Source organism: Pinus tabuliformis, chromosome 8 (genome assembly GCF_031772625.1).
Source record: "Pinus tabuliformis cultivar Carrire ecotype Pingquan chromosome 8, CPIR1, whole genome shotgun sequence".
In the NCBI taxonomy this organism is placed as follows: domain Eukaryota; kingdom Viridiplantae; phylum Streptophyta; class Pinopsida; order Pinales; family Pinaceae; genus Pinus; species Pinus tabuliformis.
Window position 1 is genome coordinate 63,269,792 of NC_142294.1, and position 144,179 is coordinate 63,413,970.

At 38.6% G+C, this 144,179-nt stretch overlaps 2 protein-coding genes across 4 annotated transcripts; both read left to right on the forward strand.

Moving 5' to 3' along the window:
* Positions 1 to 20,384: 20,384 nt before the first annotated feature.
* On the forward strand, positions 20,385 to 111,271 carry LOC149234171 (ADP-ribosylation factor-like). Of its 2 annotated transcripts, none has more exons than XM_089371773.1 (7): positions 20,385 to 20,583; positions 40,338 to 40,428; positions 71,582 to 71,697; positions 110,172 to 110,231; positions 110,357 to 110,422; positions 110,525 to 110,727; positions 110,803 to 111,271. In XM_089371773.1, exons 1-6 carry the CDS (start codon positions 20,527 to 20,529, stop codon positions 110,720 to 110,722), a joined length of 588 nt encoding a protein of 195 aa, XP_089227899.1. In that variant the 5' UTR covers positions 20,385 to 20,526; the 3' UTR covers positions 110,723 to 110,727; positions 110,803 to 111,271. The 2 variants fall into 2 exon arrangements, with proteins under 2 accessions (XP_089227899.1, XP_089227900.1); XM_089371774.1 differs by lacking the exon at positions 20,385 to 20,583 and adding an exon at positions 39,969 to 39,995.
* A 10,592-nt stretch (positions 111,272 to 121,863) lies between these two features.
* Positions 121,864 to 129,760, forward strand: LOC149234172 (uncharacterized). Of its 2 annotated transcripts, XM_089371776.1 has the most exons (10): positions 121,864 to 122,685; positions 122,775 to 122,844; positions 123,264 to 123,379; positions 123,462 to 123,542; positions 126,332 to 126,444; positions 126,541 to 126,640; positions 126,831 to 126,977; positions 127,566 to 127,763; positions 128,585 to 128,677; positions 129,221 to 129,760. In XM_089371776.1, exons 1-8 carry the CDS (start codon positions 122,470 to 122,472, stop codon positions 127,644 to 127,646), a joined length of 924 nt encoding a protein of 307 aa, XP_089227902.1. In that variant the 5' UTR covers positions 121,864 to 122,469; the 3' UTR covers positions 127,647 to 127,763; positions 128,585 to 128,677; positions 129,221 to 129,760. The 2 variants fall into 2 exon arrangements, with proteins under 2 accessions (XP_089227902.1, XP_089227901.1); XM_089371775.1 differs by lacking the exon at positions 129,221 to 129,760 and having other exon boundaries at positions 128,585 to 128,836.
* Positions 129,761 to 144,179: the final 14,419 nt, after the last annotated feature.

Genomic DNA, 144,179 nt, shown 5'->3' on the forward strand with positions numbered 1-144,179 from the left:
CCCGCAAGCATATGTGATGGAGTGGACTGATCTGGTATGCAAAGGTGGGAATGATGCCCCTAGCAAGAGGAATTTGTGGAGCGCCATTGTGTTCCGAGTGCTCAAAAAATGGATTCAAGCATCTCAGCCCAACTTGGCACGAGATCCTCCAAAGGATGATGAGGAGGTGTAGGGGCCTATGTGCCCCCCAATATTCTATGGGCGTACTGGATGTATTTAGAGTTATGGGCTCTAAATACTTATATGATACATAATATGATTATGCATTTTATATGACAATGATGGTTCGCCATTTGTTTTGTTTATGGTTGTCTTTTGTGGTATACATGTGATAAATGTCAATCTAGAATGATTTGCAATGGCATCTACATAGTTATTTTGGGCTCTAGGAACATGACTGAACATAATGGTTTTGAATTCACGTACCAACAGCTTAACTCGTAGATATTTTCTAAATAGGACTTGGTTATGCACATGATACACACCATTCAATTGCATGACAAGTAGAAAGGAATCTAAATGAACATGAAGATGAAGGATGCGATGAGCAAGGGCATCGACTAAAAAACCTATCACTGCATCATATTCGACCTGGTTATTGGTGGCAAATCCAATGCACATGCCATTCGAAAGGACTAACGTATGCAAGGGGGTAAAAATGGCCAAGGCTAGATTCCTGGAGAAGCGACTCGCACCGTCGGCATGACCGATATACGGTGTGGATGATGGATCCATCTGAAAGGTGCAAAAGACAACGGATGAGATGATGCAATCTACCTAACTTCATGGCAGAAATAAAGACACACAAATCAAAGGGATATGCTATGAGCGACATTTATTGAGGTAGAGTGCACTGGGAGAATTAGGAAGGAAGTGGCCTTCAGAATCCTCCAAAAATATGCCCCCTTGCCTAAGTGCAAGGGTAATCAGGGGTAGACATAGCTTCCATGATGTCCTCATCAGACTAGAAGATGGGCGGACGGGAGGAAGACTGACTACATGATGCAGCGGCGTTACCTGGTGCATCAACCTAAGAAATAAGGTTCACATATGCATCATCTTGAATGGTAGACGAAAAGCTGGTAGACGGAGGATCTATGGATTTTGAGACATGGGATTCTGTCAAAAGAGGTTCGATAGAAGTGTGTGCAGAAACCTCAGAAAGGTTTGCCTGCGAGGAACTCAAGGATGACGACAGGTAAAGGATATGGCCTGTGGTGTCCGTCATCTCGACATCGGGGGGAGGGATCACAATGGTGGGACCAAAGTCCCCTTGTTCTGGTTGACTAGGGGTACCAGAATCCATGGGTAGAGGAGTAGGGGTTCCACTACGAGTGGCCTTGTATTCACGAAACGCTTGAAGGCATTCACGAAATTCATCAAGACGAGGGAAACAATGGGAATAGTGACCATGATGATCACACATGGCACAAGGGTGGTTTGTGCGCAACGTTTTGAGTTTCTTGGGTGGACCTGGTAAGTTAACATGGACTTAAGGGATATTTGACTCAGGGAACGTTTCATGAACCAAGGGTTTGAGATGAGGAAGCTTGAGACGATTATTGGTGCCCTGCGTAACAACTTTACATAAAAGCGCACAAAGGTGATGACTTTGGGGCCTTAAGGGTTGCAGGAGCTTGGGGAGCCTTGTCCTTAGGTTCTTTCCTCTTAGCTTTGGCCCTCTGTCCGAATGCTTTCACAACATGAGTGGGTTCCTGTTGAGGTTTTGATGGAACTGAAGCAGCAGCAAGGGCTATAGGGATAGGGTCAAAACAAAATATTGAGTTATCCTCAAATAATGAGCAATAATAAAATATTAATAACACCATTCTTGGAATAACCACTTGGAATATTTTATTATATTTGGTTAGGAGGGAAAAAATATTTAAACTTTTATTTATAAATGATAAATAAATAAATGATTTATTTATCATCTCAAGGAATTGGTTAAGGAATAATAAATAAATAAGGATTTATTTAATTATTCCTAAGGGATTTAGTCAAATTTGACAAAGAATAATAATTAATTAGTGATTAATTAATTATTCGTAGAGAAAAATAAGATAATTAATGATTTATCTGTTTATTTTTCATGATTGGGTCAAATATGACAAGGAATAATAATTGAACACTGGTTTAATTAATTATTCTTAGAAGAAAATAAAATAAATAGCGATTTATTTAATTATTCTTCATGGGTTTAACTATAAATTAGTTAACAAAGGTGGTTTATTAAGTAATTTCTCATAGTAAAAGCAATTTTACTATGGTAAAATTGGCTTTACATGGTATATTTTGATCCATCCAGTAAATTAGGCTAGATCAATTTTCTGGTGATAACAAAGATTTTTTTGCATCAAAATGATCATAATGAAAGCTTTTTGTTTTCCTTATTATAAGGCCATGGAAATTGCGTTCACAACCAATTAAGCTGCTTTTGACTTAAAAATTGAATTGCAGTAGGTCAAATTTACCTTATTAAATTATTATTATTATTATTATTATTTTTATTTTCTTTTGGTTCGTTTAGTTTTATTCTTATTTTGCAATGATGATGGAAGTACCGTTCTCGTTAGTTTGTTAGTTCATAAAATAACCGGAAACTCCTATTTCCAACTCTATAGAAAAGTTAATGCGCCCTGACATGCGCCCTTGATACCCTGATATAACGGGCCGTTATTTTTTTTTCTCTAATCATCATGGTGCGCGTGTTATATCTAGATAGCGCATTAACTTTTCTATTGAATTGGAAATAGGAGTTTCCTAAAATAACCTGTAACCTCGATCGCATACAAAATACAACTTTCATTCACTTAATTATTCGTACAACCAATATGTGGCATACATTGGTTTGTTTTATGTAGGGACCTACATTGGTCGTCGTTGTTTTATGTAAGGCATTAGGTTGTTGTTCTCAACTGATAGGATTACCCTAAGGAAAATACAATGCTTCGAAATGCACGAAAGAAAGTGGTCACTGGAGATGCAATGAACTTAAACTTGATTTCTTGCATACACATTTCTTACCGAATGAATCTTCCTCCCATCGACCTTTCAATCAGCGCACCACATGGGCAAAACTGCCATGTCATTTTAAATACCGGAGAGTGTCACGTCAACACACTTTGTGGTAAAATCTATCTCACGCAAGTTTAAAGCTGCGTGTAACAAAAGGTGTTTAAGTTGTTAAATGGTTTCCATAAACCAATAAAAAATACTAGAAAGAGATTACATACATGATTAGAGATAAACCAATAAAAAATACTAGAAAGAGATCACATACATGATTAGAGATAAAGCGATATAAGTAAATATTAAATAATAATTTTTTTATCTGAATTTTGAAAAATCAAAATCTGCACATGCCTAAATATAATGACGAATAACATTACTTAATGTGGATTTTCACAATATTACTCAATGTGGAATTGAAACGTGTTGTATTTGTTGAATAAAAAATTGTATAGTAAAATATAAAGAAGATAAAAATTTATGAAAATAAAATTTATATATAACAATATAAAAAAATTAAAATCGTTAATTTATATACATTTTAATATTTATAATTTCTATAAAATTTGATATAGATCTCAAATAATAAATATGAAAAATAAAATATAATCTTCAAATTTTAAATTCTAAATATATATATTTTTATTTTTTTTTTATTTTTTAATGTGATATCCATAACAAAGATTATGTGTACATATAGAGATTATTGTAAATGTTAAATATTTACAAAAATTTCTAAATAATATAATTAACATTATTATTATTTAAATTTATGTTAAAGGTAATATGTATATTATGATTTGTTTTTTTTCTTTGTGCCTCAACGCCTTTAATGTATCTTTTGTTTGATTTTATTTACAATGTCATTCAATACCAATAGTCTATCGTGATTGTCCTAAAAATTCCTCTCCATCCATGCATGATCTTCCATTCACATGGATGGATGGGATTTGTCTAAAATATTATAGATTTTCCATACAAATCTATACAAATAATAGATTAAAATGAACAAATATATTATTAAAGTTTATTAAAAAACCATCTACAAATATAATTATTATTATTAAAGTTTATTGTTTTTACTTTAATTTAACTATATTTAAACTAATCCAGAATATATACCCTTGTTCAAATATGAGACTAATTCATACTTTTCAAAATTGAATAATTAAACTGAGCAGCAAAAATGTTAACTATACTACCTTGTTAAGGAACATCTCAATAAGGAAAACACACAGCGTCACCATATTTTAAAATTTTCTACTTAATAAAATTAAATATTATCCATTTATATATGTGAAAGTATGAATTTAAATATAATATCAAAAAGGTAATTACTTACATTAAAATTAATTGTTAAAAAAAAATACTTAAAAAAAATAAATATCATCCATTTATATATGTGAGAGTATGAATTTAAATATAATATCATAAATGTAACTACTTACATTAAAATTAATTCTTAAAAAATTACGTAATTGATTTTTTTAAATATTAAGTTAAACTGTAATTAAGGTTTTACTTAATTTCATGTATAATATTAAGTTTAAATGCATGACTAATATTTTATATTAATTTATTTATAAATATTATCTTGATTGAAATTATTGCTACTAAAATTATTTTTAATAGTTATTAATAAAAAATTATACTTCACTATAATTTTTAATATATTGTTTTATAGTGAATGTACTCTTTTTGTGTTGGTCAAAATGTTTTTATTAATTTATCAAATGATTACTACATATCAGTCTAGAATTTATTGATCATTTGGCCTCACTCTTATCAGATTTGTTGGCCATAATAGAAGCATATAAACTATTTACAAAGTGCCAAAAATTACCAAGGATTCAAAAACAAAATAACCAAAACACCTCTAAGATGAGAATACAACCTATGGACATCAATGAGCAGGAGGATCTGTCGAAGCTGGAAAATCGGGCTCGATACTTGGTATCTCTCGAGGCCTAGAATTACCATGGATGTGGAACTCAGTGTAGAAATTCCTTGTAGATTCAAACTGCAAATTGTAATATGCTAAAATAATTTATTTGAATCTACTCTACCCATCAACGGAACTAATAAACAATTGATAAAATAACGAAGCGTATAAGAGAAAGAATTAAATCAATACGTAACACAACGATTTTATGGGGAAAGCCATAGCTAAAAGCTCCTGCTATCTGTATATTGCATTAATCATAAAATATGAGAATATTACAATGTTTTTCTCAAACCCAAGCAACCTCTGCACTATCTCTATTTATCTCACTTCTTCCTAGGCAAGCCTTGGATGAATACAATATGCTTTGCTCAACCTGCATAAGTATTTTCTATCCTCTGCCTGACTGGCTACCTTTGACCAATACTTAGCCAAATTCCTAGCCTTCCAAACTCCTACTTCCTTGCGTTGTTCCCTTGGGAATTAGCCCCTATTTAATGTGGAAATTCCTCCATTATGAATTGCACAATCCTTGTAGGTCTTCCTCTGATTGCATGCACCATTGGTTTAGTTTAGATGACTTTACAACTGATAGTACATTGTCCTTGAACTCCAATCTCAACTGTGTCTTTCTCTGATCTGACATGCATGAGTTAATTATGAGTGAATCTTCAATTTACCAGTTTATCACTACATATTACACCCCACTAGTGGACCTCCCACTAATTCCTTCATCAATTGAAACTAGTTTAACAGACTTTAACTCAGTTGGACTGAATCAAATAATTACAACTCAAAATAAACTCAACTAGTGCTCCGAATTGTAGGAGACAATCTAAATGACTATAGTTAGAACCTTAACTCGAATTAATTGAGCTAACTAAGTCAAATTAACTTAGTTAACTATTACAAGTTGTCATGAGATGTGGAATTACATTTTTATTCCCAATTTAATTCAAGGACAAATTAAATTAGGATCTTTCTTTATGCTATTTTTAACCTTTCTTGTTGTTATTTTCAACATTCAACGTGAGGCAATTGCTCCTCCATGCATGCGATTCTCTCAGACAATCTTCACTGGTCCCAACAAAGTGAAGCAAAGTGATCCAACATGTTCCACTGATTGTGTTGTACATCGTTCATAAGGCCTATAACCTCACTATGATCATCATGGTGGTTTTCGCCCAGCTGTTCCAGGAGGTTGGCGACATACCAGAGTTGGGAGTCCAATGTATCAAAAAGGCGAGGAAGAACCACATGACCAGGAGAATGGAACGGCACATGGACCACCTCCTCCTTTATCTAGGTGTCCATCCCACCTTCTCCCTCCATTTCCACTGCAACCCTCCCATGTTCAATTCATTACCCTCTTGGCGCCAATCCTCTTCGCGATTTGTTGTGTTACCTGAACATATTCAATGCATCCTCCACCTTTTTAAACCCACTCCTATCCTCCAATAATATACTTGAGGATGGCATATCTCCCAGATCTCTACATCCGACAATAAGGAGCCTGTAATGCCAAATCAAGACATCTTAAAGAGAAACAACCCCCAGGGAAAACTGTCGCCTTTCAAATTCAAATTGCCTGCACAAGATGTCATCTAACTCCTTCTCCCAATGCCTTCAACCCTATTTAAGTTGTTACAATGATCTCCAAATCAAGAGCATTGATCCAGAATCTCTGCAAGGAACCCAATTTAACTGGACCAACAATGTAAGTCATTACCGACCACCACAAGCTGGGAAACCCCCCTCACAGTAGAATTACAAAAGAATGAAAACTCCCAAGACAAAAAATTGGTCACCCCACAGCTGTTACCACATCGACTTCGATTTATTTCCTCTGTGCGAGAGTGTAGGTAATCTAGACTAGACTTCTAGGTTACCAAAACAAACTACTAAAACTAAACATAAGATGCCAATCCCTCATTACGACTGTCGTTAACATTGACACTAGGGAAACCAGGGGTTTCCTTGACTAAAAAAGAGTGCAACCAAAAACAAACACAATTAAAAGACTCCACACCTTGACAAACTAGGAGCATTACACTACGAGGGCCAAAGAGAACACCAGGGAGGCTTACTAGGTCATTAGTTGTAGCCCGCCAACTCAAAAGTGCTTCATTGTATGTCAAATTCTGAATGTGACCCTCCCTTACAGAGCCAAACCAGTTGCAACGCGAACTAGGGTCCCAGACTAGGTGAAACTAGTCACCAATAAACCCACAATGTAATTCCTACTTGTAGTCGAAATTTGTCGTTGCAAAGAACCATAACTGAAGGAGCATGCACATGTTGGGCGCTTGTGCAAAATCTTTGTTTCCTACACCATGTTCACAACTGCCCATAACAAAGCTTGCTAACACCATCACTGGTCTCACCATCCCGGATAAACTTACCACCCCAATTCTCGAACTTTCTATGCGTTATACATTGCATGTCATTGTAACGCCACATGTGCCCTCCCTTAATGTGCGAGAGAGACCTGTCCCCGTCCTTTATCTCTCATATAAACTTGATCGTCCTTTGCCATCAAGACATATTTTTTTAATAATAAACAAAAAATTGAATTGCATTTTCACATATTAACTAATAATAAATAATAACCAATCTCATTATTATACCTGTCGCAGGCATGGTATAACGCATTCAGTTTTGCCTTTGACTTGATATTAATTTGTCTTTCACCAAAATTTTATGACATGTATCCATAGTTTAACATTAGGAATTCAATTTTTGTTAAATTCTAATTATTATTTAAATTTATTTATGTGTAAGGTGATTGGTTGAGGTCTTATTATGGGTTGTTTAGTAACTTCCATTTCTATTAGTTACTAATTTTATGTTTTTAGTTTTATTTCCTTTTTATTTAACTTTTTGATTTCTTGACAGCATCTTTCAGTAAAAATCACATAGGAGACAATCTCGTCAACATGTTTCGAACCGACCACTGTGGTGTTAGAAAATTATATATTACAGAGCAATCAAACACATAAAATATTACAGAAATATAAACACAGAAAACGCATAAAACAAGAGAGACACAGATATACGTGGTTCACCCAGTTTGGGCTACGTCCACGGAGAAACAGCCAGTCCTTCTTTTATTATATTATCCAGCAAACTGAAGAGATACAACCTATAGCAGATCCGCTGTAACACCCTCTTCGCTCTCAATCTCCTCTCTCTTCCTCACTCAGAATACAGATCTATGTAGATACAATACAATTCCCTCATATATAGTGAGGGGTTGCCTTCTAGGGCAAAAAATCCTAAATTAAACATAACTTCTACCGTCAGATCATCCGCCTAATGAATGGCTCAGATTGACTAGAAATTACTAGACTTTTACACCCCTCGCACCGCCCCACGTGGAGGGGTGTACAATCTTCCTGGGGTATACATCCGGCTGAAACCTTTAAATACAGAAGATAATCAGGGTCCACACCCAACATGTTGTTCATCTTCAGGAAAAGATGAGGAACAAGATCTAGGCAACAAAATAAATAGATGAAGAGAGAAGCTAACTAGCCATTAGAATGTAACAACTAGTTTGACTTAATACCAATTTTCAATAATTTTTAATATTAGGATTTGACCAAGGAAGGGAAAGGGAACCAAGCTAAATTTATTATAGGTACAATTATTATTAAAATTGAAATTCTAATATTATAAAAAATATTATTAAAATTAAATCTATTTTTTAATATTATTAATCAAATTGATTTTGTTAATAAAATTATGCAACCAAAAAAGAAACTGATTACAAACAAATTCAAGATTAAAAGTGCAGTTCCTTATGCTATGTTGTTAAGTGAAAGAGGTACTGCTTCTGTTGAAGCAATTGCTATGGTGCGAGTCATAAGTTATTTAAAAAAAATTAGCAAATGGAAGAGGGTAGATGGCCTAAGGTTGTCTTTAATGACATATTGTGCAAGAGAAAAAATACTTGGATGCAGCAAAATAACAAATGGTTTAGTAAATGGGGTATTCTCTTGAATGCGTGTCCCATAAACAATAAAGAGATAAAAGCTTTTGTTATGGAAAAGTTCCACAGCTTACTTGGGATAAGGAGTTAGGAAGAAAGAAAAAATACTATATTGAAGTGTTTAATCCCACTCATAGTCATCAACTAAAAGCATACATAGAGGCCAATATCTCTTGGAGAGCCAAAATTATCATTGCTTAGTTAAAGACACATTCTCATAAACTCCATTGTCAAACAAGGTGCTAGAAAAGGCCAAAAGAAGTGTGAGAGGAAAGAATGCATTTTTTGTTATTCCGGAAAAGTGAAAACAAAAAAACATTTCATTTTAGAATGTGAGGTCTTCAAAGCCAACAGGGAAAATTATGCAGATATGCTGGCAGCTAGCTCTTGGGATAATCTATTTAGCGAGGGGTTTGTCGAGAGGCTGGGAGCATTTATTTTGAAGCTTCGTAGAAAGAGGGCCGAATACATCAAGCAGATGAAGAAGCAATCTGTCCCATAGGCTATCTTTAGCCTCGCGGACGTTAAAATAATTTATTTCTTTCTTTTTTTCTTATTACTCAAAACTAATATTATGTTAAATATTAATATTATAGATAATATTGTTAAAATATTATTATAATACTTTTTTATCTTACCACTAGTCTCATTTTGTTTTTGGTCAAATAAGAGTGGATCTATCTATTAACCGAAACAATTACATTACATATTTTACAAGGTAAACCAAACTTCCTTGCGTTTACCTAAAAATGGCCCACATGACCTAACTGAAGCATAATTAGCTTGAGCCTTTAACACTTGGAACCAACCCCACAATCTGTATATATGGCTAACCCAAGTAAAATAATATAAAAAACACCCGACCCCACTACCTAAAAGTTCGAAATTCAAAATAATTACATTTGCGAACATAAAAAGGTGGGTCCACATTCCCGATGCATTCGACCCTCCACCGTTTATCACCCCTTCGTGGATCCAACGGTCTACATATATTTCGGGTGGACATGTAGCTCGAGGAATACCCGCCCGAAAAGCGATATCCTCTTCCTTCTCGCTGCTACGTGTTGCTTGCCGAGTGGAATCGGAAGCCATCCTCTGAATACCAGTTCCGCTTATGCCCCTTCTGAAATGCCATTTGTGGAATAAGAAACCACTTCCTCACGAAAGGACTTTCGCACTTTACCGCCGAGCGATGACCGTCGATCCCCCCTTCAGATGCTTCCTGCTCCTTGGATGGATTTACGATGGATTTATGCTTAAACCCCATTTTCTCTACTTTTCACTGAATCACTGTGTATCCATTGATCCATTGAATCACTGTGACAAGCCTGCCACACTTCCAGGATCTGTCCTTATGCCCCTGCTTCCTTCGTTTTCCTCCTCTGATCTCGACCTTTCCCATTGTTCCATATCTTTGGCAACCTGACCTAGATAATCCTCTAACAGTTTGCCTGGGGGTATCAGCTCCCAGATGTATCGGGTGTCCCTTTCCTTTTTAATCACACCTTCATTCGCCAAACGATCTACTACCATGTTAGCTTTTCTTTTCACATGGACAAAGCTTATAGTTTTTAGGATTTGCAGGTGGGAGTAGATATGGTGAAATATTTGCGAGAGCCTCCAGTGTTTCGACACTTTATCCGGTGATGTACCATTACATATTTTCTTGGCTGCTCTGATAATCAGTTCTGAATCTACTTCAATGATGACATTATGAGAATCTGAATCCACCAATATTTCCAAGCATTGCTCTAGGGCCATGAGTTCCGCCATGTTATTAGTTGCCTTTCCTAAGTGGCCATGAAAGATTTTCTTAATTTGACCCTGTTCATCTCTTATAACACCCCCAAAACCAGCTAACCCTAGGTTGCCCTTAGATGCTCCATCTATATTGACCTTTAAGAAACCATATGGAGGAGGCTTCCAAATGTTTATATCTGAATTTATTTGGCTCACTCCCTTGATAATGCCCCGTGGGCTTATGGATTGAAGACCCAAATGTAGAAGAATACTCGCATCTTGGGGCAGAGGAGGGTCCTTAGGAAGTGTCCTCAATAGGCTATTAATTGTGTCCTTGAGTTGTCTTAAAATTTGGTTAATTATGTGTTGTGGCTTGCTTGATTTGTTCTTGAAGATTCGAATATTGTGCTCTTTCCAGACATTCCAGATGACAAAGACTGGAACCAGGGTCCAGGCTCTATTAATAATTTCATTCCCTGAGAAGTTTTTCCTCCAATTCTTCAAAGTATTGGAGATGTTGAGTCTGTCCCTATTAGTTTGCTTAAAGATTGAGGCCACCCATTCCCACACGATGGAGGTGAATGAGCAGAGGTTAAGAAGGTGATCCATCGTCTCCTCTTGTGAGTCACAAAGGTAGCATTTGGAAGGTCCAATGAATCCTTTTTTCAGGAGATTCTTCCAAGTTAAGATTTTCCTACGATGAACTAGCTAAATAAATAGTTTTATTTTCATCTAGTGGGGGCTCTACCAAAGATTCTTCCAAACTTGATCAGGATTAGGATAGTTAAATCCTGTTACTACCTGTTTAGCTTCTTTGAGATTAAAGTTTCCTTCGTTGTTCTTTCCCCATCTTAGCTGGTCAGGCAAGGAGGATACCAGAATTCTCCTATGCTCTAGATCCTGGGTAAGAGAGTCTGCCTGGGCCCTCATAGGACTCTCTTCATTGTGGCCTAGATCCTTCCAAGTTCTCCATTTTCCATTGTTCCTTTCCTGGTCCCAGAAGTCTTTTACCATAAGTAGACCTTTGTTATCTGTGTCATTCTTGAGAGCTGCTAATTCATCCTTGTACAAGTTGGGTTCCTGCTGCCAGTTATCCTCCCAAAATCGTGCTAGGTTCCCAGCTCGAATTTCCCAGAAACTATGTTGCTGAACAATACTTTTATTGTCCCAGGCAAGGTTCCAAATGTGGGAGCCCTTTATGTGCCCGGACATTCTGATGTGATCTTTCTCCTGCCAATTCTTTGCATATTTTTCCTTCCATAGCTTAGCCCAGGGAGTAGTCGATTCCTTGATCCATCTCCACCAAAGTTTGGCTCCCGAGACCTTGCTGATGGTTTCCAGATCATGAAGCCCCAAGCCACCGTGGCTCTTGGGTTTACAGATCTTGTCCCATGCTACTAAAGCCCATTTCTTTTTTACCTCTCCTTTGCCCCATAGAAAGTCCCTTTGTATGCTCCTGATCTGCTGCTTGACTCCTTTAGGAGCGGGAAGAGTTGAGAACATAAATATGGGAATGGCCTGCAGTACAGCTTGTGTGAGCACAAGGCACCCCGCCAAATTTAAAGACCTGCATGTCCATTTTCGGATCTTGTCCTGCAATTTATTTACAATTGGCTCCCACACTTCCTTGCTGAGAGGTTTATCTGTGAGAGGTATGCCCAGATACTTCGAAGGTAGCTGGTCCCTTTGAAACCCAAGAATTCTGGTGATATTACGTTGAATAGCAATGTCAGTGTTAAAGAAAAAAACTTTTGATTTGTTGAGGCTTACCTCTGTGCCAACAACCATAGCAAAATCGTTCAAAATTTGTTTGATCGTTCTGGCTTCCCTAACAGTGGGTAAGCCCTGCAGCATTGTGTCATCCACAAATTGTTGATGTGTATTTGCCGCTCCATCCAAGGTGAGTTTGATGCCCTGGATTCTTCCTTCAGCATTAGCTGTTTTGAATGCTCTACCAAGCCCTTCCATCATGAGAACAAAGAGGAAGGGTGAGAGCGAATCCCCTTGCCTGAGACCTCTGGAGGGTGTGAAGAGTCTTGAAGGAGCGCCATTAAGCAGTATGGAGAAACTAGTCATGGTGACTAGTGCCATAACCCATCTTATCTAGTTGTGGTCGAAGCCATAGGCTTTTAGAACTGCCCTTATATAAGACTAGCTTAGCTTGTCATAAGCTTTCACTAGATCTAATTGAATGATCATACCAACTTGTTTGCTGCTTTTGAGAGAGTGTACCACCTCATGAGCTTGGATAATATTATTGAGGATTTGTCTTCCTTCCACATATCTTGTTTGCTCCTCTAAGATGAGAGCTGGTAAAAGTGGCTTGAGTCTATTGGCTATCACCTTGGAAATAATTTTATACACCACATTACATAAGGCTATGGGTCTAAAGCCATCTGGAGTCATGGCATTTTCCTTTTTTGGGATCAAAGCTATGAAGGAAACATTAAACACCCTCAGTACCTTCTTAGATCTTCTTGAGTCTTCCACCACCTCAAGGATATCCTGTTTGACTGTTTTCCAACATGCTTTGAAGAAGTCTACATTAAACCCATCCGGCCTGGAGCTTTTCCATTTTGCATTTCATTGATCACCTCACTAACCTCCTCTTCCGACACTGGCCTGTTAAGATTGTGGTTATCTTCTCTGGTGACCAGCTGAGGGATGTACTGTGTGAAATGGTTGATGAACCTGGATCTGTCCTCCAGGGGCTCCTCTGCAATACTGAGGAAGTGTTGTACAAGGAGAGATTCCATGTCTTTGTGAGAGAAAATTTCTCTCCCTTGAGAGTCTTTGAGCTTTGTAATTCTGTTGTGTGCCCTGTGATCCATGGTGGATTTGTGGAAGAACTTCGTGTTTCTTTCTCCCTCTTTTATCCATTGTATCCTTGACTTCTGCCTCCAGAAAATCTCCTCTTGTAAGCACTAATCTTCCCATTCTTCCTGCAAAGTTTCAGCTAGCTTTTTCCACTCCTCGGTAAAGCCCTCTGTGATGTTGATCCTATTGATTTCCTGGAGTTTCTGCTCAGCTTCTCTTTTGGCTTTGAAGATATTTCCAAATTCCTTTTTGTTCCAGCTTTTAAGCTTGGCTTTGATATGTTTAAGTTTCTGTTGGAGCATGAACATTTTGGTGCCTTGAATGTTTAGATCCTCTTTCCACCATTTGTCAATATTACTGTTGAATTTAGGATGAGAGAGCCAAGCATTCTCAAACCTGAAAGGTCTGTTTTTTGGTATGCCCATAAAAGTGGCTTCTAGCTAAATAGGTCAATGACCTAAACCTCCAAAGGGAAGAATAGAAGCTGTCATGGCCGGGCCTGAGAGAAAGAGTTCCTCTAAGATAATAAATCTGTCTAATTTAGAGGCGACTTGTGAAGCCCCTCCCCTCTTGTTGTTCCAGGTGAAGGTCCCATTTATTGTTTCCGTGTCCACTAGCCCCATATTCATTATGAAGTTCTGGAACGCCGTGGAGTCTCTACTTAGCTGCATGTTGCCCCCATTTTTCTCTGTAAGAGATTTTATCATTTTGAAGTCTCCTGCAATGATCCAGGGCATATTAGGGTATCTTGCTCTTAGTTTCTCAAGGGAGGTAAGAAGCTTGAATTTATCTTCTTTCTTTTGAGGGCCATATACATTTGTGATCATGTATATCTCCTTATTCCCTAAAGGTTGACATACCAAAGAAAGATAGTTCCTAGATGCCTCAGCATCTAGTATTCCAAATTTTTGTGGATCCCACAGCGTGAGAATCCCCACGATGAGTTTTTTGCTTTAACCTCTAGATATTCATACTTGATTAGCCATTTATTATGTATTTCTCTAATCTTATCCATCGAGCATTTTGTCTCTTGAATAAACACCATATCTGGTTTTTCTTCTTTTATTCTATTACTGAGATTTCTTTGTTTCCTTCTACTTCCTAAGCCTCTAATATTCCAGGTTGTGAGCTTCATTAAGAAATATTAGTAAAGGAGTAGCTGGTAAGCTCTTTCATCTTACCTAAGTTAATCAATAGTTTTCCACATTTGTTCAGCAGCTCCTTCTGTCTTTTTCTTCCTCTTTTCCTGCCTGGGTTCTTCAGAGATAGTGCCTATGTCTCCTCCATCATTTTGACCCCTCTGTATTCCTGGCTTTCATGATTTATTTTGATTCCATTTCCTTTCGATTGTGATCTCCATAGGAATAGTTGTTGAACCCTGTCATATTCCTCTTTTGGCAGGGAGTCCACTCCTTTGGTCGTTCCTTGTTCCAGAATTTTTTCTAGATCTATATTTTCCCTCTCTAGAATCTCCTGCAATTCATGGTCCTCCGTTCCCACCTCACTTGGAGTCATCTCATGGTCCTTATTTATCTCCATCATGGTTTCTATGATTTCTTCCATGCTTTCATCTCTTTCCTTCTCAGTGATAGTGTTCTCCATTTCCTGGTTCATTTCTTTGTTTCCTTCTTCTTCTTCTAGGATCTTAAAGCTATTGTGGCTCAGTTGTTTTTCCTCATTGATCTTCTTTTGTGGCCTCTTTCCACCTTTCCCTTTGCCCCCAACCTTGGTAAAACCCTCAGGATTTTTATCCACAGTGGTTTTCACATTTCTCTCGATGTTGTTTGTTGGGCAATCTCTATATAGATGCCCATGCTCATGGCATTTGCGGCACCTAAATGGGATGTGCTCATAGTCCACTGCCTGTACCCATTCTTCATCATATACTTCTAAAATTATTGCATCCGGGAGTGCTCCAGATAAGTCCATTTCCACACAAATCCGGGTGAAGGAGGTGTATTTTCCTTTCAGAGTCGCATCTGAGATATTTAGAAAATTCCCCAGTTTGTTGCCTATTGTTTTCAGCGATTCTGGTAACCAATAATCCAGAGGAAGGGAGTATAGTCTGATCCATACCGGTACCGATGAAAATGTCTCGTGTTTCAGAACAAAGTTCATTATCCAAGGCCGCATGTAGAGGCATGCAACATCGTAGAAATATGGTCCTCCTTAAATACTTCGTCTTTATCTTCTAGGATTGTGAATACTACTATGAAAAAGCCCTTGGATCCGAGATGAAGGGTTATTTCCCCCTTTGGCTTCTAGTAGCTCCTTATCCAGACATGTAGTGCCCTCTCCGTCGGCCATATTCCCATGAATTTGTAGATAATTGCATTTTCTGTCATATGATCCCTATGCGCTTGTAGCACAGGGTCGCTCAAGATGACCCGAGGGATGGTGTTCGACTTAGGTTTGCAGACCCCAGATGTTCTTACAGAAGTAGGTTTTTGACTGCTATCCCCTTTCTCCTTTTCCTTCCTAGCTTCTTGTTGCTCCTCTTCCTGTTCATGAGGTCCGTTTCCTCCCAATGTGTCTGTATTACTTGCTCCTGTTGCCTTCTCCATAGGCTTCTTGAAACGCTGCTTTCCCGCGTCCTTGCTTCTATCCATAACTACTTTACTGTAGGAAGGAGAAACACTACCCCCTACGCGTCCCGCCATGGTGCCCAACATCAAAACCCTAACCCTAGTTCAAGTTGCAAAGTTGTTCCCTTGTTTGCAGACCGCAAAGATTCTTACCACTAGTATCATTAATCACATAGACTTTTTCTTTTAATATAAATAAAAAATAATAATAATAAATAAATAAAAATAAAAATAAATAAATACATAAAAACTTAGGAATATAAAGTAGGGATCCAACACCTACTGATACTCTAGCCATCATCTCTATTCAGATTAACATGCCTCTTTTCAATTTCTAAGGCCTCTCTAAATTTACGATGATGAAAATGGTCAATCCTAGCAATGACCCTAGCCTCTTCTATGCAGATGTGATGATTGGTCTTTTCTGCATGTTCTGCCAAAGCGGAGGAGTGAGACCTCCCATGCTTGATGTCCACAACATGCTCATAAATCCTTTGATTTATTGATCAACCAGTCTCACCAATATAAGGGGTCCCACAGGAACAAGGAATGATGTAAACACCCTTCCCATCTTTGGGGTTTACCAAGTCCTTAACTGATCGAAGAGAACTCCGAATAGTGCTAAGGGGCCTAAATGTTGAAGGAATCTTATGCTTTTTCAGGATCCTTGCAATTTTATCTGTGGTCCCCTGAATAAAAGGAAGATGAACTCTGGAAAACTGATCCTTGGGATCATTCTTAATGTTAGGACCTTTTTCAGCCTTAAGGAAAGCTCTAAGACCCTGGGATCTGCTATAACCATTTCTATTAAAAACTTTAAGGAGGTGGGTTTTTTCATATTCAAGGTGATTTTCATTAGAAATTCGCAACTTTTGAGTGGCTAAGGTGTTGAGTACACCTAGTTTTTGAGCAGGGAAATGATAGGAACTAGCAAGAAGATATATATTTTTTTCTTTTTTCATTTTTCTATTTTTTTATTAATTATAATTTTTTCACAATATTTTCCATTTAAGGTGACTTCTTGATGATGATGATGATGATGGTGGTTAACGTCCATTGAGACCAAATTGGTCTATCGGACCTATAATTTTCTTAGTTTTTAATTGTCTGGCTTCTCGTCTTTCTTGGCGAGATTGGTGCTGTAGCTATCTTTTTTTTCTCTACGGTCTTCCAACTTCCTTTATCTTGCATCTTCTTCATCTCTTATAGTTCTTGGGACATTGGTGTCTTAGCTTCGCGATCTGTTGTGTTTGTCCTTTTGAAGATAGTCAGAGAAGAAGTTTGGTCTGGGAGATCTGCTTTGCTGTTAAATGAATATTTATTTTGTGCGGTATTCGAATCCTCATTATTTTTGATGCTTGAGGGGTCGTCGAGTTCTTATTATTATATTAAAAACATATTTTAATATATAAATAATTATATATATTAATAAAAGTAAAACACACATATAGATATATGTATGTTTTTTTTTTTTTTTTTTTTGAATTAAGACTAAATCTATTAAGAAAAGAAATATGGTACAAACAGAGCTTACAAAGAAGCGAAGCTAAGGAGCAAGGGAGCCGGAAATGATATGATATCAACCTCGGTCCCAAAAACAACCACGGCACAAGCAGAAGATAACAGAGAGGAACAGAAAGAACGAGCTAGTCTAGGGAGTCTACCCAGCATGGGCAGAATCTTCCAATCTACATTTTTTTCCTTTCTTTTTGCTGACTTTGACCCAACCAAATGGATCTGGCTGGACCAGAACTACTTGCAGACTGATCTGAGCTAAAGGAGGAGACTCCTTGTCTGAATCAGAAGGCGAAGACTCATGAGAACGTTTCTGCGAGAACAGAGGCGCAGAAGGATCCATGGCGCTGGCTGAGGGCGGATCCTTCGGTTGCTCCAAATTCTCCTCGTCCACTTCCAAGTCCTCCTCATCAGAGCTAGAGGACTCTATGTCATCCATAGGGGGTCTGTCACAAGGTTTCCAACTCTTGGATTTGGATTTGCGAGTGAAAATCTTCTTTTTGTCGAGGAACGCTGCACATGTGTTCTGGAGATGCCCTGTCTGATGGCAATGGCGACACCTGAAGGCTGTATTCTCATAGTCCAAAGTTTGCGTCCAATGGAAGTCCCCGACTTTGAGGATGATCTGATCTGGCAGCCCTTTACTGATGTCTATTTCTGCGCAAATTCTGCCATAGGTGTATAATCCTTTCTCCCCCCTTGAGGTATCTGTTGCTAGGAAGCGGCCAAGGGTGTCTCCGATTCCTTGAAAGACAGAAAAATGCCATAGATGCGCAGGGAGATTTGGAAGCCTGACCCAGATAGGAAGCTTGGAGATGACTGCAGTGGAGGGGTCAAAGTCTGGGAACCATGGGGAGAGGAAAAGTCCAGCTGATCCCCAAAACCAGGGGCCCCCCTTTAAGGCTTTCTGGTAATCTTCGTTGAAGGCAATGACTACAATAAAGAAGCCTTTCGAGCAGAAGAAGACTTTGTAGTTGTTGCTCTAATTAGAATGGATCCATTGGTATAGATCAGCAGTGCGGGGCCATAGGCCATTAAATCCGCAGATGAGGGCTGTTTCTGCAAATGTCTGGTATTGATCATCCAAAGATGGATGAGTGATTTCAATGGCAGGGGTTTCCTCCATTTTATCCACCAAGAAGGGTTTGGGAGCCTCGACAGAATGGGCAGGCTTCTTGACAGGCTGTGCATGAACTGCATCTTTGTAGGAGAAACCTTTGGAGGCAGAGGATTGCCCGACTGCCCCTCCCCTTAGTCGTAGTGATAGGATCACTATGTCATTTCTTTCAATATTATAAAAGGAAAGAGGCAGATTGTAATCAAGCTGCTTACCAACAAAGAGGAGCCGCAGAAGGGAGGAAGGGATCCCCAACCTCTGTTCAAGAATCTTTGAGAGATGGCGCACTGTGAAAGACGGCTGGACTTCTAGGAGCAGGGTTTTGCCTGTCAGAAGAATTATCTGAATCTGGAAACTCGCTTGCTGGAAATGAATAGGATCTCGGCTGCCTGAATGAGGAAACGAGGTTGAAACATTGAGGTCCCAGATGCTCCTTCTAGGCAGATCCAGGAAGCTTGGAAAGTTCTGAAAATGAGATGCAGAGTATCGACTATTCCGGGGAGGCAGAGCACGGCTTTTGTTAACCCTGGCTGGATTTTCTTCTTCTTCTGAGCGGATCCGGTGCGAAATGCTGGATAATCTTCGGCATTTGCGTCCGACGACCACCACAGCCTCGGCCTTTCCTGTGGCTCTCGTTTTCCCTGTTGCTGAATCTTTGCAGGGTGAGCAATACCGGGGCCATTCCTGCGGCCTTTCCTGTTGCGGCGCCATTGGAGGGAGCGGGGGCTCGGCTTCAAACGCCCCATTCCTAGCACCCTAGCACCAAAAACCCTAATCGATGCATTTCGTTCCGCCATCGCTTCATTTTTCTCGCCTTCATCCTCCCGCAGGTCTCTGCGGCGTTTCGCTGGCGATGGCTGCTGTTGCTGCCGCCGCCGCCGTTGCTTCTTCTCGCCTTCCTTTTGCTGGCTTTTACTTGTCGTATTCGAGGCAGCCATGGCGGCCGAACAGAAAATGTATGAGACTATGTTCTATAGGGATTGTTATGTTGCGCTGGAGCTTGGAATTAATTTCGCTTTGACTATAGATATATGTATGTTAATATAAACAATATTATTATTTTTATTATTATAATCAATATTAGTTAATCATATTTCTTAATTTTTGGTGATGACATTTAACTATACACTATTTTATTAATTTATTTATTTTTGTGATGAAATACTTATCTTTGTTTTTTTTTATTTAAAATTATATTTAAACTAAGCTACAAGTACTAGCTACTATATAACCTTTGTTATTTTACACTTTCGATATTTAAAAAAATTATTAAATTTAAATATTATATTATATAAAAAATTAATTATTTTTATTTTATAATTTTAAATAGAGTAATTTACATAATAAAAATATCATATAACATTTATTTTAAAATTTTAAATAAATAATTTATTTTAAGTAAAGTGATTTCTGTAATAACAAATAATAATGAGTTTTAAGATCAAATTAAAATTATGATTTTAAATATTGACCTTTAAAACTTTGTATTTATGCTATGAAAGACTTCGTCGTAATGTATGAAAATGTATAAAGTATATTATTAAATTTAAATATGGATATATTAAAATTTATTTTATTAAAAATCTAAATTAAAATAAATACCAAAAGGACATAGTCAGGAAGGCCCACCAATCACAAGATAAAATCTTAAAGAAAGCTGCTATAGAAAGATAGAAAGCATTGTGGAGAAAATATAGAAGGATTCAGTATTCGAAAAAGAAGTGGAATTTGATTTTTTCCACCAATTCCTTCGTATTGTCCAAGACGAGCATCAGCAGAGCGATACAGGTGGTGGCACAGGGGCGATATGGGGCAGGTGTTCCGCAAGCTGTTCGATAATATCTTCGGCAATAAAGAGATGAGAGTAAGTACTCCTCCTCTGTGATTGTCATAAGTTTTTTCTCCATTAATTTTCATATCATTCGCCATATTTATCTGGCCGTAAAATTAGAAACTTCATCTTCTTTGCTTGTGTTGTTTCAATTTAAGATTCCGTGAAAGCTTAGAGCCATATGTTCTCGACCTAGTTTAATTTGGCATGGATCCAGGTATCAGATTCATTCTTGTATCTGATTTACGTATTTGCCATTTGATTCAGCGAGCCTGTATGCTGTATCCCTAATTTTTGGGTAATTGGCTAGGGGGTTTTAGTACATTTAAACATAATTCTAAGGTTTAGGGTTTTGGTTTTAAAAAACCAGCACAAATTTTCTCGAAATATGAGGAAAATTACCCCTGAGATAATATTCTTTACACTTAATGAGGGGGTTGAAGCCTTTGGTGAATCAGGTCACCGAATTCACCTGAAACATTACAGCACAGTGTTGATTCTCTGATATGTGACATGCTAATGAAATAGAGCCAATAAGATAAAATTTTAGGTTTTTCAAGATTTTAGGAATTTGCGGGGACTTCGTGTTTCAGCGGGGAAGACGGTGGTATGTTTGGCTACCCAGCAAGGTTCAATTTCCCTGGCGGCACGAATAAGCGGCTGGTCCCAGGTGGGAATCTCGGGTGATTTCGAATAAAAACACCCGCGGCTGAACTGAACGAAAGTGTTTGTGTTCAATTGTTTGCCTCTCGGGCCATTTCACCTTTTCGCCCGACCTCTTTGTTTGTATGTGATCAGAAACGGGACTTGGGAACTATACGAGAAATGGGGCTAGAGGGTTTTGGGTAATAAGAAACATGAACACCTTCCCCACATATCTTATGAGAATGGCAACCGGGACAATGGGAAATGGCTCTCATGATCGGATTTTTTGTAAATTAATTTGCGGCCGTTTGTAATGCTTCTCTTGAGTCTTCAGTTTAGAGGGAGCTCTATTTAGAAAACAACAATTTTAGGAATTCTATTTTGGGACATGACAATAGCAATTCATGCTATTTTACTATTTTAGCCTCAGACCAACTTAGTTTTGTAACCTGTGTTATAGGCATCTGTCCAGGAATCATAATTATGCGAGATTGTTTGCTGAACTGGCTTATGTTGTACGTAGCTGTCTGAAATGCTTTGCAATTTGTTCCAACCTGATAACAATGATGTGTATTTTGAAGGATTGATCTTAACAATTCATCTGAAAGCCTCTTTGAGACTAACACGCAAGGCACCCTATGGCTATTCGACAATTAGAACAGACTAAAGTCATTGTATGATGAATTAATGTTGCATACGAATCTGGTCAAAATTGGCTAACTTATAATTCAAGGCTCTATGCCCGTGGGGGTTTGAATTTGAGCCATGGTGGCGTCCTGTCCCAACGACTAGACCACAACCCAATGGACAACATTAATTCAAAAAATAAGTCCTTACAAGATATGGCATGAAAATTGTGGGTCGATACAAACAGCAAGAGTTCACCTGCATATTATGGAACAATTTGCCATAAGAATATAGATTTACCAGTACAAGGCATCTGCTATAGCCTATAATCCCATCACCTCTCAGTAAAAGTGCAATCCCAACCTGATAAATTGTAAGCTGTGAATCACTAGTGTATGAGACTGTCAATCATATTCTGATGGGAGGCTAAGTGGCGATAACCACGGCTTTGTAACCTGCTAGCCTACCTTGAAAGTATCAACCTACAGCTTCTTGCTTCCTGAAAATTTGGTTGTGGATCGCCAGATGGTCATCCTTGCTAGGTCACAGGTGAGGAGTGCAAGGGTTGACTTCTCTAAAGTAACCCTTCCTATCAACTCAGTTGGCCCGCAGTTGTGAAACTGTATCCCGTATTTACTAAAGAATACATTCAACAGATTTTTGCCTTTCTTCTCTTAGCTGCTTGTTATTTTCTAAAATTCTAGGAAGATGTGGAATCTTGGAGTTGAAATCATCTGATACTCACAAATTTAGAATGCTGGATTTTTCTGAAGTTGACTCCACAGTAGACATTTTGACAAGTAGATGTTTCGAATAACTTCACATTATTATATGCTTTATTATAATTAATTACCTTTATTTTACCTAATTATTTAACTTTTTCTTTCTACCACTTATTCTTTTAGGGTTTTCTTTCCTTGTTTTTGGTGTTTCATTTTGTAGCGACCTTTCCTCCTGTTGCTTTTCTGTTAAATTTGGACAACTAGGTCCAAACTCCATGTTCTGATGCTCAGATTAAGAGGCTAATATTTTTGTTGGATTCCTCTTTCTGAGAGGTGTAAAATCCATATAAAAATAGTCTTAATCCGATGAGCAGAACTTATAATTTGAATTTATTATTCTTAATAAATTATATGTGCAAAGGTCAGCCAGTTTTGTAATGTAGGCTCACATGCCCAACAGATGTGTCACACACCCTCATTGATGGATATATATATACAGGAAAAGTTGGAGAGAATTTGATCACAAAAACAACTCACATCTTCCTCTCTCATCCTAAAAAGTACGAACTACCTGGAGGACGAATTTCAGCCACACGTTGGAAGGACGAAGAGGATTTTTCTGCTGCTAGGGTTTCTGTTGCTAGGGTTTCGCAGAAGTTTGACCAGTGTTGACTTTGGTCAACGCTTGGTCCAAACAAGCTGAAAACTTGTGGAAGGTTCGATTTTTGAAGGCCATACTACCTGGCACAAAAATCGAGGTCAAAGGGTTGACCGTTTTGCTGCTGCGTTGACTTTTAGCTTGCTGCCCCTGCGTTGACTTTTCAGGACAGCGTTGACTTTTGTAGAACTGACTTGGGTTGACTCATCTACTGGTTGGAGGGTTGTTGTGACACATGCTGGGCTGGCTGACCAAAGGAGACTTTGCTGGTTGAAGCATCCTGTTGACCGCCGAAACAAACACATACATTTTTCTTGTTTCTGATTTGTCTTCTGTAAGATCTGCTTATATGTTCTATTTGCATTTTGCTTATCTACTTGTATGATTGCTGTGAGAAAAGTGAAATTGCTCTTAGCATAGAACATCTACAAAACTTTACATGGTATCAGAGTTGAGGTGAAGACAAACTCTATCTATAGCAATCATCATCGAAGGAAATGGATTCCTCTAAGCTTGAATTCAGGGAGAATGACAAGTTGACTGGAAGTGATGACTTCCATGCCTGGAAGATGTTATTAGATCTCAAATTAGAAGATCATGATCTCCTAGATCATGTGACAGGGAAGATTCAAGAACCTCCATCAAATGCCTCTGCTGCTGTTAAACACAAGTATAAGAAGGGAGAAATCAGAGCAAAACTGCTGATCAGGGAATCCATAAATAAGAGTCTGGTTGCCTACATATCTGAACTAGGCACATCCAAGGAGATGTATGACAAACTGATACTTATGTTCCGAGTAAACAATGTGAACCAAGTGCTATTCCTCAAGAACAAGTTGAAGAATATGAAGAAGGGCCGAGACGAGTCTATTCAAACTTTCTTTATGAAGTTGACCGAAACCAGGAACAATCTGCTAGCTATTGGGGAGACAATAGCTGATCGTGAGATGGTTCTCACCGCACTTGGAGGACTTCCATATGAATGGCAAGTATTCACAACTACCATTCTCAACAATAATACCATCCCTAACTTTGATGAGCTTCTGTCTAGATGTATGCAAGAAGAAACAAGGATGAAGGAATTTGATAATGAAAGAAATGCTGCCTATGTTGCTCATTCCTGAAAGAAGAACTCTGGTGGTTCCAAGGACAAAGGAAGGACTAAGACTCAAAAGAAGAAGGGTAAATGTTTCACCTGCCATAGGACTGGACACTATGCTAGAGAATGCCCCTTCCAGAAGAATTCTCCCGATAGTGACGACAACAACAACAATCGAAGGAATGGGAATCAAAGAAATGACAAATCCAAAGGAAAGAGGAAGGCTCACTTTGAAGGAAACCGTCCACCTTCTAAAAGGACCAGAAATACCAGGTATGAGGAGTCTAATGTTGTTGATAAAAGAAATGAGTATATTCTAATATCTGCTCTCTCAGCTGCATCTCCGCCCGACACTATGGATGTCTGGCTAATCGATAGTGGTGCCTCAAGACACATCACCGGATTCAAGGAAGCACTTTCTGACATGGTTGAAAGGGATACTAATCTAGAAATTACCCTTGGGGATAATGCCACTTATCCTGGGAAAGGGACCGGGACTGTGACCCTCCACTTGTCTCAAGGACAAGTCCTCCATCTACAAGATGTACTCTATGTACCCAAATTGAAGAAGAACCTTGTGTCTGTATCTGCCATGGAAGACAAAGGATTCAATGTAACTTTCTCTGATGGAAAGGTACTCATGTGGAAGAAGAGCTTCAAGGAAGCTATCTCAATTGGTTTTAGAGTTGGTACACTCTACCAGGTTGGAGGGAGTCCGTTGGGAGCTATGACTTGTGATACTATCCGTCAAACCGAACTATGGCACCGAAGATTTGGACACCTTCATTACAAGGCTCTTCCCGAAGCAAGGAAGGTGGTGACAGGGATGCCTGATTTTGGAAAAAATCATAAAGGTGTATGTAAGGGCTGTGCTGAAGGAAAACATACACGAGGACCTTTCCCCTCAAGTGTCACAAAGACATCTGAGATATTGCAACTGGTCCATTCTGATCTTTCCGGTATGTTGCCTGTAACATCCCTGGGGGGATGTTCTTACTATATGACATTTACTGATGACTTCTCTCGCAAAACCTGGATATACTTCTTGAAGAAGAAGGATGAGCCTTGAGGCTTTCATGTGGTTCCGTACCTTCAAAGCCTTGGTGGAAAATATGACCGGAAAGAAGATCAAGATTTTGAGGACTGACAATGGCACTGAATATGAGTCAAATGAGTTCAAAGACTTTTGCAGAGAAGCTGGCATTAAGAGGGAGACTACCACTGCATATACTCCTGAGCAGAATGGTGTTGCTGAACGCAAGAATAGGACTATTGTGGAAGCTGCCCGTGCCATGCTATGTGACCAGGGTCTTCCAAAGTTTCTGTGGGGAGAAGCTGCAAATACTGTTGTGTACATTCAAAACCGATGCCCTCATCCCGCTTTGGACTCCAAAACTCCCGAAGAGGTTTTCTCTGGTAAGAAACCTGATGTCTCACATTTTAGAATTTTTGGATGTCCTGTCTATTTTCATGTGCCGAAAGAAAAGAGAAGTAAGCTGGACGCTACTGGGAAGAAAGGAATGTTTGTGGGCTACAGTGAGACTTCTAAGGCATATAGAGTCTATGTACCTGGTCAAAGGGAAGTAGAGATAAGCCATGATGTCACTTTTGACGAAGATGCTTCCCTGAAGAAAGTAGTAGATCTTCCTAGATCTGAAGAAAACCATGAAGAAAGACCTGGAAATCTGGAAGAACCCCAGGATGAGACTATGCCTGATGTTGAAGAGCCAACGAACCCTATTGATCCTTCCCCTTCTCTAGGAAAGAGGCCATCATGGCTCAAGGACACCCTCGAAGATGCTGAGGGTCATGCTGCCCCAAGGGGAACATTCCGAGAAAGCAAGAAGCCGTGTAGATACCAAGGGTATCTAGCTGCCATGAGTACTATTATACAATCTGAACCTGGATCTTTTGAAGAAGCCATCAAGCATCAAGTCTGGAAGGATGCTATGCATGAAGAATATGAGGCTATTATGAAGACTGATGTCTGGGATGTGGTCCCGAGACCGAAGGACAAATCTGTTGTCACCGCTAAATGGCTCTACAAGATTAAACATGGATCTAATGGGAGTGCTGAAAAGTTTAAGGCAAGATTTGTTGCCCGTGGCTTCTCTCAAAAGGAAGGAATTGACTATGACGATATATTTGCACCTGTGGCTCGATATACCACCATCCGATCCATCATAGCCCTTGCTGCTACGCAAGGATGGAGTCTTCATCAGATGGATGTCAAGACTGCTTTTCTGCATGGTGCAATAAAGGAAGAAGTGTATGTAGAACAACCTCTGGGATTTGAAGTTCAAAATCGAGACACTTATGTCTGCAGGTTGAAGAAAGCCCTCTATGGGTTAAAGCATGCACCCAGAGCTTGGTATGAGAGGATGGATAGTTACTTGATGAAGCTGGGCTTCACTCGAAGCAATGCTGATCCAAACCTTTACTTTAAGGTTGAGGAAGGAAAGCCTCTCATTCTAGTGCTGTATGTGGACGACCTCTTCCTGACAGGTGATGACCCTCTCATTCATCAATGTAAGAGGGAGCTTGCTGCTGAGTTCGAGATGAAAGACCTAGGACTGATGCACTATTTCCTAGGCCTGGAGGTCTGGCAGAAACCTGGAGAGATTTTCCTTTCTCAAGGAAAGTATATTGTGAAGCTTCTGGAAAGATTTGGGATGGTGGACTGTAAGTCCGTGTCGACACCAATGGAACTCAACTTTAAGAAGTTGAGTGGCAGCGCTGCAGGGCCTATCTTGGCCAATCCTACTGAGTATCGTCAACTCATAGGAGCTTTGATGTTCTTAGTGAACACCCGTCCGGACATATGTTTTGCAGTGAATACTTTGAGTCAACAGATGGTTGAGCCTCATCATTTTCACTGGGTTGGTGCCAAGAATCTTTTGAGATATCTTCGGGGCACGATAAACCATGGGCTGAGATACACTGCCGGGAGTATGATACTCCGGGGATATACTGATGCCGATTGGGCTGGCAGTGTGGTGGATCGTAAGAGCACATCTGGATGCTGTTTCAATCTTGGTTCTGCTTCGATCTCAGGGATGAGCAGGAAGCAGAAGTCGGTGGCTTTGAGCACCGCGGAGGCCGAATACATTGCTGCTAGTATGGCCTGTTGTGAAGCAGTTTGGTTGAGGAAGCTCTTTAGTGAGCTGTTCCAACATGTGCTAGATACCACTGTAATACTCTGTGATAATCAGAGTGGGATTCGTATCACTGAGAATCCTGTGTTCCACGACCGATCCAAGCATATTGATATCAGGTACCACTTTATCCGGGATATGGTACAGCGAGGCGCCGTAAGGCTCGATCATATAGGAACTGATGAGCAGGTCGCGGATATTCTCACTAAGCCCCTGGGGAAGGTCAAGTTCCTAACCTTCCGTGAGAGTCTTGGTGTCGTGGAAAGACCCTATGATGTGGGTCCTGTTGGACAATGAGCTCTGGGAGCTCTGGGGGGCTTTGGGGATAGCTTCTCGGAGCTATAAGCACTCATAATGCTTCTGCCCCACCCTTGTGATTATTGAGCTGGTTCGCCACTCATTTAATCTGTGCCCCGTATGCATCCTACCCATTGAGTTCAGGGCTCATGGGAAGTACCTCTCATTTGGCCAATGAGGTGTGGAAAAGCTAGAGACTATTAGCAAAGACTGATGGACGCATCAGAGATTGCCGTACTCTCTATCTAGGATGGCATGGTCCAACCACTTGATCTGGGATCAAGATTTGTGAGGTCTGGGACCTCTGGACTGATTATGTCAGTCGGGGAATGATGTCTTTGTGACTGACCCACTTCTGTTCTGAAATAAAGAAGCCAGCAAAGCAAGTTTCGGCGGGATGACTCACGATGTTAATTGCACTAATAGATGGAGTTCTCCCTAGTTGAGAGGGAGTGTTAAATTTGGACAACTAGGTCCAAACTCCATGTTCTGATGCTCAGATTAAGAGGCTAATATTTTTGTTGGATTCCTCTTTCTGAGAGGTGTAAAATCCATATAAAAATAGTCTTAATCCGATGAGCAGAACTTATATTTTGAATTTATTATTCTTAATAAATTATATGTGCAAAGGTCAGCCAGTTTTGTAATGTAGGCTCACATGCCCAACAGATGTGTCACACACCCTCATTGATGGATATATATATACAGGAAAAGTTGGAGAGAATTTGATCACAAAAACAACTCACATCTTCCTCTCTCATCCTAAAAAGTACGAACTACCTGGAGGACGAATTTCAGCCACACGTTGGAAGGACGAAGAGGATTTTTCTGCTGCTAGGGTTTCTGTTGCTAGGGTTTCGCAGAAGTTTGACCAGTGTTGACTTTGGTCAACGCTTGGTCCAAACAAGCTGAAAACTTGTGGAAGGTTCGATTTTTGAAGGCCATACTACCTGGCACAAAAATCGAGGTCAAAGGGTTGACCGTTTTGCTGCTGCGTTGACTTTTAGCTTGCTGCCCCTGCGTTGACTTTTCAGGACAGCGTTGACTTTTGTAGAACTGACTTGGGTTGACTCATCTACTGGTTGGAGGGTTGTTGTGACACATGCTGGGCTGGCTGACCAAAGGAGACTTTGCTGGTTGAAGCATCCTGTTGACCGCCGAAACAAACACATACATTTTTCTTGTTTCTGATTTGTCTTCTGTAAGATCTGCTTATATGTTCTATCTGCATTTTGCTTATCTACTTGTATGATTGCTGTGAGAAAAGTGAAATTGCTCTTAGCATAGAACATCTACAAAACTTTACATTTTCTTCTGAGACCATGTATTTATTTATTTTTTCCTCCTTTTCTTCTCCTTTACTCTGATGTCCTGATGATGTATCCGGTTATTGAATTTGAAAAGTTGATTTGTCAAAATGTCTACTGTGGAGTAAACTTTGGAAAATCCCAGCATTCTATCTCATTCCCACAGGAATCTCAAAATTACCACTCCCAAATTTGTTGTTCCTGGCACAGGATCCATTTAAGTATGGCTGTTGAACTCCCATGCATACTTGAGACTCTTGACTCTTTCTCCTGCTCGTGGTTCACTCAATTCATTCGCCTATATAGTGAAAATGTTCAGAGTTAAGTTGCACGAAATGCCAAAACTTCTGGAAGTTTCCAAAATGGGTACGGCTGGAAACCGTGACCCCCGGGAAATGGAAAGTCCGCTGAAACATTATATATATATATGTATGTGCCCGCACATAATTACGTAATTTTTATTTTACAAATAAGTTAATAGCACATTATCTTGCAAGAACAAAAAGAATGAAACACATAAATGGCATTTTAGAAGGAAAACACAGTACATATTAACTCTAATAGATGCTTACATGATTCAAAATCCAAAATTATCCTTTATAGATGGGGCTGTACATCCAAGATTCGAAAATTAGTCTTCATACATGAGGCTTTACGTACAAAATTAGCCTTTATGTGTGGCTATATGTGCTGAAAATGAAATAAAACATGGGCTAATGACAAGTACAATTACATCTGATAATCTTCATTAACAAAAATAGAACAAGGCGTGTTTTTAGCAGAACTAGAGCGTGGATTGATTAGAGATAAATTAGTTTGTGGAGTGGTTCGAGATAAAATTCAGTGGTAGATTACATCTTTTTTGGCCATAGAAGGGCCACACACCCTTCTTGGGTGCTTGAGTGAGTTCGCAAAAACAAAAAAAAGTCACGGAAACTGGTCAGAACTGGGTGGAAATGGGGCAGATTTCAGCTGAAACGTTTCGACGACGTTTCAGGTACAGGTACTCCAACTTGGGGGCCGTTTCTTGCAATGAAGGTTCAGAGATTTTGAGAAAGATAAATGGCATGGTATGATATAGAAGACTGCCTATTCTTCTTTCTCTAGTAAATTCACTTTATGCATATTCGACTTTTACTTTTCTACAGTTTAATAGAAGTTAGGATACACACACACACACTTATAGAAGCATTAACATAGGTAACTATGTATTTGAGTTTGCTTTGGTATGACCACACAAACATAGTTGGTTGGATTATTTTTCCAAGGAAAGTCTCTTGGGAAACTAAAGGGATGTTTCTCGACATTGTGGGATGGGATCCCTAGAAAACTGATTTCTTAGACTAGTGTGCTTAACCCAGGGGGATTCAAACCAGGCACCTTCTGGTATGGAACTAGCCAAATGGTGACAACTAGTTGAGCTAACCCGTTGGGCCATAGTTGCCCAAGTATGCATCAATTAGGTCTAGCTTGGGTGGTTAAGAGGAGAAGTCATTATTCTCCCCACCTAGGTTCAAAACTTGTTAGTGGCATGTTTGCTCCTCATGGGCTGATTGGGGTTGACAAGTTACCAGCTATCTCACTAGTAGCTGAAGTGATTGAGGGTTGGATGAGATGTTTCAAACATTTTTTAACCCAAGGGGCTAGCTCAACTAGTTGTCGCTAATGTTGTTGGTCATTTGGCTAGTTCTGTGCCAATATGTGCGCAATTCGAATCCCCTTGTTTACTAGGAATAGCATCCATGAGTATGGGAAAGCGACCGTTGGGAAGAAACATAGTTGGCTGGACATACCTAGTCCTATTAAGTATTATGTTTACTTACGCTCGGATGTTGGTTAGATAGGTAGAGGACATCATGAACAAGTGGTGCTGGATTTCAAGAAATCTTTTACTGATTAGTTTAGGAATTGAAATGGAAGATGACTTGGAAGAAACAAATATCGAGAGCAGAACTTGACACAAGAAGCAGTGTTATTTGTATTAAATTTATTTTAGAAAATATGCATATAAGGGTATAAGCTATTAGAACAACGCTATACATATCATGTGACTACCCTTGATGGGAAAATGATACCAACCACCTTGTTTCAGAAGCAATAGATGAGGATATGACATATTTGTCTCATATATATCTAGAAGTCACATGAATGAGGGTATGGCATATTTGTCTCATTTAGATCCATAAATCACACGAATGAGAAACTTGTCAAATTAACCATGATTGTTATAGATTGTCTCACTTCAGTTGAGTTTTGAAACACACAAACTAGAAGTTGGTCTGATTTGGTAAAGTTGAATGCAGATGTCCTAAATAGGAGTAGGCAAAGATTAAGTCCAGTATTGTTTGCAACTTTGAACAGAGGGGCAATACAGTTTTTGGGGACACATGCCATGGCCAATCAGACATACATTGGGCAGATCTACATTATCATTATCTACCACTGTAGTAGATAGCCTTGAGTCCTTGAGCCAGTTGTTGAAGACTCTAGTCTGTTACATTTACGTCCTTTTGGTCCTTTTAGGAGAAAGGGCACCCCTGCCCCCATCTGACTCAGAATGCACTGATGCAAAGTCGAATACGAAGAGTTCAGAGAGGATCCAGGGGTCTAGGCTGTGAGATATAGGCTGGACACTGGCCAACCACTGAAACTCTCCCAATACCCAAGGCAGTTGGAAAGATTCTAGTAATGGAACACTGATAGGTAGTGCTCTATGAAGGGTGTGTTCGATTCAGAGGTCTGATAGAGCTGGGATGCATGTTGCCCTGGTGGGATCTAATCTGAGGGTCATGCCATGAGTGAAGTTTCATCAAAGCCCTAGTCAGAACCAGTATACAAACAGTAGGTCTAGAGGAGATGTGGACTCTCACTGATTTAGAAGTTTACGCCTCATGGGACTCTCTACATCACTTACAATCATCATCCGTCAAGATCCCAGGAAAGAAAGGAGTAACTAATCTAACATGGTTTGTCTTGGGTGTACCGTGTGGAATCTGTCTTCTGATATCTAGGACCTCCCTTAGAAACAAACCTAGACATCTTGAGTCTCGTTACCTGAAGACAGTAATAAGGGATCTTGATTTTCTATAGAGGCAACGGAACTTCCTCCTGATCTCATAGTATACCAGGCTCTAGAAGAAAAGGTGGTTCTTTCACTTGATGTCATGTAGGTGACAAATCTGACATATCCTCCCATATACCAGATTGTATGATTATTGCTCTGTAGAAGAGGGCTCTGCCTTTCCCAGCAAGCGATCTGATTTTGGGTCTCCAACATATTCTATTTTTAGACAGCAAAAGGGTGCAATATGTCTGCAATTTAAACTTTGCATTTATGAGATATTTTTCCTGTTTTTAGCGGGAGTTGAGTGCCCTTTTGACCTCATTCTGGGCACCTTTATGGAGGATTTTTTTTTCTGCAGTTTCGAAGTCTAATTTTAATGCAAGCAAGGTGCTGGCATGATGAATGGTTTTAATATATTGCAAGAATATTTCTAACTCGATGACACTTTCTATAGAGTCGTTTTTAGCTTGCTTTTCCAGGATTGCTTTGTTCTATTTTGAAAAGGATATAAGTGTTCCATTGGATCTCCATTGAGGTGCTGCATGACAGCTATTATTGGCATGCTTTCATGAATATTATCATGTCATATCTTCAGCAGATTAAGGCACCTTGTTCGTTTTTACCCCTTCCTTTACCGGCATGCCAAAGCAAGCTTTTGAGGATATTATTTGCCTTTTTCTCTGATCCAGAAGATCTATGTTGTTAGTGTCACAAAAATCGCAAGCCAAACTCACTGAATGACTTGGACTGGGTGGGAAAAGTGTCTTTATGGCCCAGCTTATGTCAAACTCGGGATTTACTGAGATTGACTCAGTTAATGCAAGTTTGAGTCATGATTAATCATAAGTCAAACTTTCCTTGCCTATTTTTACTGTTTCTTTCCCAATCTGAGTCAAGCTCCTGTCTCTTCCGCTTTGCCAACTTTTTCCTGATTTTAAGTCTTGTAAATTTCCATTGTTATAAGTAGACTTGGGCACATTACATATGGAGTAGTGGGTGCTTTATTTGAAGCTTATTCCAGGCATGCATAGTCTTATTGTTTCAGAAAGATAAACTAGCTATTGGAATGCCATATTTGAGCTCGTTTAGATTGAGTTTGCTCCACATGCATCTAGGAGTGACGGGTTCTGTTAATTCTAGGTTTACCTTCATAAATCTGAGTTCTAGTTTCCAGTATATATTTATGGATATCATATAGGTTGAGTCAGTGTTAAGAATTTCACCATTTGGCATCGATGGTTTGTAAGTACCTTAGCTTTGTTCCCGCCTTACCTTATTCCAGAGTTGTATTGTATGAGTTCCGGGGAGTGGTCAGATATTAGTGTTTCAGGGGGATAGCACATCTTGTGCTGTAATTAGTTGAGCTTTCAGTGGAGACCTCTATCTTTCTATTTACAACAGTTTTTCCCATGCATCAGATTCACGTTAAGATTGAGGAGCATGCATGGGGAATGGAGGACAGTCAAATGGGCACTTTAAGACTGTTCCACGGGGACACGTCCCCCAGGGTCGGGTGCACGCACCCCTTGCACCCCTCGCACCCGGGACGGGGAGTCTCTTGGGGTGTGTTTCCCCACGCACCCTTTTGGGGAGTCTTGGGGAGACGCAAGGGGGTGCGTTTCCCAGTGTGGGAGTCTAGACTCCCCAAAAAGGGTGCGTCTGGGCGTCCCCCTTCAAAAAGGGTGCTTTTGGGTGCCCCCCTTTAAATTTGTCTAATAAGACCCAAATTAAAAATTAAAAATCAAAACAATTAAAAAAATTTAAAATTAAAACTAAATAGAACAAAAAAATATTAAATAACTAAAAGTCTAAAACCTAGGTTCAAACTTTGAGTTATATAAATTTAGTGTTCAAACTTTGAAAATATTCTAGTATGTTTTGCTTTCAATTTAGATTCTAGAATGATGAATGATGAATTTAATTTTTAAATCAATGTAGATTGTAGAATGATGAATGATATGGATCAATGTATTTGAATATTTCATTATTGATTTTTATTTATTTTATCGAATCTCATGGTATGTATGAATAATTCAATAATGAGACTTGAGTATGTCATATGAATGATGTATTTATCAAAATGAATGATGAGGATGGATCAATGATTCAATTGTCTATTTAATATTTTTATTCTTTCATTATTGAACATTGAACAATGAATATGAACTTGAATTTTATATATATATATATATATATATATAAAATTATATACCTCGACGTCTTCCTGCACCCCCGAAATTTCCCTAAAATTTGAGGGTGCTCCCACACGTCCCCCCTGTGTGTCTCCCCGCACCTGCGTCTTGGTGGAACATTGCTTTAAGATTCTTGATTTTGCTATTTTAGCATGTTGATGATATTTCTGGCATGTTGATTTTTATTGTTTTATATTTTTTTTTCTCTTTTCTATGTACCTATTATCGCATAGAGTATTAGTGCAAAATCTCAAGCCATTCTAAGTGCTTGTATTTTTCAGTGATAAGTTTTGTTTTGACACCTGCTATTTTTGGAGGTTTGTTGTTAGAGTGCTATTTGGACTCTTATCACTGCTATTTTTTATTAGGAAATGGAGTGCTACACTTGAGGGGGTTTCATGTGACTTATTGGGACTTGTACATTGTTACTTTTGTCTAGATGGAGGAGCCTGCACCTTTTGACCTAGATATTGTTGACTTTTAAGACAATTTTGCTAGTTTTGGGCAAGTGGTAAATCACATGGGTCAAGGAGGCTTACCTTGTTAAGTTTCCTTGATTAGAAATCATATTTTTGCCTCCATTTATAGTGCATGGCATGAGGAGCTATTTTTATGGTTGACAAGAGTGTTTAATGGCTTCATTACACTTTCTATTTTCTCCCGAAATTAGAGTGCACAGGCTTGGGAAGGCTTTGTTAGGAGCCTAACGTAGTTTATGTATCCTAATTTTAGCTATAAGAGATAGAGTCCGTGGCTTGGTGGATTTATACTTGCTTTATTTTGGCGGATGATCCTTTTATTGCCTCTTTCGCCCTTATTGAGAGGAGCCATCTTTAGCATATTGTGCTTTCTACTTTTATTGATAGCTGCAGTATTTTTGTATATTCCTATGCCTATTTTGTAAATGTGGGAGGAGTATAGTGAAGAGAGATAAAATGTTATTATTCACTAGTGATTTTGCTTGAGTTCTAGTCTCTTAATACTCGTTTTTTGATTGGAATGATTGTGAGAGTGCATAGTAGAGGTAGAGTTTGCTTGCATTGTGTTCACATGATTTTATCCCTAACACTACGGCAAAAGGCTCTTCAGAAGTGGTGGAACACCCTCGGGAGCTCTTGTAGGTGAAATTGGTATCCCCTCCACAAATATTGTACCTACCACTTTGGAATTAAAGCGGTAACATCTATTCAGCCACTATATCCCTTTTACTTTTATGCATGCAGATCTGTCCCTTTAGGATTAGATTTTTGTGTTTTGACAGCAGACTTGCATATGTCCCAATGCTGACGTAAATCTTTAGATGTAAAACTGCAATTTGGTTTGTTGTTTAGTGTTTTTAACTGCAGATTCCAGGTTTGTTTTTTTGAGCTGAAAGAACACAGAAATAGGATAGGCATGGTATGCCAATGACTGCACTGTAACCCACACTCAGCTCTCATTCCTGCCACGGAGGTTTTTATGAATGAGGTCACAACCTGGGAGAGCAAAAAGCTGAGTGAATTATGGCAAGATTTTATTGCAGTTTGGCAGTGTTTTGTCGTCTTTAGAGTTCACTCTTCACTCATGAGCTGCATAGGGATTCCCCCCAGTGGTTAGCAAGCACTAACGTAAAGGGTAGGGAGATTGTGCAAGGTGATAATGTACATTCTCAGGATACCTTGTAGCCCTTCCAGTTTTCAAGTGTTAACAGGCTCCTTTCTTCAGCGAATTTTAGCCCAACCTCAGCATCTTATTTTCAGTTTGTGACCAGTTCGAGCCCTTTATTTGAGGCCAGATTGGCTGTTCTTCTTTTCACGTTTGCTGTGTTGATCTTATATGCAGACAGGGTGAACTGCTTGAGCATCTTTTGGGTAATGTTAAATGTGCCATTTAATGGATAGAGAAGGTGCTTTTGCTGTTTAAGATCATGCATACGAGGATAAGGATTAAGTGAGTAACCCTAAATGCCTTTTCCTTTGGCAGTTCTTAGTGTGCTTTTGTGATTATCTTATACTTGGACAAGCTGGCCTTGCATGACAACTATTTTTGGATCAGGGTTCTGTTTTGAGAGATGTCAAAGAATGAATCAATCCTTAAGAATACAAGGAGAAGGCCAAAGCCACTGGTCACTGGTGCCTTGAAATTTTTATCCTCCTGCTTCTCTCTCCTTCTCCTGCTTTAGTATTCAGACTCTTTGAGCCACCATTGAGTGCTTGAGTTGGGTGTCTCTCTTATACTGCTTTCATAATGTTGGTCTTCAAGGGATACAGGTCCTAAGACTTGATCTTCAGATCTCCTAAGATTCTTTTGTGGGTGAAGTCAATCCGAGTTCCTCAGATCTATGTACTTGCTGCTCATCTGATAAACAAAGGAAAATGATTGTCTGTGGAAATTAATTCAAGTATTTCATTGGTGTGAGAATTTTATCTTACATTATCTCTCTTGCTTAGCAATTTTATTCACAAGTTCTTATTAGTAAGCTTCCTTTTTTTTTTTTTTCCTAGGTAATACTATTCTATTTAGAAAGGCAAAAATAAAAATACAGCGAGGCTCCGGCCTCTGCGGTGCTGAACAGAGTTATGTCAAAATTAATCAAAAAAGACTAAACTCGATCAAAAAAGACTAAACTCGACTGCCCACCGGGGGAAACCAGTCCGAGTGAACCCATTGTAAAAAGCCCACGCAGGGGTCTCAGAACTTAACTTAAAAAGGCCCACACAGGGGTCCTAAATCAATACCAATCAAAACTAGCCACATGGTTTAAAAAAAAAAACAGTAGAGAAAAACTCCATGAAAACAAACCCATGAAACAACAATCTGAATGGACACCTGGCAACTGGCTCAACAGTCTGAATGGACCCCCTAGGTGTCATCTGGTGGAGGCTCTTCCACAATGCGACACGCGTACTCATACCAGTCATCATCCTCTCCTGACGTGCCGCGCAGGAGGCCACCGACTGCTTGCGTGCTTGCTGAGCTGCCCTCCACTGCATGCTTGCCTGACCTGCCGCCCGGGATGCCACCAACTGCCTGTGTGCCACCGAACTGCCTTCGATTGCATGCTTGCCTCTAGCCAGCTCCCCTCCATGCAGAATGTTGTCAAGACCAGCCTTGCTCGTTTTCTCTGCCGTCTGCTACTTGCTACTGTTTCCTTTCTCTGGTTCACGGTCATCCTTGTTCTTCTGCTGCTCGCTGCTGTTCCTTTTCTCTGGTCCAAGGTCGTGGGTTTGAGCATCCTGCTCATCTTGCGGATTGATGTCTTCACTGAAGGTCATAGTGATAGTGGCTATGATATCGGGGCGATGCAACGTGCTGTGGAAGCGAAATTGGATCATGTGGTGAGAGGGGTGAGGGGGGGTGGGGAGATTTGCCGTTTGGTTATCAACGTTCAATCTTTTGGCGCCATGGGCTTGTTCCCGACCTCTACCACTGCGAGTGTCAGGGTATCTGCTAGAGAAATGACCTTTGGAATGAGTAGTAGAAGGGGATGAGGAAGAAGTAGCTGGTTCGGGGTTGGGCATCGAGGGGAGGCGAGTGTTTCCACCTCGACTACCACCTCTTCTGCTACGCATTTGATGGCGAATACGTGTCATGGCTGAATGATGGCAGTTGAGCTGGGCCAAAATGGCAGTGTTGTGTTCAGTGATTGCAATTGGGGAGGCATAGTTAACTCTAGAGTGGATGGAGCTATTCAGAAGAGAAACAGAGGAGTTTTGGGTGGAATTCAGTGCATAGTGAGTTGTTTGAGAGAAATGGAAGCCATTCCCCAAATCAACACAGCCGAGAATCCAACATCGTTGCCCAGTAATTGTGCGTGGGCTTGGCTCTGCAGCTTGAGGGGGGCAAGAGCAGTTTAGCGGGGAAGGGGTGACTGAATTATGTCTTGTGGAAGCCATGGCCTTATGCCTGCTGCGAACTCCTCGACTTGAGCACCAGAGTAATGGTGCTTGCAGGTCGACTGTAACTTGCCCTAAATTGGCATGGAAGGGACGCGGGAGGCCATGTGGCCTGGCCGCCTGCCATCCTTCTGTCTAATCTGCATTAACTTCATAATAATCACCCGCATCCGGGTGTAAGCTTCTTCTTTGTTACTACACTAGTATTCTTCTTTTTTGCAATCCATCTCCTTTGAAGCATTGCACTTGTTAACGGATCAATTTAAAGCTAAAGATTAATATTTGCTTGCAGAATTTGAAAATAGATTTCAGTAATTCATCACTGTCTTTGGAAAGTTTCATTACAAAGTTGCAGGCTTTAGTTGCAGGTCTGCAACTTTTCTTGCAGACTTTAAAGTTTATTATTGTGTATTTTGACATTTTCTATTGGAGATCTGAATTATAGACTTGCTGATTCGAGACTAGCAGTTCGAATATTGAATGCTTTCATTTTAGATCAGCAAATTTGATTGCAGATTTGGAGGTCTTTTCATTACTGAAATCAGAAGAGTACCCTTCAGATCTTCAGGGATACCCCTTCAGACCAGCATGCACTAGTATGGAAGTTAAAGATAGAGTATTGATGAGACAAGTACTTTATCTTACTGATCACTGGAAGACTCTTTGTAGAGGATGATTCCAAGTGACAACACTCCCCTAGGTTGTAGGGCTAAGGTTATGCATCTTCTGAATAAGAGCCAAACATTTGATTGTCAAGTATAAGTGTCATTATGTGAGAAGGATACAATGTGAAATGAGTAGCTTCAATTATTGGATTAAATGTGGTATTGTATTTGCTCTCTTCAATTATTGGGCGAAAATGCAGTGCATGCCTTTTGTGTTCATACTACATAGGTAAAACAAATATGGGAACATAATCATTATAAAGCCTAAATTAAAAATACTAAGCTAAAATGTACTAATTAATTCTGAAGTTAGCGAACAAGATCATGGTAATGAAATACTCCCTTCTGCCATGAATCTGAGTCTTTCAAAACTCAGGAAAAATTTGTTGGGAAGATCATCTCGGAAAGTCTAAGAAATTAGCAAAAACTCAGAAAAACTTTGCATGCATAACCTGAGACCTGAAAAACCTGGTAAAACTTGGACAGGTTGGTAACCTAGAAAACTTGTAAGATGTTAGAAAATTCAGGAGCAATCAGAGAGTTTTGCAACACTGAATTTGATTCATGAATCGTTGATGATGGGATCCGAATTTTCATATGTCGTACTTTAGTATCTCCTTTGATTTTATAAATACAATTATTGTCCAAAAGGTGCATGGATATTTTCAAATTGGATTTCCAAAAAAAGGGGAAAAATTACTTTATAAATTTCTCATGGAGTGTACTTTCCACCTATTCTTTCCTAAATGTTCTGAATCCATGAATCTATGAGAAACATAATTTTTTCTTGACAAAGTAACCAACCAGAGTAATCACCATATTTATTTTAGAGATATTAATTCCAGCTCACTTTAGAAATGAAGTTCCAGACTTATTTGGGGCCATGGCTTTCATTCCTAACTTTACTTAATTGCCTTCTTTCTTAGCTTCAGTGAGTGGCTGCTGAAGAGTATGAAGAGCACCCTAGCTGAAATTCTGCAGAAACCTGTTCCATTAGGGATGTCAATGGAAGTGAATTGCAGTATATGGTCCACTATGACTGCTGGGAGAATCGCATGTGAAATCTAATAGTTTTATAGACTGCGATAGTTGAAATATAACACCTATGCCAGAGAGCTTAATTAAAGATGGGTGTTAACGTAAACCTTTCTGGAGTCCCTTTAAGTGACATCTTCATCATTTCTAGTTGTAAAACATCTATATATGCATGCACTCACTTATTTTATAATTACTGATGGTAATCTGCAAAGAGTTTATTTGATGCTGCAACTATGTTTTGCTTTTTGTTATCACTGTTTCTGTTTCAAACTGTCTCTTTTGTGTTTGTGTGTTTGCATGGAGATCCTCAAAAAATAGTAGTCATGATGTACTTATTTTGGGTGTCCACTTTTTGGCTTATGCCACTAACTGTGTTGATTCCTTCGTATTAGAATTAACTTTTATGGATTTCTCTTCCTTGTGGCTCAATGTTGTCTACGCAGGTTGTTATGCTTGGCTTGGATGCAGCTGGTAAGACAACTATATTATACAAGCTACATATTGGAGAAGTTTTATCTACTGTGCCAACTATTGGTGAGTCAATTTACTTAAAATAAATTTCTTTCAAGTCATAACAATAAAAGAGAGCTTTAGATACCTTGATATGTTTTCCATTTGTCATTTAGCCAGTTGTTTCCTCTTGATTTCTTCCTATGGTCATGAGCCTATTGCACCGTGACCTCCTGCCAATGTCGAAATTTGATGGTTCACCGTGCTTGTGAAGAAAATTGAAAAATGGGTATGATGGTGAACAAGTTTGAAAATTGGCTGAGTGCCTCAAGATATGCTTTAATGGGTAGAAGAAATATTTTGATTAGTATCAGCTTCTGCAACTAGTCCTAGTGAATAGGAGTGTTAGTTCAGTTTGAATGATATGTGATTCAAGTTTTATCATCTATAATGTGTTTCATTTCTGTTGCAAAGGGGTGTGTGTGTATTGCACCATGTCCTGACTCCTACTGCAGATATTGAATATGTATAGTTTACTAACTAGTTTAATGATCGGTGATTCAAGTTTTATCATATATAATGTTTTTCATTTCTGGTGCAAAGGGGTTTGTGTGTATTGCAGCATGACCTACTGGCAGCATGATCTTCTGCAAATGTTGGCTTATCCGGCATGTAAAGAAAATTGAAAAATGGCCATGATTGGAAAAAAATTATAAAGCACTTCTTTGGACAGCATTTTTGTGTGTGTGTGCACGAGACACGCAGCTTAGAAAACTGGCTGTCAACAGCATTGTAGAGACTGTTATATATATGTGTGTATGTATGTATATTGCATTCAACATCTATATAAACATTTTGTACACTATAGTAAAACAACATGCAAATGGCCATCAAAAATCAACAGTCTGTTAGGGTAATAATCCTCATTCATTATTTGTATATTACTTAAGGTTAGGCCACCTCAATGGTAAGTTACATCATGCTTATTTTATCTCCTATTTATAATAACAAGATTCATTTGCATAAGCATCTTGTCTTGTGCATTTGATTTATTATAAAGGGAGGTTGCCCCCTTGTAGTGGCTTTTTATTCATTGAATCTTTATCATTCTAAAGGCTTAGATTTACGTCTTTCTATTTCTTTGTTATTTCGGGAATTTGGCTCATCAGATTTGTTTTAGAGCGTATATGATTCTTGGTTAACTCCTTCAAAAGAAGTTATTGTACCATTTTCATCATAACTTCTTTTTGGGGATGTTTCAGAGAGTTAAAGTTTCAGTTCACAAGGAGACATAGTGATTGTGGTAAATATTTCAGATTCTGATTTGCTATGCTTTTCAACTTACAAGTTGTTGAAGTTTAGGATTTTGACTAGTCCTAAAACTACTATCAAATAGGTGTTCTTGTTAAAACAATCATATCTGACTATAGAAAAATCCAAATTTATGCCTCCAATTTCATTTGAAAGAGGAGGAACCATAGTATTTTAGGTCAAAATTTTAGAAGTAGATTACAAAATATGGACACATGGTATGCCGTACAAGTTCGTATGACTCATGCAGAAAGTGAATACATACATAACTAGCTATCCAATTTGGAGAAGCAGTTTAAGGAATTGAGTGATAGGTCAGCTATAGATGTTGGTTTGGTAAACTCACAACGACAAATAGAAATTAAGATGGATCAAAAGATGGAACAAATGAAATAGAAGATGGTGTCCAACCTCAAATGGACCCTAGATGGGAGGTTGCCTAAAGTGATAATGTGATCGAAGGAGCTTATGAAAATAAAGGTAGTATTCATTTTGAACAACCTTCAATTAGAAAGCATATAGAAAAAGGTTTTAACTCTAATATTGGAGAGATAAACATGGATGGGTTTCGAAGGGTATTTGCTTTCCCAAGGTTCAATGTTAACAGTGGGTGGTTGAAATGAAGCCTCATTCTTATCACTATACTAGGGGTTTATCGACAAGAGACTTAGGAGCACACTATGGCAAAGTTTGGGAACAAGACTTCTTTAGTTAGTTAACGAGAATTAAGCACGTCGGGGATGTTGAAGATTACAAGGGTGGATAACATAAGTGATTGAAATCTATTGGAAGCTTACATGGATGCAATTCAAAGTTTGGGTCTATTTGGTTGATCATGGGTGAGCCAAATAGAGCCATAATTTGAATTGCATAATATTATGTATCATAAGCAAAGGATTTTGTTAGCAACCTTGTACATTGAGACAAAGCCTTATCGATGGTATCAATTGTTGGTTGAAAGGAAGCCTCATTCTTATCATTATACTTGGGGTTTATTTACAAGATACTTAAAAGCATAATATGACAGTTTGCGAAAGCACGTAAGTAAGCCTGCGCTCAAGCGCCCCAACAACTGACTTGTCTTTGTTTGTTCTTGCAGGCGGCAAATTTCCTTAGTCAATTGACAAGAATTAAGCATTTAGGTGATGTTGAAGATTATAATTTAGAGCTTCAAGTATTGCATATAAGGGTGGATAACACAAGTTACAAACATATGTTGGAATCTTTTATGAATGTATTAAAAGAAAACATTACACATTTATGGAAGCTATGTAATTTGCTTATCTTATGCAAGCCAAGAATAGGGCTACACACGAGTCTACTGTTTGGATAAATAAGGTCTTCCATACGGGATGAACACCTTCAATAACCACTCACACAACTAGATCAAAGATCACAATACCAGTACTTTTACTTGGTTAAAACCCTCTGAGGGAGAAATCGTTCACTACCCCAACCAACGCGGCCACTTGAGACAATTTTATTAATGCAAAAGAAAATATTTTACACAAGAGAGTTTCCTAGATTGATCATTAGCCATGACCCTCCATGCCCTTTAAATAGAGATGATGGACCAATCGAGTGTCAAGCCACAGATCAATAGTCGTTAGTATCGAGGAGAATATGAGTTGTCAGATCACTCTATGTTCAGAACATATTGTGAACGTTGGATTATGTTAATTTTAGGTATGTTCTATGCTTAGAGTAATTTATTTCAATTTTCACAGTTAGCTCAATATCTTTCCCAGATTAGCAATCACATCAGCATTAAAGTAAATTGCAGATAGAACATAAACATAGATCGCAGAAGACAAGTCAAGACAAGAGGACACAAGCTGTGGCGCTAGCTAGGGACAAACCCCAATGTGGGGAAACCCTTGATCAATTCTTCTTATATGTTATTCAATAGTTCAGCAGAGAGAGAGATGGTACATTTACAACATAATTCAACACTTTGACTTATCTTAAATAAAAGCATAGATCATCTCTAAGTAGATGATACATGAGGTAGTTGAACTCAGTTGATGACATGCTGCTTCAACTGATTCTCCAAGGTGACTCCATCACCCATCATAGTGTTGCACCTCGTCATCATGCTGCACCTCACTGTGCTGCATCGTGCTGCACCCATCATCATTATGCTGGACCTCATTACCATGCTGTACACATCATATTTCTGCACCATGATTGCTTGCTGTCCTATGCAAGCACCATGTCCTTGCTGTCCCATCTACGATGCTCCACCATGATTGCATTTGCTGTTGTCCCACTGTTTAGCATTGCTGTGCCATGTCGTACCTTGCTGTCCCAAGTACCAAGCTCCAACAAGCACCATGTCCTGCTGTCCCGCTTACCATGCTGCTGTCCCTTCAAGCACCATGCTGCTGTCCCACTGTTTAGCATTGCTACTACTGTCCCAATGTGCTTTTGTGGCCACATGTCATTGCTGCTATTATGCTGCCCATGTATCTTGCTGCATTATCACATTAGTATGCATTCAAACTTCATGGGTCACCTTGCTGTTGCTGCTGTCCTGTTGTGCCATCATTGCACTATGCCATTGCTGCTAGCACTGCTGTCCCAATGTTATTGCTATTCCATGTTTGCCATACTGCTGTCCATGGGCAGAGTTCTGGTCACTGGTTAGGGCATCCTCTTGTAACTTACAGCAGCCCAATGATCATGCCAAAACCCACCTTAAATTATGCGGCCTCCCTTTCTTTATAAGGTAAGTGACCTCGCTGTTTGAGGAGGCACCTACAGCTCCATGTATAGGGCTGTTTGACCCTCAAAACAACACTTACAGACCTGTGGCTTAATCGTCCCAGCAAGATCCCTTACTCGGCCTATCTCAGGAAGGATTCTCCTTGGTTTTCTTGCCCAAAACTAGGGCTTGCTAGGACAGCGTCTAGGGCTTCCTTAGGACTGCGTTTAGGGCTTCTTTAGGACAACGTCTAGGGCTTCCTTAGGACTGCATCTAGGGCTTCTTTAGGACAAGTCTAGGGCTCCCTTAGGACTGCGTCTAGGGCTTCTTTAGCACAACGTTAGGGCAGCGTAGAGGTTCCTTCCATGGCTGAGATCTGATCTCTATTAGGGCTTCCTCTCCTAGATTTCTCTTTCACTAAAACCCAAAACAAGTGGAGAGAAATCAAGAGTGAAGTGTGTGAGAAATGACTCTCTAGTCATCTCCTTTTATACTAAAACATTGAGCACATGTGGGGGTTATTTGGTTGCTGTCCGACCTTGACGAATTGTCGAGGAGAATATGAGTTGTCAGATCACTCTATGTTCAGAACATATTGTGAACGTTGGATTATGTTAATTTTAGGTATGTTCTATGCTTAGAGCAATTTATTTCAATTTTCACAGTTAGCTCAATATCTTTCCCAGATTAGCAATCACATCAGCATTAAAGTAAATTGCAGATAGAACATAAACATAGATCGCAGAAGACAAGTCAAGACAAGAGGACACAAGCTGTGGCGCTAGCTAGGGACAAACCCCAATGTGGGGAAACCCTTGATCAATTCTTCTTATATGTTATTCAATAGTTCAGCAGAGAGAGAGAGATGGTACATTTACAACATAATTCAACACTTTGACTTATCTTAAATAAAAGCATAGATCATCTCTAAGTAGATGATACATGAGGTAGTTGAACTCAGTTGATGACATGCTGCTTCAACTGATTCTCCAAGGTGACTCCATCACCCATCATAGTGTTGCACCTCGTCATCATGCTGCACCTCACTGTGCTGCATCGTGCTGCACCCATCATCACTATGCTGGACCTCAGATCACTCTATGTTCAGAACATATTGTGAACGTTGGATTATGTTAATTTTAGGTATGTTCTATGCTTAGAGCAATTTATTTCAATTTTCACAGTTAGCTCAATATCTTTCCCAGATTAGCAATCACATCAGCATTAAAGTAAATTGCAGATAGAACATAAACATAGATCGCAGAAGACAAGTCAAGACAAGAGGACACAAGCTGTGGCGCTAGCTAGGGACAAACCCCAATGTGGGGAAACCCTTGATCAATTCTTCTTATATGTTATTCAATAGTTCAGCAGAGAGAGAGAGATGGTACATTTACAACATAATTCAACACTTTGACTTATCTTAAATAAGAGCATAGATCATCTCTAAGTAGATGATACATGAGGTAGTTGAACTCAGTTGAAGACATGCTGCTTCAACTGATTCTCCTAGGTGACTCCATCACCCATCATAGTGTTGCACCTCGTCATCATGCTGCACCTCACTGTGCTGCATCGTGCTGCACCCATCATCACTATGCTGGACCTCATTGCCATGTTGTACACATCATACTGCTGCGCCGTGATTGCTTGCTGTCCTATGCAAGCACCATGTCCTTTCTGTCCCATCTACCATGCTCCACCATGATTGCATTTGCTGCTGTCCCACTGTTTAGCATTGCTGTGCCATGTCGTAGCTTGCTGTCCTAAGTACCAAGCTCCAACAAGCACCATGTCCTCTACTGTACCGCTTACCATGCTGCTGTCCCACTGTTTAGCATTGCTACTGCTGTTCCAATGTGCTTGTGCTGCCACATGTCATTGCTGCATTATCACATTAGTATGCATTCAAACTTCATGGGTCAACTTGTTGTTGTTGCTGCGCCGTTGTGCCATCATTGCACTATGCCATTGTTGCTAGCACTGCTGTCCCACTGTTATTGCTATTCCATGTTTTCCATACTGCTGTCCATGGTAGTGTTTTTAAAACCGGAACCGGTGACCGGACCAGTCCACCTAATGAACCGGTTTACTGACCAGAACCGGTCTAATTGGGACTGGTTTGGTTTAAACGAACCGGTTTTAGAAAAATACATTAAATAATTAATTTTTAATGAAACAAAACTATTTTTAAGATTTAAAACCATGATTGCAAGCCAATAGAGACAAAATATGCAAAGATTGCTCATTTATATACCATGGAAAGGTGAATATATCAAAATGGCACCGAGTGCAATACATATCATCGACAAAATACATAACCAGTGAGGCTCTAAATGGCCTTTAGAGTGAAAAAACAAAGCCTACAAACTATGGGGCCAGTGGCCTACTACAAGACTCAAGTCTACATATATGATAATAGTGATCAACATTATCACTTGAAACTTCTCATGAGTCATCATGATCAAACTCAGTTGGTTGAGTTTCGACTCCCAAACTTTGCAGTCACAAACTTCTCTATTGGTTCAGTGACTTGAGTCTCAAGCTTTGGAAGGTATTCTGCCCTAATATGCCCTATTATTTCATTTGGTGCTCCACATGGCTTTACATGGCCTCCTATCCCAGCCAAGTGTTGCTTGAACCTGTTAATGCCCCCTCCTTCAATGGATTTTTGGCAATATTTGCAAATCATTTTGCCATCAATCATATCACAATGAGCCCATGCAGTATCTCCGGCTTTTGGAGGCATGATGACTACTACTTAGCTTAAACTTTGTTGTTCCACTATGGCTGCAAAAACTCAACACTCTCCAAGCTCCCAAGCAAATTCACAAACACTCCAAATGAGATGTGTGAGACAAATGAGAGGGAGAAGGGCCTCTTAAAGGCTTGGAGAGGGTGTTTTTGGAGGGAAAGGACCCTTACTTTCCCTCCAAAACCCCTAAAAGAAATTGAAAAAAGTGTTCACTGGGCTCACGGTGGGCTTGACCGGTAACTAGCCGGTTTAGGACGGAACTGGCCGGTTTGTATTAAACCGGCCGGTTCAGTCCTAAACAAACCGGCCAGTTCTGTCCTAAACCGGCCGGTTAGGTCTCTTTTATGGATACAAACCGGCCAGTTCTGTCCTAAACCGGCCGGTTAGGTCTCTTTTATGGCCACAGAGGGTGTCTAACCCGGTTTTTTGATCGGTTCCAACCGGTGGGCCTGCTAACCGGCCAGTTAGACGGGTAACCAGTCACTGGGCTGGTTTTGAATACTATGGTCCATGGGCAGAGTTCTGGTCACTGGTTAGGGCATCCTCCTGTAACCTACAACAGCCCAATGATCATGCCAAAACCCACCTTAAATTATGCGGCCTCCCTTTCTTTACAAGGTAAGTGACCTCGCTGTTTGAGGAGGCACCTACAACTCCATGTATAGGGCTGTTTGACCCTCAAAACAACACTTACAGACCTGCGGCTTAATCATCCCAGCAAGATCCCTTACTCGGCCTATCTCAGGGAGGATTCTCCTTGGTTTTCTTGCCCAGAACAGCCTTCGATGAGGGCGCCTTCACACAGACCTTGTTGCCTCTTCAAACAGTCCTCAAGGAGCAAAGCTGAGCTCCTTTCCTTTGTGGCTAGCAGCAAGGTAAGTTCACTCTCCAACAGTCACAAGGGTGACCTTAATGTCCCCTCTCCTTTGCTGAAGTATACTTTGTATTGCGACCTGTTGACCCTGTCGCCTACACCTACCTACAAGTCAGTGAGGAAAGCCTTCAACCCCACAAGGTGTGGTTGGTGGTAGGGAACTCAGAGAAGGGGCTGTCACCCTAATCCCGACTCTCTCCGTTTGAGCTATCTCCTCGGTTAGCTAAGGGGGGTGGTCCCTAATGAAAAGTTTGAGCTATCTCCTCGGTTAGCTAAGGGGGGTGGTCCCTAATGAAAAGTTAAGTTAAAAGATGTGAGTTTCTAGGAGAGTGTTATAGTGAAAATGGATTACTTTTAAGGATTTATGAGCAAATATGAAGTGAACAACTTGAAATAACAATGCCAATCATTAATATGATTAAAAACCATAAAACCAGTGCCTTATAAGGAATTTGCTCAACAATTTAAAGATATATTTGCTCAAAGTAAAATGCAATGCTCTCAAAAGAGAAAACAAAGTCACCCTGAAATGTAAATAAGAATTGTTAGCACAAGATATGTAAGATACAAAATGCTTTTGAGATAATCAACTTTATAAATCAAAACATGTGAAACATATCTTGCCAAAACCCAAAAATTAATAATTAACTTGGAAATGTAAAAGAAAGGAAGTGCTAAACCAAAACATCAATAAGCAATTAGACTTGAAACATGAAAAGAAAACACTTGTTTGAAATGATTACAATACTTGCTTTTGGAATAGACTTTGCATATGAAAACTCAAACCATCAAGAGACAAGTAAAGTAAATGTAATGGAAAGTGCTCTTGGTTAATTTTATTAATTAGCTCTACAACAAGATTACAATTTAACTCTTCAATCCTCAGACCTCACCCTCGCCCAATGATATGGATCTCACAGTGAGGAGTCAATAGAGGAATAGAGGATCCCTAAGATGTCTACTTCAACCAACTTATGTTGGAGGTAAAATTTTAATGAGGCTTGGGGCCTTCTTACACTAAAATGCCTAGATGAAATGCAAATTGTGTTAATTCCCCAAATTAAAATAATGATACATGCAAATGCTTCAAAGAGATTGATTTGCAATGCTTGAAAATGAAATAGTGTTCAACATAAGTTGCAATTATAACTTCAATTGGAGGAATAAAATTAGTTTACAAGTGTTGCATGTGTTTCATCAATGAATTAAAATGATACAAGTAATTTGCTTGAAAGTAAAATTTGTTTCAAATAGACAATGACAATAAATTGTTCCAATATTCGAGATAACAATGTAGCATAAAATTGAAGCATGTATTCAAGTGCTCATGAAACAATTTACCAAGGTAAATGGAAACGAATCAAAGTTTGTTAAGAATATAAAATGCTCGCATGTAAATGATGAATTGTCCAAAGTAAAGTGTAAAGTTGTAGCTCCAAGCAACAATGAGAAAGAAAATGCAAAACTCAAATGAAATTGTAACAAACTTTAACTTAATGAAATGTGATAGTGAGGTTGTGTTAATTCCCAATTAAAGCATGCATGTAAGTGAATGAAGTATGAAAACTTAAACCATGCAAATGTCAATACACCCAAGAGAAGCCTCCCTCTAAATGAGGAGATAGGATACCATGGGAGAAATCCCAAGCTCTCACAAGCAAGTTAGATCTTTTATTAATATTACAATGAGAAGAGGGCCCTTCAAAGTTCTCAACTATACTTCAAGGAGAGTCCTCACAATAATTGCTTGAAACTTGGACACAAGACCTCTTTTCTTGAGAAAGTACTGATAGGATCTCACAACACTTATGCAAGGGAAACAAGGTGTGAGTTTCCTCCAAATGCTCACGGCTTAAAGAAGAAAATGGGCAGCCTTCTAGTGAACTCGACTTTTGGCCAAAATAAGCCTCTAAAGGGCTCATGACATCCTTGGAAGTCGAACCCCCAACACTCGCCAAAGGTCCTGCAAACACTTGTTAGATGTTGCGGGAAGTTGCTCTTCAAAATCTGCCACACAAGAGTTAGCAAACAATCCAAACAATGGCTGCAAAATAAGTTAAGTATTAATGGAAAAATCAACAAGATAAAATGTATATGTACAATTATAATTTACAAAAGGCTAAGCTAAAGAGTGAGAGTAAACTCTCATCTTTGCTTAGCCATCTTCAAGCTCTTAGATAGCAAATGAAAGAAATGAAGTACAATGTTTTTTTAAAAGAGATTTAAATTTAGAAGTTCTCGGCTTGTGCACAAGCTATGTGCCGAAATCCCTGCAAAACCACTTTGTAAGATAAGACTATGAAGGTTCAAAGAACAAATGAGAGCTCCTTTAAGAATGTATCAAGAGTGGGTTGGTCTTTCCAAAGACTTCCCCTCACGCTTGATTCTGTAATTCCAACAAGATGTTCCCTCTACGAAACTTCAATCAAGAAGTATTTCCATATAGATTTAGCAATAAACAATGATAAGAAACTTTAGAGATTTATTTAAAACCAACTAGAGCATTCTATACCTAGAGCATACTTTTAAATCAAATGTCAATGCAAGATAGCTCTATATTAACAAATCTACAAGAGCATATGGAAGCAAATTAAATCAAAGCATGAGTAAAAGGAATTATACCAATGCTCAACAATTTTTCACACTCGAAAAGGAGGAACACCTCATGAATGAAACCATCAAGAGTGGGTTGGTTTCTCTAAAGACTTCCCCTCACGCTTGATTCTGTAATCCCAACAAGATGTTCCCTCTACAAAACTTCAATCAAGAAGTATTTCCATATAGATTTAGCAATAAACAATGATAAGAAACTCTAGAGATTTATTTAAAACCAAGTAGAGCATTCTATACCTAGAGCATACTTTTAAATCAAATGTCAATGCAAGATAGCTCTACATTAACAAATCTACAAGAGCATATGGAAGCAAATTAAATCAAAGCATGAGTAAAAGGAATTATACCAACGCTCAACAATTTTTCACACTCGAAAAAGAGGAACACTTCATGAATGAAACCCCAAAGTCTTTATTGATATTTCCGAAAGTGTGCAAGGCAGCAACGCATCCGCAAGCACAATAGCTAGTAACAATCTTATCCATGTGAGAGCCCATGGCTCTATTATATAGAGAGTTGGGAGCAAATCCCAATAAAGAATGACAATGACAAATGGCATTGGAGCCAATCCCAATGTAGAAGTGATTAAACAAGTGGCATGAGGTGACAATCCCAAAGAGAAATTTGAATTTGTTGAATGGAGCTCCAATGCCAAGTGTAAATGTCGAATTCTGGCAAGTGGACATCATTTTCTTCTTCCCTTATGTGCCAAATTTGAATTTTATGTTGGAATGACAAGTGTATATGGGTGGTAACCCATGTGGGGACAATTTCTCACAAAAGTCTCCAAATATTCTCCCAAATCCTCCCAAATGTGCATTAACTTCAACAATTCAAATTTCCAAGTAGCTTTTTCATTTAATGCTAGAAATTCGATTTTATTTGAGCATGTCCTTTCCTTGATTTTAGGAGTCCACATCACATTGGGACTTCACTTTAACTCCCCCAGATATCTATTTTTCTCCATTTATTTAATTTTTGGCTTAATTAATTGCCAGATTTCCCACTAAACTTAGGAAAAGTGGGTTTTCAGGGGTCCAAATCACATTATTAACCCCTCAAAGTGTGTTATAGTAGAAAGTTGAGGGTGAGAGGTGTAACTTTGATTACTCATATCCCATACAACTTCTCTAGACTACACTTATTACAATTTAAATACAATTTTATTTGCAATTTTTGACTTGCGAGAAATCCAAAAAATTAAAAAATGACTACCTAGACCTAACCAAATTCCACAAATTTTTTTGTGATCTAGTATTGTAATATACATCGACTCTAGACATTAAGATGTGTTAGGGGCTCGACCTTCAAACCGTCACCTCGGCTTTGGGGTAAAACGTGAGTGAAAAAACCTAAAAAATTACCCGCTTCTGAAAAGAAGGGATAATTAACCAGATAAAAAAAACACTCCAAGGTGTACTCATTTGCTGATAAAGTCCCAATATCCTAGGCCTGTTACAGACTCAAAACTCATCATTACTAGTATCAATTATTACAATTCGCTGTAGGGTGTGGAATCTGGGTACAAGAAATATGATGAGAAGATAGAAGTAGAGTTAAAAAACTCTGTTGACTGACGATATCTGATGGTACAAGTGTCCTTTGGATCATCCTTGGGCATGGAGTCTTCATATAATCATCCGGTGCCACTCCAGTGGTCAACACGACCTTTTAGCCCAGCTCCTCGGCCCTCCTAACAATAGCTCTGACCTTGTAATAAACCCAAAACTAGGGCTCCCTTAGGACATCGGTTAGGGCACCCTTAAGACAACGTCTAGGGCTTCCTTAGGATTGCGTCTAGGGCTTCTTTAGGATAGCATTTAGGGCTTCCTTAGGACTGCGTCTAGGGCTTCTTTAGGACAACGTTAGGGCAGCGTAGAGGTTCCTTCCATGGTTGAGATCTGATATCCATTAGGGCTTCCTCTCCTAGATTTCTCTTCCACTAAAACCCAGAACAAGTGGAGAGAAATCAAGAGTGAAGTGTGTGAGAAATGACTCTCTAGTCATCTCCTTTTATACTAAAACATTGAGCACATGTGGGGGTTATTTGGTTGCTGTCCGACCTTGACGAATTGTCTTATAACATAAATAAATTCATAACTCCATGAATACTTATCGGAATCGGCTGATCTTTAGATCAATCCTACACCTCTCGATAAGAGGGATCCAAGAAAAATATCAACTGCCATAAATAAGATGACCCACATGGAGTTTGGCCCTAGTTGCCAATTTTAACACTCCCTCTCAACTAGGGAGAACTCCATCTGCTGATCCATTTGCCAGACTGTACTATCTTTGCCATCAGTGCCCTGCACTGCTCTACTCTGCTCTTGTTGAACCATGAAGAAGAAGAATTGATCGAGAATGTCTCATATCATTCTCTACTGACCCGAAGTTAGTTCCATATGAAGAGAGTGGATCATATCACTCTTACTGACCCGAAGTCAGTTCCAATTGATTCCAGATCAATATCAAAAGAGTGTCTCAAACCATTCATATTGATCCCAGATCAATGGAGGTCATCCTAGCATAGGGAGTACGGTAGAAACAACGATGCGTCCATTGATAGTACTACTATGGTCCCTAACCCCATTTCCCTACTCAATGGCCAGATGAGAGGTACTTCCCATGAGTCCATGAGTCCCAGACTGCATGGGTAGGATGCTTCGACAGGAGAACCACTCATCCTGTCCATAAGTCGCCACGGGGTATCACAGGGGAAGGTTGAACCATTCACCCTGTACACAGCGCACCATTAGGGGAGGGTGAGTCGCCCTATGGTCGCTTGTTGCTCCAAGTACCCCGAGCCCCCCAGAGCTCCCAGACCTCAATGCATGCATCATGCAGGTCCCTCATAAGAGCCTAGAGGGTCTCTCAACGACTCCAAGTTGTTTGGGAAAGTCACAAATTTGACCTTTCCTTGAGGCTTCGACAGAATGTCTACGACCTATACATCAGTATCAATGCGATGGAGCCTTCCCACTCATCGATGTAACATATCCCAGATAAGGTAGTATGTGATGTCTATATGTTGGAGCAATCATATAATATGGGATTCCTCAATAATCGAATCCCCCTCTGGTTGACACAGAAGATCACAGTGGTATCCATCATGTGTCAAGCAACTCACTGAAGAGCTTCCGCAACCAGGAAGCTTCACACGAGATTATACTCATATCTATTATTCGGTCTCAAGGGTGCTTATAGCAACCGACTTTTGGTTCCTGCTCAACCAGGATATCGAGCAGAACCCAAAGAGGACCAGCACCGAGAAGTGCTCTTGCGACCCTCGACACTGCCTGCCTACTCAACATTCGAATAGTCATCTAGCTTCATATTTTTGGCAGTGTATCTCAAATTTCAATCCATGAGAGATTGTGCCACGAAGAAATCTTAGAAGATTCTTGGCACCAATCCAGTGAGGCTCAACCATATATGAGGGCAACATGCTAACTGCAAAACATATATCCGGACAGAAGTTCACCAAGAATGTCCATGCGAATGAGTTTATGAAACTCAGAGGCATTTCCCAAATCTGGTCTGGCATGACTACCATATAACTTCTGAAAGCTAAGCTCCATCGAGGTAGTCACGGGCTTGCAGTTCACCATTCCAAATTCGGAATCCAACTCCCTCTTACTTCTGCAAATGAGAGGGTCTGCACTTGTCAGAAAAAGGTCGTCCTCGGAAGGTGCCAGTATGTATCTTCCACAACCTTCAAGTAATGGTTTGTATCGGCTTCACTTCTAGTGAATCTCAGCTTCATCAGACAACTATCAATCCTCTCACATTAAGCCGGGGGGTATTTTGCTTCAAGCCATAAAGGGCTTTCTTCCACCTGCATACATAAGATTCCCGATCATGAATTTCAAAACCCCTTGGGTTGTTCCAAACCTGTGGACCTACGACATGAGGGGAATGGTCCCTTTGTAAGATTTTCCTTCGGTACATCTTAGATATGTACCTTCATGCTCTTTTTGAATTCAGGCATCCCTGTCACCATCTGACTCACATCGGGTAGGGCCCCATAAAGTAGACCTCTGTGTCAATTGACATGGTCCCCTATGGACTTCCTGCAACTTGATGCAAATTGCCAACCCCAAACCCATGAGTAAAAAGATCGTTGAAAATTCTGTTTTCAAACACGTACCTTTCCATCGATGAATGCCACCCTGAAACCTTTGATTTCCATTGCCGGAATGGACACTAGGTTCTTCTTGCGATCAGGTACATAAAAGAGATTCTTGGAAATGAATCGAGTTACCCTCATTCAATTGAGGGGTAACATTCCCTACACCCTTTCTGGAATAGGTGGCATCGACTCCAAGTATAATCCCATGATTGTTTCCATCTCTACCAAATTAGAGAGAGCACCCTTCTATCCGATGAAGTGCCTTGAAGCACTACAATCAATAAGCTAGATTCCCAAAGAGTCTGGAGGAGAGGGCCAATATAAGATAATGTTGCTTTATCGTACCAAAGACAACATTTGATTCTCCATACGTGGTGTTCCTTGTTTTCTTTGAAGAGTCGGCTATTTCCTTGATGACCTGCATTACCTGTCATTCCTCCGATCATTGAAGATGTCCCTGGAATGATTGTTATCATCATCAAGTGATGTGTCCCTGCCATTCGAACACTCCTTCGCATAATGGCCAAACTTATTACAAACAAGGCATCTGCCTTTCCTTCCATCCTTAGATCCAGACTTCCTATTGAAGTGATCTTTAGGTAGGCCATCATAAGCTTCCGCTGCGCCATTCTGATAATATTCTCTGCTTCGACTTCACCCTTGGTGAATTAGAAGAGGATGAGGAATCCATTGATCCTTTTGTCTTTTCCCAATTGTCTTCGGTGATTGCTCTTTCACTCTTGCTTGGGCTTTGTCTTCACCTCAGCTTTGATACCATGTTAACTCTAGGTATGTTCTATGCTTAAAGCAATTTATTTCAATTTTCACAGTTAGCTCAATATCTTTCCCAGATTAGCAATCACATCAGCATTAAAGTAAATTGCAGATAGAACATAAACATAGTTCGTAGAAGACAAGCCAAGACAAGAGGACACAAGATGTGGTGCTAGCTAGGGACAAACCCCAATGTGGGGAAACCCTTGATCAATTCTTTTTATATGTTCTTCAATAGTTCAGTCGAGAGAGAGAGAGATAGTACATTTACAACAGAAGTCAACACTTTGGCTTATCTTAAATAAGAGCATAGATCATCTCTAAGTAGATGATACATGAGGTAGCTGAACTTAGTTGAAGACATGCTGCTTCAACTGATTCTCCCAGGTGACTCCATCACCCATCATAGTGCTGCACCTCGTCATCATGCTGCACCTCACTGTGCTGCATCGTGCTGCACCCATCATCACTATGTTGGACCTCATTACCATGCTGTACACATCATACTGTTGCACCATGATTGCTTGCTGTCCTATGCAAGCACCATGTCCTTGCTATCCCATCTACCATGCTCCACCATGATTGCATTTGCTGTTGTCCCACTGTTTAGCATTGCTGTGCCATGTCATAGCTTGCTGTCCCAAGTACCAAGCTCCAACAAGCACCATGTCCTGCTGTACCACTTACCATGCTGCTGTCCCACTGTTTAGCATTGCTACTGCTGTCCCAATGTGCTTTTGCTGCCACATGTCATTGCTGCTATTATGCTGCCCATGCATCTTGCTGCATTATCACATTAGTATGCATTCAAACTTCATGGGTCACCTTGCTGTTGCTGCTGTCCCGTTGTGCCATCATTGCACTATGCCATTGCTGCTGGCACTGCTGTCCCACTGTTATTGCTATTCCATGTTTGCCATACTGCTGTCCATGGGCAGAGTTTTGGTCACTGGTTAGGGCATCCTCCCTTAACCTACAACAACCCAACGATTATGCCAAAACCCACCTTAAAGTATGCGGCCTCACTTTCTTTACAAGGTAAGTGACCTCGCTGTTTGATGAGGCACCTACAGCTCCATGTACATGGCTGTTTGACCCTCATAACAACACTTACATACCTGCGGCTTAATCATCCCAGCAAGATCCCTTACTCGACCTATCTCAGGGAGGATTCTCCTTGGTTTTCTTGCCCAGAACAACCTTCTATGAGGGCAGCCTTCACACAGACCTTGTTGCCTCTTCAAACAGTCCTCAAGGAGCAAATCAGAGCTCCTTTCCTTTGCGGCCGGCAGCAAGGTAAGTTCGGCCTCCAAAAGTCACAAGGGTGAGCTTAACGTCCCCTCTCCTTTGTTGAAGTAGACTTTGTATTGTGGCCTTCTAGCCGAGCTCCTCGATCCTCCTAACAGCAGCTCTAACCCTGTAATAAACCCAAAACTAGGGCTCCCTTAGGACAGCGGCTAGGGATCCCTTAGGACAGTGTCTAGGGCTTCCTTAGGACTACGTCTAGGGCTTCTTTAGGACATCGTCTAAGGCTTCCTTAGGACTGCGTTTAGGGCTTCCTTAGGACTGCTTCTAGGGCTTCCTTAGCACTGCGTCTAGGGTTTCTTTAGGACAACGTTAGGGCAGGGTAGAGTTTCCTTCCATGGCTGAGATCTGATCTCCATTAGGGCTTCCTCTCCTAGATTTCTCTTCCACTAAAACCCAGAACAAGTGGAGAGAAATCAAGAGTGAAGTGTGTGAGAAATGACTCTCAAGTCATCTCCTTTTATACTAAAACGTTGAGCACATGTGGGGGTTATTTGATTGCTGGACGACCTTGACGAATTGTCTTATAACACAAATAAATTCATAACTCCATAAATACTTATCGGAATTGACTGATCTTTAGATCAATCCTACACCTCTTGATGAGAGGGATCTAAGAAAAATATCAGTTGCAATAAATAAGATTACCCTCATGGAGTTTGGCCCTAGTTGCCAATTTTAACAGATTACAATGCAACTAATGCTTTTTAAAGAAACTAAGAAACACACTTTTACCTAATAGTCTATTATACCAAGTTGAACTTAACTAACTCCCAAGTGTCTAAATATCCTAACATCCCCCCTTAAGAACTACTTGGGATAGGATTGAAGGTTTTACAAAGGTGACACAATAGGAGAAGGAAGGAGGCATTAGAGCCTAACCCCCCTTAATGACAACTCCTTGAACACCTAACATAAATCAAAATTTAGGAAACTTCCTTTTGTAAGAGACTTTGTGAAAATGTTTACAACTTGATAACTCGACCATGGATGAGTTTTTTGATAAAGTGCATTTGTACTTGAATGTGTTTTATTGTGCTGATGTTGAACTGGATTGTTGTCGAGCTTGATGGCACTCTAATTATCGCACTAGAAGGTGGTCTGATGCTATTTATAGAATCCAAACTTTGAAAGGATTTATTGAAGCCACAAGACTTCTTGATTTGCATTAATCGTTGCTCGGTACTTTGCTTCTGCTGAAGGAAGAGCCATAGCCTGCTGCTTTTCACAATCCCAATTGATAGGTCTAGAACCAAGATTGAAAAGATTAACCCGCAGTAGACTTCTGATCATCAAGGTTGCCAACTCAATCTAAATCAGTGAAACCAACCAACAAAGGAAGTCCCCCTTGAACTGTGATGTATGCCAAATTGAGCTATACCCCGAATGTATTGCAGTTTCTTTTTTGCTGCTTTCCAATGACTCTCATGTGGTGTTTCCATATACCAGGCAATAAGACCAATAACAAAGAAAATATCAAGACAGGTATGAGTCAAATATGAGAGGATACCAACTAACTAACGATACAAAGTGCCATCAACTTCAAGTGTAGTGCAGGTGACAGTAAGTTTGACTCCAAACTGATAGGGAGAAGGGGTTGGTTTACATTCTTCCATGTGAAAACGGTGAAGGTGGTCACATGCATTCTTAGATTGGGAAAGAGAAATTCCTTCCATGGTTTACAAGACTCGGAGGCCAAGGAAATAATTCAAATATCCTAATTTTGTTATTTCAAACTTCTTCTTAAGGCCTGACTTCACATGGGTTAAAAGTTTAGGATCACTACTAGTGAGAATAGGGCCATCAATTTACAGAACAAGGATTATGAGATGGATTCTTGCTTTCTTGGTGTAGACAATGGGGTTAGAATCACATGTAGAGAAGTTAATGTCAAGAAGAAAGCTATCCATTTTTGCATACCAAGCTTGAGGAGCTTGTTTAAGACCATAGAGAGATTTCTTAAGGTGACAAATAAGGTTGGAGTCACTTTGAACATAGCCAGGAGTCACTTTGAACATAGCCAGGAGTTTGTTCCATGTAGATTTCTTCCTGTAGATCCCCATGCAAGAAGGTAGATTTAACATCCATTCGATGGACCTCCCATCCAAGTGAGATAACAAGGGCTAGAATAAGTCAGATAAAATTCATTTGGTGACAAAGGTTTCATTGTAGTCAGTTCCTTCAACTTGAGAGAGTCCTTTAGCAACTAACTTAGCCTTACGTCATTCAACACTTCCATTTGATGCATGCTTAGTTCTATATGCCCATTTACATTTGACAAGTTTTCTTCCTTTTGGAAGCGGTACAAGTTCCCAAGTACCATTTACCATCAAGGAACAATATTCTTCATTCATTATTGTTTCCCAATCTGGATGGCTTGAAGCTTTTGCCAATGTTTGTCGATCACATTTCTTTGAAACTCGAGCCAAAAGAAAGGAGGCTTGCTAGAACTGTGAACAAGTACAATGTTGATCCGTAGGTTCATTAACATGGTCGCCAGTTGCTTCACGTGTTGAATAGACCCATTTGGGAAGCTGTGGTGCTGGTTCAGGTTCATGTTTAATGAACTCATCTAGAGGATTTTGAGTAGGCAGAGGTGGATTTTCATTCTCAATGTCATCATTTGAAGAAGAAACCATAATAGGAAGAGAAAGGTGGCACAAATGCTGAAGATGGCTTGCAAGTCGAAGAGGGCACAATCGTCGAATTTGGCTCACAGGTCGAAGAGGGCACAATCGCAGAATTTGGCTCGCAGACCAAGGATTTTCGTCAAATTTGACATCTCTTCTAATGATTATTTCATATGAGTGAGGTTGAAGAAGTCTATAACCTTTTACATCTTCAAAATATCTAATATCCAACAAAAATACACTTCTCACTTTTACATTGTAAGGCTTTCCTTGTTACATCAGGGATGTGAGCCCATGCTACATTACCAAGGATATGGGAGTAGCTTAAATCTGGCTTAATTTTATTGCTTAAAGTCTTCGTGGGAGTAGTGTTATATGGGAGTAGTGTTATATTGCTTAAAGTCTTCGTGGGAGTGCGATTTACTATGTAATTTGCACAGTTGATTGCTTCCGACCAATAATGAAGACTTAATCCCTTAAACTGAATCATACAATTACTAATTAGCCATTTCCTTTAATGTATGATTCTTTCTTTCATCAACACCATCTTGTCGTGGTGTATATGGAAGAGTATGTTGCATTTGAATGCCTTATGTAGTGTAGTAAGTTTTGAATTTATTGTTGACATATTCACCTCCATTATCTGTTCTTAACCTTTTGCAGTTGATGTCCAAATTATTTTTCTACAAGGCCCTTGTAGGCCAAGAACAAGTAAAAAACTTTGCTCTTAAGTTTTAAGAAATAAACCCAAGTATGTTTGAAGAAGTCATCAATGAAACTTAAGAAGTACTTGAACCCAGGGAAGGAAGGAGAGGAAAGTGGACCACATAAATCACTGTGAACAAGTTGCAAAAGGGCTAAGGCATGACAAGAGGCATGTTTGTCAAAATTGTCCGATGATGTTTGTTGAGAACACAACCAATGCAAACACCATCTCTGCAAGAAATGAGAGGAAGATTAGTCACTATTTTTTGATTACATAGTTGTTGTAGTGAGCGATAGTTTAGATGAACAAATCACTCATGCCAAAGTTTGCTCAAGTTATCACTATGAGCAATAAAAACTGAGGGAAAAGATGATGACCCAAAGTTGTCAAACTTGTACAATTGGGTAATATCATTAACTATTCCAATGGCAAGGACATGCTTAGGATCTTTTAAATCCTTAATTACAACTTGGTGAGGTGAAAACTCTACTGTTTTACCTTCACTTGAATGAGTGATCTGATATAATGATAGAAGGTTGCAGGGAAGATTTGGAGCACATGATACATCATTCAAATGACCATAATCTACTTGAATTGTTTTAGACCCTGTAACACTAAGAGATCTATTATCACCAACAAATATTTGTTTGGTGTTACAATCATTAAGAGCAGAAAAAATGGCTTTATCCTTAACCATATGATAAGATGCTCCAGAATCAATAAGCCATTCATCAGAAGAAGAAGTAGAGGTTGCATTGAAGGAGAAACCAAAAGCAGAAAGTGCATGTCCATGAGAAGAAGTGTTAGAAGAAGAATCAAGGTTGATGTTGTGCTTCTTCATTGTTGCTTCCAAGGCCTCCATCTTTTTAAAACATTTGGACTCTAGATGATCGTCTTTCCCATAATAGTTGCAACGTCTGTCAGTGTTCTTGCTCTTTCATTTTAGTACTTTGTCACCATTAGGAGTAGATGTTGGCTAAGAGTGTTTGGAATCCCTATTTTGCTTGTTGTTTCTTGTTTGTCTTTTTGTTGGGCCACTAGGGCCTTGTTAGATGTACCTATAGTGCTAATCGCTCCAATATGCAAGAGCTTGTTTTGTTCTCTAATCAGAGAGTCACAAAAAGATTCAGGAGAAGGTTTTTTTATAGGCAGAGCCAAAGCTTTTCTAGTGGCATAAAATGTTGATACAAAAATAGAATATGTAGTACGAAGTTTTGAAAGAACAATATATATGCAATGTTCCTCATCTAGAACAACTTAATAATCTTTAAGTATATCTCTAAGTGTTTTAAACTTAGATAAGTAATCTTCAATGCATGAGAAATTATTAGGACTTAAAGTCATGATCTGATTTTCAAGTTGACAAGATCTAATAATGTTAGGTTCACCAAATATCTTTTGCAACTTTTCCCAGACTTTGTTCGGAGCATTGGTTCCTTGAATATGAAATCGCAAATAAAGAGAAACGAATATTTCGATTAATCCACATGCTTTGTCATTCATATTATTCCATTTGGCTTTCTTATCAACATCAATGGGGACCTTTTCTTGTCCCAAGGTTTTATGGTACAATTCTTTACTTCTTAGTACATCCTCCATGTGGTATTTCCATGAGAAGTAGTTGGTACTAGTAAGCAAAAGTTCACTTGGAGTGGCCATATTAAAATATGTAGATAATATGGTTTCAAACGCTGAAACTGACTGTTTGGATGGAAAGTTCTCGAAAAAAATAAGTTAAACGGCACTGAAAATGGACTTTGGATGTGAAAGTTATGCTCTTTTTAAAAGAAGGCATTAACGGTAGCAAAGAGCCATATGGTAGGTAGAAGATGACCCATGTGGTGATGGATGTAGATAAAAGATTAAAAAATTATTTTCCCTTGCTACCTTTGCCTATAAGCTCACTTTTACAAACAAATTACTTTATGAAGTGACTCACTTTTATAAAACAAGTGAGAATCACTTTTACAAAGAAATTACTTTATAAATGAAAGTTTTACGGAAAACAAAGATAAAGTTATTTTATAGTGATTCATTTTTATATGACAAGTGAAATACACTTTACAATAAAGTTATAAAATAACTTAAGTTTGCATGTTCTTTTTTAAATAGTAACCTAAAAAAAGAGATCTGAACTCAAGACCTCTTTCTAAATAAAGTAAATTTTGACTAAGTGAGCTAGTGCAAAAGACATAACAATAGTAGTGAAGGAGGGTGGTGGAGTTGTTATTGTTGGAGCTCTGCCTTGAATTGTGTGCTTGCCATAAAATATGTGCTCATTCAAAAACAAACCACAGTTCGAAAAATAATCCAAAAGTCAACAACAATGGGGTTAGTTCTTGGTTAACCTTCTTGGGAAATACAAGTTCTCACTGTTTTTGATTTGCGTAGATCCTACAAAGTGCATGACAAAGAGCATATGTAGTCAAGAAAACACTTTCCGCTCCGTTTTTGATTTTCCGAGATCACATAGAGTGTAGGGTAAAGAGCATGCACAAATCAGAAAGAGTAGCAAATATGGAATATAAACAAAAAATAGAAATATGAACTTTGTAATTTTTTTTAAAGGTTGTATTCGGATTGCATACCTCAAGATCTGATGAAAGATGTTGTTTCTCGAGCAAACAAACAACTTTTCAGATGAAATGAAAGACATTCTTAGTTGAAACCAACGTTCCAAATGTAGTGTAACAGTCTGTTTAGGCCAAAATAGTACATAAATAGTAATATAGGAAATGTGGAAACACGGGCTTAGGATCTCAATCACCAATCAGAGTTTGTTAAACGTGCTCTGATACCATGTTTGGGTAACCACTAACCAGGGTATTCCATACAAGACAAACACCTTCAATAACCACTCACACAACCAGATCAAAGATCACAATGCTAGTATTTCGATGTGGTTAAAAACCTTTGAGAAGGAAATCCATAGCCTTAGCTAATGTAGGCTGTAGCCACTTGAGGAAATTTTATTAATGCAAAAGAAAATATTTTACATAAGAGAGTTCGCATGATCTATCATCAGCTATGACCCACCATACCCTTTAAATAGAGATCATGGATCAATCAAATGTTAAGCCACGGGTCAAATAGTCCTTAGTATTGAGGAGAATATGAGTTGTTGGATCACTCTATGTTTGGAACATATCGTGACCATCGAATTACAATGCAGCTAATGTATTCTAAAGAAACACACGAATAAACACACTTTTATCTAATAGACATATTAGATCAAGTTGAACTTAACTAACTCCTAAGTGTCTAATATCCTAACATCTATGACTAGGAACATATGCATGCAAAGATTGACTTGTGCCTCATAGGGCAACCCTACCTTAGCTTGCTTGTATATCGCGGAAGGAAATGGATGAAATAAGAACAAAATGACTATGCTTTTGTTGTAATAACACATATTTAAAAGAGCATAAATGTCAAGTAACAAAATTGTTTACTTTGGAAAATAATGATGAGAAGGAAAGAGGCATCCCCACACAAATGGGTAAGGAAGAACTTGTGAACTTAAAAGAGGAGGAACAAGACAAAGAAATTTTGGCACAACATCGATTGATATAGGTGTGAAATACTTGTTCATGCATTGACATGTTTGTCAACACCTCAAACCCTTAAAATTTGTTGGATACTTTAAGCGACAAAATGTCATAGTACTTATTGATTGAGGTAGTACACATTACTTCATTAATAAAGGATTCGTTGAGCGTCTCAATTGTCTTGCATATTGTTTTGTGTATTTAGTGATAAATTTTCAAGTTTTGGTTGCTAATGGGGAATATTGATTATGGAGGAAAATTCCATAACATTAAACTTAGTATCAAAGAATATAACTTAGCAAGTCCAATGTATGCCATTTCTATTGGAGAATTAGATATTGTTCTAGTGATTTAGGGGTTGAGAACATTGGGTACAACTTGGATAAGCTATAATGAATAATCCATGAGATTTAAATTGGAAGGAATTCAATTTGACCTAAAAGGGTTAAATTATGCATCCTCTCAGGTATCTCAAAAGTGTAACAACATAGTTATGGTTAAACTTCGTTCATTGGAAGTGAAGCAGAAAGATGAAATTATTCTAGAGGAATTAAAAGGTACCTTAGAAAGGCACCATATGGTTTTTGAAGAAATTCCGAAGGTTCTACCTTTATTTAGAGATCATGAACATCAATTTGAGCTCACGTGGAAGTATTCCTTAACAAATAAAGGAGATTGAGAAGATGGTGCAAAAATGTTGGATGCATGTATTGTTCCACCAAGTGGATGCTCCTTTTTAACCCCAATAGTGATGGTGAGAAGGAAAGATAATGCTTGGAGGATGTGACAAAGATGCAATCAAAATTACCATCAATGATAAGCTCCCCATTTTATACATCAATGATCTATTAGATGAGCTTCATGGAGTGGCTTATTTCACAAAGTTAGATATTAAATCAAGATATTGCCTATTTAAGTGAAGAGAGGAAGACATTCACAAAACAGCTTTTTGAACACATGAAAAGCAGTATGAGTTTGTGGTCATGGCTTTTGGGTTGACTAATGCTCCTACTTTTCAAAGCCTTGTGAACAAAAAATTTCAACCTCATCTTAGAAAGTTTGTTGGTTTTATTTGATGATATACTTATCTATAGCAAATCGTGGGAATAACACATTAAACATGCGGATAAAGTTACACAACTTTTCCATAACAATCAACTGTATGTAAAAAGATCCAAATGTGCTTTTGGTAAACAATAAGTTTGAGACCACATAGACATGATTTGAGACCCTAGACAATCACAAAATTTGAGACCATATAGACATGATTTGTAAACCTTATCGTTGATGAGGTGTCGTCATGATCCACTGATGAGTTGTTAGCTAAGTCACAGGACACATCCCTCAGGGTCTTGTTTCCCGTATTTCACGTGTTGGACACGAAAACCGCCCTAATATGTGTCGAAAACGTTTTTCTTCATTTCCTCCAATCGAGACACGTGTTTTGGACGTGTCGAAAACGTGCCCTAACATTTTTGGTTCTTAAGACACGTGTCCTATGAAAAGTGACATTTAAACCCTGCAACATGGTTTATTTTTGGGTTTTTTTTTGTCATTGTGAGCATTGCTCGTCGCTAGAATCCAATTTGTTGTGCAGCGTGAGGAATTCCATCAGATTCGAGCGCAATGCTCACAACTTCACATCGACCTGGACATGGAGATGTATGAGACGAGCGTTCGCATGCTTTGCTGAGAGTTTGGAGCACTTAAATTTCTTGTAAGTTGTGTTATAGCCTATGAAACTTAACTTAATTATACAGGAGTGACCATCTAAGTCACAGGACACGTCCTCCAAGGTCCCGTGTCCCGTATTTTACGTGTCGGACACGAAAACGGCCCTAAAATGTGTCGAAAACGTTTTTCATCGTGTCCTGTAAAATGTAAAACGTATTCGCCGGTTTTCGTCGTGTCCTGCATCTGGAAAACGCGTATTCCGTTGATAGAAAACGTTGCCTGCATAAGCTGCAATTTTTTTGAAAGAAACAAATAATTTTTGAGTGGGGCAGCTTAATGATCAAGTCTAGGCCCTAGTATTGATATGCTATTCATGGTAATGTTAAATTCTTAAAGTAAAAGTGACATTCTCCTTAATATTCATTTTCATCCATTTACTTAAATTTTTAACATTACCATGAAATGACTCAGGATGTTTGAGAGTGGTTCCGACCTCATTGGATTTCATATGGAGAAAGTAGAATTTTAGATTTCACTCAAAATGCAGTAGACTTATCAGTTTTTCAGGATTTCAGGATTGGGAGATTGTAATGTTTCCAGGTGACACCACCTGCCCAGGTGACACCACCTGCCCGGGCTACCCCCGCCACCAGTAGAGGACGTGGTCTACCTCCTATAGCTCCTACTTCTAGTTCTTCAGCTTCTAGAGCATAACAAACTCCATTTCCAACTCCACCAGCACCAACATCTACATCTAGAGGGAAAGGGAAAGCTGTGGCATTTTCTCGCAAGAGGGGCAGAGGAAATCAATAGGATTAGACTTTAGTTATTTTCTTGTGTGCTTGTAAGTTGTACATGAACAATGAACATTGAATATTCAAGAATCAAGACCAAGCATATCACATTCTAATTTCTAAATAGTAAATTTTGATTCTATTTATTTTTTAAAGTGAACTATGAACTTTGAGAAGTAATTATATTTTAATTTGATTAGATAAGCTGCAACCTGCAATTTAATATGGATAAAAAACTATATTTCGGTATATATATATATATATATATATATATATATATACATATAAAACGTGTCCCCCGTGTCCTGTTTCCAGGTCGCTGCGTTTCGTATTGAATACTCGTATTTACGTGTCCTGCGTGTCTCGTGTCCTCGTGTCATGTGACTTAGGTGACCATGTATAGATCGTGTGTTGAAATAAAAATCCCAACTCCCCGTCATGTTCTCATTGCTCACTACACATTCGAGGTCTAAAGGGAGGGAAAGCTCGATTAACGCTCTGGTCAACAATGAAATTTGAACACATGTAAATTTATAGCTCATAAATTACCTTATGTGAAGTTTGAACATGATCAAACTTGTTTGAAGTTAATAACAAATTATAACATGAACAATGAAAATTGAACTATGAACATCATTGATGTAGTAAATTAATAAACTAACTAGTAAATTACTAAATACGAAATACTAAATAGTGTATTCTAAGTACTAAATAGATATCATCATGATTCATATCTATATGGATCAAGCACTATATTTCATTATTTTTTAATATATATATATAAAACGTGTCCCTCGTGTCTTGTTTCTGGGGTTGCTGTGTTTTGCGTCAAATACTCGTATTTACGTGTCTCGTGTCATGTGACTTATATATATATATATAAAACGTGTCCCTTGTGTCCTGTTTTCGGGGTTGCTGCGTTTCGTGTTGAATACTCGTATTTACATGTCCTCCGTGTCTCGTGTAATGTGACTTAAGTTGTCAATGAGATCTAGATCTAGAATGGTCCAATGGATGTACTATAAATTCAGATCTTGAGATCAATACAATGGGTAATAGAATGGCGTAAGACCTTTTTGGCCATTTTGCTTGTCCTGTCTTGCTCATGTCAATTCTCAACAAAACCAAATGGGGTGATGATGAAAAAAAGACTTCCTACTATCCATAGGAATTGGTTGACTGCTAGTAGAGTAAAAAAGAAATAATTTTGCTAAAAAAACAGAGAACAGTCTAGACACTTGTAGATGTGCTTGATCCCTTTACGAAAGTTAGTCCTTGTAAACTAGAGCTTAGAAGAATCCTTTCTCTGTTTAAGGTTAGGGTCATAGAGCACATGTCAAGCCTTCAGGCTCCAAGTTGCAGATGAATATGGAGAGCCATGTCCTAAGTGCCATATGTTTGGGATGTCATCAACCATCCAATGTTAAAATTTTGCACGTACTTTGACATACAGGTCTAGACCTTAGCTATGCCGAGGAGTTGGGTCTTACAAATTTAGAAGATTCCACACAAGTCTTTGGGAGGGGTCTATACCCTAGTCTACAACAACATTAAAAAGCTTGGGGGAGACAACGATATTGCCTCCTACCCCCACTAAAGAAAAGAAAAAGAAAAGTTAGCACTGAACTAAAACATTGCCATGATAGTGCAAACTTCAAAGCATGAACTCTATAACTTTCATCTCTTCTAAACAAAAAATGTTTGTCCCACCTAGAAGTCAACATCGAGTGGACAATGTGCTTCTTGAATTTAAGTATGGGGGTTTACGCAGTGCATTATATTAGATATCATTTTGGGATTCAACTGCGTTAAGTAAGTCATTCACCCGATGCAATGAGTGCTAAGTGAACTATTCAAAAATCATGAGAAATTAGTCAGTTACGACTACCTCTCATGGAAATGGTCATACATGAATGACTTACTTAACGCAGTTGAATCCCAAAATGATATCTAATATAATGCACTGCGTAAACCCCCATACTTAAATTCAAAGAGTCAAGGGATCTCTACTTGAATGGTTCATGAGGCACACTACTTGCTAAGGTTTTGCAAATGGGGTAGCAAGCTAAGTGGGCTTGATTGTGGGGAAAACTCCACAGTTAAGCGCGCTTGAGCCAGAGGAGTTCTGGGATGGGTGACCTCCTGGGAAGTCCTGGTTACCGGGTGCAAGCCCCGGAAGTGATGATTGATGCTATGTGATTCATTTCACTAGTTTCAATCCCACTTCTTCACCCCTGTGAGCATCACCCGATGCAATGAGTGCTAAGTGAACTATTCAAAAATCATGAGAAATTAGTCAGTTACGACTACCTCTCATGGAAATGGTCATACATGAATGACTTACTTAACGCAGTTGAATCCCAAAATGATATCTAAAATGTGCTTTTTGCTCAAATTATCCATGAGGTCACTTTCAATTTGGCATCTCCACCACATTGGATTTGGGGGCTTGAACAATGTTGAAAGGGTAGGTAGAAGATACAATGCTATGCTAAAAAGACCTTAGGGTGACCTGCTTCGCCTTTTTGGTGGCACTGTTATGATATAGAAACAATTTCTTGCATAATTCAACAATGTTGAGAGTGGAGAATGGGCATGCTGATTTCCATCCATAGTGACTTTAAAGCTAGTGGAAGCCTTAATGGTCTTTGGAGTCAACTTAGAGCTTGGGCTAACTGTCAAATGGCTATGTTGGCTTGAGGCTTTGCTGGTGGGATTTTTGCATGCTGGGTTTTGTTCATATGACATTCTTACACTTTCACATGAATTTCGTTACATTCTTACATTGGAACCACCTTAGAGCTAGGGCTAAGTGTCAAATGGGCTGTGTTGGATTGGGGCTTTGCTGGTGGGACTTTTGTATGCTGGGTTTTGGTCACATTGGCATTCTTACATTTCCACCTGACTTTTCGGCAATTCTCTTCACTTATATTGGGAGTTTGAGTAGCCTTAGGTACAGGAAGGGGTTGTCGAGGGTGGGGCCTTTTTTTTTGGCGACACCTAAAGAAGGTATTTGGCAAGTTAATTTGTTGCAATGGATGGTGATGCAACCAATTGCCATTGGATATATGCAACTTATGTAAGGTCTTGAGACAGATGAACCACCATGTAAACATGATGCTGATGCCTAGTGCCAAAAAGCTTGAATTCCGCTAAAGTTGCAACAATATATTGCAAGGACGTCCAAAACTGCATAGGTAGGCCTAGGAAATCTACCCACATTGGCCAGGGACGCTACATTGTTTTATCAATCCAGAAATCATGGGTCCACCAGTTAAGGAGCATGACGGTGTTTTTACAAACCCATACACCAGATTCAACACTTCCTTCACATGTGAAGGATCATTGAAATGGAACAAGAAGAAGCCCCTATTAAGGGTTGCACTTTTGTGCTGTGTGCTAGCCATAAGGTGCCTAAACTTCATGGACTTAATTAAGTTAATTTTGAATAATTGCTTCTGTGGGCACCCAAGAATGGAATCTTAATGTAATAATTTAAGATATAGCATGCTTAAGATCAAAAAACTCGAGGTTAGGAGGGGATCATTACCTTGTGATACACCTTGGGGATGTATTTCCTTGTAGCATTGGGTGCCATTGCCAGTTGCTGGTTCAAACTTGCCACCATGCAAGATCATAGAAAGTTTAGGTGACGTCATTGGTCCTCACCTTATGGCAAGGGGCAGTTGGTTGGACAGGGCAGCGAGGCCAATGAATGCAGAAAGGACATGACAAATGTGCAAACCACAGCCACAAGATTGTGAAAGTGATTAACTCAAAAGTGAGCTATCGTCTAAGGAGCTCATTATGAACTATCTCATTTCTGGCATTTTTATTTACATTATATTGCCATACTGCCTCACTAGGGTTGTAGAGAACCTAGCTTATTTCTATTACACAATGTTACCAGACTCGGAATCGGCAATAAATCGGCGAGGCAAAAGAGCGAAGAGTTTTAATCGGATCGGGAAAAAATCAGGAAAAAATCGGTGAATTCAATAAATAAAGATATACACATATTGAATTAAAAAAATCATTTTTCATTGATATTCAATAAAGTCATGTCCAAACGATGCATAATATCAATAGATGTCCAAAATATCATGAATGAATAAGTATACCATATATGTTATGAGTCCAAACATAATCCAAAGCACTGAGTCTTGACTCCTAACCAATGACTACATAGAACCAGAAGCATTTGCTTCTACAAGTTTATAAAATACTGCATACTAATCAGTTAAAAAGCAGTAAATAAAATCTCTTGATTGTTGCTGAAATGATACGATAATGGTTTGGTACTGAAATATCTGACAGAGCACATGCTGAAGCTAACACTGGAGCACATTGCACACTACACCTCTATTACACTACGACTCTATTACACAGCGTAAACTGAAACTGAAACCATGCCTCTATTACCTTCTCAGTGTATGAGTTGCGGGCCTGAGCAGTGAGAAGAGAGTTATGGACCGATGTTTAATTTTTAACCTAACTAAACCATGCAACGAAAAATGCGGGAACCCTAAAAGTTAAAACCCTTGCTCGCTCAGTTGAGGGCTAAAAATCGCCTTAGTGTCTTAAATCACAATTAATCAGTGAGTTGCAAGTCAAAATCATGTTGACCACGAGTCAAACTCGGTCAATGCGAGTTTGACTCGCCCAGAGTTGAATCGGATCATTTGAGGGAAGAGCAGAGTTTAATCGCGAGTGATTGGAGATTCATGTTTCACTGCTATTACATAAAGTAATATTATAACGAAAGTCCTCAATGCACATTGAAATTTTTATTAATTAAAAATGACCATTATAATATTTATCTAGCATTTGTTTGGCAACATAACCTTACTTAATGTTCTCTTTAATATGTTAGATATGATTGATGTTGTTTTGAGCACTAGGAATGGGCCTTATAGCCTATAGGAGGTCGCCAAATATCTTTAGTCATCACTCCTCAATAGAATGTTTATTTTTTAATCAAATATGTTAAGGCTAGTGCAACAACGATAACTCAGTCTATATAAAGAGATTTAGAGTCCTAATTAATAGGTACTAAGACTATTTGAGCAGGTCATCCTTGACAAAGGACCATTTAGGCTTACCTTAATATTATCAAGTCTTTATCAACGTTGATTATGCCCTCTATTAATAAATAATGACTGTTTGATCAATCTATGAAGGATTTGACTCCTGTTTTTTGTCTGATGAGTAGACTTCAACAATAGGGTTTGATGTTTTCAATGCCATATTATTTTCACGATCAACAGCCTTTAGGGCTCAGGCATATAAAAATAAGCACATCTGGGTTGTTCTAATTGCTTTCACTTTACTCTGGCTTTTCGAGTTTAAGTACATGGAAAAATCATATTTCTACAGGGGATGATCCAAATCTGGCTGTATTTTATTTGTGGATGCAGGTTTTAATGTTGAAAAAGTTCAATACAAGAATGTCCAGTTCACAGTATGGGATGTGGGTGGACAGGAGAAGCTTAGGCCTCTTTGGAGGCATTACTTCAACAACACTGATGGCCTGGTAAAAATATAACCCAACACAGCTATGGAATGCTTTTGAGTGTTACAGAAGCAGAATATACGTTTCAGTTGTATGTTATGGAGGTTAAAGGTGATTAAATCAAATACAATAGTTTTCGTTAGCATGTTTCTCTGAATTGCAAAAATTCTTGAAGAGTTGTATTAATTGTCAGTTTTGAAGTGGCCAACATAATAATTTGGATGAGTTGGTACAAATCCTTTCTGGAATATTGGTTCACAGGGATGGGGGGAAAGGGCTATTACAGGAGGTGCAGTATCTAGTCACTACTACCTGTAATATTAAGTGCAACTGAAAACTAGCAAATTCTGGTTATACACTGCCAAAATCCTCGTTGTGTAACTGTAAACTTTTCTTAAATAGGCATCAGTTTCAATCTAGAAAACATGTGAGAACTCACACATGTATTTTCAACATTATGAAATTATATATGTAGAAAAGTGATGCTAATTCAAATTTTTGTTTGGAAATTCACCTCACTTATGAGGCAATTACTCCATTCATCTTGGGATAAGTTTTGGCATTTAGATCAGATTTGGCTCTCTAGAATTTTAAGAAAGATATAGATACTCTTCAAGTTGGAGGAAAGCAGATCTGTTAGCTCTCCTTGGTTAAGTTGGAAGGGGAACATGGTGTGCCCACTGTTCAGCTCAAGCTCGTGTTAATTATGATGTACAAGTATATTGATTTTAATGTAATACACAGCATTTTCAGAAAAAAAAATGTTGCCAATTATTCTTTTGATAGGCCAGTTCAAAACAAGCATATGTAACTAAAAGTCCCTGCATCAGGCCAAGAGAAACCATTGAAATTTTTTCTAGTGAGGTGAGCTCTCAAAGAGGTGTTAATCTGCAAGGTGACATGTCTTGGAAAATGGTCTTTGTTATTATCATTATCCAATTTTAAGGTCACGGCCAAGCCAGACACCACATTGGTGTATGAGACCCCCTTGTTTGTGGGACAAGGGACGCACCTCCGCTGGTGTATGAGATCCCTTGTTTGTGGGACAAGGGAACCACCTCTGCGCAGTGATTTGACTGCTAAGTCTACGAAGGCATACATACTCGACCCCATCTGCTTTTGAACCTGTGACCTCTTAGGATGAATGATGACCTGAGTTTTAAGCTAGCAAGTACTGACTTGTTTGTATTTGTGGGATGGAGTGGGTTTGGGGCCAGTACTGGCTGGTTATAGCGGTACTTTCTTGTTCCACTGGTACTGGCTGCAAACCATCAGATGATACATGAAAGTTAAGAACCAATCCTTAGATACTCTTTCATATTAACAATCCTTCTTCAGTTTCTATCTCGATACATTCAATGTTTTAAAACTTGGACTTGGAGTCAAAATCAGTTGAGGGTCATCTCAGACTTAGATTGACTCAGACCGATCTGGTTTCAGTGACTGTTTACTAAAAAATACATAAAATATTTAAATTTTAATGAAAATAATATATTTTAAAGATTTTAAATCATCATTCGAAAATATTATTGAAATTTTGAAAGAAAGAGTTAGAATAAATGAAGAACATTTAGATGACAAACAATGTTCCACGATTACTTACATTGGGATCCTCATTATTGGCATTACCCTTTGCCTCTACCTTGACCCTCTAGGGACATAGTCAATGCTACCGTATTTTGATGAAGCTGCTTAGATCATGCCTTAAAATATGGTAGAAAAAACTTAACATCCCTGACCAGTGATTTTGGTTTGAGTGAAGGGTACATTTTTGCTAAGGCCCTGATAAAGGAGTTTAACAATCAATATGACCGACATCCAGGTACATAGAGGGCTTTGTGTTATTGCTTAAATCCCAATCCCATACTCTCATTCGTGACAGAATTGATTGAAAATGTTGCAATCCTACTAATCTTGAAATCCTAAAAACTGTTAAGTTCGCTGAATTTTGAATGGGATATGAAATTCTACTTTATCCATATGAACTCTGATGAGGTTGGAACACAGGATACAAGTATACACAAAATAAGAGGCCTTCCACAATGGGGTAATCAAGGAAGAGGTGTATATTGAGCAACGTTAGAGATTTGAGGTGCATGGCAGGGAGTCACATGTATGTACACTGAAGACTCAAGAGGGCACCTTGTGCATGGTACTCTATGTTGATTTGTGGTAGCATCAGATGTGCTCTAGCCACGAAAATTGGTGGAGAGGCTAAGACACATGAGATCTCCAATACCCAAAAAGGGTTTGGGCAGATTCTAAACAATTTAGGAGATATTAAAATAATTAATATTTTTAATGAAGTCCCTAAGTCTAAATTTAGGGAAAATAAAATATTAATGTGAATTAATATAAAACTGTGTTAGAATGGGCCAAAAGTCATGGACCAAGCCAGATCTAATCTTAGCTTTTGATTAGGGACTTAATCTCAGTCGTTGATTTGTCAATGAAAAAAGTATAAGAGGAGGCTTGAGGGTCACTTGGAGAACACACTGTGGGAGCCCAGTAGGTTCAATTTTTGGAGTGAGGTTAGCTGAGAAATTGAACCAATGGTTTGGTGAGCAGTTAGGATGCAGCAAGTATGGAGCAGATAGGTGGGATCAACCACTGGAGATCAATGCTGAGGCAGGAGAGGCAGACGCAGGGCTTTTCAGGCAAACGCAGAGGCAACAGAAGACTGCACAGTCACTGGCTGGGCCTGCGTGGGTGACGCAGAGAGGTCCAGGGCTGACACAGAGGGTTTGAGAGCCATGCAGAGGTCATCCGGGCTGGCGCTGGGATTGGGAGAAGTGCTGGAGAATTATTTCTCTCTATGGGTGAGCCAGTTTGGCACCCTGTTGTACTGATGAATCGTTGAATAATAAAATCTTCCCTTGCTGCACCTGTTTTCCCACATTGGGTTTTTCTGGGGACTGTTGTCCAAAATATCCGTGTCAATGTGTTAGTGCTTGTGCATATATTTGTTTCTGTATTACGGTATGATATTTGCGACAATATTTATTTTAATGTTTATTGAAGTAATTTCATAAATAACTTATTGTGGAATAAGTAGGAAAAATAAATCAGTTGCTGCAGTGATAGAATTTTCACATGGTATCAGAGCGAGTAATCAGAGACAGAAAGGGAAAATCAGTTATGGGTCGAGACCACGATGCAGAGGCATTCATGTCAGGTGACTCACACAGATTTTCAGAAGATTGCACAAGAGAAAGAGATTTCGATTTCTCTATGTTGGCTTCCAGGCTGGAAGAAGAAGTGGCGTGTATGACTAGTGCTGCATCATCAGAAGTATGGTATATAGACAGTGGAGCTTCGTGGCATATGACGGGAATCAGGGAGTGTTTCTCAGAATATCGAGAAGAGAAGATGAACTTTCAGATCACCATGGGGAACAAGGCAAAGTGTACTCCAGTAGGGAAGGGTACCATAGTTTTTCAAACAGAATCGGGAGAACGGTTCCGTGCTACAAATGTGCTGCATGTACCAGGATTGGGGATGAACTTACTTTCCATGTCGCAACTACAAGGCAAGGGCTATGACGTCTACTTCATCAAGGAGAAGGTATACGTCAAACACCCGAGCTGGAAAAAGAAAGTGCAGATCGGGATCAAAAGTAATTGGTTGTATAGATTGCAACTAGAATCACCAATGGCACTAATAGGAAGTCATGGAGACAAGGACTTGAACGAACTATGGCACAGAAGAATGGGTCACTTGCACCATGGAGCTCTGAGAATTCTCAGGAGCACTGTAATAGGAGTTCCGGATTTGAGTACGGAACGAGATGATGTATGCAGGGGATGTGCTCTAGGAAAGTATGCCAAGGCAACATTTCCTAGGAGCAAACACAGGGCCAAGAGTGTACTAGGACTGATACACTTTGATATCTGCGGACCTATGTTTGTCAAAGCTTTTAGTGTTGCCGAGTATTTCCTTACCTTCATTGATGACCACTTAAGGAAAACTTGGATTTATTTTCTAAAAACCAAGGATGAGGTTTTCTGTCGATTCAAGGAGTTCAAGGCTCTGGTGGAGAATCTGACTGGGAAGAAAATAAAAGTTTTATGCTCAGATAATGGTGGAGAATATGTCGATAAGGACTTCACTGATTTTTGCGCTAAGGAGGGCATCAACAGAGAGTGGACAACTCCATATAATCCGGAGCAGAATGGGGTAGCATAAAGAAAGAACATGACTATTGTAGAAGCAGCTAGGGCCATGATGTATGATTAGGATATACCAAAATTCTTGTGGGCAGAAACATGCAACACAATATTCTATGTTCAGAACAAGACTCCTCATCGGGCAATGGGCAAGATTACTCCAGAGAAAGCCTTCACAGGGAAGACACCTGAAGTCAGTGATTTTAGGATATTTGGGAGTCTAGCATATTGCCGCATACCCGAAGAAAAGAGGAAGAAGCTGGATCAGACTGGCGAAAAGGGATATCTGGTAGGATATAACGAGAACGCTAAGGCGTACAGAATCTATTTTACAAGGAGCAGGAAGGGAATAGTATGATGAGATGTAAAGTTCATGGAGGACAGGGCTTTCAGAAGGTCTCGCGAGATGCCTTCCGAGGAGCAGTGGAAAGAGGAGCTGTTGGTTAAGCCTCTTCAACCAACAGAAGTAAAGGATTCTTCTTCAGGACATGAAAATTCTCAAGATGAGGAGGAGGAGTGAACAGAAGCACTTGCTAGCAGAGGAAGAACTAGCAGGGAACTTCGTCAGATTTTGCGAGATGCAGAATACTTCATCGGTTCGCCAAGAAACAATAAGAGGGAGCGAAAACAACCAGATAGATATCAAGCATTAGTAGCTTAGGATGGAGAGCGTGCTAGTTTCAAGGAGGCAACTCAACATCAGGTTTGGCTAGATGCGATGGTAGAGGAATACAACTACATAATGGTAAACGATGTCTGGGAGGTGGTGCTAAGACCTCAAGACAGATCAGTGGTAGGTTCAAGATGGATCTACAAGATCAAATACGCTGCAGACGACAGTGTTGAGAAATACAAGGCCAGGTTTGTGGCTAAGGGGTATGCTCAAAAAGAAGGGATTGACTATGAGGAGACCTTCGCCTTGGTAGCCAGGTATACATCTATTAGCACTGTGATATCTCTTGCAGCCTAGATGGGATGGAAGATCCATCAAATGGATATCAAAACGACATTTCTGAATGGGGTAATAGAAGAGGAGGTATGCATTGAACAACCAGAGGGCTTTGAAACTCATGAGAATAAGTCTCATGTATGTATATTGAAGAAAGCCTTGTATGCGCTGAAACAAGCACCGAGAGCATGGTATGGTCGAATAGATGGCTACTTGCAGAAGATGGGGTTTGTCAAGAGTGACACGGATCTGAATCTCTACTATCTAGTTGTAGAGAACGAGCCACTAATCTTAGTATTGTATGTGGATGATCTCTTTCTGACAGGATCATCCAGACTCATTGGGGACTACAAGAAGAATCTAGCCACAGAATTCGATATGAAGGATTTGGGACGAATGCACTACTTCCTAGGGTGGAAGATTGGCAGCTGAAGGGAGAAATCTTCTTTGGGCAAGGGAAATATGCTACAAAAATCCTGAAAAGATTCGGGATGGAGGACTGTAGACCTATGGCTACACCAATGATCACCAATTGGAAGAAGATTGATGCATCAAAAGACAAGGATGTCGATCCCACCCTATACAGGCAGCTCATAGGGTCCTTGATGTATTTGGTCAATACTAGGCCAGACATTTGCTACACTGTCAACACCCTTAGTCAGTTCACGGTGGAACCAAAGAGGGCGCACTGGGCAGCAACTAAAGATGTTCTCAGGTATTTATAGGGAACAGTCGATTATGGACTCTTGTACACCAGGAGTAAGGATATCAGATTGAGTGGATTTACTGATGTAGATTGGGCAGGAAGTTCAGTGGATCGGAAAAGTACCTCTGGGTATTGTTTCAACATTGGATCAGGAATGACCTCCTGGTGCAGTAGGAAACAGAAGTCCGTGGCTCTAAGCTCATCTGAGGCAGAATATATGGCGGCAAGCACAACTTCGTGTGAGGCCATATGGCTTAGAAAACTGCTTGTGAACCTATTCAGAAGGAATATGGAGGCGACCAGGATCATGTGCGATAATCAGAGTTGCATCAAGCTCTCTGAGAATCCAGTGTTTCATGATAGGTCGAAGCATATTGATATTCGGTGTCACTTTGTCAGGGACTGTGTCCAACGAGGAGCTGTACAATTGAGCTACACTCCTACAGGAGAACATGTAGCAGACATTCTCATCAAGGCCTTTGGAAGGACAAAGTTTGACTACTTCAGGGAAAAGATGGGGATGATAAAGAATCCGTTTCAATCGCAGAAATGGGAGTGATAACAACAAGGATGCAGAGGGAGTTGCAGTGCAGATGCAGTGTTGGGAGAAAGGACCAGCAACAGCACAGATGCAGAGGGAGTTGTCGTACAGATGCAACAGTGGTAGTGGCAGAGCCATGGGCAACAATACAGGATGCATCAGTGCAGTGGATGATGGGCAGCAGGCCTAGCATCAGCACAGGGACCAATGCTGGATGATCGGGGTGATGCTCAGTGAGGGGTATTGCTAGAGCTCAGTGCTTGCTAAGAGGGAGTGTTGATTTGAGGTAGCATCAAATGTGCTCTAGCCACGAAAATTGGTGGAGAGGCTAAGGCACATGAGATATCCAATACACAGAAAGGGTTTGGGCAGATTCTAAACAGTTTGGGAGATATTAAAATAACTAATATTTTTAATGAAGTCCCTAAGTCTAAACTTAGGGAAAATAAAATATTAATGTGAATTAATATAAAACTGTGTTAGAATGGTCCAGGTATCATGGATCAAGCCAAATCTAGTCTTAGTTGTTGATTAGGGACTTAATCTCGGCCGTTGATTTGTCAACGAGAAAAGTATAAGAGCAGGCTTGAGGGTCACTTGGAGAACACACTGAGGGAGACCAGTCAGTTCAATTTCTGGAGAGGGGTTAGTTGATAAATTGAACCAGTGGTCTAGTGAGCAGTCAGGGGGCAGCAAGTACGGAGCAGAGAGGTGGGATCAACAACTGGAGATTAGTGCTGAGGCAGGAGAGGTAGACACAGGGCTTTTCAGGCAGACGCAGAGCTTTTTAGGCAGACACAGAGGCAACAGAGGCAACAGAAAACTGTGCAGTCACTGGCTGGGCCTGCGTGGGTGACGCAGAGAGGCCCAGGGCTGACAAAATCAAGTAGGGGTTGACGCAAAGGGTTTGAGAGCCACGCAGAGGTCAGCCGGGTTGACGCTGGGATTGGGAGAAGTGTTGGAGAATTATTTCTCTTTGTGGGTAAGTCAGTTTGGCACCCTGTTGTACTAAAGAATTGTTGAATAATAAAATCCTCCCTTGCTGCACTGGTTTTCCCACATCGGGTTTTTCCGGGGACTGTTGTCTAAAATATCTGTCAATGTGTTAATGCTTGTGCATATATTTGTTTCTGTATTACGGTGTGATATCTGCAACAATATTTATTTTAATGTTTATTGAAGTAATACGATCTCCTTCTTAAGTTTAAATTAAAAAAAATACACTGGTTGATTAAAATGATTAATGTAGGTTTAGGCTAATGTTTTATCTAAAGAAAAACATTTAATTATTTTAGTGACTTAGATCTAATCTCCCCTATTGATCTTTGTGAGCTAGGATTTAATTCTAGCCCTCAATCGCTTTGGATATTACGGATTTGGCCTTGGAGAATTATAAGAGGAGCCTAAGGGAGAGGATGAAGACACTTTGCATATTGCCAATATTCAAGTGAGAGAGAATCTTCAGAGAAATGTTTTCTGAATTGCAGAATTTTGTAAGTGAGTCACAAGGTTGAGGAAAGGAGAAAAGACGGCATGAAAAAATTTTCAGCAGCAAGAAAACTAGCAAGGAACCCACATTTATGAATCTAGGAGGGCTGCATAGCTAAGGGAGCTGCACGTGTGAAGCAGCTAGCAGATTGGGCTGCATGTCGGATGCGCAAGAGGCTGAAGGAGGGCCGCAGAGGTGATTGGGAGGTTGGAATTTTTGCTGGAAATTCTTTAGGTTTTCCTGTAATTTCTTTGTACTTTTTGTGGGCCATTTTCCCTAGTTATGGAGCCCAATGATTTTTATGAGTTGAATGTGATGAAAAATTGTGGGGTAAAATTTTGTTGCTGTTCTGTCTGATTTTCTAGGTTATTTTCAGCGAAAAATTATTTACTGGTAAAACAAAATTTCTGGGAATAAAATAATTATGAGATAGCAAATCTGTTTGGCACTTAGAAAATTAACATTTTGCGCAAAGAGAAACCTTAATGATTTGGGGCCTATTGGTTATGGTGAACAGTTGATTTTAGCTACAGGTTCAACATGCCCATTTGATTAATTTATTGTTGAATTTCCAATTTCTGTCATTCAAATGTTCACAAGGATTACATAGCCGGAATTGTCACTTATGTATGAATATCATTATTTGTGAATAGCATGAACATGCTGACCTTTTTTCTATCATTTCTGTATATTAATAATAATGTATATTTAGCTTTTTATTGAGGGAATTCGTATAGTTCACTTTTAATATATTTAATATTTTATATAACCTATGTCAATGTTTTTTATATCATTAAAGTATAATTGTAGGGGGCCCTGATATACATTTGTTGAGCTACGTCAAGAAACACTAGGTATCAAGCATTCTTTTCAAGGCTGAGTTTATGTTACACTGTTCTTTTTACATAAAGAATTGTTCCTTAATCCATAGAAGAAGTACCTTCCTTAGCCTTTCACTTATATCACCACAAGCCAATTCGTTTAGAACATCCTTTAGGTGAGAAAGTGTTAATGTTAGATAACAATGGTATGTTCTATGCTTTAGCACAATTTACTTCAATGTTCCTTATCAGCCCAATGACAATTTCCAATTATTTCCAGTAGCAATCACATTAACTTAAACACATTGACAGTAAATGCAGATAGAACATAAAAACATGTGCAGAAGACAAGCCAAGACAAGAGGACACAAGATGTGGCGGATGCCAGGGACAAACCCCAATGTGGGGAAACCCTTTGATCAAATCTTCTTATTATTCTTCAATAGTTCAGCACAGAGAGAGAGAGAGTACAAATATCAGAAATACATGCCCAAAACAGTTCTGCCAAATCAGCAGTCAAATCAGCAGTCAATGCAGCCCTAACCAGAAAGTCAACGGTGGTCAAAGCTGCCCCAAAATGTCCTCCAAGCAGCTCAGTCAACAGCAGAAGAATGCGGCCTGCCAAGGGAGTCAAAGTCAACCCAAAACCAGCTTGGTCAACCCAGTCAAAGTCTGCTGTAATTCTGTGGTCAAACTAGAAAGTCAACGCATCAGTCAACTTGGTCAAACAGTCCCCAATCACCTTGAAATCTGTGCCAAAGAATTCAGCCTGCAAAAATCGTAATTCTGCTCACAAAACAAAAGTAAACTCTAGTCAAATACTCCAAGTCAATGCTGGTCAACGCATGCCCTAATCTCTTAAATTTTCGGCCTCCAAAACCAGTCCAGAAATCTGCCTTCTTCCACACGTGCGAAGGAGAGAGACTCCAAGTTGTACGAACCAATCAAGAGAGGAGAAAGAAGATGTGATGTGATGAGTGATGTCCAAATGAGAGAAGGGTCACTTTTATTTATACGCTTAGTTGAGGGTGAGGAGACACATCCATTGGGCTTCATGAGCCTACATTTGACTGAGGTTGACCTTGACAATTTGTCCATGAGAGAATAAATTCAAAATTCCATTTCTGCTTGTCAGAATGAGATGATCTTTATATCAAAATTGTACCTCTCGAAAAGAGGAATCCAATGCAATAATCATCTCCATCATATGAGCTGTCCTAAGGTGGAAGTTGGCCCTAGTTGCCAATTTTAACACTCCCTCTCAACTAGGGAGAATTCCACCTGCCAATCCATCATCATGCCAACTTGTCATCTTGTATCATCGCTGCCCTGTACTGCTCTGGTTTGCTGAACCATGAAGTAATAATGAAGAAGAAGTGATCGAGAGTGAGAGATAAGATCATATCACTCTCCATTGACAAAAGTCAATTTGTGATCCCATATCAAGTTGTTGAACACCATGCATCCTAGTCATAGGGAGTACGACAGTACACGATGTGTTCATCGGTAGTGCTATGGTCCCTAACCATCTTTTCCCAACTCATTGGCCAGATGAGAGGTACTTCCCATGAGTCTTGGACTCTATGGGTAGGATGTGTGTTAGGGCATTAGCAGGAGAAGGTGAACCACTCATCCTGCTCATATGCCATAGGAGAAGGTGAACCTTTCATCCTATGCATATGTCGATCGTAGGGGTAAGGTGAACCACTCACCCTACATGCATGTGTCCGGGTAGGGGAAGGTGAACCATTCACCCTACACACATGTCAACCATAATGGGGTATCACAGGGGAAGGTGAACCACTCACCCTGTATCCAGTGCACCAGTAGGGGAAGGTGAACCACTCACCCTGTATCCAGTGCACCACTAGGGGAAGGTGAACCACTCACCCTATGGTCGCTCATAGCTCCAAGAAGTACCCCACGTCCCCAGGAGCTCCCAGAGCTCTATGTCCAACTCATACAAGACCCTCATAGGAGGGTCGTTCCACGATTCCATGTCTCTCTTGGAAGGTTAAGAGTTTGACCTTACCCAAAGGCTTTGTCAAAATGTCTGCAAGCTGCTCATTCGTCCTGATGTGTTGGAGCCTAACTGCTCCCCATTGTGCCATATCCCAGATAAAGTGGTACCTGATATCAATCTACTTGGAGCGGTCATGGAACACATAATTCTCTTATAGGTGAATCCCACTTTGGTTGTTGCAGAAGATCACGATGGTATCCAACATGTGCTCAAATAACTCATTGAGGAGCTTTCTCAGCCAAACAGCTTCACAACAAGCCATACTTGCAACAATGCATTCGGCTTCGGTGGTGCTTAGTGCAACCAATTTCTGCTTTCTGCTCATCCAAGATATAGAAGTAGAGCCCAAAGAGAAGCAACACCAAGACATGCTTTTACGATCCAGCACACTGCCAACCCAATCAACATGTATATCCATGTAGTCTCAAATTTGTGGCAGTGTATCTTAGTCCATAGTGGATTGTGCCTCAGAGATATCTCAAGAGATTCTTGGTAGCAATCCAGTGAATGTGATGAGGCTCGACCATATATTGACTCAACGTATTCACAGCGAAGCATATGTCAGGACAGGAGTTGACCAAAAGCATCAGGGCCTCCACAAGTTGATGATAATCAGAAGGGTTCGCCAATTCGGGCCCAACGACACTTCCAGGTTCTTAAAGTTGAATTCCATCGGGGTAGTCACGGACTTGCAGTCCACCATCCTACATCTCTCAAGTAGCTTTACAATGTATTTTCCTTGAGAAAGGAGAATTTTACCTGGCTTTTGCCAGACCTCCAACTGTAGCAAATAATGCATGAGACCTAGGTTCTTCATCTCAAATTTGGAAGCCAACTCCCTCTTGAATTGATGAATGAGAGGGTCGTCACCTGTTAGAAAGAGATCATCCACATAAAGGACCAGAATGAGATTTCTGTCATTTTCAACCTTGAAGTATAGGTTCGGGTCAACATCACTCCTTTTAAACCCCATCTTCATAAGATAGCTATCTATTCTCTCATACCAAGCCATACGGGCTTGCTTCAACCCATAGAGGGCTTTCTTCAACCTGCATACATGTGTCTCATGATCTTGAACCTCGAACCCCTCAGGTTGTTCCACATATACTTCCTCTTTAAGCGAACCATGCAAGAAGGCAGTTTTGACATCCATCTGGTGAAGGCTCCATCCTTGCGAGGCAGCAAGGGCTATAATCGAACGGATGGTGGTATATCAGGCAACCGGTGCAAATATCTCATCATAGTCTACTCCTTCCTTTTGAGAGAAGCCTTGAGCTACAAATCTGGCCTTGAATTTCTCAACACTCCCATCAACTCCATGTTTGATCTTGTAGAGCCATTTCGAAGTGACCACTGACTTGTCCTTGGGTCTAGGAACCACATCCCAGACATCATTCTTCATGATCGACTCATACTCTTCATTCATCGCAACCTAAACCCTAAACACTAACTTTATGGAGACTTCCAACGTTACCCTTTGCTGTAGCATATTCCTAAGCCTCTGATTTGTTGGAGAAATCCACGCAAGCTTGGAACCTTCATTATGAGCAGTTCAGATCCTTGGACTTAATATATTATTTCAGGAGCAGTTTTCACATTCGGTCCACAACAATTTGGAGCCATTTTTTTTGCTATTTTTAGCAAATTTTTAGCACCCTTCAGCAATGGTTTGCGCCCATCTTTTTAGCATATTTTATGCTAATTTTTAGCACTCTTTAGCAACATTTCACGCCCATCTTTTCAGGTTTTTTTGCGGCTATTTTTCTGCCGATTGGCCCACTTGCTGTTTCAGTTTACTTAGGGTCCCATAAAAAATAATTAATTATTTTAATAAAACTGTTTCTGGGTGGAATTTCCCAAAACACTTTCTGGGTTCTTTGGAATACATGTGCCCAAGCCTCCTTGCAAAATTTGAGACTTAGAGCACATCTGACGCTACTAGAAATCAACACTCCCTCTTAGCGAGGAGTGTGTTCTAGCAATGCCTCTTATTGAAGCATCACCCTGACTTCATATCATCGTCCTCTGCGTTGTTGATGACTGATGTGCTGTCCACCAACTACTGTGCTAACCTGCATCTGTATTGCTGCTGACCCTACCGCTGTCAACATTGCATCCGTACTGCAACTCGCTCTGAATTTCTGCATTCGTGCTGCTGCTGGCACTGCCACTGCCAACTGCATCTGCACTGCAAACAGTTGCTGCTACTGTATCATCAACGGAAAAACATCCCAAATTACTGAAGTAACTATGTTCAGTATGATACCATGTGAATGCTGGAGCCTGATTGCTGTTAGTCTCTGCGCTCAACCTCTGAATCTACCGTGCTCCTGTTGACCTCTGCACTGCTGCCAACTCTGCTCTGCACTGTTCAGTGTCTAGCACTCTTAGCCAGTGCAACTGTCTCTCCGACATTCCTCGACACCATTTGACACTAGTCCATCCTGCTACTTCTGATCTGGGCTCCCATAGCAAGGAATTGATCTGAGAGGTGGGTTCCTCAAGGATCCTGCCCATCTGTAGCTCCTTCGAACTACAACTTCAAATCAGCCCACCTCCCTCCTGGAGGTATCTCGGTTGTCGTGGCGAACTCCTCCTCGATCTTTGCGAGTGCAACCTTTGGATCGTGCTTCTCATCTTTGTCCTTCTTCCTGAGGTGACACTATGTTGTGTAGTGACCCATTGCACCACACCTGAAGCACTTTATCTTCGAGACGCCCTTCTTCTGCCTCCGCTGCTCCTGCTGCCCCTTCGATGCAAGGATTGCATTCTCATCCTCCTCCTTGGGCTTCGACCCACTATTGCTGCTTCCGTCAAACTTACACTTGACCAAGTATCTCCTCAAATCCTCTTGCTTGAGAGTTGCCCACATCTCATCCCAATTCGGCAAACTCGCCCTGCCGAGGATACTCTGGACAAAGAATTGCCACTCATCTGAGACATAATTGAGGGCCAGTGTAACCAACTCGGAACCTTGAGGTGTAGACCCCACAACTTATAACTCATCTTGGGTCTCTTGAAGCTTCGTGAGGAATGGATCTACACGCTCCCCCTTTTGCATCTGAGAAGATCTCAGCTTCTGCTCTAAGTACATCTTCTGCTGCTTGGAAGATCCCTAATACAATGTAGACAACACATCCCACATCTCCTTAGCAGTCCCTCTGCTAGCGATGTGACAGACAACATGATCCTTCACTCCATCGATGATCATTCTCTTTGCCTTCGCCATTTCTGCCTTGTACTTCTTCAGTGGATTTGCATTTGCAGGTACAACCACAACGCTGTCGACATATGTCTTGAGAGCATGCTCATCTAGAAGGAATGACATCCTTGCCTTCTAGACGACGTAGTTGGATGCCCCATCCAACCTGTCCTGATCTCTCAAGCCACTGGTTGCATCCCACCAGCTCCTTCTCATGTTGAGGCTTCAATGCTGCTTCCTCTGCCACGACAAAATTTCGATCTGGAAGCCCTTCTCTTTGTCGACTCATTCAGAGAGAAACTACCTCGAAATTCAGCCCTTCGACTAGGACTGCACAAACCCCTCTGGGGATTTGAACTGCCGCCTTCTGTAGCTTTTTCGACCTCCTTTTCTGCTCAACGCTGGGATCTCTCACACTGTTCTTGTTGCTTCACTTGCACTAGCTCTGATACCATGTGAAAATTCCTTAAATCTGGGAATTCCTACTGCAGCACTGATGATATTTCTTCTACTTGTTAGATTTACACGAACAGATTATTTGCAGTTTCCTACGACAAATATCGAAATACATACACTGTATTCTACACCAATTAAATAATATGCTGAAATAAGAAATTGAACAATAGAGAAAAATTCACACAAGTGACAATTGTTTTTGGACAAATGTCTTCGGAAAAACCCAATGTGGAAAAATCGGTGCAACAACTCTGAGGGTTTTTATTATTAAGCAGTGGTTTTCTGAATACAACTCTGGATGCCCTCTCGGTAATCTAGTTACAGAGAAATACAACTGGTAGAAGAAATTTGTGAGATTACCTCACTCTACCTAGCAAGTTCCGGCTGATCCGACGGCTGAACCAATGTATCCCCGACGATTTTTGCGCTGCCCTTGCGTGGGCCCTGCGTCAGCCTCTAAGGCTCTGCATCAACTAAACTGGGAATCGATTTGCCTTCTGGAGCAGTTTCCAACCCTCCCAGCTCAGAAATGTCAACTGCCTCAGCAAATTCAGACTTGTGCTTGGAGAATTGCGTTGCTTCTGCATGAGCCCTGTTGTTGCACAAAGTGTCCAAGCACCGCGACAACACTTAGAGTAAGGGTTGTCACTCTAATCCTTATTCACTCCATTTAAACTTTCTCCTAGACAATTTCAAGGGGGTAGTCCCTAGGGATAAATGAATGAGGAAAGCCTCTTGAACACAGGCTCTAGGAGACTTAAGGCTGAATAACTTAATGACAATGAGACAAGTTCTGATTAACTGAGTTATTTATATATATCAACTAAGATGAATAAGACATAACCACAAGATAGAAATGATTTTTAGACCAGTGCCTTGGATGCTCAATTCCATGAACCTACTTGAAGAAACAAAATCAAACTATTCAGAGGAAAATTAGAGGTGTGATAGAAATGGCGATCATGAACAATTAGATGCTCAAAATCTTAGCCTGCAAAATATTCTAGCAATTAAATTTCGAAATTTAAATACCATGAAGAACCATGAAATTTAAATGTTAAGCAAATCACAATCCAGAATTAAAAAGATTTTTCCTTAGTGACCCAAATCTAGAAAAAAACTGTTTTTCTCCTATAGTCAATTTTAGAGACGATTAAAAAAAAAATCTAAGCGTGTCTGACTATAGAGAAATAAAAATGTCAATACCACAAAATTTTCCCTTTGAATTTTATCCACAACACAAAAAGAGACCAAGAAGGAACTTTAGATTAAAATTTAATTATTCCTTAGGCAAATTTTTAATGTGCCAAGTTTTAGGAAGCAAATTTAATGTGGCAAATAATTAATCAAGTTTCTTAATGTGGCAAAAGTAAAAAATTCAAAAGGGTTTAATAACTAAAAAAAAATTTAATGGGCTAAAGGCCACATATTTTGTTTTTTTCTTTCTTTCTTTGTAATGTGAAAGCGCAAAGTCCTCATTTGATTTAAATACTTCAGAAATATCAAATTCAAATGAAGAATTTTTTAAATTTTTTGTTTTTATCTCAAGCAAGATAAAAAAAGTCATAAAGAAATCAAAACACAAGGAAAAATAAAAATAAAATTAAACTTAGAAAAAAAATCCAAGTCACAAAAGAAAATTAAAATAAAAAATTAAAACAAAAAATAAAAAAAATTTGAAAAGCAAACTCTAAAAGAAAAATCAAATTAATGAAAAAAGGAACTAACCCTAATAAAACAAAAGACAAAAAAAGAATTCAAGTGCTTGAGCTTGCTTGCAAGTTCACAGATGGCGGCAACGAGGAAGGAGAAGAATCAAGGGAGAGGAGATAGCAAGGGATTGCAGGTTTCGACGACGGTGGAGAGGAGCTTGACGAAGGAGTTGCAAGCAGTTGAGGGAGGGTAAGCAACGACGACGAAGGGAATGCAAGCAGTGATGTTAGCGCAAAATGGAATGCAGCTCGAGCTTGGACGCAGGTTGCAGGCAAGGGATTTGAGGGAGAAAGCAACCCACAGACAGGGAGTGAGGGAGCTTAAGAGCTGAGGGGAATGAACTGCGGGAGAAATGAGAGCTCTGCAACGATTTTGCAGGTCGAGCGGTAAGGACAAAAGGGAGGAAAGGATGCAGAAAGAAATGGTAGCCGGAATGTCTGCAGGTCCGAGCAGCAAATGGAAAAACGTAGCAAACAGGAGCTCGAATTTCGAGAAGAAAGGGAGTTGCAAGCTGGTAATACGATGAGGAGAAAATGAACGAAAACCCAAAACACAAAAAAGAGAGGAGAAAAGCAGAGGGCTTAACTATGAATAGTAGCCCAAAAAATCCTTAAAAATTTTCCCAAAAAACCTTTGATTAAAGTGATATTTTATGATTCAGATCAAAATCCTTAGGAAATTTGAAACCCTCAAATTGAAAAAATTTGGAATAATGCCCCTGCAAAATAATTTTGAGGCCAGATACCTTCCAGGGCGTAGATCTGGCTTCAAATAAATTTTTTTCATTCAGATCTGCACCTGCAATAACGAAAATAAAACACCTAGATGATATATATAATGATAAATTTGAAAACCCCAAAAAAGCCTCGTTAGATAATTACAATGTTTACAAACTGAAGGCACTAACTTACCAGATCTATCATTATGTTGTAAAGAAATTGAAATATTTTTAATTTTAAATGGAGGTGCTATCTTAAAACCCTCGTGCATCCACAAAACAACAATCTTATGATAAGCCCTGCGATTAGACAACTCGGCTCTTCAGAAAATGCAGATCGAGAGTTGGCTGGTCCAACTAAAGACTATCACATAACGCTCGATATTTCTCAAGAATTTGTTGCAAAACTTGATCCAGCCATTAAAAATAGAGAAGAAAAAATAATTAAATTAAGACATAATAGAGATAGCTACTATTATGTTCGAAATTAAAATTATTATTTAAGATCCAACAAACTGAACAAGATACCTGTGCTCAAGTCACTCTTAAAAAAACTATCATCAATGGCTTCAGAAAAATTTAAGCATAGAATAAAAAACATGTTACAACATGCCCATGAAGAGTAACACCACTGGATCTTAACCCCAAAATCTTTTTTTATGTTCCAGAAAAAGATTACACAAGAGCTTTTTGCTTAGCACATGACTCAAAAATCGGATAGATCGACTGACAAATGACCTCCTATTTAAAGATAAATCTTCCAACGACTAGTTCAAGCGATCCTCGTTAAAGTAATCTCGATCTTTGATAAAGATTAGAATATCTTTTAATCTTATCTGTCGAAATTATTTTATTTTTGAGGAAATTCGAAATTTTCATTCAAATGCACTTTAATTTACTCAAAAATAGAATTTTTGAGTTAATTTCCCCAAAAATTTGACTTTGACTTAACCCCTAGGGATCAAATTGTCAAAATTTTTCAAAATAATTAATTTACCTTAGTCCCGGGACCTCTTAAAATTTAATTTTTTAGGATCGATGAATTTTGCCTTTATAGAATTTAAATTTATCTAAGAAATAGAATTAATTAAATTTTTGGCTTAGAATTTTAATTAATTTTGGGCAAAAAAATTAATTAGTCGACCTATGAGGGGATAAATTATTTTTCCAACCCTCAAATGTTTACCATGGTTTTCTAAGTATGAGAGACCATGCGTTAGACATTTTACATCAAAAGTTACATATTTTTACATCATAAAGGGGGAAAGCCCATTTGTTACAGACCCTCACAGACTACCCATTTTTGTGACACAAGTATAATCCAATAGACCAAGTAATTTGTAATAAAATAATCTAACCAAATAGTTAGGATTATTTCCAAATTACTTTTACATAAACTTGATCTAGAACAATAGGAGTCGCCTAAGATCTGAGCGACAAAATCCATTCCAGCTTTGGAGTAAGACTAGAGGGAAAAACTTTGCCGACCATCCGAAAATGGATCGGTGAGATAAAAAACCTCCTAGAATGGAGATCGTCATTAGAAATGTATGTTTACCTAGGTTGTTACATACACGACACAGTTCTGCTGAGATTATTTACGCAATATACATGCAGAATGGGTTTACATTATATCATGGTAACCAGGCTGATGATGATAGCTGGTTGACGCAGACACATCGATCAGGCGATATCCCTTTTGCTAAAAAAGGGGGTGTATTGCTATGGGGTCGTTGACATGGAGTGGTCAACAAGCCCTTCTGGCTCAACGTCAACCCCTTCAGGGTCTTGCACTGCCTCCCTCTGGTGTCTCTCTACCTCTCTGCTACGTATCCTGGGCTCTGGAGAAGATACTCCAACCCAACTATTTCTGCCCCACTACACAAGCTCACCATCGATATTCTCCCAGCAGCTGCTCTACTTTAGAAAATCAAACTTCTGAACTCCCTCTGTGTGTCTTCCAAATGACCCTCAAGCCTTGTCTTATAATCCTCTCGTTGATCAATCAACGACCCAGATTAGATTTTAATAAATGGCTAGGATCATATTGACTTGATCTCCGCCTTCTTCCAAAAGTTTCACCCACAGTTTATATTAATACCCTTTAATTATTTTAATTTCCTAAGTTTAGATTTAGGGTCCCATTAAAAATAATTAATTATTTTAATAAAACTGTTTCTGGGTGGAATTTCCCAAAACGATTTCTGGGTTCTTTGGAATACATGTGCCCAATCCTCTCTTCAAAAATTGAGCCTTAGAGCACATACAATGCTACCAGAAATCAACACCATCCTTACGTGCCATACCTCACACATGTTACCACTGTCATGTATAAACGCTTAAATAGGTTTTCCCATCAAACTGTAGAAGTTTCTCTGTTTAACCCCGATGGCCACTGCTTTGTTTGGGCTAGACTCATTTGGATAAATGAGCACATGCCCATTCCTGAGCATGACCTCATATCCTTTTTCCCCGATCATTGAGATTGAGAGCAAGTTCTTCATCAATCCTAGTATAAATAGCACATCCTTAGGTTACAATGTTCTTCTTGACTCTAGTTGGAACTTAATGGTTTCAATCCCCTTCACTTCATACCTGACATCATTGCCAAGCTCCACATGTAAATCTGAGTCTCTCTCTATTAGACTGCTAAATAGCTCTTGTGCCTTTGTCATATGACGTGGTGCACCACTATCCAAGTACCAAGCACTCTTGGGGATGGTGGTGGTAGATAGACAAGTGATAAATGAGAAGTTCTCAAACATTGTTGCAAACTTATCAAGCTGAACCTCTGTTGATGATGCTATCTGCTGTGACTTCCCCTTCCCTTTCTTCTTCGGGCATTGTGATGCATAATGCTCACTCTTTTGGAAGATGAAGCACTTGAGCTTGCTCAAGTCTTTCCTTGGCTGAGAGGTTGCCCCCTCACTATTACCCTTGGAACCCTACCCTCTGCCCTTATAGGGCTTAGTGACTAGGGTTAGGTTCCCTTCTCCATCTTCTTTCTTATTGTGTTTAGACTCCTCCTAAGCCTCTTCTTTGATGCAATCATCCCAAAGCCCCTCCCAATTGGGTAGGTGTTCCTAAGTGTAGATCCCTTGACAAATGGTTCTCATGACTTGGGAAAACTATTTAGTGCCACATTTATGAGCTTTGTATCCTCCACTTTCTATCCAATGGTTGCAAGATGATCTTGTGTCGGGGTGATCCTCATGAAGTAACTGGTAACATTATTAGACCCTGACATCGGGATGGATTTGAGCTTGTTTCTCAAGATTATCTTCTTATTCATGTTGTCACTTTGGAACAGGTCCACTAAAGCCTTGAATATCTCTGTGACTAACTTCTTTTTCTGCCAAGTATGGGATCAAATTATCTTGTACGATATCCATGATAATTCTTTGGGCTTTAATGTCCTTCACAAGCGCTGCCTTATCCATTGGATTTGTGGTTTCAGGACAACTTTTTCTGCAAACTCCCAAAGGTCGTGTTCCTTCAACAACAAAGTGACCCTCTCCTTCCAGGGCATGAATTTAGATACTCCATCCAACCTATCCTTAAATCTCAAATTGGTTGCTGCCATCTTTAGATTTGATAATTACGCCTTGTGCTAAGTCCTTCCAACACTCAAAAGAGCAAAAAAAATTGTTGCTTGTTTATAGATTTGGGAAGATTTCCTCCTCGATATGTGTCTTGGTTCATTGAAACGCCTACGAAATTAATTTCTAATTGGTATGGTCTCCTCCCTCTCCTTTTGAAGAGTGGCCTTCGCCAATGACACTAGGAAATTTGGCTAACAAACCCATTGACTTGCCAATTCTGCCAATTGTATGTCCTTGCATCACCTGTGCGGGTTGTATGGCTGTATGGTCTTGAATTTACCTTAGCAGCTGTGTACAATCATGTATGGATTGTTGCGTCTCGTGTACACTATTGTGGCTTTTTCTTTCCTTACTGTTGAATTATGGTATGGCTGCCTAAGACCCATAATTCCCTGGTAGTGGTTTGACTCCTACCCAAGCACAACTGGAACAAACTATTCTATGGTTTCTTGGTTGTTGGCGGCTCTGGCTACCCCTGACTGCGTCTGACAAAGCACTGGTTTGGCAACTGCCTCAGACCCCTACGTCAAACCCTTCTTTACTATTGACATAATTGTTGCGGTTGCCTTGTGCCCACTGGCGACTATGTTTTGACTCTTGCGGGTTGTGTCGCGACACCCCAGTTGGCAATTGACACCTCTCTGTGACCCTATCTCCTAACGAGATCCATTGTGCTTTATATCGCTGCTACTTTCTCTGCAACTATCTCCACTTAGATGTAAAGTTTCGGTGCAGAAACACCTTGCTTGCTGACGACAACTGGTTCTTGGTGGCTGGCTAGCCATTAACCTTTATCTTTTTTTGTGTTTTTTTGTTTTGTTTTTGTTTTGTTTTTGTTTCATTCTTTACTCAACTTCCATACATCAAACCTTTGCTTGTAATGTACTTTAATTTTTTCCCCTTTCTATAACTTGATTTTTGTATGCGTACGGCCCCTGCATGCCCTTTTACTGTCGCTTGGCTCGATGAACCTCCACTGCTTAGTCCTTGCAACTCCTGTATAGATTTGGTTTTTTTTTGTGCTTGTGTACAATTCTTCAGAGATTTTTTTTCAGAGAACAAGGTTTGATACCATATTAAATTTTCTAACCCCAACAACCTTGCCAATTACTACCTAGCATATTCCTTTCTGTAAAATTATTATTAGTGTAGATATACTGAATAAAAGCCACAACTGAGATTTTAACGAATATAACAACTTAAACAAAATTAACCATACCAATCTCAATCATACACAATGATTCTTAGCTCGCAAATTAGTTCTTCATTCAAATAACTGTAGAACTTACAAGGGCTCTCTCAATGGGATAATGGCCTACTAAAGAAAAATACTGTTAAATTTGGACAACTAGGTCCAAACTCCATGTTCTGATGCTCAGATTAAGAGGCTAATATTTTTGTTGGATTCCTCTTTCTGAGAGGTGTAAAATCCATATAAAAATAGTCTTAATCCGATGAGCAGAACTTATATTTTGAATTTATTATTCTTAATAAATTATATGTGCAAGGTCAGCCAGTTTTGTAATGTAGGCTCACATGCCCAACAGATGTGTCACACACCCTCATTGATGGATATATATACAGGAAAAGTTGGAGAGAATTTGAACACAACACAACTCACATCTTCCTCTCTCATCCTAAAAAGTACGAGCTACCTGGAGGACGAATTTCAGCCACACGTGGGAAGGACGAAGAGGATTTTTTTGCTGCTAGGGTTTCTGCTGCTAGGGTTTCGCAGAAGTTTGACCAGCGTTGACTTTGGTCAACGCTTGGTCCAAACAAGCTGAAAACTTGTGGGAGGTTCGATTTTTGAAGGCCGTACTACCTGGCACAAAAATCGAGGTCAAAGGGTTGACCGTTTTGCTACTGCGTTGACTTTTAGCTTGCTGCCCCTGCGTTGACTTTTCAGGACAACGTTGACTTTTGTAGAACTGACTTGGGTTGACTCATCTACTGGTTGGAGGGTTGTTGTGACACATGCTGGGCTCGCTGACCAAAGGAGACTTTGCTGGTTGAAGCATCCTGTTGACCGCCGAAACGAACACATACATTTTTCTTGTTTCTGATTTGTCTTCTGTAAGATCTGCTTATATGTTCTATCTGCATTTTGCTTATCTACTTGTATGATTGCTGTGAGAAAAGTGAAATTGCTCTTAGCATAGAACATCTACAAAACTTTACATGGTATCAGAGCTGAGGTGAAGACAAACTCTATCTATAGCAATCATCATCGAAGGAAATGGATTCCTCTAAGCTTGAATTCAGGGAGAATGACAAGCTGACTGGAAGTGATGACTTCCATGCCTGGAAGATGTTATTAGATCTCAAATTAGAAGATCATGATCTCCTAGATCATGTGACAGGGAAGATTCAAGAACCTCCATCAAATGCCTCTGCTGCTGTTAAACACAAGTATAAGAAGGGAGAAATCAGAGCAAAGCTGCTGATCAGGGAATCCATAAATAAGAGCCTGGTTGCCTACATATCTGAACTAGGCACATCCAAGGAGATGTATGACAAACTGATACTTATGTTCCGAGTAAACAATGTGAACCAAGTGCTATTCCTCAAGAACAAGTTGAAGAATATGAAGAAGGGCCGAGACGAGTCTATTCAAACTTTCTTTATGAAGTTGACCGAAACCAGGACCAATCTGCTAGCTATTGGGGAGACAATAACTGATCGTGAGATGGTTCTCACCGCACTTGGAGGACTTCCATATGAATGGCAAGTATTCACAACTACCATTCTCAACAATAATACCATCCCTAACTTTGATGAGCTTCTGTCTAGATGTATGCAAGAAGAAACAAGGATGAAGGAATTTGATAATGAAAGAAATGCTGCCTATGTTGCTCATTCCCGAAAGAAGAACTCTGGTGGTTCCAAGGACAAAGGAAGGACTAAGACTCAAAAGAGAAGGGTAAATGTTTCACCTGCCATAGGACTGGACACTATGCTAGAGAATGCCCCTTCCAGAAGAATTCTCCCGATAGTGACGACAACAACAACAACCGAAGGAATGGGAATCGAAGAAATGACAAATCCAAAGGAAAGAGGAAGGTTCACTTTGAAGGAAACAATCCACCTTCTAAAAGGACCAGAAATACCAGGTATGAGGAGTCTAATGTTGTTAATAAAAGAAATGAGTATATTCTAATATCTGCTCTCTCAGCTGCATCTCCGCCCGACACTATGGATGTCTGGCTAATCGATAGTGGTGCCTCAAGACACATCACCGGATTCAAGGAAGCACTTTCTGACATGGTTGAAAGGGATACTAATCTAGAAATTATCCTTGGGGATAATGCCACTTATCCTGTGAAAGGGACCGGGACTGTGACCCTCCAACTTGTCTCAAGGACAAGTCCTCCATCTACAAGATGTACTCTATGTACCCAAATTGAAGAAAAACCTTATGTCTGTATCTGCCATGGAAGACAAAGGTTTCAATGTAACTTTCTCTGATGGAAAGGTACTCATGTGGAAGAAGAGCTTCAAGGAAGCTATCTCAATTGGTTTTAGAGTTGGTACACTCTACCAGGTTGGAGGGAGTCCGTTGGGAGCTATGACTTGTGATACTATCCGTCAAACCGAACTATGGCACCGAAGATTTGGACACCTTCATTACAAGGCTCTTCCCGAAGCAAGGAAGGTGGTGACAGGGATGCCTGATTTTGGAAATAATCATAAAGGTGTATGTAAGGGCTGTGCTGAAGGAAACATACAAGGGGACCTTTCCCCTCAAGTGTCACAAAGACATCTGAGATATTGCAACTGGTCCATTCTGATCTTTCCGGTATGTTGCCTGTAACATCCCTGGGGGGATGTTCTTACTATATGACATTTACTGATGACTTCTCTCGCAAAACCTGGATATACTTCTTGAAGAAGAAGGATGAGGCTTTCATGTGGTTCCGTACCTTCAAAGCCTTGGTGGAAAATATGACCGGAAAGAAGATCAAGATTTTGAGGACTGACAATGGCACTAAATATGAGTCAAATGAGTTCAAAGACTTTTGCAGAGAAGCTGGCATTAAGAGGGAGACTACCACTGCATATACTCCTGAGCAGAATGGTGTTGCTGAACGCAAGAATAGGACTATTGTGGAAGCTGCCCGTGCCATGCTATATGACCAGGGTCTTCCAAAGTTTCTGTGGGGAGAAGCTGCAAATACTGCTGTGTACATTCAAAACCGATGCCCTCATTCCGCTTTGGACTCCAAAACTCCCGAAGAGGTTTTCTCTGGTAAGAAACCTGATGTCTCACATTTTAGAATTTTTGGATGTCCTGTCTATTTTCATGTGCCGAAAGAAAAGAGAAGTAAGATGGATGCTACTGGGAAGAAAGGAATGTTTGTGGGCTACAGTGAGACTTCTAAGGCATATAGAGTCTATGTACCTGTTCAAAGGGAAGTAGAGATAAGCCATGATGTCACTTTTGACGAAGATGCTTCCCTGAAGAAAGTAGTAGATCTTCCTAGATCTGAAGAAAACCATGAAGAAAGACCTGGAAATCTGGAAGAACCCCAGGATGAGACTATGCCTGATGTTGAAGGGCCAATGGACCCTATTGATCCTTCCCCTTCTCTAGGAAAGAGGCCATCATGGCTCAGGGACACCCTCGAAGATGCTGAGGGTCATGCTGCCCCAAGGGGAACATTCCGAGAAAGCAAGAAGCCGTGTAGATACCAAGGGTATCTAGCTGCCATGAGTACTATTATACAATCTGAACCTGGATCTTTTGAGGAAGCCATCAAGCATCAAGTCTGGAAGGATGCTATGCATGAAGAATATGAGGCTATTATGAAGAATGATGTCTGGGATGTGGTCCCGAGACCGAAGGACAAATCTGTTGTCACCGCTAAATGGCTCTACAAGATTAAACATGGATCTGATGGGAGTGCTGAAAAGTTTAAGGCAAGATTTGTTGCCCGTGGCTTCTCTCAAAAGGAAGGAATTGACTATGACGATATATTTGCACCTGTGGCTCGATATACCACCATCCGATCCATCATAGCCCTTGCTGCTACGCAAGGATGGAGTCTTCATCAGATGGATGTCAAGACCGCTTTTCTGCATGGTGCAATAAAGGAAGAGGTGTATGTAGAACAACCTCTGGGATTTGAAGTTCAAGATCGAGACACTTATGTCTGCAGGTTGAAGAAAGCCCTCTATGGGTTAAAGCAAGCACCCAGAGCTTGGTATGAGAGGATGGATAGTTACTTGATGAAGCTGGGCTTCACTCGAAGCAATGCTGATCCAAACCTTTACTTTAAGGTTGAGGAAGGAAAGCCTCTCATTCTAGTGCTGTATGTGGACGACCTCTTCCTGACAGGTGATGACCCTCTCATTCATCAATGTAAGAGGGAGCTTGCTGCTGAGTTTGAGATGAAAGACCTAGGACTGATGCACTATTTCCTAGGCCTGGAGGTCTGGCAGAGACCTGGAGAGATTTTCCTTTCTCAAGGAAAGTATACTGTGAAGCTTCTGGAAAGATTTGGGATGGTGGACTGTAAGTCCGTGTCGACACCAATGGAACTCAACTTTAAGAAGTTGAGTGGCAGCGCTGCAGGGCCTATCTTGGCCAATCCTACTGAGTATCGTGAACTCATAGGAGCTTTGATGTTCTTAGTGAACACCGGTCCGGACATATGTTTTGCAGTGAATACTTTGAGTCAACAAATGGTTGAGCCTCATCATTTTCACTGGGTTGGTGCCAAGAATCTTTTGAGATATCTTCGGGGCACGATAAACCATGGGCTGAGATACACTGTCGGGAGTGTGATACTCCGGGGATATACTGATGCCGATTGGGCTGGCAGTGTGGTGGATCGTAAGAGCACATCTGGATGCTGTTTCAATCTTGGTTCTGCTTCGATCTCATGGATGAGCAGGAAGCAGAAGTCGGTGGCTTTGAGCACCGCGGAGGCCGAATACATTGCTGCTAGTATGGCCTGTTGTGAAGCAGTTTGGTTGAGGAAGCTCTTTAGTGAGCTGTTCCAACATGTGCTAGATACCACTGTAATACTTTGTGATAATCAGAGTGGGATTCGTATGACTGAGAATCCTGTGTTCCACGACCGATCCAAGCATATTGATATCAGGTACCACTTTATCCGGGATATGGTACAGCGAGGCGCCGTAAGGCTCGATCATATAGGAACTGATGAGCAGGTCGCGGATATTCTCACTAAGCCCCTGGGCTAACCTTCCGTGAGAGTCTTGGTGTCGTGGAAAGACCCTATGATGTGGGTCTTGTTGGACGATGAGCTCTGGGAGCTCTGGGGGGCTTTGGGGATAGCTTCTCGGAGCTATAAGCACTCATAATGCTTCTGCCCCACCCTTGTGATTATTGAGCTGGTTCGCCACTCATTTAATCTGTGCCCCGTATGCATCCTACCCATTGAGTTCAGGGCTCATGGGAAGTACCTCTCATTTGGCCAATGAGGTGTGGAAAAGCTAGAGACTATTAGCAAAGACTGATGGACGCATCAGAGATTGCCGTACTCTCTATCTAGGATGGCATGGTCCAACCACTTGATCTGGGATCAAGATTTGTGAGGTCTGGGACCTCTGGACTGATTATGTCAGTCAGGGAATGATGTCTTTGTGACTGACCCACTTCTGTTCTGAAATAAAGAAGCCAGCAAAGCAAGTTTCGGCGGGATGACTCACGATGTTAATTGCACTAATAGATGGAGTTCTCCCTAGTTGAGAGGGAGTGTTAAATTTGGACAACTAGGTCCAAACTCCATGTTCTGATGCTCAGATTAAGAGGCTAATATTTTTGTTGGATTCCTCTTTCTGAGAGGTGTAAAATCCATATAAAAATAGTCTTAATCCGATGAGCAGAACTTATATTTTGAATTTATTATTCTTAATAAATTATATGTGCAAAGTCAGCCAGTTTTGTAATGTAGGCTCACATGCCCAACAGATGTGTCACACACCCTCATTGATGGATATATATACAGGAAAAGTTGGAGAGAATTTGAACACAACACAACTCACATCTTCCTCTCTCATCCTAAAAAGTACGAGCTACCTGGAGGACGAATTTCAGCCACACGTGGAAGGACGAAGAGGATTTTTTTGTTGCTAGGGTTTCTGCTGCTAGGGTTTCGCAGAAGTTTGACCAGCGTTGACTTTGGTCAATGCTTGGTCCAAACAAGCTGAAAACTTGTGGGAGGTTCGATTTTTGAAGGCCGTACTACCTGGCACAAAAATCGAGGTCAAAGGGTTGACCGTTTTGCTACTGCGTTGACTTTTAGCTTGCTGCCCCTGCGTTGACTTTTCAGGACAGCATTGACTTTTGTAGAATTGACTTGGGTTGACTCATCTACTGGTTGGAGGGTTGTTGTGACACATGCTGGGCTGGCTGACCAAAGGAGACTTTGCTGGTTGAAGCATCCTGTTGACCGCCGAAACGAACACATACATTTTTCTTGTTTCTGATTTGTCTTTTGTAAGATCTGCTTATATGTTCTATCTGCATTTTGCTTATCTACTTGTATGATTGCTGTGAGAAAAGTGAAATTGCTCTTAGCATAGAACATCTACAAAACTTTACAAATACAGACAACAATAAACTTGGAATTAGATCTAGTTGATCAAACCCCTCTGCAGATTTGTCCTTTGATCTTGCTGGCTGCTTTGAATCTATCTCCATTTCTACCCAATCAGGGGAATTTTGAGTTAAAAATGGGCCTCAAAACAAAAAAATGTACTAACAAAATCAATTTTAAAAGAACAAATAATATTTAAGATGATGATGTCACCCCAGGGATAAATATTTTTGGAGGAAAAAGAGGAAAATTAAATTTTATAAATTCTATTTTTTTGTTTATCTACTTATAGGTTTACTCAGATATCAAGTATAAGCACTCATTCGATGTTGAATTCAATTATAACATATGCCTAAACTTGACATCTAAGTAAACCTAACCAACATATGCCTACACTTGACATATGAGTAAACCTAGCCAACATATGCTTACACTTGACATTTGAGTAAACCTACAAGGGGATAAGCTCAAGATACCAAAAGGAATAGTTTTTTATTTGTTTATCTAAATATTCTTCTTTAAACATTCATAATTCCTATTTTATTATTTTCTTAGGAGGTCCATTTTAGATTTCAAAATTCCCGTAATGCTTGCTTTCTTCCTCAAACCTCGTGCACTTGAATGGAAGCCACCCTCAACCTAATGATTGATATCTCACTTTTTTACCATGTCTTGTGCTCAAGATGTGTCTTCTCCCTAGCCCAACCTCCCCTTTATAAGTTTGAATTATTAACTGAATCCACATCCTTAACCTTCAAAGTGATTGATGATTGAGATTAGATCTCAACATTACTTGAGATCAACAGTTGAGATTCATCTAATTCACTAATGCAAATAATATTGTATTTCATTAGATTAACTTACTATATCTTATAAAAGTCAATTAATTTAATAATTAAAGTAATTGCTAAGGCTAAGGGTCATTTAGGTGAATTTCACACATTTAGACACTTACATGTGCAAAAGTACCTGCCTGAGCTACAAACATCAACAAGTTAGTGGGCTGGTGATAATAGTGGTGCAAACTAGGGGCAATATCTCTTTGTGGGATGTTGAGATCTCCAGAATTGATGAATGAACTTAAACCCCTATTCTCAAGGAAATACCAAAGCTTGAACCCTGACAACTTAGATTGTTTAGAATTTATACCTCTCTTTCAAGATATAAACACCGATTTTTGGTTATACCATGAATACATCAGAGTAGACTCACGTTATGATTCATACAACAATGATTATGAAATTTGTGTCAAAATGACACCTATTAGTTCCATACAAAATTCAAACACACACTTAACACCAAAACCAATTTCAAAACCAACCCAGGACTATCACACTTCAATTTAGATTAGTACTCAATTGAAAACCACACCAAAGGTGACTGAACTTATTGAAACCCTAACTTAACCGAAGACATGGCTAATCAATATAATCAAGCAACCAATGGAACAAGTTATGTAATCAATTGATCTTATGAGGCCAATCAATATAAGAAAAATGGCATTATAACAATCTTGCAATCAACTGATTTGGTGAAATTTCTTCCTTATGTTTAAGTGAAGCGCTGGGTTGTTGAGAATAGCGGTTCCACCTAGGGGACAATACCCTCTTGCACGATGTCGAGAACTCTAGAATTGATTAATTAATTTGAACAATTATTCTCAAGATAACCAAAACTTGGACCTTGACTTCCCAGATCGTTCATGTTTTAAGCCTCTGAGTTTCAAGAAATTAGACACTGATTTTTTGATTACATTGTGTACACATTAGAATAGATTCCTTGCTTTATGATTTTGAAAACCCTTATTATTAAATTGTTGAAAATTGGGATGAAATTCCTTGAATAAAATTTCATTTTTGACCTTTCTAAAGTGACTTTCTAAAATTAGGAAGACATGTCTATCTTTTCAACCATGACTTTCCAAAAATACTAAATCACCTTTCATCAATTTGTAATCATATATATATGATGGAAAATCACTGAACTTGTCCTTAATCTTAATTGTTTAAATTGTTTAAATTATGAAGAATGACATATGGGATGTTGTGCCGAGACCAAAGGGGAAATTTGTGATGACTTTAAAGTGGCTATTCAAGATCAAACATGGAGTTGATGGTAGCATTGAGAAATATAAAGCAAGGTTTCTGGGCCGATGGTTCTCCCAGAAAGAGGGAGAAGATTATGATGATATATTTGCACCCGTGGCTTGATATACAACCATTCGTTCGATAGTTTCTCTTGCCGCAAGTCAAGGAAGGACCCTTCATTAGATGGACGTGAAAAAACATTCCTTCATGGCATGTTATAGGAAGAAGTGTACGTTGAACAACCACAGGGATTTGAAGTAGAGGACCAAAAGACACATGTTTGCAGGTTGAAGAAGGCATTGTATGGTTTGAAACAAGCCCCTCGAGCATGGTATGCCTGCATGGATTGTTATTTAGTGAAGTTGGGATTCACAAGAAGCAATGCTGATCCCAACCACCACCTCAAGGTAGTCCAAGGTATGCCATTGATTTTGGTTTTATATGTCGACGATCTATTCTTGACAAGGAGTGAGCCACTGATGATCGAGTGTAAGAGGGAGTTAGTCTCTGAATTTGAGATGGACCTTGGACTCATGCACTACTTTCTAGGCCTTGAGGTATGGCAAAGGTTCGATGAGATTTTCATTTCACAAGGAAAATATGTCATGAAGTTGTTGGAGAGATTTGGAATGACAGAATGCAAGTCCCTGCCCACACTGATGGAAATGAATTTCAAGAAGTTATGTGGAGAAGCCGCGTGACTTGATTTGGCGAATCCATCCGAGTATAGACAAGTTGATTGGGGCTCTGATGTTCTTAGTGAACACCTGTCCGGACATATGCTATGCAGTGAACACGTTGAGTGAATTCATGACTTAGCCTCTCCATGCACATTAGATTGTTGCAAAACACATTTTGAGATATTTGCATGGGATGATCACCCTTGGTCTTGGGATATTTTGCCGGAGATGTTCGACTTCATGGATATACCAATGCTGATTGGGCAGGAAATGTTGTCGATAGGAAGAGTACATTTGGATGTTGTTTTAGCCTTGGATTTGCGATGATATCTTGGATGAGTAGGAAACAAAAGTTCGTAGTATTGAATACCGCCAAGACAGAGTAGATTGCCACTAGCATGGCTAGTTGCGAAGCAGTTTGGTTGAGGAAGCTCTTTGGAGAGCTATTTGAACAAATCCTAGACCTACAGTGATATATTGTGACAAAAGTGGGATCCGTTTGGCAGAGAATCTCGTATTTCATGACAAGTCCAAGCACATAGAGATTCGACATCATTACATTCGAGACATCGTGTAGAGTGGAGTTGTTAGATTCCATCATATGTCGACAGATGAGCAGATTGTTGATATTCTCACCAAGGCTTTGTCGAAAGGGAAGTTCTTGGTCTTTAGAGAGCAACTTGGACTGATGGATGTGACCCCTCCTGATAAGGGGCATCACTGATCGAGAACACTGAGCTAACTCTTCCCCTTGTCTGAGATTCCAGGGCGAGGAATTGAGATGGAGGGCTCTTGGGGTTGAGGGATCTCTAGACAATAGGGTCGTAGATGTTGCTCCCCTATCTGTCAGCTAGAGGGCTAGAGATGTTGGCTCCCTTATTGTGGTTTATGCAGAGTATACCCCAGTAAATATCATACCCACACGCTGGGCTTGTTGGGAATACCGCTCATCGTTTGGCCAACGGGTTGAGAGAGTGCTTGGAGGTGTACAACCCAAGCTGATTATGATGTAGGTGTTCTACCACATGGCTCTTGAGGGTCATTGTTGGGAAGACCAGTGGGCAATAGGATGGGTGCAGATGTGCTCCACTATGCGATAAACTCTATTGCTTGATATGTGGTAGAAGATGTTTTTCTCCTCCATGAGATTCCGAGTTGAGATGTGCTCCTCCATGTAGTTTCAGGTTGAGATGTGTTCTTTGATATTGGTTCGGATTGAGATGTTCTCTTCAACGTTATAGAGGGTGGTAGCTAATGCTCCCTGATGATTCTTCTTCTTTAGATTCGAGAATGCTTCAGTAGATAGAGATGAGCAGAGATGGTACATGATATGACGACATGATACATATGATTATTACATGATGCAGTTGAAATTTCTCCCTAGCTGAGAGGCAGTTTTAATTTGGCAACTTAGTGACAAATTCCAACCATGGGACTAAAGTTCTTTTCGAGAGGACCAATTTTGACTATTGAAGCGCTCAATTTGGACGAGGGAAAGTGTACTTTTGGATTGAAGCCCACAATGTCAAATTTGATCAGGTCGGCCCTAACAGGGAAATGTTCACCCTGGAAGCCTATAAATACGAATGATCTCAGGCTCATTTGGACATCATCAAGCATCTTCTTCTTCTCTTCTTCATTGATTGGTTTGCACAGGTCTGAGGCTGGGTTAAGAAATTTGGTTCGTACAGGTCTAAAGCTCGCACATGTTTTAGGGTTTTGGGTCACAATCGCAGGCTTGTCACAAGCAAATTTCGGATATAACCGCAAGCTTGCATGCTCAACAATGCGGTTGGAAGCTCTCAACCGCACACACACCTCTTTCTCCGTGTGGTTGGGCTCTAGGGCTGAAATTTGACATTTGACCGTAGACATGAAAAGTTGTCTCTGATCTATATTGATGCTAGGAACATATTTCTGAATGTTGTTGGGTTAATTTTGCTAGATGATTTTGTATTGGGCTCATTGTACTCTTTGCTGAACATTTTATGACAATCTAATAAGAAGAATTTCAATGTGTTTTCCCTGTAGTGGGTTTTTCCTTGGTCTTTGACCAAATCTGGTGTCTCTTGGTGATGTGTTGATTGTTTCCTGTCATTGGATTTACTGTTTTATCTTCAATTACCGTTGATGATTGGAAATCTTAATTATTGATGAAAGATTGCTAATACAAGAATTGATTTGGGCTTAAGTAATTGAAGCCTTAAATGAAAGGTACGTTTGTTGGTTATTGTTAGAATTCTAAAGCTTACAAAATATACGTACCTGGTCAAAGAAATATAGAATTTAGCAGGGATGTAACATTTGATGAAGATGCAACTCTTGGAAAAGCAAGAGACACTACTCTTCCTCTTGGTAATGTTGATAGTCAAGATGATGTATTTGAAATACAACAAGATCCTGAAGCTAAAACTGATCTTGCTGATGAACCCATGGGTCCTTTGGATCCTCCTCCATGTGATCCTCCTTTTAAAATGAGACCTTAATGGCTTCGTGACACTCTTCAAGATGCTGATAAACATGCCGCCCATAGAGGAACTTTCAGAGAAAGCAAGAAACCTTGTTAGTTCCAAGGATATGTTGTAGCCATGAACAACATTATTCAAGTTGAACTGTGCAATTTTGAAGAAGTTGTAAAGGCCCAAGTGTAGAAAGATGCAATGACTGAAGAATACGAATCCATCATTCATAATGATGTATGGGAAATGGTTCGAAGACCCCAAGGTAAATCTGTTGTATCTTCTAAATGGTTGTGTAAAATTAAAGATGGCGTTGATGGTAGTATTGAAAAATATAAAGCTAGATTTGTGGCTAGAGGTTTCTCTCAGAAAGAGGGAATTGACTACGACAAAATTTTTGCACTTGTTGCTTGTTACATCACCATCCGATCTATTGTAGCTCTAGCTGCTAGCCAAGGATGGTCTCTTCACCAAATGGATGTGAAGATTACTTTTTTGCTTGGCTTCCTTAAAGAAGTATTTGTGGAGCAACCACAAGGCTTTGAAGTACATGATCCAAAAACTTGTGTGTGGGCTGAAGAACGCCCACTATGGTTTGAAGCAAGCTTCAAGAGCTTGGTATGCTCGCATAGATAACTTTTTGACGAAGCTTGGTTTTACTAGAAGCAATGCAGATCCAAATCTTTACTTTAAGACAGTCCAAGGTATGCCTTTGATTTTGGTATTGTATGTTGATGATTTATTTTTCTTCGGTAGTGAACCTCTTATTCTCTAGTGTAAGAGGAAGTTAGCTTTTGAATTTGAAATGAAAGATTTTGGTTTGATGCATTACTTTTTAGGCCTAGAGGTATGGCAAAAATCTGGTGAGATTTTCCTTTCTCAAGGAAAATATGTTGTCAAACTACTCGAGAGGTTTGTCATCACTGAATGTAAGTCCATGAATACTCCAATGGAAATGAATTTCAAGGAGCTTTGTGATAAAGCTGCAGGACCTGATTTGGTTAATCCTTCTGAGTATTGTCAACTGATTGGGGCACTGATGTTCTTAGTGAACATTAGACCAGATATATGCTTTGTGGTCAATACTTTGAGTCAATACATGATTAACCCTGCTCATGCACGCTGGGTTGCTGCAAAGCATGTGTTCAGTTACTTACACGGGACCATCAATCTTGGATTGAGATAATGCTGAAGATGTAAGGCTACATTGATACTCTAATGTTGATTGGGTTGGTAACTCTACTGACAGAAAGAGCACATCAAGGTGTTGTTTCAGCGTAGGATATGCCATGATATCTTGGATGAGCAAAAAGCAAAAGTCTGTTGCCCTTAACACCACTGAAGCATAATACACTGCTGCTAGAATGGCTAATTGTGAGGCAGTATGGCTAAGGAAGCTCTTTGGAGAGTTGTTTGAGCAAGTATTAGATACTACTGTAATTTACTATGACAATAAGAGTGGGATTCGACTTGCCGAAAATCCCATGTTCCATGACAAGTCCAAACACATTGAGATCAAATATTGCTATATTAAGGATATGTTGCAAAGAGGAGCAATAAGACTTCACCATATATCGACTGATGACCAGATCACCGACATTCTTACCAAGCCTTTACCGAAAGGGAAGTTCTTGGTTTTCAAAGAGCAACTTGAACTGATAGATAAGACCCTTCATAAAGAGAGTGGTCACTGATGATAAGCTTTGGATGTGCGAGATCCTTGTCATGTGTTGACAAGTGGATTCCCCCAAGCAGTGATGAGCCTTGGATGTGCGAGATCCTTGTCATGTGTAAACAAGTGGATCCCCTCAAGTGTGTATGGGGTGATGGATGTATCTCCCCTATGATGATTCTACTTCATTAGATTGTAACATCATTGTTCCAAAACAAAGATAGTAGAGATCCTTGAATAAAATTTTACTTCTGACTTTTCTAAAGTGACTTTCTAAAAATAGAATAGAAAGTCATGTATATTTTTGCAACCACGACTTTCTAAAAATAGTAAGTCACCTTCCATCAATTTGTAATCATATATATATGATGGAAAATCACTTAACTTGTCTTTAATCGATTTCACTTGTTTAATTTTTAACTTAATCATTAATATTATTATTACTATTATCTTCTTTATGGTATTATTATATTATTACTAAAAAGAAATTCAAGTCTCTCAATCATGAGACTCTATCATATGTAACTCCCCTTAATTAATGCATATGTTACTCTCTCTCTTAATGGATTAATTCCTCTTTCTCTCTTAAATGCTCTTACACACCACTTACACTCTCTTATACACATATTATGATTCATCATAAGAAGATTCCTCTTACACGTCTTTAATGCATAAGTTACACTTCTCTCCTAATTGAATAAGTTACACTCCTCTCCTTTGAGGCATAAGTTACATTCCTATTTTGGCATCTGTCCTCCTCAATGCATAGGAGTTACTCCCTCATGAGTTCGACCTCCTTGGTCTTCCTATATATTTGTGTCTCTCATCCTCACTTGATACACTTGTGCTTGTGAAAGGAAAATTTGAACTTGGAAGAGAGAGAGAGAGAGAGTTGAAGAGAAAGAACAGATCTTGGAGAGTCAAAGTGATTTAGTGTTTACATCAGCTACTGCTATCAATGATCTTCTTCAGATTTGGGTGAACTTCGTCATTTTCTTATTGTACTTTGTATCTCTGCTAAACAATTGATTTCTAATAGAAGAAGAATCTGGTTGGGTTTTCCTCTGGTCATTGACCTAACTTCTCTGTCTCATTGAGTTCTTGGCTGTTTTCCATTGTGCATATGGTTTATGTTTTATCTACAATTACTTAACTTACTTTGTAGCATAAAGAAGTTATGGATTTAAGTGATTGTAACAGCATTAGAACTTCAGAATTACAACACATTTATGTCGAATGACACTTATTCCATACAAACACACCCATGTCACTAGAAACAAATTCAAAAATGAGTCGAAACTTTCACACACCAGTCTAGCCTAATGTTTAATACAAAACCACGCTAAAAGCGATGGAACTTATTGAAACCTTAAGCTAACCAATGACACGACTGATCGACATAATCAGCAACCAACAGAACAAGTCACGTAATCGATTGATCCTATGAGGCCAATCAGTACAAGTAAAAGGGCAGTATAATCAATCATGCAATCCGCTGATTTGGTGAAATTTCTTCATGTGCTTGCCTGTAAAGCAACCCAACAAGTATGCTCGCTGCAACTGTGAACATCACTGTTCACTGCTTTGTAATAGGAATGCGGAAAACCCAAGTGTTTTTAAAGACAACCCTTGAAATATGTCCTCCATCCATGGCTTAAAAGGATTAGCACAAAAGCTTGTATCCAAGCAGTGACTAAACTTAGAGTCAAGTGCAGAAATAAAATCAGATTGTAAAATGATTATCGAATCTGAAAATTTCTTTTGTTGTTTGGCAATAACAGCTGTTGTTATCGACTCCATCCTGTTGGAAAAAATCATATTTCATCCACAGCTTAAAAGGATTAGCACGAAAACTATTATTGTGGTAAGGATTAAGCCAGTTTTTTGAAAAAGCAGGATCCGGATACGGAAAAAAACATATATTAATTTTTAAATATATAGTTTCAGAATTAATATATTATTAATAAATATTAATTAAATTGTTATAAAATAAAAAAATTATATATAAAATTTTAAAAATAATGTATCATAATATTCAAATTTTAATACTACTATTATATTTAAATTAAATGACCATTAAAGTTACTTTATGGAACTTACTTGAGGACAACGCCCAGCGCATAAAGAATGAGGACTTGACTTCATCAAAATGGCTCTACTTGTTAATACTAATATAATAGACTCTAAAGGAGTTTACTATTTGTTTATTCAATTTGATAGTACGAAGTCGCACGTTCTATTTTTTTTACGCTTTAACTAAAATAAAACTTAATTAGAATATCTAAACGGTCGTAGCATATAATTTATAATATGGTCAACCAAAGAAAAAATTAATGTACTATCGCAGCCAACTCCCTTGTTAATTATTAGCTACGCCGGTTTTTCCATTATCACGTGGTGATAAGTACGCTGACTTGGAACCTTGTTAATTATTAGCTACGCTGGTTTTTCCATTATCACGTGGTGATAAGTACGCTGACTTGGAATTTTGCACTGATGTCGAACAGTTTTAGACATTGACAGATGCTGGGCAGATCCGAATCCGAATCGGTCTCCAATATGGAATCTTTGGATCCAGCCATTGGGGCTGACGGATCCGGTAAACTGTTAGAAAAAAACAATCTTCTTATGGAACTGAAAGCTGTTATTTTACTGGACTAATATTTAAGCTGGCTACTTTTCTTGAATCAGCAATTTCATAAGCTAGGAAGGGTAGCTCTTTTGCTGATTCTGTTTTCCAGTTTGATTTCTTGCACCTCTTCATGCTCAGACTTGAAACGATCACTGAGAAAAGTTTTTAGGTCAGGCTCTAAGCTTTCTTCTTCTTCTTCATAACCATTAGTATCTCTATCATAAATGGGCATATCAGGATGATGATCATGTGTCCATGGGCTTCTTCATATTCTTTTCTTCCTCTTGTGGAATCAGAATCAGGAGGAATATTTCAAACAACTTAAAGGGCTAAGTAATCCACGGACCATAGGAAAACCCTGTTAAAAATTAAAATAGCTCCATCAATATGCTTGGCAAGGTCATCACATTGTTTTCCATCTTCTTTATAGTCTTCAAATAAATATGCAATGGATGGAAATATGACACAAACATCCTCTCAGCGAGGAGCTTCGCATGCCCTACTTCATGAAGATACAACAAAATTATTTGACTTTAGGAAATAAACTGTTCCTCTACCCGCTGTCCTCTGATTTCTGGAACTTCATCACTGAGAATTTGGAGATAAGACTCATTCTCAAATCAGACTTGAGAATTTGACATGGAATGCGGACTCAGACTCAACTTGGATTTGTGACTCGTATTAATGAAAAATATATTCTATTCTCAAATTTAGGTTATGCTTTTTCTGTTTTTGTTTTAATTATTAAATAATAAATTTAAACCCCTTTCCTTTTTTGCTTAATTTATTTCAATGAGTTTTAACCAAGTTTAGCCTGATTGAGTCGTAGCCTTACTCTCTGGCTTTGCAAAGTTGGCCACTGAGTCGAGTCTGGATGAGTTTTAAGACAAGGGATCATTCATATGCTTAGTTATCATTGTTACGTTTGCTAGTCAGTAAATTATGATGGAAAGAACCATTCCATTTTGATGAAAATCACCATTTTATACTGATTAATTTTCAAATGTGCAGATATATGTTGTTGATTCATTAGACAGGGAGAGGATTGGGAAGGCCAAAGCAGAATTTCAGGTTTTGATTTTGTTTAATGTGATATTCTTCATGCAGTTATCATTTATTCCAGCGCTTTCTTGACTTTTTGGATGCTGTTATTGTCATTTTAATATTATATTAAAGATTTGTTTTATCATGCACAGGCCATCATCAATGACCCCTTCATGAGGAACAGTGCTATCTTAGTATTTGCAAACAAACAAGATATGGTTTGTACATAGGTTTAATTTTGCTTTTTTTGTGTTCCACGCGAAGCTTGATTTCTATTATCATTCAAACATTTGATTGTAATTTCTGGCGGTTTTAAATAGAAAAGTGCAATGACTCCAATGGAAGTATGTGAGGCTCTTGGGCTTTATGATCTACGAAATAGGAAGTGGCACATTCAAGGTACCTGTGCTACAAAAGGAGAAGGCTTATATGAAGGACTGGACTGGTTGGCTACGACTCTGAAAGAAATGCAAGCTAGCGGACTATCTACGGCAGTTGGTGGTTCAAGAATCGGATAAACATGGTACGTCTCTTTCCTGACCGTATGTTAGCTCCCTTTTGCTATAATCACTGATGACAGACCCTTTCTAATTGGCAGGGACAATGCTGGAATTTGGAATGGCAGGTATCCATTTTATTTGTCATGCGTCTATAACTTGGATATTTGTATCCTACATATTTATGTGAACGAGCATCATGCGGTCTCACACATGCTGATTGGAAAAGCCATATGCGTCATGTACCCTTCGCGATTGCCGAGTTTCTTTCTAGCTGCACAATTATTCAATTGTATGCCCAACTTGCCCTTCGTCCAAATACTTTGTTGTATATTTTAGCTATGTATAAACTAGCCCTTGCATAAGCCAAGGTCAAATTGCACAAATACTTGCAGATTACTGTATGACAGATTTCTAGTCCCTATGGGCTATTGTTCACTCGCTGTGCGAGAATATGGAGGTTTCATTTGAGTTAGACGCAACGATCTGAATTTTAATTTTTATTTTTCCGGTGTAAAAAATATTATTGCTTGGTTTACTTTTTCTTATTCAAAGTTTGTGACACCAGAACATGTATATAGTCAAATCTTAAATTTTTTTTTGTGGTGTATGTTTTGTTTCAAGCATTTTCTTCAAGCTTTCAACATAATAAAAATTTGTTGTGTGGGTATAATAATACTATGTCATAACATAAATGTAAATGGTACGCCTTCAAAGTTTGTTGAAGTTTTTGTGTGGATAACACCATTATCTCACACATATAAATCATACACTTTGGCAAAAATGTTTTTGTATGTCTGTCTCTATATATATGCAAACGGAATTTGATGTGGATACTACATGAATTTGTATTTTTCATTAATATTAGTTTAAGAATGTTATTAATGGGACGTGAACATGTGATACAAATGGCAAGTTCATATTCACCACACGTTGGGATAGTATTCATGCTTGCTCCACAACAAGATTATTGGAAGAATTTGGTCTCTCTTAAACCCAGGCCGAATTTGTTCTCTTACGCGTTTATAATGCTTGGTGCCATTACTATAAAGTAGAAATAAGGATTGCTAGTGATAGGATAAATTTTAAAACAAGAAAACAAGTGGAGCACGGTAGCTAATCCCTGGTGTTTTACTAATAATGCAATGCTTGTCCAACTTCTTCCTAGATTTATGAAATAGAATGAAACATGGATATAAATAATAAATCATTGATAGAATAGTAGCGACGATAGTGAAATATATGACCACAAGAAAAAACACAAATATAGCAAATGCTTCCCCTGACATGTGTATGATTGCACGAGTATGACATTGATTATGGATATAAATTAAACCATATAAAACAACGATTTAAGGAGAAACTATCATATATAGCTTTTGGCCTATGATTAAGGGAGAAGATCTCATATTTATGAAATAGAATGAAAAATAGAATGAAACATGGATATAAATAATAAATCATTGGTAGAATAGTAGCGAGGATAGTGAAATATATGACCACAAGGAAAAAAACACAAATATAGCAAATGCTTCCCTTGACATGTGTATGATTGCACGAGTATGACATTGATTATGGATATAAATTAAACCATATAAAACAACGATTTAAGGAGAAACTATCATATATAGCTTTTGGCCTATGATTAAGGGAGAAGATCTCATATTTATCTTTTGGCCTATGTACAATATGGAGAAGATGTATCTTTACAATCGTCAGAGCAACAATTTTAACAGAGAAACCAGAGTGGTCGTCAAATCACAATGGCTAAACAACAATGTGTTTGCCGGGGAATCTGTATGTCATTTTCACAACGGCCAAACAGTTATGCTTTCATATTTATCTTTTGGCCTATGTACAATATGGAGAAGATGTATCTTTACAATTATTAGAGCAACAATTTTAACAGAGATACCAGAGTGGTCGTCAAATCACAATGGCTAAAAAACAATGTTTTTGCATGGGAATCTGTATGTCATTTTCACAACGGCCAAACAGTTAATGCGTGAGAATCTCTGTCATCTGCAGTTGTTTTGTTAATTTTAGATAACAATGATATTTTTTATGCTTAGCACAACCATTTCAATGTACATTAGCAACCCAGTGACAATTTTCCATTTAGTTTTCAATAACAATCACATTAACCATTAATCACATTGATAGTAAAAGTAGATAAAACATGAAACAAAATGTAGAAGACAAACCAAGACGAGGACACCAGATTTGGTGGATACCAGAGAAAAAACTCCAATGTGAGAAAAACCCTATCAAACACCTAATCTTTGAAATTTCAAATGCCATGTAAATATTGTAAATCACCAAGTTGGAAGATGAAGAGACATTGGGACATAAAACCCAATAGTCTCCCTTTCCTTGTATATAGTTATATTCTGTCTGAATGCAAAAACAACAATTCATTGACAAAATATCAGAGCCAGCTCCCAAATTTAGCATTCTGCATTGGTAACTCTCTTGCTAGTTTCTTGTCATTAAATTTTGTGCTGTCCCGTTATTATTTTTTCAATAATCTATGCGTTGAAGACAATCCATACCGAATTTCACTGTCATTGGCTTTGATCTTTTACATATGAAGCTATGTTGGAATCGCTGATTGTCGTTGTGTTGGAATGGCTTGACTGTATATGGTGTACGCTTGCGTGGTTGAAAACCGGTGTGAAAGACTGCGTTAAAACTTCCACAACGTTGAGTTTGGTCGAAACATGGAAAATGTGTTGAATTAAAGGCCGAATGGTGTGAGTGTTATGCTATTTATTATATCACTGTGTTAAATTGTATGTTGAGCGTAGATGAGCGTGATTATGCCACATTTAAACGTTGACCATGAGCGCTGTACTTCGAAAGCCGATTTGGTGAATTTTTTATGACTGCGCGCTGTCTGGCTTAAAATGTGTGCGTTGAAATGTTCGCTCGCTGAGTTGAAATGATTGCGTTGAATAGTTTTAAAGGGTCGAAAACAAGGTTTAATTTAATACATGTTGTGCTCCCCTTTTTTGAAGACCATATGTGGATTGAGTTCATAATATGTGATGGGAATATGTCGTTGACTGTTGGAATGGCATATGAAATTTGTTGAATGGCATGTGTTTAGAAAGCCGTGGGCATGAATGGTTGGTGATACACATATATAATGGATTTTTAAAAGGCCGATGTTTGGTATATTATTTATGAATATGGTATGTGGTATTCACTTTTTTTAATTGTGTTAATAAGCCATATATTATAATGATTTTTATATGAAATTGCATGGAGTTTGGAGGAATATTAAGGGTTTACACTCTTAATGGAAGGGTAAGGGTTTTTTTTTTTTTTTTTTTTTTCTGAAGAAATAATCGATCAATTTACAATACATTAATATTTTTTGCAAGTATTTTGAGCCCAATTCATATTTTATGATGCATTTATTCATCTCCATAGTGGGAGTAGTTTTCATTGACAAAGTAAATTATCATGAGTGGTTTTGGAAGATAAAACACCCTTATTTTGAATGACCTTTGGAAAAGAATTTGTGAAGGAGACAATGCACTTGAAAATCTTACTTCAGATAAGGAGCTTGTCATCTGGGAAAACAAAAACAACAAGGCCTATGCCCTGATTTCCACAATGGTAAATGAAAAGAAGAGTCGACATATTTCTCCATTTTCAAATGCCTTTGAAGCCTTAAAGAAGTTGAAGAAATTGTATGACTCACACTTTGAACTTGAAGTTGTTCAATTGATGATAAAGTTGTTCAATCTTGAGTTAAAAAATGATGACCCTTTTGCTTTATTATTAAAAGTAAGATTGATTATGCATGATATAAAATCCACTGATGTTGAAATAGATATTCCTCTCATAGCTTATATCAAGGCACTATATTCCACCTAAGGACATTACATTCAGTCATTGCAAACAAGTGGCAACTTTAAGGAGATTCCCTTTGACTCCCTTGAGAAGAAGTTTGCTAAGAGAGAGTAGGCTTTTGGAAAGAAGACAACTCATCCTATTGAAGAAGCTGTGTGCCTTGCACAAAAAGAGAAGAATCATGCACAAGAGTCTTCTAGAGGATGTCACGAACAAAGTTTGTATACATAGCAGACTACTTCAGAAGATCTGAAATATATAAACATCTATGATATGACAGTAATATATTATAGAAGAATATTTGAATACAAGTGAGATGATTGAGTTACAAATGAGGGTTTGCTTTATATACCTAGGCAGATACCCTTTCATAAATGGCCATGTCCTTAAGGACATGCCTCTTGGTTAACTAATTACTATTTAATTAACTATTCTTTATTATTATTATATTTATATTTTATTCATAATATTGTCTTCCTCTTCAAAAAGCTTTGTTCTCGAAACTTATTGTTGACAAGATGTATCATTTGTTTTTTTTTCTTTTAATTTTTTCACATCTTTTAGAACTCTTCAAATTTTGGAGTTGTCATCTTCGTTGATACAAGATGGCAGTATCTTTTAAGAGATAAACAAAATTGTCGCATCGAGAAGAGATTTGACCATCCTAAATCCATCTTTTGTGAAATCATGTGGTTATTGAAAACTTGAGATGGATTTTTATCATAAGATTGAATTATGGTGACATCGACGTTCTTGGGAACACAAGTCACTTGTTTCTGGTTGAGATATTTGTTTTTATAGTTTGGACGATGATAAGGAGTTCTTGTGATGTGATCTCTCAATTTGTTTGTGGTAATTTCCAGTTTATTGAAAGAATATGATTTCTTTTAGGTACAAAGGTCGCTTGATTAATTGCGAAAATTTCACTTGAATTGTAATATTGATTAGATCAATATTCATTTCCTGTATCTTCAACTTGGATTGTTATGATTGAGGATTTCGATACTTTTTCTTTAGTAAGTTGTTCTAACTTGTCTTTTAGTGACTTTCTGTCACTTTTAAGCTTCTTTATTTGTGTAAGAAGGTTTTGATTATAATTCCTTATATGTGAAAGTTCTTCGTTTTTTGATTTGTTCATCTTTTAAATTTTTATTCGTTCTTTAAACGTAAATTTTCCTATTTTTGTTAAGATAGGTGTTTCTTGAATTATTTCTTTGTGACCGTAGTCTTCTTGACTTGTGCAATTATTTTTTTAATGTGCTCTTTGAGACTAGGATTTTTTTTGGTCATTTTCCATTACTTCTTTGTAATGCATATTCGCAAGATCTTCATATTCTTGTTGTAACACTTTTTTGTTTTGTCGAAGTTTGGTTATTTTATCTTTCTCTTGATCTTCCAACTGCACTTTCTCGGTACACTGGATTACATCGTTTTGTAGGAGTGACGATGGGCGTTGTTGACCTCTTTGTGTCAACGATCCCATAGCAACGCACCTCTTTTTTCACAAAATGGATCTATCATGTTTGAGTGTTCACGCCTTTTAGATTTCATCATCGGCCGACAATTTTATGAATGTCAGCCCATTATGCACATGTAAAATGTAAATAATCTTAGTATGACCGCGTTTGTATGTAACAGCCTAGATAAACCTATGGTTTTGGTGACGATCTCCATTCTAGGAGTTTTTTGTTTCACTGATTCATTTGTTTATAGACACAAATTATCGATAGAGTTTTTCCCTCCACTCTTATCCCAAAGTTAGAGTGGATTTTGTCACTAAGATTTTAGGTGAGTCCTAGTGTTTTAGATCGAGTTTATGTAAAAGTGATTTGGGAATAACCCTAGCTAATTGACTAGATTATTTTATTATAAGTCATTTGGTCTACTAAATTATAATTTGGGTCACAGAAATGAGTATTTTTTGAGGGTCTAATGAACAAATTTTCCTCCATGTATTAAAATGTAAAATCTTGATGTAAAAAAATATTTAGTGCACGGTCCCTGATAATTAGACATTATGGCGTGTTGGATGGTTGAAAAAATAATTAATCTCCTCTTAAGTGTAATTAAATTTTATGATCGAATTAAATTAAAAATCCCAAGCCATAAATTTAATTAATTTTATTTCCTAGGTAAATATAATTTTTCCAAAGACAAAATTTGTGGGTCTTAATTTTCTTTTGGTTCCAGGTCTCAGGAATATTGAAAATTTTAAGAAATTTTGGACGCTTGGATCTTGGTAGTTAACACAGTCAATTTTTGAGGTAACTAACTTAAAATTATTATTTTGAGTTAATTAAAAATGAATTAAACGAAAAATTCGGAATTCCTCAAAAAATAAATAATTTCGATGGATGAGATTAAAAGATAATCAAATATTTGTCATCGATCGTTATTACTTCGACGGGGATCAAAAGAACTAACTGTTGGGGAATTTATCTATAAATTAGAGGTCAATGTCAGTGTCTTTTAATCTGATTTTTGAATCCTGTACTAAGCTCTCAAGATCCCTTGTATACATTTTGGAATAAACGCTGAAGTCTTTGGGGTTTCAACTTGCAGTTGTGTTCCTATTCATGAATTTATGGTAACATTGTTTTAATTTCTGCTTAATATTATGTGAAAACTATCAATCAATAACTCTCTTAGAATAATCTGAATCCACGTATCTTATTCAGTTTGTTGGATATAAGGTAACATTTTTAATTTTGATTGAAGTAGCAACTATCTCTATTTCTTCAGAATTTTATTATTGTTCTATTTCTCTATTTGGTTTGATGGTTGATCTAGTGTTTGCAGAGGATTTCTCAAGTTTTCATTGAACATTTGAGGATAGTCATCGGTTGGACCAACCAACTCTCAGCACATATTTTTTGAAGAGCTTACTTCATATAAGCCTCAAGTTTTATTTAACGATATATATATATATATATATATAATATATATATATATTTTGCAAGGTGTTTTGGGGCTAGTATCTCTTTAAAATTTCAAAATATTTTAAAGATTTTGTGGAAAAATAACTAGATCTGGCTAGAAAGAGCTTTAGATCTACAGATCTGGGAGTGGAGTTGGACTCATATTCCTCAGATTTGATAGATTTCTAAATTATTTGTATAGATCTGCTATTTACTTGTGTAGATTTGAAATTTTGTAACATAATTTTGAATTTTAACGCTTGAGATTTTTGGATTTTCTCTATTTTTGTATATATTGTGTATTGAGTTTTTCTCTTTTCACTTGTGTAAGAATAGATCTGAGAAATTAGCCAAGGAAATCTTCAGATCTGAGCCATATCTAGACCTTGGAAGGCAAGATCTGGGCTCGAAGATTGTTTGCAGGAATAGATATGAGAAATCAACCAATGAAATCTTCAGGGAGACCTGGGGGTTTTGAGATAGATCTAGGCCCTGGAGGGCAAGATCTATCCCAAATATTTTTTACAAGGCCAACCATTGAAGATTTTGCAATAAATTTGAAGATCTAAAGCAAAATAATTTTTTCAGAACAAGGGTTTCAAGTTTTGGGGCTCCTAAGCCAAGATATGCCTTCTTCTAGCCCAATGCTAGCTCTCATTGGCCATAGATTCCCTTTGCTCCATTTCTAATATGAATATTTACTTTTCTAAAGCTAATCATTGGTGGATTTTTGCAGAAAAATGGGTAAAAATTTGTGTTTCAGGTATTGATTTTTTTTTGGCAACTTGGGGAAGTGATTTTCAAAGCCTAGGACCTAAGGGTTTGATCTCTAAACCCTATTTTTCCCCACTGTTTTCTACAACAGTCATATACCTTTCTAATAGTGGTGAAAAACACATCTAAGTGGTATGAAATTAATTAAAAAATTTCCAAATATATTAATAAGTCACTTATGTTTGATGGGTATAAAAAATTTGGCTTAGATCTACATTTTTGGGTCACTGTTATTTCCAATTAAAATTTTGTTTCTGAAGTCTGATAATGACAAAATTTCATGTGGATTAATCTAAAATCAGTTCCTAAGTTATCTAATACATTAAGGAATTAATTTCTTGAGTTGGACATCTATCATTAAACCTATTTCATATTTTAATCGCTGATTGTAATAAGTATATCAGATTTGATATAATTATGGAAATCACATCATAACAGGAAGAATTTTTTTGATAATTCATGTGGGAAAGTTTGGAATTTTTAGGTAAACTTTTAGCATAAAGATAGCTTTGATAACTTATTGTTTTTATTGTCATATTGTTGCTGTCATAACATTTGTTTGTTGATGATATAAAGTTTTTCTTATTGCTGTCCTAAAAATCAATTTCTGAAAATTAAGTGCTCTAACATCATTGTGAAGGTGAATGTCACAAGTTTTTAGAGGGCTGGTATATTTGTTTGCAACAAACATTTCTTTGTTGTCATAAATATTTTTCTTTTTTGATGCTCTTAGTGTCTTTGAAAACATAATCGTTGTCATAGATATCATATCTGAAAATAAGTGTTTTTGTTTAATTCATAAGAGCAATTGTTTGCATAGATTACATCAAAAAATTTTAGTGGTTTTTTGGATTTTGGATTCCTATTTCAAAATCACACATATATAAGATTGCCGCTCTAAAGAACATTTAAGTTGGGAACAGTCGGTATTTATCTTTCTAAAACATTTCTCGTGCCTTGAATTGTGAATGGTAATTGCATTGAAATATAATTCTCTTTGAGCTAAGCAACATTGAAGGTGATTTACTCCATTTACATAATATTGAGTAATTTGGAGATAATTGAATGGTTTGAATTTAATTGTCATTGACATTATTTTGGAAGAATCCTAATTGTCTACGGGGAGCATTGATAATCTTATTGAAGAATTGTTGTTGAAACATAAATTGAATAAATGCTTTAGTTCTTTTTCTTGACATTAAAATTTTTATTGGCTTGTGGTTATTATAATTTTTTGGCATATTAATGATTTTTGTTTAAGAGCATATATCTTGTGGTCATCTTGGTTATCTTGTGTATCTTATTAGCATTTAAGATATTTTACACTTTGTCTTGTATAAGATTGTCTCTTTATTTCATTAAGTACTCTTGTTATAAAATCAATCAATACTAAGCACTTGAGCCTTAAACGATCTTACCTCAAGACTACTCATTCATCCCTTTATTAATCACATCTTGCATTTCTTGTTATCATAATAACAATTTCCTTAGCAGCAATTGTTCATCTTGTACTTGGTCCTAAAGTTTTTAGCAAGATAGTTGTCTCCATAAGACACTGATATCAATTGTTTAAATCTAATCGAATTCTATAAGTCTTGCTAAATCTAAAACAAGTACTTGGTTGCTTAATTGTGTCTCCCGAACTGATTGGTTCCCAACTAGTTGTTCTTCATTCCATTTCTATAGGGTCTACCTTCCTTAGTCTGTTATTGGGAGACAATTTAAATGGAGAGATTGGGGATCAGGGTGACATCGCCCGATCGAGCCATTTTCGCGGTGCCTATACATTCTGTGCAACAACAGGGTTTTAACTTGCAATTTGGATTCCATTTTCTTTGTTTCCTTATTGAAATCTGCATGTTGTCGCTTAAATATTGCCATTAATTTTTCTATATTTCTTGCGATTGATTATTTTTATGCATCACTTAGATATTCAACTAAGGTAAAAGTTTTGTAACATTTTCGGCAAACTATATTTTGATTTTGGAATGGCTCTTGACAATTAGAATATCTCTTTGAATAAAACGAACATTTTGAAAAAAACCCATGGTTCTTTGCGACATGCATATTTTCTTCTCTACATTTAACTCCTTTAATTATTTACTTGAATATATATTATTAATGAATCCTTATAATCCTATCTCTGTTTCAATCCTTTCTCTTTTAAAAAGACATTCAATTACATTTTCACATTTTTCTTTAATAATGTTTCTCCTTAAAAACTCCCACTCTTATAATTATAATTTTTTCCCTTTTAAAACTTTTAATACATATATGTAATTTTTCCTTTTAAAACTTTTATACCCCAAAGGAAAAACTTCTATAATCTTTTATATATATATATCCACCTTATAAAGGTTAATATAATTTTTTTAATTATTATAATATATATATATATATATATATATATATTTTTTTTTTTTTTTGTTAAGTACTCTTTCTATTTATATATATTTTTTTGTTTTGTTATAATATATTTACTATTTCCCCTTCAAATAAGTTTAATAGCTTAATACCTTTAAAATATTTAAAACATCACCTTATTAGTCCCTGCCATCTGGCATCCGGCAGGGACTATAGTAATCGATCGTTCGGGAGATAGCATTAAATCGAAAGTGTTATTCGGCTGTTTCAGTTGTTAATCCAAAGTTTGGAAATTCTTTGTTAGGCGCTTATGCTAAGTTTCATTCGCAGCTGAACTTGGCCATCTTATTTGGCCTCTTCCCGAGGCGGAAGAGGCCCGACCATAGCTTAAAGCCATAAGCCCGGTGCATTTTCGCGCTAACCGTCACGGGTGTCTGGTTTAATGCTAGCATTACTTCTGCCCGGGTATGCGGTTTATTAAAGATCGGTGTTCTCGGTTATAATGTTCTACATTGGCAGCTGGTGCATGCCATGATGCACCATGGTTCAACAGCTGTTAGCCTTCGTCGCACGCTATGAAATGCCCCGTATGTCTGGCAATGGGTTCGTATGGCCCGGTAAGCCTAGCGTGAGCGTCCGTCCCGGTCTATTCATCTGAAACTCGCCTGTCAAAGCCCTCTGCGATTGCTGATGAAGTTGCGATTGCTGATGAAGTTGCTGAACGGGAGGAACGGGAGGCCTGTGCGATTTCTGATGAAGTTGCCCTTACAACAGTCGTCCAGGAAAGGAGCTTCAGCTATGCCAAGAGAGGATTGCTTTGATTCGGCAGGTTCCCTTTTACCTTCCCTTAACAGGAAAGCAAAGCCTTCTGGCTTCCGTTGGACATTCTGTGGCAGGAATACGAGAATCTGGACTAGGCGATCAAGAAGAAACCCTTGTCTATGTGAGCTTTCCAAGACGGCTAGGAAGCGCTTTTAGACTTTCACACCCAAATGTTCTGGTAGCTGCGTCAAACCAGAACAGCTAGACATTCTCAACACTGTTAAAGAGCCCAGACTTGAAAATGATGCCGGTAATTTCTCTAAATATTGGCAACTATCAAGTAATAGTTCCTCACATGGGTCTTTTTATGTCATATGTGCCTTCGCCAGTCTCAGTACTCGCAAATTGCTTAGTTGCTGAATACATTGGGAAGAGATTTGGAAGCGAGGGGAATTTAATTCAAATTCGATGTGTCTGAGACTGGAAGGCATCTGCATATTATGCAATTAGGAATATATGAAAATCATACTCTAACTATTAAAACTAATAAAACTGCGCATGATATAGCGTTTTAGATATTCCAGGAAAAGTAAGAAGAGAAATAACCAGATATTTTAGGTGAACTTACTTGACATAGGTTCTGTAAATCTTCCGGGTTGTAACATAAATGTCTGAGCTTCTCGAACCCCTTTAGGTTTGAGACATCAAAAGGAAGATGGGAAGTTTGCTGAAAGAGAGTTTCTGAATGAACGTGCATTCGGGTCGTGGAAATTCCTTTCTCTGGTAGCTGCAGGGATACTTTTGGCGGTGATACGGAATGTTTTTCTAGCAACTGAAGAGGGATTTATGTCTCTTGTGACAAATGCTCGGTCCACAAAACCACAGCTTGCAGCAGTTGGTTCTTGCTGTTTAGTTGGTCTTCTGTACACCACAGCTTGCAGCAGTTGGTTCTTGCTGTTTAGTTGGTCTTCTGTACGAGAAGACACTTTACGTTGCTAACATGTGGCCACGTTTCTTTGTGCATGCAACATTTGCCAGCCTGTCGTATTCATTTTTCTAACCGGCATATTCACTTTACTAATAATTTTAATGAACTTCAATTTATGTTTAAATATAATAACTTGTCTTCTGAATGATCTCAAGAAATTTGACGGGCAATCCCTTTTCGATTTGGGTCATCCTCTGCTGAATCGTGTAACTGAGGCCTATGCACTTTCTATCATTAGATTGGTGCTTTCATTTGTCAATGGATTGCTTGCCAAGCTCCGAGAACTCTTTTCAGGCGATCCAGCTACCACTATGAAGGTACATTATTTGATAAACAGATCTCCGGTTCTCCAGTTCTTGGGTTTTCTTTTCTGCATCTTAAACCTTAGAAGGAAACTTTTTGGCAGTTGGCATCTGTTATTTGGTTGCTTGCACAGTGTGGGCAGAAAATGACCATATGGACTCTAGCAAAGCTTTGTAAGTTCCAAGCTCACCTTCCATTGCATCATTAATTGCATGCTGGATTTTGAAGTTGCTTTTTGAATATGCTCAAATCTCATGTAGTTCTTTCTTTCTTCTCTCGCTTAATTGATTCATAATTTGTTAAGTCTAGTTTCGATGTTCGAACTCTGAACTTGTTGGAAGCTTACAGAGAGGCCAAACTCTGAACTTGTTGGAAGCTTACAGAGAGGCCAAAACCCACTAGACAGTCTTGCATGTACATATATGCGAAAGGCCACTCCAAGCATATTCTGTCAGGAAGCAAATTTGAAACAGAGGATTTGTTCATAATTTCATATAGCACTACACCTAGAATTACCCTGCTTTCATAAAAGTTGTCCTTCTAATTGATAAAATGCCTGTTAATAAGCACTGATTTCTTCAAATGATATCAGGTTTACTTCTTTTTGGGCCTCCTGGCAATGGCAAGACTATGCTGGCGAAAGCTGTTGCATCAGAATGTACAGCCACATTCTTTAGCATTGCAGCATCTTCCTTAACTTCAAAATGGGTATGCCAACTTACCTACATCAGTTGATGCCTGTGCACTATTAACTGTGATTTTGATTCAAGTAAATGGTCATGTGAGACAGGTTGGAGAGGGAGAGAAACTCATGAAAGCCCTTTTTTCTGTTGCGGTTGCAAGGCAGCCATCAGTTATCTTCATTGATGAGGTAAGCTGTTAGTGCTATATCATGTTCTAAAATTTTTGATATTGACATGTAGCCATCAAGGGTACTGAGTTTCAACAATTTATAATTTGCCAATTTCAAGGCCCTCAATGGTTCGACCATGTTTTTTGGGAGATAAGCTGCCTCCTAAAACCGTATTCGCATGTGGTGGCCTTTGCCCGTCCTCATGGGTTCAGTGTTTTTCTGGGTCTAGCATATGCTCTGCGGTGTCATTATCCCCCATTGCTTGTATTTTCAGAAAGTAGCATGGTAACCATTGATCATTTTGAGGTATTTTCCAATTCTGGGGTGAACATAAAGCAGGAAGAGGGTTTGCTAGCCTTTAACAGTGCTGAGAACATTGTTCAGATGTAGTGTATTTAAAACCACCATGTGAAGAAATATGGATGCATTTTAGGGTATACATGAAATTTGAATGCTGCTCAAACCACGGGTTAACTCTATGGCCTGGACTCTGTCTGATATCTTTGGTTTACTCGTCTCTCATAAGATCAAGGGAATTTGCAATTCATCTAAATCCATGGTCTTCATCGGGCATAAAATATTTCTTCTTTAGCTCTGTAGGAGTGGGTTTGATCTGGTAGTTCATGGCTATATGTCCCACTGCCAATTGGTAGTTACAGGGCTCCGATTGCTGTATCAGTTGCAGATGCAACATAGCATAAACAATAGTTGAAATGGTTTGGCTGAGGAGCTCAAGCTTAATGTGTTTCCTTTGGTTCATATCTTCTCTAAATATCCCTTTCAGAACGAACTTTTCAACTTTGTAGTTGAATTTGTTATCTATTAGTGCGTGGTCTTAACAAATTATCTTCTCCTTTCTCATAATAGGGAACCACTTCTCTCTGTTTTTTATTGCTTGAAATTCTGGACTCTACATCTCCTATCAAGGAATTTTTTGTTGTTTCATCTTAGCTCATTTTCTTGCTTTTGGCATTTTGAGGGTTTTTAAAGGGATTATTTTGAAGTGAACACTATTCCAAATCAACACCACACAGATGAAAAACTCACAACCTATAGCGTGCATCTTTTTGGCTGAGTTGTTGCATTGAATGCCCTTTGGGAATTTCATAACCATTCATTAGACCTGCATTCTAAGCTTCTTTGGATGATTCTAATCAAACCCAATATACTTTTCCTGAGTTTTACTTTTAGGTCAATTTTTTTTGTTTATTTTATATTTTTTTTATAATTTTCAGTTTGTCCTGCTACCCAAAAACTACTCATGTCTCTTGCTTTTTAGTGTGCATATGCATGCAATTTTATCAACGGTTTCTAAGATGCTATGTTGACGTGATGTAGGTGGAACATTTGCTCTATATTCGTTACTTTGTAGACATGCTAAAGTGAACACTATTCCAAATCAACACCACACAGATGAAAAACTCACAACCTATAGCGTGCATCTTTTTGGCTGAGTTGTTGCATTGAATGCCCTTTGGGAATTTCATAACCATTCATTAGACCTGCATTCTAAGCTTCTTTGGATGATTCTAATCAAACCCAATATACTTTTCCTGAGTTTTACTTTTAGGTCAATTTTTTTTGTTTATTTTATATTTTTTTTATAATTTTCAGTTTGTCCTGCTACCCAAAAACTACTCATGTCTCTTGCTTTTTAGTGTGCATATGCATGCAATTTTATCAACGGTTTCTAAGATGCTATGTTGACGTGATGTAGGTGGAACATTTGCTCTATATTCGTTACTCTGTAGACATGCTAAAGTGAACACTATTCCAAATCAACACCACACAGATGAAAAACTCACAACCTATAGCGTGCATCTTTTTGGCTGAGTTGTTGCATTGAATGCCCTTTGGGAATTTCATAACCATTCATTAGACCTGCATTCTAAGCTTCTTTGGATGATTCTAATCAAACCCAATATACTTTTCCTGAGTTTTACTTTTAGGTCAATTTTTTTTGTTTATTTTATATTTTTTTTATAATTTTCAGTTTGTCCTGCTACCCAAAAACTACTCATGTCTCTTGCTTTTTAGTGTGCATATGCATGCAATTTTATCAACGGTTTCTAAGATGCTATGTTGACGTGATGTAGGTGGAACATTTGCTCTATATTCGTTACTCTGTAGACATGCTAAAGTGAACACTATTCCAAATCAACACCACACAGATGAAAAACTCACAACCTATAGCAGACGAAAAATTAAAGATAGATCATGTGCTGCGAGAACAAAGAAATGGCTAGAAGCAAATGTCTATGGTCAAAATGCACTGCTTCTTCTTGTACTTGTTGGCACTTGCATGTTCATTGGTGATGGAATTTTTACTCCTGCTATCTCAGGTTATGCTTCTCCTAATTTAATCTTAATGTTTTGCTTTTTTAATATTTATTCTTTTGTTTCATTGGCTTGGGTTAAGACTGTTCAACTGGATGCTAGTCATCCAAGTTGAAAAAATGATTCCATTGTTATCAATTTTCACTTGCAAATATTGAGATCAAATCTATTCTTGTCCTCTTGCAGCAGTTCTAGATTTTCCTATGGTTTGCAAATCTACTGATATGGGGGAACTCTGTTTAATACCGGCTTTGTTAGACTTCATAGTCAATATCAGTTACAGATTCTGTTCAGTATAGAGCCCTTAGAGTAGTATGTATATATTGCCTTTTGGACTAATTGCCAATTTAGTAGGAATCTGAGAGTACAAAGAGTGATATACCGTTCTGAATTTTTTTTGAAAGCATTACTGTAGCATTCCTATTGACCGAAATTTGACTAAACTTCTGTTTTTCGGTTGTGGTTGGCAGGCTTACATGTTTAAGTATGATTCAACTCATGGGGTATACAAAGGGAGCTTGAATATTGTTGATGATACGACTCTTGAAATTGATGGTCACAGTATTACTGTCAATTCTAAAAGGTATGCCCCTTAACATTAACCAATGTGTAAATAAACACTGATAATTATGATTTAGAGAATAATGATGCTATGATCTCTTGGAAACCACTGCTATAGGGATCCTTCAGAGATTCCCTGGGGTAACTATGGAGCTGAGTATGTTGTAGAATCATCTAGAGCTTTTACAACAACCGAGAAGGCTTCTGCACATCTTAAGGTATATTTTTTGTGGTAATTTTTGTATTTTTTCTGTTTGCATCTATAGTTGTTGCATCTATATTTTTCCATCGACAAATGTACTTACTTAAGATTGTTTAAGTCTCCTTCATTCTAAGATGGTTCACCTTGGTGGGAAACAGCATAGCTCCAATTGCTCTTTTGATTTATTTGATGTCTTTTGGTGGCAGGGTGGAGCTAAGAAGGTTGTAATTTCTGCTCCATCAGCGGATGCACCCATGTTTGTGGTTGGAGTAAACGAAGGATCATATAAGCCTGAAATGTTTATTGTTTCAAATGCAAGTTGCACAACTAATTGCCTTGCTCCTCTTGCAAAGGTATATAATACTATTCTTACAAATCGCATTGAATGATATTTATTTTAGGCAGAACATGTTTCTTTGGGGCAGATACTCTAAGCTTCTTCCTGCAAACATTGTCATTGAGTCATAACTATGTGTCAAAATTCTAACAATAAGCTTCCCACAGTGTCCAAAATGACAAGCAGAAATACATGCTTCTTGCCAGTGCTTTACTAGATTGAAGTAGACCTGTTTTTCTTCATTTCCTAAACTGTGATATATGTTGGGTTGGGTAAATTGACGATTTAAAAGATTGTAGAGCTGAGTACTGACCATTATATTCTTGCAATTCTATCACATATAAATGTGAAGGATTTATATCGTAAAGACCATCTATTCCTATGCATGTTCGTATGGGCTTCATATAGAGTTTAGTTTAACAGTTCTTCTTGTTGAAAGTTCTGAGAGGATCCCTTTCTCATTATTAATGCTATTTCCTATTCACTGATTTTATTTTGTTTTTGTTTTCTTTCGATGTATGTTTTCTATCATACTTTTTTAAACTTGTTTTGTGTCCTTAGTTAGACACATCCTAATTCATGATTGCTTACAAATGATGTTCAGAATCAGAGGATTTTGTACCGGCTGTTCCAGTTGCTGCTAAAGAGAAACCTTTGGTCCTTAGTCACACATCCTAATTCATGATTGCTTACAAATGATGTTCAGCATCAGAGCATTCTGTACCGGCTGTTCCAGTTGCTGCTAAAGAGAAACCAAAAAGTGCGTGCGATGAAGACGATGCTGAATGGTAAAATTCCAAAGGTCAGTCATAAGGTTTGCTGTTAAAATTTTTGTATTTATTCCATATTCGGGGTTTAATCTTGTTGAGATCATAAAAGGACAGTGGATCTATTTTGATCTCTTCAACAAACCCTAATCCAGTAGTAGTGCAAACAGCTTCTTGCTCATCATAGGGTCCGGTTTCAGGGTCCGATTTCATCCATGTCAGATCGATATGCCCTGCCGCTTCCATATGCCATTTGCACCCCATGTCAGATCGATATGCCCATCATTAAATACTGATCATATTTAATCTACCGCCACAGACTCAAAGCGGCACCTAATTTCGCATTTACTACTGCCGCCACATCCATCATTCCATATGCCATTTCAACCCCATGTCAGATCGATATGCCCATCATTAAATACTGCCCTGATCCAATCTGATCTTCAAGATTATTTCTGCACCTAGATCTACCACCAAGATTGCCCGATGTCAGATACATCACTTCTACCGCCAAATACATCATTCCATATCCCATTTGCTCCCCATGTCTTATCGACCACTTAATTGCACCTCAAGTATTTTAGCACCATTCACACTTAAAACCACCTTACAAACACGTTGAACTTTTGTATAAATTGGCACACCTCCCCGCTTCACATAACATGGAATCCATTAGCATAAGCCAACTTACTGAACTCACAGCATTGTTTCTCTTAGCACTTATTCTCATGACTCTTCTGATCATTGACATCGTAAAAGTCGAAAGACAAAGGAAAAAGAAACCAAAAAAAAACTAACATCTCTTTTGGATTATCTTACGCATTGTCTTATTTCCCCGCTTCTTTCTCTATTACAGGTGTACAACGGATGCTTCAAATATGCATTTGGGTCCGCCATCACCGGCTCTGCTCAACTGCAGACAGCATGTATCTCTCGGCCTACAGTCAATGTCCGTGTCCTAATAACTTCATAAGTTAGATAAGAACTTGAATCAGATCGACTGCAGTGTGTAATAGTTTTGTCATTAAGGCTTTTGCCTACCTTTTGCTCTTAGGAAAGCAACTCGATGCAGCAAAAATCAATGTCAATTTGCTATCTCTGATTTCAACGATGCTTTTGTTAATGGGTGACACTTCTGGTATACAGAAGCTGCATTTTGCTTCTTAAAAACTCAGTTCCTTCCAATACTCTAAAAGTTTCACTTTCGGATGCACAGTATAAAATTTCTTAGCAGTAGCATCACTTGGTGCAAGTGTGGCATAACTGAACTTATAAATTTGCTATCTCTGATTTCAACGGTGCTGTATACAGAAGCTGCATTTTGCTTCTTAAAAACTCAGTTCATTGTTTTATGCCATTGAATATATATTGACATGTGTTTTCCTCTACTTTGTAGTGCGTAATAGACAGGCTCAACTTGCTTCTTAAAAACTCAGTTCATTGTTTTATGCCATTGACTATATATTGATATGTGTTTTCCTCTACTTTGTAGTGCGTAATAGACAGGCTCAACTTCACGCAGGGACATATGCATTTGGGTCCGCCATCACCGGCTCTGCTCAACTGCAGACAGCATGTATCTCTCGGCCTACAGTCAATGTCCGTGTCCTAATAACTTCATAAGTTAGATAAGAACTTGAATCAGATCGACTGCAGTGTGTAATAGTTTTGTCATTAAGGCTTTTGCCTACCTTTTGCTCTTAGGAAAGCAACTCGATGCAGCAAAAATCAATGTCAATTTGCTATCTCTGATTTCAACGATGCTTTTGTTAATGGGTGACACTTCTGGTATACAGAAGCTGAATTTTGCTTCTTAAAAACTCAGTTCCTTCCAATACTCTAAAAGTTTCACTTTCGGATGCACAGTATAAAATTTCTTAGCAGTAGCATCACTTGGTGCAAGTGTGGCATAACTGAACTTATAAATTTGCTATCTCTGATTTCAACGATGCTGTATACAGAAGCTGCATTTTGCTTCTTAAAAACTCAGTTCATTGTTTTATGCCATTGACTATATATTGATATGTGTTTTCCTCTACTTTGTAGTGCGTAATAGACAGGCTCAACTTGCTTCTTAAAAACTTAGTTCATTGTTTTATGCCATTGACTATATATTGATATGTGTTTTCCTCTACTTTGTAGTGCGTAATAGACATGCTCAACTTCACGCAGGGACTCGCTGCGTCACAGCTCCCCTTGTTAATATATGAAGAGTCACAACCTTCTCTCCCACTCGTATTCCTATTCGTACGAGCGCTCTAATTCAATGTAGATAATACGAGTCAAGACTGTAATAATTAGTCAGTAAACATATGCGTATATAGAAGGGTGATCATTGTTGAAGAGTACAATGATTTGACTAATTAAGATTCTTGATATTTACTTCTTGTTGGTAAAAAAAAACACAATGACAATTGTAGGGAAGTGTAGTTGTTCAATAAACGTCTTTTTCAAATGGATCCAAGCTACGACGAACAAGCTATCAGATGACCAACGTTGAATTGTACTGCATTCCTCTGTTTGATTATTAGGAATTCTCTTATGTAGGATGCATGATTACAAGTTTAAGTGATTCAAGATTCTGTAGGGAAGTGGGGTTGTGGAAACCCCACAAAGGAAAATGGGACAACGAGCTAAACAATATTGGAGGGTGATCTGATCACATTGGATTTGAACGATGGTCGCTGTGGCTGGGCTTCTGTGGTATTGACTGCATACTGCAGTAAGGGGAAATGGTGGATAAGGGGTGTGTGGATGCAGTTGTTCATCAATTTTGGTAGCGTGCGGTGGATTGCCCAATGACAATGGCTTTTTAGTTTGGCGGTGGTTGTATTGATGAGCTCTATGGTGTGGATGAGTTTTGGGTGGCGGTTGTGCAGTCTGTTCGATCAGATTTTCAGCAGTGGTCTCTAAAATTGACGGGGCCAATAGACGACAAAGCTGAAGCCAGATAAATTGTCCCCCTTTTTTTAAATATATAGAGTTTTTTTTTTTTTTTTAAATATTATTATTATTATTTTTTGTTTTTCTATAATATATGCTCACTTTTTAGATAATTTTTTTTCTTCATTTTTTATTTTTAATAATTTTGAACTCCTTTTTATTTATTTTTAAATGGCTAAAGGCATAAGGAAAAATGGAGAATCTCCAAGATTTTGGTAGTGAAACGATTCAATTGTGATGACAACAATGTTGACACAGATTGATGGCCAAAAGACTGAATCAAACTAGTTCTCCTTGCAGTGATTGAGCGGCTAGAGGATCAAACAACTCTGATACCAATGTCACGAACAAAGTTCATATACACAACAAACTACTTCAGAAGATCTGAAATTTTAAACATCCATGATAGGACAATAATATATTATAGAAGAATATTTGAATACAATGAGATGATTGAGTTACAAATGAGGGTTTGCTTTATATACCTAGGAAGATACCCTTTCATGAATGGTAATGTACTTAGGGACATGCCTCTTGATTAACTAATTATTATTTAATTAACTATTCTTTATTATATTTATATTTATATTTTATTCATAACAGAGGAAGAGATGGTCAAAGAGGAAGAGGAAGGAAGAATTTTAGAGGCACGTGGGGCAGCCATTTCCAAGGAAAAAGGTATGATCTTCATTGCATATGATGCAATAGAGATGGACATGATGCATGCACATGTAAGCTACCTTGGGACAAAATTGAGCATGAAATAAATGAAGGAAAATGTAAAACACATGACAAAGGGAAAGTTAAAGCACCTGAGTCTGCTCATTATGTTGTGGCACATTGCAACATTGGAGTAACTGGAGACTTATTCAATGCTTCACTTGCTTCATGGAAAGATGCTTGGTTGCTTGATTCAAGAGCAACTTGCCACATGACTTTCATAAGAGATTTCTTTGAAGAATTCACTAATAATGTTGATGGAACAGTATACTTTGCAGACAAGTCAAAACTCAAGCTATCAGGGCTTGGCACCGTCAAGATCAAACTACCTGGTCTTCCAGACTTTCTTCTACATGATGTTCTATACCTACCAGAGTTGAGAAGAAAATTGTTGTCCTTGGTCCACATCCGCCAACAAGGACACTCCATTCACATATTTGATGGCAAAGTTGAGGTTAGAAAAGCATCAGATCACTCACTTGTCATGATTGGGATAAAAGAAGAAAGACTCATGACGCTGCAAGGAACCTCTAATAGTACACACTACTTTTCATACATTACTAATTATGATGAAGGTACATTTCCATCAAGTCTTTTATGGCACACTAGATTTGGACACTTGAAATATGACAACCTTCATTTGTTGTTGAAAAATGGTGTTACTGGTTTGCTTACAATTCCGAGGAAACTTAAGCAATGTGATGCTTGTATCTTAGGAAAGCACAACAAATTTTTTTTTCATGATTCTCATTCCTGAGCACATATAAACTTGCACTCATTCATTCTGATTTATGTGGCCCAATGCCTGTTCCTTCTACAAATGGTAATAAATACATGATGACATTTATTGATGACTACACTAGAATGTGTTGGGTTTATTTATTGAAGAACAAATCTGAAGCATTTGAAACATTTAAGAATTTTCATGCATGGATTGAAAATGATGCACAATCTCATATTGACTATATTCATGCCGATAAAGGAAAAGAATATACTTCAAATGAATTTGAAAACTATCTTCGCTAGCATGCGATCAAACATTAAACAACCATGCCTTATAATCCCCAACAAAATGGAGTGGCTGAAAGAATGAACAGGACAATCTTAAATATGATACATTTGATGATATTTTTTAAGAATGTTAAACTGATGTTTTGGGATGATGCAGTTCTATGTGATGTGTATATAAAGAATAGGTGTCCATCTCATGCTATCAAAAACAAGACTCCCTATGAAACATGTTATGGCCACATTCCTTCGGTGAGGCATCTAAGGGTTTTTGGTTCCACCTGTTATGCCTTGATACCTAAGGAACAAAGAAACAAACTCGAAGCAAGGAGTTGCAAATGTATCTTTTTGGGATACTAAAATACCTCCAAAGCATACTGTCTCTATGGTGAAGTGAATAAGAAGTTTATAATAATATAGATGTGATCTTTCTTGAATCTTCCAAGACTAACAATGTCGTTGAGCGACAAATTGATCGCTTGGATATATTCAGACATGCAAATTATTTTCGAGATTTTGATAATGAGATTCCACATCTTGAAGGGGGGATCCCTATATTGGATCAATACATGGAATCTTCTTCTGAAGCACTCTCTCCCCCGCATGAAGCTCCAACCACTGATGACACTTTGAGTTATGTGATTGACAAAATTGGGAGACTAAATCTTGATTCAACCCCATCTTAGTCAATTGAGCAGCCTATGCCATCTTAGAAAGGTCCTCCAAAATGGCTGACAAAGACACTTGAAAGTGTTCGTCCTGATGAGGTTGGAAAGACGGGAACAAGAAGCTCAACCAAACAGAATGGAGGTGATGTAGACGATTCTGATTCACCTATTGATATGGATGTTTCTTATGATTGTGAACTGAATTTTTCTAAAGATTTCGAACCAACTTCCTTCAAAGAAGCCGCTTCTCATGATGAATGGAAAAAAGCGACGCAGAAAGAATATGATGCTTTGATAAAGAATGGCACCTAGAAGTTGGTTGATCCTCCATTGGGAACTAAACCAGTTCGTTGCAAGTGGGTCTTCAAGAACAAGTATAAAGCAGATGGCCCACTTGACAAGCATAAAGCCAGACTTGTGGCAAAAGGTTTTGCACAGAAGGAAGGGGTTGACTATGAGGAGGCTTTTTCCCCCACAACAAAATGGGCTATCATCCGGATACTCTTTGCCTTGGCAGCTTAGAACAGTTGGAAAGTCCATCAAATGGATGTAAGAACTACTTTCTTAAATGGAGATCTGAAAGAGAATGTTTTTATGTCCCAACCAGAAGGATTTGTTCTGAATGGACAGGAACACAAAGTATGCAAGCTTGTAAAATCCTTGTATGGCCTCAAACAAGCACTGCGATCCTAGTACAGGAAATTCACTGAGCATCTTTTGAAACTCAATTTAAAACATTATGATATTAATGATGCAACTTTGTTTGTCAAGAAAGTTGGCAAAACAATTGTATATCTTGTGGTGTATGTAGATGATCTTATGATTACAGGGAAAAAAGAAAGCTACATTGCATCCATAAAGAAGGAATTGAGGAAAGGATTTGAAATGACATATTTGGGCTATGTTCACTACTATCTTGGTATTAAAGTAACCCAACATCCGAAGTCTATATTCCTCTCTCAGAAGAAGTATATTGGAGATCTATTGAACAAGTTTGGCATGAATGAGTGCAAACCTTTGACTACTCCAATGGACCAAAACTTAAAGCTCACATCCACTGAAGGAAAATAATTTGAGTATGCAACAAAGTATAGACAGATTGCAGGAAGTCTCAACTACCTGACTACTAGTACCATATATTTCATTTTCTGTTGGAATACTCTCTAGGTTTATGCAAAATCCTTGTGAGGCTCATTGGTCTGCTGCAAAAAGAGTTCTAAAGTACTTGAAGGAAACTCAAGAATTTGGACTCAAGTATACATAGGCGGGTGACTTCAACTTAATTAGATACTTTGATTTAGACCTTGATGGAGATAAAGAAACTGAGGTATCTAATTCAAGTTATGTTATGAGTCTTGGATCAGGAGCTGCCTCCTAGAGGTCACACAAACAATCAGTTCCAACAGATTCCACAACTGAGGCAGAATATGTGGTAGCAGCTGAAGCAACAAAGGAAATTGTGTGGCTCAGGAAAATTCTGGAAGATTTGTAGGAGAAACAAGTACATTCAACTCCTCTTTTGATTGAAAACACTTTTGCAATAAATTTGGCCAAGAACCCAAAGTTCCATGATTGAACGAAGCATATCAATACAAAATACCATCTGATTCGACATCATGTTGAGGCCAAAACAATTCACCTACGACATTGTTCCACAAATGAGCAGATTGCAGACATCTTCACCAAAGCGCTTGGAAGGGAAAAGTTTGAAAGATTTAGAATGATGCTTGGACTCACCAACATCCCTTCAGATTAAGGGGGGGAATGTTGAACACCTAATCTTTGGATTAGGAATCATATGTAAATATTGTAAATAGATAAATAAGAGAAGTTGGAAGATGAAGAGACATTGGGAGATGAAACCCAATAGTCTCCCTCTCCTTGTATATAGTCATATTATATCTTAATGCAAAAACAACAATTCATTCAGAGTTACTCTTGGTATGATAAACCCTTTGATAAATTCTTCTTCTTATTATATCAAATGTTTAGCAGAGAGTGAGATAGTACAAGAGTGAAAATTTGACTTGCCAAATCACAGTCAAAACAACCCTATCAAATCTACAGTCAATTGTAGTCAAATTCAACCCTAACCATAAAGTCAACGATGGTAAAATCAACCCAAAACAATCACAAAGTAAGCAATCAAACTTATTCAAACTCTTTCCCTGAAGTCTGTGGTCAACTTGCAATTTTCTGCTGCAGTCAAAGTGCCAAGAATACCTTGGTTCTTGTGCCAAAGTGTACAACCTGCCCAAACATAAATCTGCCTAGAAAATCAAAGTCAAAATATTCCTAGAAAGTCAAAGTCAACATTGGTCAAATTGCAGGAAAGTTTGAAATTTTCGGCCTTGTAATTCTGCTTGAAATTCGTCCTCCTTTGTGACATGTGTGAGAGAAAGAGAATTCCCAATAGCTATACAAACAAATGAGAGGAGAGAGAAGAATGTGTGAGTGATGATAATCCAAATGAGGCTATAGGTCACTTGTATTTATGCAAGTCGTTGAGGGTGAAGTGACAAATCCATTGGGCTTCATGAGGCTACATGATGATGTGGCTGACTTGAACAATTTTCACATATGTGGGCATAGATTCCAAAAACACACTTCTTCTTGTCTAAATTGGATGATCTTTATATCAATTTTGGTCCTTTCGAAAAGAGGAATTTAATGCAATCACCATCTACTTCAAATGAGCTATCTAAAGTGGAATTTTGCCTTAGTTTCCAATTTTAACACTCTCTCAACTATGGAGAATTCCACCTACCAATCATCGATCATCATGCCATCCTGTTGTCATGTACCATATTTGTATCTCATCTCATCTTTGATTTGCTAAACACTGATATGAATAATGAAGAAGAATTGATCGAGAGTGAGTCATAAGACCTTACCACTCTCCACTGACAAAAGTCAGTCCAGAGGTAGAACCTCAAGTAGACTTGATCCTAGATCAAGTTGTTGAACACCATGCATCCTAGACATAGGGAGTACAACATAACATGATGAGTCCATCGGTAGTGCTATGGTCCCTATAAACTTTTCCCAACTCATTTTCTTGATGAGAGGTACTTCCCATGAGTCCCAGACTACATGGGTAGGATGTATGCTGCAGCATCAACAGGAGAAGGTGAACCACTCATCCTATGCATATGTCAATCGCAGGGGAAGGCGAACCACTCACCCTACACACATGTTAATTATCACGGGGTATCACAGGGGCAGGTGAACCAATCACCTTGTACGCAACAAAAAAATAGGGAAGGTGAATCAATCACCCTATGGTCCCTCATAGCTCCAAGAAGTACCTTAAGCCCCTAGGAGCTCCCAAAGCTCAATGCCCAACTCAAGCGAGACCCTCATGGGAGGGTCTTTCCACGACTCCAAGTCTATCTCGGAAGGCTAAGAATTTGACCTTCCCTAAGGGCTCCGGGAGGATGTTTGTGACCTTCTCATCAGTCTTGATGTGTTGGAGCCTTATTGCTTGCCATTGTACCATATCCCGATAAATTGGTACTTGATATCAATGTGTTTTGAGCAGTCGTGGAACATGGGATTCTATGAAAGGTGAATCCCACTTTGGCTAGAACATAAGATTATGGTGGTATCCAACACGTGCTCAAATATCTCACTAAAGAGCTTCCTCAACCAAAAACCTCACAACATGCCATAATGGCTGTAATGTATTCGGCCTCGGCAGTGCTTAGAACAACCATTTTCTACTTTCAGATCATCCAATAAACTGAAGCATATCCCAATGAGAAGCAACATCCAGACGTGCCTTTACGATCCACCACACTTCCAGCCTACTCAGCATCAGCATATCCATGTAGCCTCAAATTCCCGACAGTGTATCTTAGACCATAGTTTATTGTGCCATGAAGATATATGAAGAGATTCTTAGCAGCAATCCAATGTATATGATGAGGGTCAACCATAAATTGACTTAACATATTTACAACGAAGCATATGTTTGGACGAGAGTTTACCAAGAACATCAGGGCCCCCACAAGTTGTCTATATTCAGAAGGGTTTGCCAATTCGGGCCCAACAACACTTCCACATAGCTTCTTGAAGTTGAGTTCCATTGAAGTAGACACAAACTTGCAATCCACCATACCACATCTCTCGAGAAACTTCACAATGTATTTTTCTTGAGAAAGGAAAATCTTAGATGGATTTTTCCAGACCTCTGGCCCTAGGAAGTAATGCATCAGACCTAGGTCCTTCATCTCAAACTCGGAAGCTAACTCCTTCTTGCATTGATAAATGAGAGAGTCTGCATGTCAGAAAGAGACCATCTATATAAAGGACCAAAATGAGAGGCATTTCCTTTTCAACCTTGAAGTATATGTTAGGATCAACATCGCTCCTTGTAAATATAATCTTCATAAGATAGCTATCAATCCTCTCATACCAAGCCCTAAGGGCTTTCTCAACCCATAGAGGGATTTCTTCAACCTGCATACGTGTGTCCTTTGATCTTGTACTTCGAACCCCTGAGGTTGTTCCAAGTAGACTTCCTCCTTAAGCAAGTCATGCAAGAAAGCAGTCTTAACATCCATTTGATGTAGGATCCATCCTTGAGAGGCAACGAGAGAAATAATCGATCAAATAGTGGTATATCAGGCAATCAATGCAAATATCTCATCATAATCCACTCCTTCCTTTTGAGAGAAGCCTCGAGCAACAAACCTAGCCTTATATTTTTCAACACTCTAAGCAACTCCATGTTTAATTTTGTATAGCCATTTTGAGGTGGCTATGGATTTTTCCTTCAGTCTAGGCACCACATCCCATACATAATTTTTCATGATAGATTCATATTCCTCATTCATCACATCCTTCCAAACTTGGTGCTTTACAACTTCTTCAAACGTACATGGCTCAATTTCAACAATAATAATCATAACAACTAAGTACCCTTGATACATGTTCGTCTTCTTACTTTCAAAAAATTTCCCTCTTGGAGCAATATGTCTTTTAGTATTTTCGAGAGTATCTTTGAGCCACAATGTTATTTTTCTTGAGGTAGAGGGATCACCAGGAGGTGGATCAATGGGATCCATCGGGCCTTCAACATAGGGCATAGGCTCATATGTTGGAGGTTCATCTTGCTTTTCTGCATCATCATCATTATCATTCCTTGGAATGGGGAGATCTGTGGCCTTCCCAAGGGAAATATATTAATCAAAGATGACATCATGGCTAACTTCCACATCTCTTTGTCTAGGCACATAGATTCTATATGCCTTTGAATTTTCACTATAACCCACATATATACATTTCTTCTTAGATGCTTCTAAATTTTTATTTTCTCTTTAGGTACATGAAAAGACACGGGACAACCAAATATTATAAAATGAGAAACAATAGGTTTCTTACCAGTGAAAACTTCTTTGGGTGTCTTGAAATCCAGTGCTTGATTCAGGTTCCTATTTTGAACATACATGACAATGTTGGCAGATTCTCCCCATAAGAACTTCAGTAGAGCTTAATCATGGAGCATGACACAAGTGGCTTCCATGATTGTTCGATTATTTCTTTCAACAAATCCATTTTGGTCAGAAGTGTATGGAACAATTGTCTCCCTCTTAATGCCAGCCTCTTTACAAAAGTCATTAAATTCATTTGATTCCATACTCGGTTCCATTGTTGGTCTTCAATATTTTGAAATTCTTCCCTATTTGATTTTCCACCAAGTCTTTGAAAGAATGGAACCATTTGAACACTTCTTCCTTCTTCTTCAAGAAATAGATCCATGTTTTGCGAGAGAAGTCATCCAAAAAAATTTCATAGTATAATTATCCTCCCAATGATGTTACAAGAAACATACCAGATAGGTCTAAATGTACTAATTGAAGAATATCGATAGTTTGTCTTTCACCTGAAGGGAATGGTCCCCTTGTAAGTTTCTCAAGATCATAACCCTGACAAAATCCTTCATGATTCATCTTGAATTTAGGCATACTTGTGACCATATTCCTTACCCTAGGTAAGGCATTGTAATGAAGGTGAGAAAATCTCCAATGCCATAATTCATATTGAAGAGAAGTATGGCAAGTCAAGGCTCCCAAACGAATTCCTCCAACTTGATAGAGACCTTCAACCCTAAATCCATGTGTAAATGCATCTTTAGGGTTTCTTTGCCAAATACGTACCTTTCCATCAATGAATACTACCTCAAAGCCTTTATCTTCCATCAAAAAAATAGACACCAGGTTCTTCTTCAAATCAGGTACATACAATACTTCTTGTAGATGAATGGTTTGACCTTTATTTAAGTGAAGAGTGACTGTACCTACCCCTTTCACGGGATAGGTGGAATTATCTCCAAGTATGATCTCTAAATTAGTCTTCTTTTCAACCAAATTTGAGAGGGCCTCCTTGTACCTAGTGAAGTGGCTTGAGGCTCCATTATCAATCAACCAATGATTCAACGTATCCGAAGGAGAGGTAGTAGATAAAGCAAAAATAAGATAAAATTCATTTTATTTCTCTACAACATTAGTTTCCTCATACCTGGAATTTCTCGTCCTTTTTGGAAGGTTGACCCTTTCCATATCAAGCAGCGGGAGAATTCCTGTTTCCTTTATTGTTGAACTTGTTGTTTCTTTGATTTCCATTTCCTTTGTAATTTTGTTATTGTTGTCGTTATCCCTTGGAGTATCCTCTTGTGAGGACACTCTCTAGCATAGTGGCCAAACCTATTACAATTGTAGCAACTTCCTTTCCTTCCTTCTTTGAATCCATTCTTGAACCCTTGACCCTGTCTCCTTGGACTAGTATTATTCTTCCTCTTAGCATGAGTGGAGAAAGAAGTAGGTTCATTTCCATTTGAGGGCTTTTATCTCTCCATCATCCCCGTCTCTTCTTGAGTGCATCTAGCCAATAATTAATTGAAACTAGGAATCCTGTCATTGTTGAGAATGGTAGTGTTAAGAACATCCCATGTTCTTGAAAGGCCTCCAAGTGAAATGAGAGTGAGATCCCTATTAGAAATAACTTCTCCAATGGATAGTAGGTCATTCTTGATTTGTGTTATTCTCATAAAGTAGGATTGGATAGACTCTCGTTTATCCATCTTGATATACTTCAACTTGTTCTTGAGAAAGATCATTTGATTTACATTGTTTACTTTAAAAATCCCAATGAGCTTAACATACATCTCCTTAGATGTTCCCAAATAAAAAATATAGGCAACCAAATGATTTTGAATGGAGTCTATGATAATTATTTTAGCTTTGACACCACCTTTCTTGAACTTCGTCTTTGCAGTAGCAGGTGCATTTGAAGGAGGATCCACCACTCTTCCTTGCACATAGTCCATGGCATCATGCTCTTCCAAAGTCAAATCCAAAATAATCTTCCATACATGATAGTCATATTTTTCCTTGAGCTTATCCTCAAATTTGAAGTAAGATGTAGTAGCCATTGAAGCTAGTCTAATAATCTTGTCTAACAAATATCGCTTAGTGATTGATTTTCTCTCTCTTGATTGGGCTTTGTCTTCACCTGAGCTCTGATACCATGTTAATTTTAGACAACAATGGTATGTTATATCTTTAACACAATTAATTCAATGTAATTTAGCAACCCAATGACAATTTCCAATTTAGTTTCCAATAGCAATCACATTAACCATTAATCGCATTGAGAGTAAAAGTAGATAGAACATGAAACGAAATGAAAAAGACAAGCCAAGAAAAGAGGACACCAGATTTGGCGTATGTTAGGGAAAAAACTCCGATGTGGGGAAAAATCTTTGATCAATTCTTCTTATTATTATATCAAATGTTCAGAAAAGAGAGAGAGTACAAAAGTGAAAAATTGAATTGCCAAATCACAGTCAAAACAACCCAGTCAAATCTGCAATCAACTGCAGTCAAATTCAACCCTAACCAGAAAGTCAATAGTGGTCAAATCAATAGAAAAATTTATCCTTTGAAGCTCGGTCAAACCTAGTCAAACTCGGCTTGAATAGGAGGTCAAAATCAACCCAAAACAATCATAAAGTCAATGGTCAAACTTGGTCAAACCTTTACCTTGATGTTTGCAGTCAACTTACAATTTTTTCCTGCAGTCAAATTGCCCAGAATACCTCGGTTCTTGTGCCAATGTGTACGACCTTCCTAAACGGAAATCTGCCTAGAAAATCGAAGTCAAATCTTCTTGGAAAGTCAAAGTCAACGTTGGTCAAACTACAGGAAATTCTAAAATTTTCGGCCCTGTAATTATGTTTGAAATTTGTCCTCCTTTGCCACACATGTGAGAAAAAGAGAATTCCCAATAGCTTTACAAAGCAATGGGAGAAGGAGAGAGAAGAATGGGGAGTGATGATGATCCAAATGAGGTGATAGGTCACTTGTATTTATACAAGTCGTTGAGGGTGAATTGACATGTCCATTGGGCTTCATGACCTACATGATGATGTGGCCAACCTGAACAATTTGCACATGAGAGGGCATAAATTCAAAAGCACACTTCTCCTTGTCCAAATTAGATGATATTTATATCAATTTTGGTCCTCTTGAAAAGAGGAATTTAATGCAATCATCATCTCCTTCAAATAAGCTGCCTAAAGTGGATTTTGGCCCTAGTTTCCAATTTTAACATGTTCTCAAGAGCCGAATAGAATATGAAATGAAAAATAAAATAAAATAAACACGAGCCATTCATAAATTTAAGGTAAAAGATGAGTTCATAGGTGAATTTAGTCGATAGAAGGTTGTGGTTGTTTTTGTTGGTTGTTCTAATTTAGTCAATTTTTGTTGGAAACCTAATCCTTTAGGGTTATGGTAAGCAATTATTAGAAGTCCAAGAAACCTTGGAAGTTGAATAAAATGGTATAAATGTCATATTTATATGTATATCATTATTATTTAAATTTGAATTCATTACAGTGGTATCCGAGCAGTCATTTATCTTCCCCGTTGAATAGCTTGAGCCACTAGTTTTGTGGCCTTCTTGGGTGCTCCTCCTTTGTCAGAATTTGGTTTGGAAACCCTCGCAGATTCCTATTAGTTTTGCATCCATGATAATATTTTGTGGTGGATGCCACAAATATCATACCTCTACACAAATACATTATGCATGATGCATTGGAAAATTTTCATTCCTCCCTCGTAGACAAATGTGCTTCCGAAGGGTTCATATGTCAAGATTATGGATGCACGTGCTCCGAGTCTTTTGAAATCAGACAACCCACACATATTCTTACGTCAAATTGGAAAAAACAAAATTGCGTAGGTATGAAATCAATCCTTATACCAATCACACACGAGAAATATCTTGAATTTTAATTTCACAGAGCATTAGAACACTCGCGGTGTTTGGGTGAAGAAATGGTAAAGGCTTGCAACTTCCATGAAGGCTTCAATACATGTGCTAGTGGGTTTCTGTCTTTATCAAATGGATCTTAAACTAGATGAAGGGTTGCAGAAAAATCTTTGGAACTGCATCTGCACCTGGAGGTTTTGGAGATTTTTCTCTTTTACAGCTGTTTGAAGATTAATGTAGCAATAATTCATGGAAACACGACTTAGGGTTTTTTCTTTTTGGTTATCATGACTCCATGTGCTGGTAAGAATTTGGGTACATTTCATGTTTCCTGTTACGATTTCTCACAAAGTTTCTTTCAATCTAGATTTCCAATGTTGTTTCGACGAATTGGTGAGGCATCTTGTTGTGCCTGTTATGACTAAGTTGTTCTCAACATTGACCTACTCAATGTGTTGTTGACAATGATGATGATTAGTGCTACTATTTTTTTTACTTCTTCAGTCTTTGTACAACTTAAGAAATTTTCGTTGTTGTTTTTGTTTCCATATAATTGGAAACATGATAAATAATGTTGTAGAGAGATCACTGATGCTAATACGCTGTGAAACAAAGCAAAGGATCCTTAGAAGTGGTATTGAAAATTTTTGAATTGACTTGACCCAGTCTCATTGTTTGGTTTATTGCTTTAATAGCAACAAGTTTTATTCACGGGTTCCAATATTTTGTTACATTTTCATTTCACATTATTTTATTGAATTCATTTATTTTTTTGTCATTGTTTGTTGAAATTTGAGAAAGAGATTATTCCAGAAAGAACTGATTGAGAATTGATATTATATTCCATAAAATACATGGGCAGCTTGTGGGAGTAGGATTTTCCTTGGTCAGGTTCAAATGTCACTGTCAACGATCCATTCTTTTACTTGTTGAATTTACATGGTAAGCGGGTGCATTTTCGGTTGAAGTTGACACCTTTTTTTGAAAGTTGATTTTAAGTGTTTTAAGAAAATGAACAAACTTGAGGGAGCATTAGAGTTACCGAATACTTTGATAATATTTACTATTGATGACACAATGTAAATCAACAAAACCACTCTTGCTGATATTAAAATATATCTACTTCATGCACAAGAGATGATTGAATTTCTCCATCTTGAGTCACAACTACAACAAGATGAGCTGTAACAAAAGAGTCACGATTCTACGTTGGTTCTTGTTCAGAACAACTCCCTTTTTGAGTTTGACTCCCATCAACAGTGAAAGATTAATAATATTTGTGAGGCCATTTCAGGAGTAGATTTGTATAAAAACATAAAGGTTTAGCATGTACTTCCCAATCCCATCATCAGAAGTTGGGAAGTCGTTAAAAACATGAACATAACCAGTCTTGGATATAACAAGGATGTGTTCTTTCATATTCTAGACTATTCCAGACCCATCTAATTTCATAGTGCTAGGTTTCTTCAATATGATTCATTTTTAACTTGCTATTGTTCCACAACCACAACCACAACAAATTGCAAATGCCAACATCTTAATCTAGTTGGCCATGTGAAAGATCAATGCTTTGATGATATGAAATGGAGAAGATTAATAATGTTGTGATAATTCCCCATTCAGAATAAAAACCAAGATGCTTATCATTTGCTTATCAAGTTCTTAAGGATTCACCATTTTTGCTTAATTAACTGATTCCCATGAGAGTTTCTTATGTAAATGTTATACACAATTTAACATAAGATATATGCTGAACAACAAAAAAATAACAACAAAGAACATCAAAATACAACACACAACACAAAGATTTGATGAGGAGTTCACCCCTCCTGG

Excerpts from the sequence above, each read along its gene's own strand:
- LOC149234171 (XM_089371773.1), top strand. The coding sequence starts at position 20,527 with ATGGGGCAGGTGTTCCGCAAGCTGTTCGATAATATCTTCGGCAATAAA. Across the intron at positions 71,698-110,171 it reads TCAACAACACTGATGGCCTG|ATATATGTTGTTGATTCATT; the intron begins GTAAAAATATAA and ends TCAAATGTGCAG. Across the intron at positions 110,423-110,524 it reads TTGCAAACAAACAAGATATG|AAAAGTGCAATGACTCCAAT; the intron begins GTTTGTACATAG and ends GGTTTTAAATAG.
- LOC149234172 (XM_089371776.1), top strand. The coding sequence starts at position 122,470 with ATGAACTTCAATTTATGTTTAAATATAATAACTTGTCTTCTGAATGAT. Across the intron at positions 126,445-126,540 it reads ATTACTGTCAATTCTAAAAG|GGATCCTTCAGAGATTCCCT; the intron begins GTATGCCCCTTA and ends CCACTGCTATAG. Across the intron at positions 126,641-126,830 it reads AGGCTTCTGCACATCTTAAG|GGTGGAGCTAAGAAGGTTGT; the intron begins GTATATTTTTTG and ends TTTTGGTGGCAG.